The sequence below is a fragment of the Bicyclus anynana genome, chromosome 17 (assembly GCF_947172395.1).
Source record: "Bicyclus anynana chromosome 17, ilBicAnyn1.1, whole genome shotgun sequence".
Classification (NCBI taxonomy): Eukaryota; Metazoa; Arthropoda; class Insecta; order Lepidoptera; family Nymphalidae; genus Bicyclus; species Bicyclus anynana.
In genome coordinates, this window is record NC_069099.1 from 12550998 (window position 1) to 12686784 (window position 135787).

At 37.6% G+C, this 135787-nt stretch overlaps 5 protein-coding genes and 8 non-coding genes across 15 annotated transcripts; 9 read left to right on the forward strand and 4 right to left on the reverse strand.

Annotated features, from left to right (window-relative positions):
• Positions 1-14534: 14534 nt before the first annotated feature.
• Positions 14535-28784, forward strand: LOC112046377 (alpha-glucosidase 2). The gene is made up of 6 exons (XM_024083006.2): positions 14535-14610; positions 15447-16380; positions 18058-18265; positions 18651-18998; positions 19913-20683; positions 28381-28784. Exons 1-6 carry the CDS (start codon positions 14535-14537, stop codon positions 28753-28755), a joined length of 2712 nt encoding a protein of 903 aa, XP_023938774.1. The 3' UTR covers positions 28756-28784.
• A 5487-nt stretch (positions 28785-34271) lies between these two features.
• Positions 34272-35436, forward strand: LOC112046373 (ribose-phosphate pyrophosphokinase 2-like). Its single transcript, XM_024083004.2, has one exon. It carries the CDS (start codon positions 34304-34306, stop codon positions 35336-35338), a length of 1035 nt encoding a protein of 344 aa, XP_023938772.1. The 5' UTR covers positions 34272-34303; the 3' UTR covers positions 35339-35436.
• Positions 35437-39903: 4467 nt separating this feature from the next.
• On the forward strand, positions 39904-52973 carry LOC112046367 (glutathione S-transferase 1). The gene is made up of 6 exons (XM_024082996.2): positions 39904-40213; positions 43754-43901; positions 44964-45022; positions 45908-46055; positions 47968-48161; positions 49100-52973. Exons 2-6 carry the CDS (start codon positions 43761-43763, stop codon positions 49242-49244), a joined length of 687 nt encoding a protein of 228 aa, XP_023938764.1. The 5' UTR covers positions 39904-40213; positions 43754-43760; the 3' UTR covers positions 49245-52973.
• On the reverse strand, positions 50106-72551 carry LOC112046368 (ubiquitin-conjugating enzyme E2 Q2). The gene is made up of 8 exons (XM_024082997.2): positions 72279-72551; positions 62966-63082; positions 61059-61159; positions 60008-60143; positions 58447-58618; positions 56843-57034; positions 54285-54512; positions 50106-50535 (listed from the first exon to the last, which is right to left on the reverse strand). The coding sequence occupies exons 1-8, from the start codon at positions 72438-72440 to the stop codon at positions 50504-50506; spliced, it is 1140 nt and encodes a 379-aa protein (XP_023938765.1). The 5' UTR covers positions 72441-72551; the 3' UTR covers positions 50106-50503.
• A 768-nt stretch (positions 72552-73319) lies between these two features.
• Positions 73320-109630, forward strand: LOC112046380 (probable ATP-dependent RNA helicase DHX34). Of its 3 annotated transcripts, XM_024083011.2 has the most exons (19): positions 73321-73957; positions 79018-79136; positions 79851-80017; positions 81838-82041; positions 82842-82974; positions 83949-84097; positions 85004-85111; positions 85492-85597; positions 86214-86419; positions 86923-87126; positions 88379-88561; positions 99055-99152; positions 100106-100313; positions 103730-103792; positions 105317-105495; positions 105959-106069; positions 106640-106761; positions 108070-108352; positions 109341-109630. In XM_024083011.2, the coding sequence occupies exons 1-19, from the start codon at positions 73428-73430 to the stop codon at positions 109618-109620; spliced, it is 3453 nt and encodes a 1150-aa protein (XP_023938779.1). In that variant the 5' UTR covers positions 73321-73427; the 3' UTR covers positions 109621-109630. The 3 variants fall into 3 exon arrangements, with proteins under 3 accessions (XP_052742483.1, XP_023938779.1, XP_052742484.1); XM_052886523.1 differs by lacking the exon at positions 103730-103792 and having other exon boundaries at positions 73320-73957; XM_052886524.1 differs by lacking the exons at positions 73321-73957; positions 79018-79136 and having other exon boundaries at positions 79875-80013.
• LOC112046395 (5S ribosomal RNA) lies at positions 80444-80562 on the forward strand. Its single transcript, XR_002886871.2, has one exon. It is a non-coding gene; the product is annotated as a 5S ribosomal RNA (ribosomal RNA).
• LOC112046406 (U1 spliceosomal RNA) lies at positions 80884-81045 on the forward strand. The gene has a single exon (XR_002886880.2). It is a non-coding gene; the product is annotated as a U1 spliceosomal RNA (small nuclear RNA).
• Positions 87666-87827, reverse strand: LOC112046399 (U1 spliceosomal RNA). Its single transcript, XR_002886874.1, has one exon. It is a non-coding gene; the product is annotated as a U1 spliceosomal RNA (small nuclear RNA).
• Positions 88142-88260, reverse strand: LOC112046396 (5S ribosomal RNA). Its single transcript, XR_002886872.1, has one exon. It is a non-coding gene; the product is annotated as a 5S ribosomal RNA (ribosomal RNA).
• LOC112046394 (5S ribosomal RNA) lies at positions 90700-90818 on the forward strand. Its single transcript, XR_002886870.1, has one exon. It is a non-coding gene; the product is annotated as a 5S ribosomal RNA (ribosomal RNA).
• LOC112046400 (U1 spliceosomal RNA) lies at positions 91278-91439 on the forward strand. Its single transcript, XR_002886875.1, has one exon. It is a non-coding gene; the product is annotated as a U1 spliceosomal RNA (small nuclear RNA).
• On the forward strand, positions 99671-99789 carry LOC112046407 (5S ribosomal RNA). The gene has a single exon (XR_002886881.1). It is a non-coding gene; the product is annotated as a 5S ribosomal RNA (ribosomal RNA).
• On the reverse strand, positions 102377-102448 carry Trnaw-cca (transfer RNA tryptophan (anticodon CCA)). The gene has a single exon. It is a non-coding gene; the product is annotated as a tRNA-Trp (tRNA).
• Positions 109631-135787: the final 26157 nt, after the last annotated feature.

The window sequence follows — 135787 nt, forward strand, 5'->3', positions numbered from 1 at the left end:
AAAACATTATTAAAAATTTATAAAAAAAATTCACCCTCCCGCTGCGGGACATTTGAGTGCCCAAGCAACCGGTGGTCAGGGCTCCAGAGTGAGGAACCTCCTCACAATACGCGCCGTCTCAAGAATCACTGCCTTTTGTATCCGACTCTTGATCCAAGAGTTAAGCGAAAGCTTCTTAAGGTGTTGGTCGAAGCTTTTCGCTATAAGACCATTGACTGAAACAACTATCGGAACAATAATAGTTGACTCAACATTCCACATGGCGGTAATCTCGTGAGCAAGGTCCAAGTATTTTGATACTTTTTCCTTTTCTGCTTTAACCAGATTATCGTCATGTGGAACTGTAATATCAACAATTATTGCACGACGCACTGACCGATCGACTAGCACTATATCAGGTCTATTGGCTACAATATACCTGTCAGTGATAATCGTTCGGTCCCAGTAGAGCAATGCACTGCTATTTTCAAGAACTGACGCTGGGTCGTACCTATAGTAAGGCATCTCAAAATCGATAAGGTCATATTGAAGAGCAAGCTGTTGGTGGATTATCTTGGCTACTTGATTATGTCTGTGCAAGTATTCGCCGTTAGCAAGGTGAGAACACCCGGACACAATATGCCTGAGGGACTCCCCAGGACGATGACACGCTCGACAGATGTCTAGAGTGCCATCTTTCATAATGTGTTTCCGGTAGTTTCTCGTCTTTATAACTTCGTCCATAATTGCACAGACAAAACCCTCGGTTTCCCCAAAGAGGTCACCGAATTGCAACCAAGATACAGATGTTATTTGATCTACATCCGGCCCAGTAAGGGCCTTGTAGAATCGTCCATGCAACTCCTTGCTCTTCCATATTGCCACACGATCTGAGTTACTAATTACTATAGGCTTGCGCCAGTTCTCTTTGCCTAGGGATAGCGGGGTAAGTCCCTTATCCACTGCAACGACATCCTGAAACATACTCACATTCATCTTGAGAAAATGATCTCTGAGATTGCACACCTCACGATTATGGAGGTTCTTGGCGTTTAAGAAGCCACGTCCTCCACACTTGCGTGGGATGTACAATCTCATTACAGATGAACGGGGGTGATGCATCCGGTATGACGTCAGCAGTTTGCGGACTTTACAGTCCAGGGAATCCAGTTCGGTTTGAGTCCACTTTAGAATGCCAAAAGTGTATATGAGTAAGGGCATGACCCAGCTATTGAAGGCACGCACCTTGTTACCGCCTGATAAAAGACTTTTTAGGACTTTTTTCAGGCGGCCAAAGAAGCGTTCCTTCACTACCTGTTTCATATTCCCTGTCTCAATACCAAGTGCTTCTGTCATTCCAAGGTATTTATAGGTCTCGCCTTCAAGGAGTGATCTGAGAATGATAGTTTCTGAAATAACTATATTCTCGGAGCTCACTATCCTTCCTCGCTCTACATTGATGACCGCACACTTGTCTACACCAAATTCCATCCTTATGTCATTGCTAAAGGTTTGAGTAATCTTCAGCAATGACACTAGGTCTGTACGCTTTGATGCATACAGCTTGAGGTCATCCATGTAAAGCAAGTGAGATATGAGCTCACCACCCCTGCGAAGGCGAAAGCCTAGCCCTGAATCCCGCAGTAAAGTACTGAGAGGATTAAGGGCTAGACAAAACCATAAAGGGCTCAAACTATCGCCCTGGAAAATACCTCGCCTAATCCCTATCAGTTCATTCGATTCAGAACACTCAGAAGCGCCTGGGTGACGAAGAACTGTCATCCACTGTCTCATACATGACTCAAGAAAAGAGCATAGTGTTGTATCGACCTTGTACAACCGCATGACCTCCATGAGCCATGAATGAGGCACCGAATCATAGGCCTTCTTGTAGTCTATCCAAGCAGCCGTGAGATTTTTTCTGTTTCGCCGAACCTGTTGGCAAATAGCAGTGTCTATGAGGAGAAGTTCCTTTGTACCACGAGACCGGGCCTTACATCCATTCTGTGTTGGGGCCAAAATATTATTTGCATTTATATGCATCGTTAATTTTGATGACAGAATGGATGTAAGGAGCTTATAGATGGTGGGTAAGCATGTTATCGGTCGGTAGTTTTTGGGGTCTGTGGTACTTCCGGATTTGTGTAGCAGGAACGTGACACCAGTTGTTAAAAATGCCGGTAGCGATCCAGTGTCAATGGCATTTTGAAATTGCACTGCCAAGATAAAATGGGCGCTACGAAACCATTTTAACCAGAAGTTGTGCAATCCGTCCGGTCCTGGGCATTTCCAGTTTGACGCCGGACGAATTGCACAACTTACATTTTCTGTAGTAATGGATATCGGAATCATTTGTTCCACCATTGCACACTCTTCCTCGACAGTACTCATCCAATCGCCTTCAGTGTGGCCTACGGGGGCCGACCAGATGCTACGCCAGAAATCTGACATAGCATCAGAAGTCGGAGGTTCCCCATCTGTCACACAGGCACTGGATCGTTCCCAGTTCCTGTACACTTTCCGTTGGTCACTTTGGAAGATTCTATTCTGATTATACCGGTCTATGCGCTCTTTATAACGCCTAATGCGTTGTGCCCATGCATAGACTTTCTGCTTCAAGAAGTCAATGCGTTCGGTGACACAAGCCAAGTACTGGAACGGACGTGTGTCAGTTCCAGCAAAAGCCTGATTCACAAATCGCATAACTCTAGGGCGATTGTTGCCCTCCTTGAAGCAGATTAGCTTAGCTATGAGAGTTCTAGTCAGTGTGATACGCCTTTCGATTCTGGTCCGCCAAGCTGGTGCTTGACCCGTCCTCTGCGGAACCGTGCGTGGTTCAGGGAATTTGACACCCGCAATACGACACGCCGCAACGGCTCCACAGAATAGAATCGAATGCGTATCACTTAGGTCCTCAGATGTTACGAGATATTCACCTAAAATCTGATCTAGAACCCCCACTAACGCCATATTTCGTCTATGTACAGGCAAACGAGGCAATTTTGGTCTTAAATTAAGAGGCATGTACCTGTATGTCACAATAGAATCCTCCAAAGTTCTCCTCAATTGCTCATAATTCTGGCTACTTACTTGCATATCGATACCATCCTGTAGCACCTCTGGGATGTTGGTTTGCAATGTTTGCTGAGGTAAGCTACGGATGGTATCGATTTGTACTGAAGTAGAGCGCAGTCGTTCAAGGTGAGCTTCATCTAGCAGATGACGTCGCTGGATTGCTCGCACCTGATCCGATAGTCGCTGCGCAGTCACGGTCACTGTTGGCTCAAGAGTCTGAAACATAGACAACATCCTTGACCGGTACGCAGTAAGGTTAGTTCCCCCCTCTGTCGCCCCATAGTACGCTCGCATGACGCTCTCATTGAGTGGACGAGACCATCTCATGCGACGCACTACACCACCGGTAGCGGGAGCACTCACAGGAGCCCGCAGCCCCTCTTGATCCAAGCTCTCCGGTAGTGGTATCTCGTCGACGTCCTGCTGGTGTTGTTGCTGTTGTTGTTGGTGTTGCCGTCGTCGTGTGGTGACGCCCCGATGAGTCGTCCGCATGGGTGTCTCATCCCCCGCAGATGTTGGCGGGGTCTTAAATTCCTCAGACGACGACGGCGACGTCGACGACGATATGAAGATGTTATTTCGTGCGCTGGTGCTCTGGCCGCCAACTCGTCGCATATTTTCTATGGTTTATAATGTTCTTCAAATTCATTTTACTGTTTCTATTTGATTTGGCTTATTTGTAGCGTATATATTTAAATTATTTTAATTTAATTTATTTGTTTGAAAAAAATATGTCATTCCAGACGGATGGCAGGTGTCATTTTATATAATTATTAGGATAAAACTTATCCTAAGCTTAACTTTCTAAATGTATTCTAAATGTATAATTACCCGAAATGACAATACCAATACAATATTACCAAACAAAACTAATTTTAAACGACTTTGCAGTGATAATAAGGGTTGCAATAGACTTGGCAAGGGATTTTGGCAAAACCCGTTGAATCGTGACTAGCTTATACGAGGAATCTTATCAATGTAATGAATGTAATAATAATCAAGTTGGGTGACAGACAGCCAGACCGTTTAGAAACTGAAAATTTCAATTTTTTCCCGAGTTTGAAATCGATCCCACGACCTGCCAATTATTATAGTAAAATATATAATATTTAATTTTCCACTTTTAATAGTCCACCACGCTGGCCCAATGCGGATTGGCAGACTTCACACACGCAGAGAATTAAGAAAATTATCTGATGTGCAGGTTTCCTCACGATGTTTTCCTTCACCGTTTGAGAAACGTGATATTTAATTTCTTAAAATACACACAACTGAAAAACGCAGCACGCGCGACAACTGTGTGTGGCACGTGCGAAAGCTGTCTGCGGCATGCGCGAGAGCTGTATGCGGCTATCACTCGAATATATAGTATATATAATATATATAGTATCACTCGCTCGATCCTATAATGAACATTGATACTCCGATAAGGAACATCGTTCCAACAACACCTGCACAGTACAGTGTGCACTCTACTGTAGAAAGGTTTATTCAACCACAATGCGTTTCCTCTAATCCCTGCGCTGGAATAAATCAAACAATGGCAAAGCCGCAGTGAAAAACGCAGTTTTAGTGAAATGACATAAATATTTAAACACAATATGTTCACTTAACCGTGATAAAATTGATCAAAGCACTTCCGTATTTTATTTATCTATTTGTACCCTATACTCGTATTTGTACACCACAAAAATGAATACAACAAATAAAACAAAAACAAGTATAGAAAAAGTTGAATACTATCGGAGACTTTCTGTATATTTTTTTATGTCACTAATACTAGGGCATAGCCACGACTTTAGCAGTGTGGGTTCAAATCTGGTCCGGGGCATGCACCTCCAACTTTTCAGTTGTGTGCATTTAATTAAATACCACGTGTCTCAAACGGTGAAGCAAAAATAACGTGAGGAAACCTGCATACCCGAGAATTTTCCTTATTATCTGCGTTTGTGAAGTCTGCCAATCCGCATTGCGCCAGTGTGGTGGACCATTGGCCTAACCCCTCTCATTCTGAGAGGAGACTTGAGCTCACCAGTGAGTCAAATATGGGTTGATAATGATGACAGCCACAATTTAAACCGCGTAGAAAACACTGTTAAGCTATAACTTAAAACCTTTTTTTATCGCATTATCTAATGATAGGAAACGCACTAAAATCCGGTGCGTAGTTTATGTTAACAGTTCTAAGCAATACCGAACAAAAAATTGAATTTTTAAAATTCTTTAACGAATATAAATCCACGTTATTTGTGAGTATCATAGGTTAGATTGTATTTCCGTATTCCCATGAGAATGGGAACTACTCGGGTAAAAGCAAAGGGCGTCGGTAATTACCTAATGTGTTAAGATAAAAATTACTTGAAGAATTTGTTGTTTATTTCTGCCTACAAGCATCATACATCACATGTTCAACTGATTATCATATATGGGAAGCCACTCATTCATAAATATGATAATTGTGTTTGGAAAATTTTACATAAAGGAGCAGGAGTAAAATGAACCCGGATAAACTCGGAAAACCTTGCATCCCGTTTTCTGTGAAAAGAAATGAGAACAATGTTTTCTTAAAGAATTTCGCTAATATTATGAGCACAAAGCAAACAATAACTGTATGTTATTATTTATAACAATACCAGAAACATTATCATTCTATTATTATTATGTATAAATATATTTTTATTAATAATTTTTCTTTTTTTCATCTCAATGAAAGAAAACCAAAGCAGAAAATGCGTAATGTAAAGTAAATTTTGAGTGATGCCTGAAACATTGAGGTACAGACAAAAAAAAACATTTTAAAATATAATTTTTTCAGATTTGGCTTCTTTGCGATTCTGTAATAACGAAAAAATGTGTTATTTATTACTAGCTGACGCCCGTGGCTTTATCCTCGTGATAAACCTTTTTTTTTCAATAGTTCTGACTATTGGTGAAATCCGCTTATACGTATAAACGCGAGAAGCAACGTATTTAAAACGATAGATGCGTAGTTTTTTATAAAACTTAAAATATTATATTGTTAGTGAAAATGACAAAAGTCTGGCAATCAATGACATTAAATATATATACAGCTCGTGCGCATTAACTTGACACCTGGCTCGAGTGATGAGATGAGCGCACGAGTTATATCTTCTGTTTTGCCAGACTTTAGGTATTTTATGAAAAAAAAAAGGCAACTGTGGAGTTCTGACATGGTAGCTTTGGGAGGTAACAAGTTTTAAGAGTACATACCCTTAATTGCCTTACATAAAGCGTCATCTGTAATATAAAAACCTGTCAAGTGCGTGTTTAACCACACGCAGTGTAGGGTTCCGTACATTAAATTAGCACTTTAAACCCTTATTCAATTCACAAAAAATGCCGATAACGTTACCCCACACAACAAAATAGATAATAAAAGATTCATCTTCACTTTGCATGTAGGGAAGGAACCCCAATTACGTAATTATTATTTCAGCTATCTAGTTTTACGAGAATAGACTCTGAGTTATCTTACTGACTACTTTATCTTTATAATTTACTTGACGTACAAAGATGAAATTTGGCAGGGAGGTAGTTTACAATTAGTAGACGTTCCCTAAGAACGCATTTGCAAGAGGGTTGACCTGTCCCTAGATGCCAATCACTTAGCTTAGTAGCGACCCTTCGAATAGCACTTTCAAGGATCAAACTTCAAGGGTCTTTAACTAGGGTCGCCTGGAAGCTTCCCCGTCCCCGATTGCTCCTAAGTTTACTCTCTAACGGTGTTCTCGAAGTATTACCACAAAACTAAGTCAGTAGAAACTTTAGACATGATTTCTTATACCCCTAGTGGCGTGCATTAGGTTTTTAGCTAGGGTATGCACTATTAGTAAAAATTGGAAAATTCCTTGTCCAAATATGTATTCCGTGGTCAAACATTATGTTTGTATTGAGTCCTTGGGGTAGGCAGTGCATTTTGCATAGAGCCGTGGTACCCCAGTGAATATGACCTCTACCTCCAATTCCAGAGGGTGTGGGTTCGAATCCGGTCCGGGGCATGCACCTCCAGTGGTGTGCCTTTTAAGAAGTTAAATATCACTATCTCAAACGGTGAAGGAAGAATATCGCGAGGGAACCTGCATACCAGAGAATTTTCTTAATTCTTTGCGTTTGTGAAGTCTGCCAATTCGCATTGGGCCAGCGTGGTGGACTTTTGGCTTAACCCTTAATGAGAGGAGACTCGAGCTCAACATTGAGCCGTATATGGGTTGATAATGTACTAGGTGCTCAGGCTGACAGATATTCAACTTTTATATTTTTTTAAAGACCCTGACGCAGCTGGTAGTGATGTGGTTCTTAGCAGAGAAAGCCTGGGTTCTATTCCCAGAACGGGTTAGTATTTTCTAAATTGGCTCAGGTCTGATCTAGTAGTAGGCTTCGGCCGTGGCTAAAGGTATGGGGAACATCTTCCAAGTAAACCAGCTATCTTAAACTACATTATCACAACACACTAGGGTGGTACCCTACCGGCAAAGACGTAGCACTGCCAAACAATTTAGCGTTCCGGTACGATGCCGTGTATAAACCCTCAAATGTATGGCTTAGAATAAACTTCCAAGTTAGCCTGCTTCTTACACTTGCATTGTCACTTAACATCAGCTAACCTATCAAAATAAAAACAAATCAATTGACAAAATGTCATCCGGTGCTTACGGTGGATATCATATTACGTTACGTTACGGAATTTCTTGATCGCCCCGCTTAATAAAAACTTAACTGTAGATATATACGAGTATTTTTGTACGTACTACATTTAAAAAGTATTTAGTGTTCAAACTCGTTTAAGACTGCTTTTGTATGTATTACAAGCAAAAGTGGTGACCTAAATAAGTTGCTAAAGCCTGTCTAGTGTATTCGCAAAGTTTGATAATGGTGCCGAGAGTACTTTTATTTTGTGATAAAGAACCATGTTTTAGTCAACTTTAACCATTTACTAGTCGTGTTTTGGCAATGGAGTAATCTTTCCCTTTCAACTTCTATGAAGTCTATAGCCTGTAAAAGATTTTTGAACAATAGACTCAAAAAGAGGTTTTATGGACTCAGCTCCATCCATCGGCTTTTATTCTTATAATGTCTTTATCATAAAATAATTTACTAGAAAGATGTAATACAATATATTTTTAAATACTTATTGCTATCATAATAGCCCGGTTTATTACTAGTACTTACTCACCTCTACAAACATTATTAGTATTACATAAATCGATTCATCATCAACATTATCAGCTGATGGACGTCCACTGCTGCATATATGCATGAACTTCCAAATACAACGATCTTAAGGCTCCCTGCAACCCGCACCTGCACTGCAACCTAGTGGTAAATGTCGACCAACACTGCGTATTCCGGTGCGGGGTCGCCAATCCAGCACCTTGTGATCCCAACGTCCATCTGCTCTTCGAACTATGTGGTTTGCCCATTGCCACTTCAGCTTCCCGACTCGCTGAGCTATGTCAGTGACTTGGTTCGTCTGCGGATCTCCCCATTTCTGATTCGATGACGCAGAGAAACTCCAAGCATAACACGCTCCATCACCCGCTGAGTGACTATGAGCCTTCTAATAAGGCCCATAGATAGTGACCAAGTCTCGATCAAGTCAGAATAGAATTAATACATAAATATTCAACAATTAGCAAACTCGTCGGCGAGCTGTCTAATTAAATTATTAAACAAAATGGGCCTGCATAAACAACAATTACGTTTGGCGAACAATAATAATTCTTGGTTGCGGTTCACTAACCTGCAAAATGTCTAGTCACTAATTTATTGTGCGAATATAATTAATGTGCGTCTAGCGGTATCATTCAAGATCAAACCTTTGTCCGTCGTGTCCGTGATTCGTAATGGATCGGCTGGGATACGGATGGGTTTTCCGACAATGGCCTTTTCCTAAAGGAGATTACAGTGCCTCTAATAAGGCTCTCATCGGATTGTTACAAAGGATATTTGACGCAATTTACGGAGTTAAATAAAAATCCAAATGCTATCCTTGACAGGGGATATAAATTCTACGAACATTTACCTAATTTACATTGTTATTACGTATGGAAGTCCGTGGAAATAATCTATACTTAATATTATAAAGCTGCAAACTTTGTTTGATTGAACACGCTAACTCAGGAACTACTGGTCTGACTTGAAAAATTCTTTCAGTGTTAGATAGCCCATTTATCGAGGAAGGCTATGGGCTATATTTCATCTCCTTATTCTTATGAGAACGGGTACCACGCGGGTGAATCTGCGCGACCTCAGCTAGTTTAAGATCAAACAACGATATAAATTTAAACCATAAATTTGTAGCAAACATTTATGCCTCGGTTAGAGGTTGAAACAAAGTTATTATTAGCCCTTTGATATTAAACGACTTTCTAACTCGTAACGTTATTTCTGAGCGGTACAGTGGTGAGTACGCAGGCGAATGGAATTTCTCAGGTATAAATGATGAATTACGACTATTAATTAATGCACGGCTTTGTTATAGTGTTATAGATGATTAAAAATAAATGTCGAAAACCTCGTGCCGTAATAAAGTAGTGGTACCAGAAGTTAGAACAAACTTTTAATTGTCGACAATTGCAGAAGCAAAATAGGTCATTTATTACTGTACGGCATTTGTGTAATGCGTTTTGTACAAATATACAGATACTTTACCCGAAAACGCCGTACATTTTTCCAGCGTAGGAGTCGAAATATAAGGGTCGCAAGCTTTACTCTTCACTCGCGTACTCACCTGTATCGCTCAGATATGGCGGCATATTGCTCAGAGTTATTTTCTATTAAGCTCATACTTAGCTCATATATAGACTACAAGCCCTTTAACAAAAATTACATGTGAAATGAACCAACATGAATAACGCTTAGTAGGCTGGACTATATCAGAAAATAACTCTGAGTCCGCTAGTAATTAATAATAAGGTCCTATAAAAAGTTCCTAATTACTGTGTGGAAAAAGTTATGGCATGAAAAAGAACAACAATCTTTAAAACGACTAAAAATGGTTTAACAAGTTTTTATTTATTTATTTATTTTTATATCTCGGTTACTGGCTAAAATATCAACCTGTTCAAAATAAAAAATATTATTTCTCTATATTTATAAAAATATATCAAAAATGTTAGTTGCAGTTTGCAGTCGTAACTTATATTTTTAACCGACTTCAAAAAGGAGGAGGTTCTCAAGTTGAATGGCATAATTTTTTTTTTTATGTATGTACATCGATTACTCTAAGACGCCCGAACCGATATGAAAAATTATTTTTTTGTTTTAAAAATGTCCCCATGTTCATCATGTCAGGATCTGATGATGGAAACCTGGAGAAATCGAGGGGAACTTTGAAAAATTGTATGGATGACTAGTGTGTTCGTAATTTTTTCATCGAGTATTTTTGAGCAACACTACAATTTAATGAAGGTTTGGAATTACCTTGTGTTGGGCTTGATTAATTTGTATTAATTTCACACCCGCGCAGTCTTTCCTCCCGTTGCCCGCATATCATGGGTGTGTCATCAACGCACATAGACTATAAGATACGAATTACAAACGACCTCCACCTATCTGTTTATTGGAAGAAAAGTATTTAATATCAAAATTATGTTAAAGAAATATATTCTGAGTGTGTGATATTACCCGAAGGTTTTTGGCAAACTGCCAGAAAAACTCCGGACGTTTGCCATTTTAATAACTATTCTTATTTATAGTAATAGTTAATAATGGCTAATAATACGAGGTTTATAACTATAAGCATTTGAGAAAACAATAACTTTGAAGAAAATGAATTTTTATTATACTTCGAATAGGACTTAACTTTTATTCATTTATCAGTAAATGCTATTTGTTAAGAGAAGAAAATAATATCATATTTATTTTATTTTGTTGTTGATCAAGGGAATTCCAATTATACATAATACCACTCATAAGAAAATTGTTTTATACCTATCCAGTTTTTCTCCTCGTTTAGTGACTAGCACATACTCGTAACCTCGCATGTTCTATTTTCAAAGGAGATGGTCTAAAATTGTATGGAGCTCAGGATCAGTCATTGTACCCTGGTGGAAATATAAGAAAATATTTTTTTAACTTTTTTTTGATTATACAAATCTACGAATTCACTTTAATTCTTTCGAAATAATATTCATTCTCTCCCATGAAATGCAACACTAATATGGGTAACAATGGCGGATAGATGACGTTTTCAATGCAGTAGACTATTTGACGTTTGCTGTCAATTGTCATGTCATAGTTGCTCTAAGCGCTAAGGCGCCATCTTGATTTATCTCATAAACTTGGGTTTTAATTTTATTTATTTCTTTTTATTTGGTTAGATTTATTTACTTATTTATATTTTTATAAGATCCTTGTATTTTTTTTAATGTTAATTATACGGGGTACAAGAGTGGACATGAAATGGACCATCTCCTATAACTTTTGTTTGGGCAGGCAGATGTGTGTGCGTTTGTGTGTGTAAACTAAAGAAACGTCAGCACAACAGAACAGAAACTCATTTAAGTTACTGTGACGATTACACGGAATGTGAATAGGAAAACTGTTCACCCAAAAACCGTTGCTTAGCAACCACTAATTTGTGAACATGTTTTGTTTCTATTTTGCTGGCGCTCCTTCAGTGCCAAACAATATCAACCACACTGTACAACTGGCTACCAAGCATAACCAAACAAACAAATATCATTAGAGCCAGGTGTCAATTTAATCCGTACGAGCTGTACACCTTACCACTACAACCAAAGACAAACTATTTTCCGAAAATAGAATATCATTTTTAAGTATAAAACATTGACAACATATTTAATCACTGCAGTGATTGTTTTAATTCTTTCTTTACACTCATTCTTAAGCATAATTTAAAAACATATATCTTATCTATCTTTATCTAGCAATTAAATCGGTATATCTTTGTAGATAAACAATTTTCAAATACAATATTACAGCAGGTGTCACGTAAAAAGAGCAAACGGTGTTATCGCGGAACCATTTTATATACGATAATAAATATAATCGAAGGAACTCTAAATACAACATTTAGATTGCATACTGTAGTATTTTGTTGCTTTTCAAACTGCGGAACCAGTATCTTGAAATGTTTTGTTAAAAAACTGTTGAACTTGTTAAATTAAGGTTAATACGTAATCGTTTAGAACTACCATATAGCTCTAAATAATATTGTATATTATTTATAATGCTGTGATAGCCCAGTGGATATGACCTCTGCCTCTGATTCTCGAGGGTGTGAGTTCGAATCCGGTCGAGGGCATGAACCTCCAACTTTTCAGTTGTGTGCATTTTAAGAAATTAAATATCACGTATCTCAAACGGTGAAGGAAAATATCGTGAGGAAACCTGCATACCAGAGAATTTTCCCAATTCTCTACGTGTGTGAAGTCTGAAAATCCGCATTGGGCCAGCATGGTGGACTACTGGCCTAACCCCTCTCATTCTAAGAGGAGACTCGAGCTCAGCAGTGAGCCGAATATGGGTTGATAACGAGGACGACGATTATTTATAAGAAAATAAACTAAAACATTTATGTTACGTTGTCGACCTACATGATGTTGAAAAGAAATAAATTCTGAACATATTAGGCACCTTTAGCCCGCATTTATAATATCCAGGTTAGGTAGGTAGGTTTAGGTAGGTTTAGGTTAAGTAATCCAAGTTACTAAAGAATGTGATTATAACGTAAATTATTTCCGAATAATTGTGATAGTTGTGATTGTGATTGTGATAGCGGATAAATGTGATTACAATGTAAATTATAATCACATTTATCCGCTGAAGAATTTGTATTAGTCAACGTCCAGCGCTCTTTTCGCTTGACATAAAATAGAATGACGTACAATGAATAACATTATAATGATAACAGGCAGTAAGTGTTGATTGCTCGAAAATAAAGTGCGTTTATATTTGCATTGAATTCAATTGTGTTATATTGAATTTGTTCAATTTAACTATTTACCTAAATATTAAACTTAATTAATTCTAATTTATAAATGTGGATAGCAAATTTAATGTTCATTTCATTAAAATAGATAATATTTACCAAACAATTGGTTCACTTTAGCGTTTGTTGTGAAAGTGCTGGATTATGTATTCAAACGAATGTAGGATTTCAATTACGTGGTAATTTCTATAAACTTATTTATCTACACTAATATTATAAAGATGAAACATTTGAATTTTTGTTTGTAACGATTATAACGATGTAATATCAAAGTGCTGGAATGGCGACCCCGCACTAGTAAGCGCAGTGTTGGCCGACCCCCCACCAGGTGGACTGACGACATCAAGCGAGTCGCAGGGATTCGCTGGATGCAGGTGGCTCAGTATAGTGATGTTTGGAAGTCCCTACAAAAGGCCTATGTCCTGCAGTGGACGTCCATCGGCTGATATGATGATGATGATGATGATGAATATCAAAAACTTATGGACCGCTTTTAAAAATTTTTTCACCAACAAAAAGCTACATTTTAAAGGATACTTAGGCTATATTTAATCCCCGTATTCTCACGGAAACGGGAACTAAGCGGGTGAAACCGCAGGGCGTTTGCTAGTTTATCATAAACTTACAATACCGGTTGTCTGGAGTCGCTATTAGCGATAAGGCAGTACCTTTCTGTATATACTTTTGTTTTTGCTTTTTTTATGCTGTACTAGCGGAAGCCCGCGACTTCTTTCACCTTTAGACCTCTTTAATCCGGTCCTCTCGCAAAATCCGTTCTTAGCAGACGTCTACCACCTATGGACTACCTCTCTGCCAAATTTCAACTGTGTTCGTCTAGCGGTTTTCGAGATATCGTAATGAATGACCTTTCGAATTTATATGTATATTAACATAGGCAAGGCCTGACGGTAAACGGAAATGCAAATCTACGGAACGCACTTGCCTAGAAGATGCCTATTTAGTCTTGATTTGAAGAATCCCATATTAAGTATAGGGAGTTAGGAAAACAAAATCTGGAAGGGAATTCCATATCTATGCATTGCGAAACAGAAACGAGGAATCAAAATACCTGGGTTAAAGTAATAAATTATTATACTTAGCTTGCTATATATTTATAGCATTTCTCCATAATCTTATTATGGAGTAATTTTAAGTAGAGACGTGATAGTCCAGTGAATGCTTCTACCTTCGATTTGGAAGACGTAACTTCGAATCTGGTCCGGGGCAAGCACAAACAACTTTTCAGTTGTGTGCATTTTAAGATATTAAATATCATGTGTCTTAAACGGTTCTCTAGGAGTGTGAAGTCTGCCAATCCGCATTTGGCCAGCGTGGACTGCGGCCTAACCCCTCTCATCCTGAGAGGAGACTCGTGCTCAACAGTGATCCGTATGTGGGTTGTTAATGTTGAATGGAGTACGTATCTTAACAGGTGATGCTTTTATATTGTTGTTTCAGACAGGAATAAATTATCTTTAAGCGGAAATTAACTGATCGAAGAAAAATGATTCCTCATATTAATGATTCAAAGGACGAACTGGTCGATTCTGAAGTGTTTTATTCTTACGAAAAGCTAAATAGTAAGTATATGATAAATTAATATCTTTAAAAATGTTAACTAAGGTATAGGAATGTGTTTTTTTTTAATTCATTACAAGTAAGCTCTTGACTACAATGTCACCTGATGGAAGCGGGTTAACTTGTAAAAAGTAGGATGAAAATCCACATCCCTTTCGGTTTCTACACGACATCTTATTGGAACGCTAAATGGCGTCAGCGCTACGTCTTTGCCGGTAGGGTTGTAACTAGCCACAGCCGAAGCCTCTCACCAGCCAGACCTGGACCAATTAAAAAAATCTCAATCGGCCCTGCCGAAGATCGAACCCAGGACTTCCTTATGAGTTCAAAGCATGTTAAATATAAAAATGTCTGATTTTGACTAGCAGATGTTAATATTATTGACGGCTTAACATACTCTCTGAGGCAAGGGGGTGTAACATCACTAACTTTCACAATCACGGGATGAGAATGTTAACCGATCATTTGTTGGCACAAAGAAAAGAAAAACATTCAAAACCCAGACTAGGAAGCGAACGGATTCGATTTTCAAGTTCTGGACTTGGAAATCTGAAGGAAGTAAATTAACGTCCAAACAAATAAGGCAAAATACTCATCATCATCATTACAATCCCTCCTTACAATCCGCTTGATGTCCACGGTTCACCTTGTGGGGGGTCGCCCAACACTGCGCTTTCGGTTGCAAGGTCGCCATTATAGCACCTTAGGACCCCAACATCCATCAGCCCTTCGAACTATGTGCCCTGCTCATTGCCACTGCAACTTAACGACTCGCTGAGCTAAGTCAAATAATATAATACTCACACTTAATTTAAAACATTACATTATTACATTACAGATATAAAATGGTACGACCGGATCCTATTGAACAGACCTTTGAAGGTCACAATAGTTTTTTTACTAATAGGGGTAGCAGCCCCAGTACTTTTGTATCACTTTTACTTCTTCACGGCTCTGAATCTACCACCTTCGGACGGATTTTCCATTGGCTCCTGCTTAATACCGAGGGAAACTAGACTAGCTTGCGGCGTCGGACAAATGCCTCAAGACCAATGCCATCCCCATTGCTGCTACGATCGCAACTTACAGATGTGTTTCCATAGAATACCATCAAGATTTTCCTATATTATAGACCAGCAATGGAGCGAGGACGTTGTACTGCATCCCAGAATAGCAACAGTTCCGTTTTCAAACCAAAACAGCTTATCACAATTAAGGCTCTCCATCGACGAACAATCGGCAACACATTTGGTTTTAACATTTTACAATTCCCAAAATAATTCGATATCGGGAAAACGTATTGGCAGTAAGAATTATTCCTATGAAATCGGCATTCCAGAGATCAACATAGCCGTCAACGCATCCCAAGGCACCATATTCGACACAGCGCGAGGTCCATTAATTGCGTCTGACAACATTTGGGAAATTGCTTTCAAATTGACAAACGAAAGCATGTACGGCTTGGGAGAGTTGCCGTTGAAGAAAAATACAACAAAAGTCATATACAGTCACAGTGGAGGCTTAAGTTCTGTACCATTAATATTCGCCAGAATAAACACATCGTTTCACGGTTTGATGATTGATGTCAATGAGCCGACGGAAATATTAATCCATCCTGGAGATCAAATTGTTGTTCGCAGTATAACAAACTTCGGTTTGAAATTTCATTTGTTTGTCGGTCCCGAGCCAAAGGGGATTATGGAGGACGTGATGAAAATAATAGGCCGTAATAAACAACTGAAATATTGGATGCTGGGGATTCATGTCTGTAGGTAAGTTTATTACCATCTTACAGAATAAACAGTATGAATATCAGGTAGCCGAAATGATTTATTAATATCGCTAAAATCACTACAGTAAACAGCACAAGAAAGTACACATTACCTTATTTGCCCGAATATAATAGACACGGTTATTCTCCAGTATTACACAATATGTGTGGGTCGTCCAATTAGACAGAATCGCAACACATTTCTTCCATTACAATTAAGGTATAATTACAATTAATTGCTAGAACATGAATCTTTTCTAAGAAGATTACTTTTAACTCACTTCCAAAAAGGAGGAGGTTCTTATTTCGAACAAGCATAGAGGTCTCCTGAAGGTTATTAATATAGTAAGGTTATTAAAATAATATTACCCCCGCCCATTTTCATAGACACCTACGGCCTTATTATGTATCTCAGTGTACCATTCAAGCAATGAGTCACTTCATCGATTTTCGTCGTATTTTCGTTTTTGTGATCATCTAATATAGTTATTTCTACGAAATTACCTTTATTACGCCATTTCACATAAAGTGGCAATTTTTGTTTGTTTTAACTAAAAATCAGTTTTTCGTTAAAATAACGTTACTACCAGTTACTACCACTACTAGACTAATGTTACTTTACGTAAAATAACGATTATTGTGTAATTTCGTTGAAAACACAATGTTAGATGATTGCAAAACCGAATATAAAACTCTTTTAACACTAGAAAGCTACGTTATTTGTCAGTGTCAGTGTCATTTTATCTTCGTATTTTCATAGGAACGCGAACTACGCGAGTGAAACCGCGGGGCATCGAGTAGTGTATAGATAAAAAAATTATATCGTTATTTACACTTGCTCGTCGCAACTTGGGCTAATTGATATTTAAATTAATTTAATAAAAGTCTGACTTAGTTCACAAGAAGTTTTGAAAGTCAAATCTGTTTGTCCTACATAATATGGTACCTATACCAAAATCAATTGACATCTATTTTCTATATTGTTATTTATTTTTATCTGTCTCTCTGTAGACAACAGTTGCACAAATCTTATATTTATCTATACTTATATTACAAGGAGGTAAAAGTGGTGTTGTAGGAGGTAATCATTGGATCGACTGAACCGATTTTGAAAATTATTTTATCACTAGAAAGTCACGTTATTTGTGAGTGTAATAGGCTATTTTATTCCCGTATTCTCACGGGAACGGGAACTTTTGCAATTGTTTATATGCAGTTTGAAACATTTTCTAAACCATTAAAAGCCGATGGACGTCCACTGCTGGACATATTCCTCTTGCATGGACTTCCAAAAAAACGGTCTCAAGCCGCGAGCATCCGTTAGCGGCTCTCTGCAACCCGCTTGATGTCCTCGGTACACCTAGTGGGGAGACGACCAACACTGCGCTTTCCAGTGCGGGGTCGCCATTCCAGTACCTTGGCACCCTAACGTCCATCGGCTCTTCGAACTATGTGTCCTGCCCATTGCCATTAGCTTCGCAACTCGCTGAGCTATATCAGTGACTTTGGTTCTTCTGCGGATCTCCTCATTCCTGATTCGATCACGCAGAGGAACCCCAATATAGCTCGCTCCATTGCCCGCTGAGTGACTTTGAGCCTTTTTATGAGGACCAGTTAGCAACATTTAGGCTATTACATAAGACACGTATACAGTGGTGTGGGTTTTTATATTTTTCAGTGAGGTTCCAGATATAGATCTAGACAATTTCATTTCAAATGCCACGAGGAATCAAATGCCATTCGACAGCCATTGCGGGCATGGGCCTATAGTCTTCAACAGTAATCAATGCAAGACAAGCAATGTAAGCAATATCGGCGAAGTAAACAGTGGTGCCAACATTGTTAGAGAAGCTGGTAAAAAATTCGTACCCTACGTTTCTCCTTATGTAAGTAAACACGGTTATATTTGCTGTAATAGATTAAATGTGGGTTCGAATCCGGTCCGGGGCATGCACCTCCAACTTTTCAGTTGTGTGCATTTAAAAAAATTAAATATCAAGTGTCTCAAACGGTGAAGAGAAAACATCGTGAGGAAACCTGCATGCCAGAGAAATTTCTTAATTCTCTGTGTGTATTAAGTATGGCAATCCTCAGTTAATGAATTTACGAGAAAGCATCTAGATAAGCGATATATTTAAAAAATATGGCAAAAAAAATCTTGAAAAAAAAACTCTCTGAGAAAACTCAAAATACAGAAAACATATTCTGGAATAAAAGTTAAAGGATACTAGTTAAAGGAGTAAGATATGAAATGATTTTTTTTTTCAACAGATACGTTACATAAAAGCTGAAAACGACACCCTAGAAGAGGAAGTTAATAAGACGGAAAGGGTAATCTATGGACCTACCCTCCATACAGTAAATACAGAAAGCTGCGAAATTTTACCCACCTATGAAGATGTAATGTATCGTCTACCAAACACAATGGAGATATATAAAGGTGACATCAACGGAACCGAAGTGGTGTATCCAGATTATAAAGGAGTTGCTTCTGAATTTCTAAATGACTTATGGGCATATGATCATTATGACGGTGTGGTGTTAGAAAATAACTGGCCATTGGATTACTCTGAGAAACATTTGAACGAAACTGCTTTATATTTGCCGTATTTCAGTGAGGTATAAATATAAATATATACAACTATAAATATTGCTACATATAGACTAATACGAGTAGGTATTATATTTTGTAGGGGACAATATCTGTATCTATTGAACCGATTAAAAATTCGAATAATATGTGATTTTGTAGGCACGAAGCCAACAAATCACCCCAAAAAGTGATCCGAATTTAGCTAATTCACTGAGCGCACACATACGTAATTTAGTGTTTACAAACCGACAAAGACCGTACCGCCAAGCGATTTAGCATTCCGGTACGATGCCGTGTAGAAACCGAAAGAAAAGTGGATTTTTATCCCCCTCCTAACAAGTTAGCCCGCTTCCATCTTAGGTTGCATCATCACTTACCATCAGGTGAGATTGTAGTCAAGGGCTAACTTGTAAAGAATAAAAAAAAACATACATTATATATTTATGTATATATAGTTTTTACACTTCGTTAAGTATTATTTGTTTAAATAACTTTCGTTGTGCGACTAAATGAAATTATAAAATTAGCCACCTTTGTTCGCTTCAGTTTCGATGCACTAGTGATATGTTGAGCCGTGATAGCCCAGTGGATATGACCTCTGCCCCCGATTACGGAGCGTGTGGGTTCGAATACGGTCCGGGGCATGCACCTCCAACTTTTCAGTTGTGTGCATTTTAAGAAATTAAATATCACGTGTCTCAAACGGTGAAGGAAAACATCGTGAGGAAACCTGCACACCAGAGAATCTCTTAATTGTCTGCGTGTGTGAATTCTGTCAATCCGCATTGGGCCAGCGTGGTGGACTAACCCATCTCATTCTGAGAGGAGACTCGATCTCAGCAGTGAGACGTATATAGGTTGATAACGACGAGTGATATGGTAATCTAAAATCTTTCATTTTATTGCCATCTTTATATTTATGTTTTTTTTTATATTACAGAACTTAGAAACCGCCTTTGCGAACACGCCACAATGGAACTTAACGCTTCTCAACGACTCTAATTTATATTTATTTAACCATAACACTTATGGGGATAACTTCGCCCAAGCATTCGCCAAAAAGGATAACACCACACCAATATGGTCAACCAGTCTATGGATGAACGGCGGACTGGCTATAAACAGACAAAACATTGACGCATCCTGGACAAATTTACATAGAGAACTAGTAAGCGCCGCTCTCGGAGGCATTTCAGGTCACTGGTTATGGTCAAGCCCAATTTGTGGCGACACAGAGAACTTCAACCAGACGACTCAAACAAATCTATGTATTAAATGGTATTTAGCAGCAACATACTTTCCAATGATAAAAATACATTCCAAAACACACATGAGATATCCAACCGCGTTCAATGGAACACAAAGAAGTATTGTTTTGAGCGCTTTGAATCGCCGACTTGGGCTTTTGCCATACTTCTATACAACACTGCAAGAGGGTCCGTTGCTTCGCCCAATGTTTTATCAGTTCCCCTTGTCAGAAAGTTTGTATGATATCAATACGCAGTTTAGTGTTGGAGACATACTATTGATTGTCCCAAACTTGACTCCTTCGCAAAGTCACGCACATTTGTGGCTGCCGGGTGGGACTTGGTATGAACTTTGGAGTGGATTAAGAATGGAAGGTAATGAGGGGGACCCAGTTACTATGACAACAGCGGAAGCCGACTTCCTAACGTTTATCAAAGGCGGCTCAATATTGGTTTATCAAAAGGTGAGTTTACATTCATAAGATTATAGCGTTTTTAAACATCAATTATTATCATTAACTAGCGGACTCCCACGACTTTAGACTTTTGGTTCAGTTTTTCACAAATCCCGCGGGAAACATGGATTTTTCCGGGATAAAAAGCTAGATTATATATACTGTAATAATAATAATAATAATAATAATAATAAAGCCTTTATTTCCAATAATATACAAGTAATTTCAAAAACAGTATTCATCATAAATCTAATATTATTCTTTTAAGCAAACATGTCAATTCTAAACAAATTTTTTTTTATAGATGTTTTATGTCAGAAAAGTTCTTCGTCATTGTTAGTAAGTATTTGTTTAGTCCAATTTAGTCAAAGAAAATTAGTTCTATAAGTTTACGTCACTGCTTGCTGTCAATTAATTATTATTGGAACGCCCATTTTTGGGCATAGGCCTCCTCCATCCTTCTCCATTTATCTCTGTCTCTCGCCAACCTTGTCCAGGTAGTCCCCGCTGCATCGACGATGTCGTCGCGCCAGCGTCGTCGCGGCCGGCCTCGCGACCGGCGCTCGTCACGTGGGTACCAGTGCAGTACCTTCTCTGTCCACCGCCCGTCCGTTGTTCTGGCTATGTGTCCAGCCCAGCGCCATTTTAAGAGACATGCTAGTTTTGCCGCGTCTATAATTTTTGTCTTATTTCTTATTACTCTATTTTTTATTTTATGCTTTATTTTTAGGCCTAGCATGCTTCTTTCCATGGCTCTTTGGGAAATCTGTATTTTATAAATGATCTCTTTAGTGATCGGCCACGTTTGACAGCCATATAGAAGTGTTGGTGTTACTATAGAGTCCATTGTCAGTTTCTTTAGTTTTACATCCATATTTGATTTAAATATATGTTTTAAAGACCAGTATGCAGCCCAGGCTTTTTTGATGCGCCTTTCGACTTCATTGTCATAATGACCTTTGAAGGATACGTTCTGACCTAGATAGACATACTCATCCACATATTTAATCTCTTTCCCTTGTACTGTAACTTTATATTGATCACTATTTGACATCACGCAAGTTTTCTCTAAATTCATTTCTAAGCCACACTCTCGGCTGCGGGAATCTAAAGTATTCATCATGTGTAAAAGCTGATCGTGATTTCTTGCTAGTAAAACTATGTCATCGGCAAATCGAAGATTGTTTAAATATTCCCCATTTATATTTAATCCTAAGCCCGTCCAATTTAGCTTTCTGAAGATATACTCTAGGAGAGCAGTGAAAAGGTTAGGCGAGATTGGGTCTCCTTGTCTTACTCCTCTATATACTGTGAATCGACCAAAATATGGTCGATGTCAAAATAACCTATCTGTTAATCCAGGCTATAATATATCTCAATACCAAATTTCAGCTAATTCGGTTCAGTATTCGAGGCGTGAAAGAGTAACAAACATTCATATCATCAAAATCATGAGTTTTCGCAAATCTCGGGAAACTATGAATTTTTTGGGATAAAAAGTAGCCTATGTGTTAATCCAGAGTAAAATCCATTTCCGTTTCAAAATTAAGCTAAATCGCTTCTGTAGTAGGTAGCTAGCGGCGTTAAAGAGTAACAAACATACATCAAAACATCCATACAAAATTTCACGTTTATAATATTAGTAGGAAGTAGGATGAATTATTATCAATCAGAGCTTCGTTAAAAGACAATAAAAAATAGTAAATAGCCGAGGTTCGCCATTCCTCCATCACAATTTTTAATTTCGTTGATTTTGTCCAAGTACCTTTTTTAACAAATTTTTTCACAACGCTACCCATGAAAATCGATCCATTTGTTCTCATTTGATGCTGACAGATGGAAAGTCAGGCATTTTTTTAAAGAAAACGACAGCTTATTAACATGATTACTAGCGGACGCCCGCGTGGAATTAAATTTTTCGCAAATCCCGCAAGAACCATGGATTTTTCCGGGATGAAAAGTAGCTATGTATTATTCCAGGGTATTTTATTATTAAATTTCAGCCTAATCAACTTAGGAGTTGCGGCGTTAAAGAGTAACAAACATCCATACAAACTTTCGAGTTTATAATATTAGTAGGGTGTGATGTGGCCAAATAGATTTTTTCTCGTAAACATGTTATATTATTGAATTTACAACACAACTAGTATTACTTGCAAAGCCATTACGCAAAGGTCGATGACTGTAAGTTACAGTACAGTGAAAATATTATAAGTAAACCAAAAATAATTAACGGGCTAACAAAGAAAAAAAGATTGCCTTTAACTTTAATTAAAAAAGTAATTATGTAAACGTTTGTTCACCCGAGCATCAAATAAGAAAAGTCGATAATAATTCATAGAAAAGTCAATATGGCTTCCACTATAATAAAGGTCATACAATTGAAAGATATAATACCTACATACTAAAAAAATTTTTAATATAATAAAGAACTTTATTATATTTTATTTTTATATCATCTTTTTTTATATTTTCTTTTATATCATCTTACATTTTATTTTTATATCATTATAAGAAAGCTTAGTTTAGAAGCAGTTTTGAAACAGCATGTTTGCAATTCATAGAATCAAAAATACACTGCATACCTGACTTACCCGTATTACGAACCTAGGTACTTAATAAAGAATTAATTTTCTATAATGTATAATACAAATTGTGATAAACGGAAAATTAATTCTTTCGGCTCACTGATGAGCTCAAGTCTCCTCTCAGAATGAGAGGAGTTAGGCCAGTAGTCCACCACGCTGGCCCAATGAGGATTGGCAGACTTCACATACAACGGAATTAAGAATTCTCTGGTATGCAGGTTTCCTCACGATGTTGTTCCTTCATCGTTTGAGACACGTGATATTTAATTTCTAGAAATGCACACAACTGAAAAGTTGGCGGTGCATGCTCCGGAATCGGAGGCAGAGGTCATATCCACTGGGCTTTTTAATTTATTAGTTACTCTAAATTTATAAAGACGTACCTTAAATATATCACTTTAAATCGGCGAAACAATAATATCAATACTAACACAATAAAGTAAAGTATTATTAGTCAACCCGTTAACTCGCACCGGAGCAGTGTGGTGGGTTTAAACTCCATAATACTATTCAACAATATAAGCTTATTTTCCAACCTTGTTAGGTCTAATCCTAACCCTATTGAGGCTGTCAAAATGGGTTGATAATGATGAATAGTTGAATACTAACAGTTACCATAATTGAAAACCTAAAAACAAAAACAAAGTTGAAAAAGTTATAATGAAAAGTTAAGACGTCCCAAATCCCTGGAATACGAATTCTCAAATCCATAAATAATTACGGCAAACGGAGACTCTAATTAGTTATCTTAGTTATCTTAGTGATAGAACACAAAAGGTATGCATAAATGATTCAAAGTCTCGCGGTTTTTCTAACACAATGGGCGTCCCACAGGGTTCAATTCTGGGTCCTTTTCTATTCCTAGTGTACATAAACGATTTACCACACCATGTTAGCGGCATCTGTGAGATAGTACTGTTTGCTGACGACACATCCCTAATTTTTAAGAGTGACAGAAGTAAAGATAATTCCGACGATGTAAACCGTGCCATATCGCATGTGTCGCATTGGTTCACTATTAACAACTTACTTTTAAATGCAAAGAAAACTAAATGTATTGAGTTTTCATTACCAAATGTTATAAAATTAGATAAGTCTATAATGATCAATGGTGAAACACTAGAAATAGAGAATTCCACAGTTTTCCTGGGAGTGACCTTGGATTCTAAACTTCAGTGGGGTGCTCATATAGAAAAACTGTCAGGTAAACTCAGCTCAGCTGCTTTTGCAGTGAGAAAAATAAGACAGTTTACTGATGTTGATACAGCTAGACTTGTTTATTTTGCGTACTTTCACAGCGTAATGTCTTACGGTATTTTGTTGTGGGGCAAGGCTGCTGATATACATTCTATATTTGTACTTCAAAAAAGAGCAATTCGAGCAATATATCAACTAAAATCACGCGAGTCCCTTCGTCAAAAGTTTAAAGAAATAGGCATTTTAACAGTAGCCTGTCAGTATATATATAACAGTATAGTTTATGTGAGACAAAATATTAATTTGTACAAACGAAAAGGAGATCTAAACCCACGTCTTACTAGACACGGGCATAAGTTAGTTATTTCTGCATATCGTCTCCAAAGAGTTAAAAAATCTTTTGTGGGTTTGGGTGTACTCTTCTATAACAAGATCCCCAAGACTGTGATGGACTTGCCAATACACAACTTTAAGCAATGTGTTAAAAAACATTTACTTAGTCAAGGTTACTACACTATTGATGAGTTCCTTAACGACAAAGGTGCATGGAGGCCATTGGATCAGCTTCCACCTTCACACAGGAAATAAAACTATAAGAAATTGTAATTTAATTGTTATCAAATGTAAATTGTAATACTGTATGACTTTTTCAAAAGAGCAACTGTTGAGTTTCTTGCCGGTATCTTCTCAGCAGAACCTGCCTTCCGAACCGGTGGTAGAATCTTTACAAATAGTCAACTGACGTGTCAAAAGTGCTTGTAAACTGAGCCTACTTGAAATAAATGAATTTTGAATTTGAATTTTGAATTGTAACAACATTTTATAAATAAATCTTTCAAAAACTTTAAAAGAAATAATGAAAAACAAGCATATAGTACCTAATTATAACTTGCAAACAAAATTTTGTAGAAAAAATTTAAGATTCCCGTAATTTTATATGCCTTACGAAACAGTTAAATAATATCCCAGATACCTCTTTTGAAAATTATTAAGGCAAAAAAGAAACCGTTGAATAAATCTACCTTGCGTCTTTATAAATCTATAAGATTTTTTTGGTAAATCATTTTCACGACACTTCAATTGTACCAATAATATCAGAAGTTACAAATGTAAATAGATTCCTTGCTTTTAATAGATGCCCCTTTTTTAACTGACTCCCAAAAAGGAGGAGATTCTACGTTCGGCTGTACGAATGTGTTTTTTTTTGTGTTGATTTATCCATCATTTGTGAAACGAATTTGAATTTTTTTTTGTTTTATTGGAATATTTCCTCCTAGGATGAATAATACAATGATAATATAATGATAGAATCTTTACTATAAGACGACAATGATTTCGCTGGCTTAGAGGCCTCTGTTTTCTAACGTTAATTAAATTAATTATTAATAGCCTTTCAGCTTTACAATTACAGCATTGTACGTGACCATACTTTTAATAATTATTAAATTATTATTAAATATTTCGGCGCGTACTTTTTATAAATATAAAAAAATCCCACCATCATCGATTTTATACTATATCACCGCAAAAAGAGATACTAGGCTAGGCTTGTAGCCAAGTGGCATGTCAATTCTCTTTCTACAAACGCTGTCGCTAAAAACTAACAAAATGTATGGGAATGACAGATCCGATCGATAACTTGATCACGTGACCTGAAGTCATTCCCATACATTTTTATAATTTTCAAAGCGTTTGCGATTGTAGAAAGAGAATCGACGTGCCACATGGCTGCAGGCCCTAGCCCTTTAATGGCACGTTAAAATAATAATAATAACGTTGATAACGAAACCCAGCTACAAGTTTCTTTTATCAGAATTTTTTACTTATATTCTCCCTTTTTCGATAAATTTCCAAGAGCAAATACCTACCTACTATTTGATGAAAAGTATATTTATACTTATTTTTTTTATCTATACTAGTAACATTTTGTATAATTTCTTCAGTTTTCGTTAAAAAAATTATCTTTTTATAATTAAACCAAATTACAATTTACCTACAAAAAAAGAAAGTCTACTCCAACGATCATATAGCATTTTGCGAAGTCCTTGGCTACTTTATTGAAACTTGACATAAAGAATTTCTTCGAAATGAAAACTCTCTCCATGCAGATAAATAAATCGTATAACAGGCTTCAATATTCTTTATCCTGTTACGAATCATATCGTATTTCACGTCAAACGCCTCATTTTTTCCAAGATTTTCCTTAAGAATCAAATCCAATTGTCCACTTTATATACCATTTAATAATAAGGTACAAGAATATTAAATTTCTCAATGTTATATGCTTGATTACGCCTATTTGCACGTGTTTGTCTGGTCTAGGCTAGTTTTAGATACCCTTGAGTAAGGTGAAATATCCTTGTTGATCTTGAGGGTACTAAGATAATAAAAACCCCCGTAGCCAAGTGGCACGTCTATTCTCTTTCTACGATCGCTAACGCTTCGAAAATCAAAATATGTATGGGAATGACATTTCGTCAAGTCACGTGATGAAGTTATCGATCGGATCTGTCATTCCCATTTTTTTTTTAGTTTTTACCGTCAGCGTTTGTAGAAAGAGTTTTTACCGTCAGCGTTTTCTCTCTAATAATAAACAGATCACTTATTATTAGAGAGAAAACGTGGGTCCTGTCAATAGCAAATATCATTCCCATACATTTTTCTAGTTTTCAAAGCGTTAGCGATCGTAGAAAGAGGCCCACGTTTTCTCTCTAATAATAAGTGATCTGTTTATTATTAGAGAGAAAACGTGGGTCCTGTCAATAGCAAATGTCATTCCCATACATTTTTCTAACTTTCAAAGCGTTAGCGATCGTCGAAAGAGAATCGACGTACCACTTGGCTAGGGGGGCAGGTTTATTTTCGAACTGTCTCAAAAGCAAACTTAATTCCTTAAGCCATGTCTAAACCTATTAAGACCTAAAAAAACAAAATCTAAGTTCCAACAGACCAATAAACATTTAGGTATAAAATAGGTACTTGTTTACAGTTCGCTTAATCGGACTAAATTAAACTCACCAAAGTTAAGTAATTAGAGGGATTAAGATTCCCAATTCTATAAACTTTCTTGAGAGAGGAGACCTCTTATATGTATAGTGGATTACGTTTGTTTTTTTATAAAGAATGTTAGACATTCTACTTTTAAAACATTACCGTTTTTCCCTTTCCAGCTGGCCTATTCACTATTTTGATCTTTATTATCAACCTATTAGAATAAACATCAAATCAATTGACAAAATGTAATTTTTTTTATTTGTTACAAATCAGCCCTTGACTACAATCTCACAATGGTAATTGATGATGCAGTCTAAGATGGAAGCGGGCTAACTTGTTAGGAGAATGATGAAATTCCACACCCATTTCTGTTTCTACACGACATCGTACCGGAACACTAAATCGCTTGGCAGTACGTTTTTGCCGGTAGGGTGGTAACTAGCCGCAACCGAAACCTCCATTTACCTACTGTGTGATATCCACCAGTAAACACCTAATGACATTTGTTACATAGAATCTTAATTTCATTTAAGTCAACTAGTCAACGGTGAAGGAAAACATCGTGAGGAAACCTGCATACCAGAGAATTTTCTTAATTATCTGCGTGTGTGAAGTCTGCCAATCCGCATTGGGATAGCGTGTTTGACTATTGGCCTAACCCCTTTCATTCTGAGAGGAGACTCGAGCTCAGCAGTGAGCCGAATATAGGTTGATAATGACAACTAGCATACGTCAAAGATAGTGAATAAGCCTACAGGCTAGCAAAAATCATGTAGAAATTCATCCAGTCAACTTTAGGTGCGGATCAAACCTTGTCTCGGCCTTAAATTCGGAAACTAATACTTAAGGAATTTAGATTTAAAATATAATTGTGCCTTTATAAGTAAATTAAGTAGAAAGATGATAATTTTCCATTCTGCTTTTCAGGAAATAGAACAAACTGCTGAGAATACACAATTCTTTTCTCCATTTTCACTCGTCATCGCCCTGGAGTGTACCAGAAGCAATGAAGAACAATCTACGCCCCAATGTCATGCAACAGGAAAGCAGTTTATAAAGACCAACATGAGCTTAATATTCTCAGCCAATGATACAAATTTGGTTATAACAGCCGATGGTAATGATTTCGATCCGATATGCGACATTGCTACAGGATACTGGGCGTATGATATACGAGACATAAACATCTATGGTCTGGATGAGGAGCTTAACAACTATGACAACCATAGAGAAGTTAGCACTTTCGTAGACTTATGCCATTTGGAAATTGATCCCGAAATTGTTGTTAATTTATTGTCTTAGATTTTAATCATGAATATCCAAAAATATTATATGTGCTAAAATATATTTAAATACTAATAAAAGTGTAATACATTCACTAAGGTAAAACCTTTTAGTGCAGGATTTTTACAATTGATTATTAACAAGTTATTTTTCCTAGAGTGGCTTAATCCTCATGAGACGCTCAACTTTTATATTTAGGAAAATTCTTGGTTCTGGTAGCTAACAGGGTTACTAGGTAATGAAAATTTCTGGGCGAAGTAACGAGATAACGTACCACGCGATATGTATGGAAATGTGGCTGTTAAGTTGTATAACTATTAATAAATTAAGCAAAAGTAAAAATCCTCCTTGTATCAATAACGAGATTAGAAATTGTCACTAACCAGCTGTTAGTATTATTGTTACTTACCATACTGTTGCTTGATTGCTAAATAACAATTAATAGTTACACTACTTAACAGCCACATTGTGCTATAAACTGCGTGACACGTTATCTTGTTCCTACACTCGGAAGTTTTCATTACTTAGTTACCCTGTTAGCTACCAGAATCAAGAATTTTCTTAAAAATAAAAGTGCGTCTGATTAAGATAAAGCTATTCACGGAAAATTAAATTGATAGTAATCAATTTATAAATGCTCCCCGGTTCCTGGACTATTTATTATAGGTACTGATGTTGAAGATAAAATGGAATTCTTAAAGTCCCAGAGTCATATCATTGATTTGCATTGGATGATTTGGTTCGCGATGAAGTTGTCCTTACGTAAACAGTAAAAGTTACATTAACTTTTTCAACTGGGTTAAGTCTCTGTAGGCTGTTCGAAAGCTTGGAAGCTTGAAGCTTGGAAGTTTCGGCGAGTGTCGGTTCTCCAATCATCTGATCTTGTTCATTATATTTGTTCTGAAAATTTATGGATATTGTCCACTAATTTATTACGAAACACGGCTAAAACTCACGTAATACAACGTCGGAGTATGCCCATGGGCATACGTTGTATCACGTGTATTTTAGCCGTGTTTTATAATAAATTACATAATATGAATAATACTCACGACAATTTAGACATTGTATATTATTGATTGAATGTTGTGTGGCAATCTTCAATAGCCTTGCGATCCACACACCAAAGAATGCGACGAAACTATAGCCACACGAATAGATATAACTTCATTCTTTGAATAAAATCACGTTAAATTTCATTTTTCAAATTATTTGGTTGAACATATTAGCGTTTACGCAAGCAACCAAATTGAGCAAATGCGCGCTTTTCACGTCGCTCTAGCCTAAAGGACAATGGACATAACTCGTGGGTTATGTAGTAACGACTGTGTTTAATTAAACCATACACTGCTAGTACAAAATATAATGGTAGTCTACCAGTTTACTATCAGTACAACATAATAGAATTATTGTCTATCTTATATATTTAAAAAAAATCCTATATCCCTTGTATTGGAAAACATAATCGTTATATTATTTTCTCTGTAATTACCATACTAGAGCCGTGATAGCCCAGTGGATATGACCTCTGCCTCCAATTCCGAGGGTGTGGGTTCGAATCCGGTCCGGGGCATGCACCTCCAACTTTTTAGTTGTGTGCATTTTAAGAAGTTAAAAAAAATCACGTGTCTCAAACGGTGAAGTAAAAACATCGTGAGGAAACTCACGAGAGGTCTCATTCTAAAAGGAGACTCGAGCTCAGCAGTGAATGGGGTGATAATGAATGTGATGATGATGAATTACCGTCATTATCCTATACCTTTAAAGAAACTGTTCAAAATAATCTTCCAGCTTACAGCTAATACGAACATGTTGAATTAATTATCATGTGATTTTCACCGATCATGTGTGCCTTGGTAGAACATCTAGGGTTTGTTTTATTAAAAGCTGACATAGACAAATATTATTTCAAAAAACAAAACCGAATTCCACGCGGACCATATTCCGGCCGCTATATAGAAATAACAACCGTTTTTAATATTCATTCAAACCCTGACAGGTTACGTAATTCATTGCTGTCACGTTTTGGCATTCAGAATGTTCGGCAAAAGTGTATCTTTAGTATTTTATTTACCTACATTTTGGTGTACGTTTTCTCTGCCCGGCGGTGTATCTGCGACAGACATTAAGTAGGTAGGTACACATAGCTTCTTTAGTAGATATTTTTGTTTGCCTGAGTTTTACTGCTGCATTTACGAATCTGGACATAAACGAATTACAATCTGTATAGAAAGTATTTTTAGATTTTTATTTATTAGGTTAATCTAGGAAAACTCTGCCTCGCTGGTTCAGTGGGTAGCCTATGTGGCTTTGGTTCACGGGGCTTTGGGTTCGAATCCGGGTCAGGATATTCTCAGTTAATGGGCTTATTTACTTCTAGAAAAAATTCAGTTCAAATTCTCAGGCTATAGTTAATAAGTTGGTGGTGCTTCGGAGAGCATTTTGAGCCGTCGGTACCGATCATTTTTTTTTTTTACAGAATACTGAACAATAAATTGCTGAAATTTGGATACAGATTATACTCTGGATTAATACATATGTTTTTTATCTCTGATAAATCTATGGTTACTGTTTCTGAATTCACGCGAACGCAGCCGACTGTACTAGTCAATTTATAATTCACCAAAAAAAGCTAAATGAAGCCATAACTTATAATTATTCTTCTAAATAAAAAAGATATGATTCGTAAAATGTATTTTAATTTCCTCTTTTATTCAACTTTTCCCAGTTCTTAGAGTTTGCCAAATCTAATTTTGTCAAATAGAAGAAATTCCGAGGTAGAAAGCCTTTTGTCAATGTATGGGGTATTTGATTTTTTGAGGAGTAAAATGATAAACGACATTTGCTTCCACTGGGTTCGAAAGCCTTCAGGATATTAACCTTGTTGAATCCATCGAAATGGCCGTAGGTTATCAATCATACAGTAAGATCATACCTACTACTATCACCTTGACTTGTTTTAATATGTGTGTTTTGTGCCTAGTAGGTCGCAATTTAACGAGTACTGTCAAGGCGATAAGCTTTTTGTTTTTATCAATAACAGCCTGTTTTAATACAGGGCCTCACTCTGTATAGGAAAGAGGATTAAAAGTTTAAACCACTCTGCTCCTAGGCTGAAAATGCTAAACTCTTAACGATAATTTTCAGATGTTAAATCATAAGATTCCCGGTACGGCTTAGCTTGTTTTCCTAGGCACGAGATTGTAACACCTCCAACTTCCCAATTCCGGGCTGAGAGTTTTTATTGAAAAAATCACAGAACAAATAAAATTGTAACCTAGGACTCGAACCCAGGGCTTACGAGGCAGTTTTGCACAGAAATTTAACACGTAACCTCTTTTTTTTAAGTTTTAGTCTAAAGACACATTGTTTTCTTATAAATACGTAATGTACGCAGTGCACGTCAGAGAAGTCTATATGAATCTATACTAATGTCATAAATAGGCAAAGTTTGTGGTATTGTAGGTATCTACTAAACCGATTTTGAAAATTCTTGTAAAAAGGCACGTTATTTGTGTTGGCTATATTTTTATCTCCGCGTTACCATGGTAACGGGAACTACGCGGGTGAAATCGTTGGGCATCGGCTAGTAATTAATAGTTTATCATAACTGAAACTTCCCATGTAATTAATTGGTTTATGTATTGGTGAAACTCGTACAATAGTTTCTGACATTACCTCGAACAAACAAAAACTCAATGTGATGGAGATTCATAATTTGCAATACGAAAGGAGTCATGCCCAAGTTACATTAATGAGCCAACTGTGTGATTGATACACAGCGGTATCGCTATTCAATAATAATCGTTTTAGGGTCCACAAAAGATCTGTGTAGTTGACAGTGCCCGAGGAGTTGAATCTCCCCAATCCTCGATCCACGACTACGTGTAGTACAAAACCTGAGGAATGTCAGTTGATATTAAATTTAAATATCATATACATATATCGAAACCTATGGAATGAAAACAAAACATTTCAATTTGGTAAATTATACGCTACGTAGAAACAGATTTGATTTCTTCTTCGATTTTTGGGTTCCATACCTTAAAAGGAAAAATGGAACCCTTACGAGATCACTATGTTATTGTCTGTCCGCCTGTATGTATGTCTGTCCGTCTATCTTCTGGACCGTGTGTCTGTCCGTATGTCTGTCAAGACCCTTTATCACGGGAATTCCTGAAGATATCGAATTTAAATTAAAACTCGGGTCTACAGTACGGTACAGTACTAAAAAAGATACAGCCGTAGCCGCAAAAATTATATATATATATTTTTTATTCTTTACAAGTTATCCCTTGACTATAATCCCATCTGATGGTAAGTGATGATGCAGTCTAAGATGGAAGCGGGCTAACTTGTTAGGAGGAGGATGAAAATCCACACCCCTTTCGGTTTCTACACGGCATCGTACCGGAACGCTAAATCGCTTGGCGGTACGTCTTTTGCCGGGTGGTAACTAGCCACGGCCGACGCCTCCCACCAGCCAGACCTGAACAAATTAAGAAAATCTCAATCTGCCCAGCCGGGGATCGAACCCAGGACCTCCGTAAATCCACCTTCCTGTAAATCCACCGCGCATACCACTGCGCCACGGAGGCCGTCAAAAATATACTTCGACACTCTCAAGGGAGAAATAAATTATAGGGTAGGAGAAGTACTTTCCGTTGATCTAGAACATAAATTTCCAAATTTCCCAGATTTATGTACAAACTTATTTCTCAAGGAATTCAATGGATAGCTACAGATGGATTTCTCGAGAAATAAGTCGTAGTAATTGTGAGAAATATGAGTATTTTAATTTTTTTACCTACTATAATATTATTTGAATAGCTGCCTATATTATTTCCAGCGATTTTGTATGAATTTCTATTTATTAATGATGTAATTCTGTTTGTCTATATCGTTATTCATTTTTAGTGTTCCGCACGTTTAAGAGAAAAACGGAATCCCTCCTCCTCTTGAGTCAACCTTTTCAGACAGAAACTATTTAAAACCGTTGTGTTTCTGAGTTAATGGTACAATATCAATAAAAAATATCAATATGAAATATACAATAAATAAATTATAATAATATTATTAATAATTATAGCCCAATAATAACAGTGGTGTTATATTCAGAGAGCTCGTTAAACGGACAATCTCCGACGTTATCATTAACATCTAAGATGTTAACAGTTAAACAACTTTATGCCCGCCAATCGGCATCGGAGTGGCTTGGTGGCTCTAAGCTCCAAATCCCTTCTCCTATCCAAAGGCCTGGCTCCGAAATCCTTTGCACCAACTAGATATAGGTATGAGGCAATAAATTAAAAAAATATGTGCAAAATATTTAAACAATTAGTGCATTTAATGTTCCAGTACATATGTACTAGTACTACTAGATGAACCCTTACAGAGCCCAATATAATGTCACACTTGCCGTTTATTTCGATAAGACACCACTGCGGTGATGATGCGATAGGCCGGCCTGACCTCGTCTTGAACTTTGATAAAGATGTTTATAGCAAATAACTTATTTATTACGATCACTAAATCACTTGAACTCTCACTTACATCAGTCGTGCTAATGACATCAAACGCAAATCACGAAAACGAAGCAGTTGGAACTAAGACCATAGCAACTAAGGAAGCACCGAAGATGCCGAACATCAAAGTATTTAGTGGAACTTCACACCCAGATTTAGCAAAACTCATAGTTGGTAGACTTGGTTTAGACTTAGGAAGAGCAACATTAAAGAAATTCAGCAACAAAGAAACTAATGTCGAAATAGGAGAATCAGTAAGAGGTGAAGATGTTTATATCGTGCAAAGTGGTTGTGGTGAAATCAACGACAATCTAATGGAACTACTGATTATGATTAACACATGTAAAATTGCATCGGCTTCCCGTGTGACTGCAGTTATACCATCTTTCCCATATTCCAGACAGGATAAGAAAGAGAAAAGTCGTGCACCGATCACTGCAAAGCTACTTGCTAATCTCATATCAGTCGCTGGAGCCGATCATGTTATAACAATTGATTTACACGCATCTCAAATTCAAGGCTTCTTCAATATACCTGTGGATAATCTATACGCCGAACCCGCTGTCACCAAATGGATAAAAGATAACATACCTGAATGGGAAAGCAGTGTCATGGTTTCCCCTGACGCAGGTGGAGTAAAACGTATGACGTCTATCGCAGATAGACTTGACATCGACTTTGCAATCATACACAAAGAAAGACAAAGGGCTAATGATGAAGACGACGATTCGACCGTTCTTGTAGGGGACGTGAGTAATAGAACAGCAATTATGGTCGATGATTTAGCAGATACTTGTGATACAATTGTTAAAGGTGCAGAAAAGTTACTCGAAACAGGTGCTAATAAAATATACGCCATAGTTACTCACGGCGTCCTCGCAGGCAATGCTATTGATAAAATTAACAAATCGTGCCTGGAAGCATTTGTTGTAACGAATACAATACCACAAGACAAAAATATGAAGTCGTGTCCAAAGCTACAAACTATGGATATATCGGTGATGTTAGCAGAAGCTATACGAAGGACCCATTACGCTGAATCTGTTTCATACTTGTTTAACAATGTACCTTACTGAACAAATTATAATTACATAATATATAAATCATATAACATAACTAAAATAATATATTTCACGTCACATTTATTAATTACATTTACTATTAAAAGAAATAAGTTACAGATTGAAAAATGTTTTCTTTATCTACTTTAAGCATGAATTTTTCCATTGTTTGTTTACATAAACCTACTTGGCGCTGCGGTAAAGGGTTCGAAACAAATATTAAACAATACAACAAATATACTTTTGGTAGGTACCTACTCGTATGTAAACTAACGTAGTAACTCAACATCTTAGTGTTGCAAGATTATTTGATTTCTCATCATCATATACGTAGATAAAGATTCAAAATGCCTTTATCTACATATATTATCTCCTAGGGGGTATAAATACCTACCCTATCCTCTCTTTTAATTGTAACAATAATAATGATATCATTTTTAAAATATATATCACAAACGGGAATTTCATGTGTTTCAGTCATTGATGTAGATATGGTATGAGTAAACATTTATTCGTTAAATTGCGCTCGATCCATCACCGAGCCGTGGCGCAATGATTAATGGAAAACTCACGAGTTGAGTAATTTGGCGTCAGTCACAACGTACGTGAAAATCATGCTAATGCGAGAATTTCTATATGCTTATCCCTGCGGTTTCACCCGCGTTGTTCCCGTTTCCGTGAGAAAACGTTAATAAAATATAGCTTATAACACTCACAAATAACGTGGCTTTCTATTGGTAAGAGAATTTACAAAAACAACAAACTTTACCTCTCTAAAGCTTTACTATTAGATACGGTTTTTTCGATTGAAGATGATCATTGAATACATCAATTGAAATTGAGATATCCTAAGTTTTTATAATAAAACCTAAGATTTCATCATTATTAGCCTATTTTAACAGCCCAGGACACAGAACTACAGGACCAGACTAACGTTATATTCACTAACGACCACTATCAGATGATAATGATAATGATCACTTGTAACAACAAACTCCAGGTTCTAAGTTTTGACTGAAAATCTCTTAGAAGAAAGAACAGTATCTGATATCCTAACCCAGGGTACGAACCCAGGACATTGTGATCCGAAACCACAAATACTACTGGATCAACAAGGCACTTTGGGAGTAAGCTGACGTATAAATACACATTTAATATGGTGTACAAAATCAGCTTTATATTAATAATCAAACCCTACGAATTGAAAAATAAAGTAGATTAGTAAAGTTGGCAAATGATCAATTATCTCGCAAAGGACGCAGACAGCCGTGAAGTAAACAACTTTGTAATAATTATGAAAGCAACAAAGCATGGCGGAAACTTGACCTTAGAAGGGCTTGTTGTTTACTAACATCAAACAAGTTAATTAGTAATCTACCTACGTTTAAATTTTGTTTGTGATGATTTCTGTTTCAAGTTCATAACTAGCTGACCAGTTTTACTTACGTCTCATCTCATCTCTCCCGCGTATTGCCTCATCAATCTGCGGTAGGCGAGCCGTAAACGCAGCGTCGCCTAGACGTAGCCCAGTCGACGCCTGGTTGACGGTGAGAAGAACTCCCTGTGAGTAATTGTAATCTGTGGAAGCGATACGGTTACGAAAACCGATCGTTGAAGATCCGTTTCCGGGTTTATGTGTGCTATACCTTTAGGCATACGTCTCATCTCATCTCTCCCGCGTATCGCCTCATCAACATGCGGTACGCGAGCCGTAAGCCAAAATATTAAATTCATTACTGATAATGGAGTAAAAGTAACAAACCCTAGGAAAATATGTGACATACTTAATAGACATTACATAACGACATCAAATATATTACATAAGAACTTTACGAATAAAGTAGGAAATATTATAAACACCAACTCCAATAACATGTATTGTGCACCTACAGATCACACTGAAGTGAGAAAAATAATTATGAATTTAAAAAATACTAGTTCAACAGGGTATGACGAACTAAATACCCACTTATTAAAATGCTCGTCTAATAGTTTACCTTTATCTCATGTGATTAATTTAAGTATTGAACACGGTGTATTTCCAGATAGACTTAAATTATCGATCATAAAACCTCTCTACAAAAAAGGTAGGAAAGATGAAGCAAATAATTATAGACCTATCGCGTTAATCCCGGTTTTATCTAAGATATTCGAAAAGGTTATTTACTACAGAATAAATAACTTTGCGGAGCGATTCAATATTTATAATAGCGTCCAGCATGGATTCAGAAAGAATAAGACCACTACAACTGCTATGTTTGAGTTAGTAAAGATAATAATAGAATCAGTAGACAAAGGAAACTCAGCAACTGTTGTTTTTTTAGACATGTCTAAGGCATTTGATTTAGTCCATCATCAGAAATTATTATGTAAACTAGAACATTATGGACTACGTGGGAATGTGCATGAATGGCTCAGGTCATACCTAAGTAATAGGAAGCAAAAAACCATTGTACAAAAGCAAGTAGGAGAAAATATATGTCTATACGAATCACAATATGTCAATAATGATTATGGTGTCCCTCAGGGTAGCATATTGGGTCCATTACTGTTTCTATTATATATTAATGACCTTTCTGTAAATATATCACACCCTTCCATTCTTTTCGCTGATGACACCACAGTAATTATACCTTGTGAAGACAAACGGACACATGAAACTGAAGTAAACACTTCACTGAGGGAAACTGTAAACTGGTTAGAGAACAATAATCTAAGCGTAAATATCAAGAAAACCAAGTGTATACAATTTAAGACTAAAAGAGGACAAAATCAGACACTTGACATTGAATTTAATAATGAAATTATTGACATTGCTTATTGTACAAATTTTTTAGGAATTAAGTTTGACGAGCATTGCGATTTTAAAAATCATATTGAGGACATTTGTGGTAAAATTAATAAGTTTATACACCCCTTACGTCGCCTTAGACGAACCGTTTCCATTGATGCTGCACTGACAGCCTACCATGGCTATGTCATGTCTGTGCTGCGTTACGGAATCGTAATATGGGGAAACTCTGTAAGTATAAACAAACTGTTTGTAACACAAAAAAAGTGTATTAGAAGCATTTTTCTTATGGAGCAGACTGATTCATGTAGGCCTATATTTGAGACCCATAACCTACTTACACTACCATGTTTATATATTTATGAAGCGTCAGTTTTCGTACATCGGCACTTAGAATATTTCAAAATAAATGAAAATCCACGGAAAAGAAATAAGGTTCAGTTATGTCAAACGCAATATAAATTAAAACAGTCATTAAAATCACCTCATGCCATGTGCGTTAAAATATATAACAAATTAGATGAAGGTTTAAAAAACCAAACTACTCGCAATTTTAAAACCAATCTCTTCCGCTGGCTGTGTAGTAAAACATTTTATTCAGTACATGAATTTCTTGCTAATAAATTATAATCATTGTCTGACATTCTAATATTACGACTAATGCTTGACTTTCTTTTAATCTATAATTATTCTATTTTTTAATTATTATTTATCGTGTATTACTCTGACGTAGACTAAATTTCGTTTTAACATGTATAATTTTATGCTTATTTCAAATTTAAATTGTATCACTAAATTAAAACAATTGTATGATTGTGGGTAAGTAATGTATACTCAAACAATCATATAAATTGTAAAATTTGCGCGCCATTTATATGGCAATACACTGTGACTTTATATTTTGTATGTCCATCTTGTATATTTATTAAGTGTATTAAGGCAAATAAAGTTCATTTCATTTCAGTTCATTTCATTTCATTTCATTAAGCGCAGCGTCGCGTAGACGTAGCCGAGTCGACGCCTGGTTGACGGTGAGAAGAACTCCCCTCCCTGTGAGTAATTGTAATCTATGGAGGCGATACGGTTACATAAAACGATCGTTGACGATCCGTTTCCGAGTTTATGTGGGCTATTATAACCTTTAAGCGTAGGTAATTAGGTACAATATACCCTACCCACTGTATTGTTTATGAGGAAAAATCTTTCTGTCTCTCTCGTACTAGTATACGTAATTCGTCTGTGGAGTGCCGCGAGCAGGGATCCCAACTTAGGGGTTTTCCCCCCAGATTTAGGGGGCAAATAAGTGAAATGGGATTTTTAGGGGTCTGAAATTTTTAGGGGTATTTTCAGGGATTTTTTGTCTCTTTAATATTTTTAAATTGATGATAATTTATTTATTTCTTTCTTGGCCTATTGGTTATTGATTTATAACGACATATAATACGGTATTCTACAACCACTCTGAGGCAATTGGAGGCAATTTTCATCGAATAAAAAGAATTGGTAAATTTGTTCATTGTCAACATGTATGATTTCAAAAAATCTGAATCTTCAGATAAAGACGTAGTATTTTGTCTGTATTAAATATAGACTTTTGAAACATATGACAGCATATTATTTCTAAATTATTATGAATTTATATTTTTTAGGGGGACAACTCAATAATTAAGGCGATTTTAGGGGTTTTTGACACCAACTTTAGGGATAAATATTTTGGAGAGTTGGTAACACTGGCCGCGAGGCGAGGATTGTTAGTCTTTGGTCAGTGGTGTAGGTGTAGGTCATTGACTTTTAATCTACGGTACTGGAAGATTGTGATTTGTGAATAGTTTCTTTGATTCATAGATTTACGATTCGGTACAAGTTGATTTCAATTTATATAATTATCTACGTATACAGGTATATTTAAAGATTACTTCATGCTCATAGATATTAGTGTACTTACTTACCTATCAACTTCTAAGTATCTTTAACACTAATCTCATAATCTGTGGATACTAATCACTAATCTGTGAATAAAATAAAGATACGAATCAGCTGTCTGTGATACGAGTGAAAGTTTTTTGCTTGAAGTGGGAACAAAATCACGAACTACGAAGGTAGGTATCACTTATTTCCTTGTTTTCTCGATTTTTTTTTAATAATGACATCTTATTTGTCTGTGATATTTGTACTATAGAGGTACCTACTTTAATTACCTTATAGGTAGGTACCTACTACCTAGGTCAGGGTAGGCGAACCTTTATGCATCAACGTGCCATTTTTTCTAAAAAATGTTTAATGGGGTCATTGGCGTGCCATCAAATAATTTTGACTTTCTGATTATTTGGAGAATAACAATAATAAATACTATCAAAACTCTTTATGAAATAAAGTAAACAAAAGAGGTACATTTTGGAATGTTTTTATTACACTCATAAATTAAATTATTGTAAAATTAGTGTGACTTCTGTTGCTGCAGGTTAGATGACAAATAATTTATGTCAAATACCTACTTTACACATGTTTTATGATCGGCGACGTGCCCAAAATATTGTGTCGCGTGCCATCAATGGCACGCGTGCCATTGGTTCGCCTACCCTGACCTAGGTACTACCTAAACAAAATACTTTTATCAATAAGTAGGTATCTTTAGGTAGATAGGGATATTTATTATTTTTATGCAGTTTTATTATTTTACAGCAAATTATCTCGATTCTGAAGATAATAGCAACTTGCAACTTTAATTCTTTTTGTCAATAGGTAGGTATATAGGAAGATCTACCTATGTAGATCCTACCTAATTACCTATCTACATAAATACGTACCTAAATAGGTAGATAGGTAGGTACCTACATAATTTATGTCGTAAAAATTGAATTAATTAAGTAGGTACTGGGTTTTCAAATTCTTGGGTATTTTTGGAATTAATTTCCAAAGATACCCAAGTAGATTTTTAACTTTGGTACACAGGTACTTCGTCAAGTTTTTTTTTTATTCTTTACAAGTTAGCCCTTGACTACAATCTCACCTGATGGTAAGTGATAATGCAGTCTAAGATGGAAGCGGGCTAACTTGTTAGGAGGAGGATGAAAATCCACACCCCTTTCGGTTTCTACACGGCATCGTACCGGAACGCTAAATCGCTTGGCGGTACGTCTTTGCCGGTAGGGTGGTAACTAGCCACGGCCGAAGCCTCCCACCAGCCAGACCTGGACAAATTAAGAAAATCTCAATCTGCCCAGCCGGGGATCGAACCCAGGACTTCCGTCATGTAAATCCACCGCGCATACCACTGCGCCACGGAGGCCGTCAAAAAAAAAAGTACCTAAGTATGCAAGTTAAAAACCTAAGTAAGTAGGTAGGTACCTACTCAATACATTCCTATAAAATAAATTATTTTCTTAATTTATTTCTACTTACGTATGAGTTACGTAAATAAGTAGCTAGTATTGAAATGCAAAAATAATTTTAATCCGTAATTCGGTAAACAATATATTAGGTTTACGTATATGTAAGTACTTACCTACCTACCATCTATTTTTGTTGAATTATACAAGGTCAGTAGATAAAAAAAACAACTTAGTACATAATGAATAATTAATTACTTACTTGACAATTTGTCTTCATTGAATTTCGTGTACTTTTAGTGAGTACCTAGTATACATATATATTACCTAATATAAAAATGAATCCATAATAAATCCCTTGGTCACGCCATCACGCGTGAACTGGCTGGGCCGATTTCACTATTTTTCTTTTGATGTGTTTGTTTGTTATTGTCAAAAGGTTCTTATGACAGAAAAAAAAATTGAAGGGTAGGGATAGGAGTGGGGTAGGGATAGGGGTCGGGTAGAGGTAGTTGAAAGTTTACATCGAGTTTCACGCGGACGAAGTCGCGGACGGAGTTTACTTATAAAGTAATAATAATTGCGAAGGCTTACTACCGACCCAGGTCGGTTTAAACGGTAAATTGTTATTTTGTGATCGTGTCAGTGTTGCCAGAAGGTTACTTTTGTAACCTTTTAGGTGATTTTTTGACTGCATTGGTAACTTTTAGGTTACATTAATAAAAAGGTTACTTTTACGTGATATTTCGGAATTTTTAGAATTAACTTACAATTTCGTATATCTAAAACAGAACGGTCGTTAAATCAAGAAATACGGACAAATGCTCAAGAACTCATCGATGTTTCTGTGTCAATCTCACTATAAATGAAGACGTTACAAATGACGTTGCGAAATAAGCAAGTTGCAGTCACATTGAATTTCTTAAAAAAAATCAAGTATGAATTTAAGAAATTAACGTCTATTGTTTTTTAAATCCTTGCTCTTTAATTGTATTTTTCTTATACCATAAGTAAAAGGCAAATAATCAGGGCCTTACTTAAAATGATTCTATTTACGAGTAACATCTCCTTCGGTTTGTAGTAATTTAGTACTTGGCTAGTATTCGTAACAGACAGATATTAAAAATAAAAAAAAAAAATACTTTAGCCCCCAGAGGCTGAAATGGTGGTTTAGCCATGCTGTGGAACGCAAAAAGCAAGAGTAGTAGTAGTCAAAAGGTTACTTTTTACACAAAAAGGTTACTTTTTTTAATATTTCGGGTAACTTCTCATAAGATCCAACTGGCAACACTGGATCGTGTATCACGCGACGGGTAAGAGCATCAGGGATTGTACCATCATTTTGTAGTAGAGGAAACATCTCAAGCATGTCCCAGGACTTGTGACCTTGGATGTAGCTTATCTTTCAGAATGCATTCACACGTTCCTCCCCTGCCCGACATTTTCTTCATGCCCATTTGCCGCGTGTGGTAAGAAGGTAAGGGGGCAAAGAAAAGCGTGTTTATCGATCGCCGTTTACTGTTCAACTGGTTTAATATAACTAAATACAATTGGGTTAGTAATGTTCTTGAATTGTTACTTGTTAGTGTGGTCTGCACATGTGTACGCCACATGTGCGGGCCACATGTCGGCTTGCAATTTGGCATGTTGTCAAGTTGTGGATAATCTACAAACTAAATGTTAATATAGATATGCTAAAAATTAATATACAATAATATTTATATTGATAACGCTACACCCACACTAAACAATTTATGATCAATTACACTTTAATACGAGTACACTATCACACAACGAGACAGTAAGAACGTTGCTCAACCAAGAACTGAACCCATATCTCACTATCCTGTATATACTGTCATGACAACGTTATACAGATACCTACTTCCTTCATATATAATGATAGAAATATGAATGTTAACGCCACCCTTACTCGAGAAACTTGTAACAAGTGAAAAAGCAAAGACGTAAAAACGATCTCAAGCCGCCAGCATCCAACGGCTCCCTGCAATCCGTCTGATGTCCTCGGTCCATTTAATGGGGGTCGGCCAATACTGCGCTTTCGTGGGGTCGCCATTCCAGCACCTTGGGACCCCAACGTCCATCGGCTCTTCGTACTATGTGCAATGCCCATAGCCACTTCAGCTTCGTGACTCACTGAGCTACATACAGTACATACATATCTACATACAGCAGGTACCTACGCTAAATTCAAGACACGTGAGACGCGCGGGGTGATAATCTGCCGCCGCGCTCTTACGTAACCGTTGATACCTAAATTATTTTTTTATATCAGTTATCACTCCACAGCCCAGCTATGCCGATCACGCTGTACAAAATAGACGGGAGTCCACCGGCGCGTGCGGTCATGATGGTGGCAAATATCCTGGGAGTTCAGTACGAGCCGTACGACATAAATCCTCTCATGCGAGAACAAGATACACCAGAGATGACCAAGGTAAGAGATCTTTGTCTTCTTCATAAAATAAACTGCGTTTAACATTAGTCCAGTGGTTAACCACGAGGTTCTGAGTATTTTTTTGTTTACAAGTTATCCCTTGACTACAATCTCACATGGTAAGTGATGATGCAAACTAAGATGGAATCGGGCTAACTTGTTAGGCATAGGATGAAACTCCACACCCATTTCGTTTTCTACACGATGTCATACGGGAACGCTAAATCGCTTGGCGGTACGTCTTTGCCAGTAGGGTGGTAACTAGCGAAGGCCTCTCACCACTCAGACCAGGACAAATTAAGAAAACCTCAATCGGCCTAGCCGAGGATCGAACCTAGGACTTCCATCTTGTAATTCCACCGCACATAATACAAAACCACCAAATACGAGACCACCACGGAAGCCGTCTAAAAGCCTTGGAGAACAAAGCTTCAAAAACTAGAAAAATATATGGGAAAGACAGATCTTGATCACGTAACCTGTCGATAGGAAATGTCATTCCCATACGTTTTTCTAATTTTCGAAGCGTTTGCGATCGTAGAAAAAGGACCGACGTGCCACTTGGCTAAAGGGGCTGTTCGGCTACGCAACTTCAGAGCGGACTTGAAGTTGGGCTTAGCACCAATGACATTTTATGATAGCACATACACAGAGTAAAGAAATATGATACAGAGTGAGTCTTTACAAGCAGAGTGACGAAGCCGGAGAAACCCATAAAAAAATAAACGTCACGCGTCTCCTTCCTACTTTTTTTATTCTATGACAAGTTAGCCCTTGACTGAACCACCTGATGTTAATTGACTATGCAGTCTAATATGGAAGCGGGTTTACTTGCAAAAGTTTAATCTACCATGTCAACCCCCCACTAGGTGGACCGAGGACATCAAGCGGGTTGCAGGGAGCTGCTGGATGTTGGCGGTTCTAAACCGTTGTGCTTGGAGGTCCATGCAAGAGGCCTATGTCCAGCAGTGGACGTCCATCGGCTGATAATGATTATGATACCTCTGGTTTCTAAGGGGATCTCTCCTGACGACGCACTCTAAAGTATTATTTAATTTTCAGAAAAATCCAATGCGAACTGTTCCCTACATGGAAGAAGACGGTTTTTGTTTAGCGGACAGGTTTGTTAAGTTTATATTTTATTTAGATGAGTTGCCACGACTGTCTTGCAATTGGGAACATAATTCCTCATAATATACCGAAAATGTAAAAAAAATCTGGACTTCTAACCCTCCTAATTACACCTCCGCTTTAACGACCTCCGTGGCGCAGTGCTATGCGCGGTGGATTTACAAGGCGGTCCTGGGTTCGAACCCCGGCTGGGTCGATTGAGGTTTGATTTGGGTTACTGTTGGGAGGCTTCGGCTGTGGCTACCAAGAAAGACGTACCGACAAGCGATCTAGCGTTCCGGTACGATGTCTAGAAACCGAACTGGGGTGGATTTTCATCCTACGCCTAACTAGCCCGCTACCATCTTAGATTGCATCATCACTTACAATCAGGTGAAATTGCAGTAAAGGGCTAACTTGTAAAATAAAAACCTCACACCATAGTTACCTAGTTAGTTATACAAGCATGTGCTCGTAACCTAATCACCTGCTTTTGTAATTAAGAGAAAGATCAGGCTATCATGGCTCTAGTTTTACTACTTTTTGGCTTTCCAAATCCTTTTTGGAGTTTACTCCTAAGAATCGATTTTTCATGTATAGCCCCCAGTATGAAAAAAATATGGACAGTAAAACTCGATGAACGAATGACAGCATTACGTTTTTGTGCGCAACCTATTCTGCGCACCTTTTGCCAAGCGCTGCCGCCAACAGCGTGCACGCTATAGGTGGACGCGAACGCCGCGCCCTGCTGCTCCTCGGTTGCGCACTTTTCAGGCGTAGGTATTGAGACGTACATAGACAACATACACCTCTTTAGACAGTCCATCTGAAAGTGTAATCTCCATTCGTGCGTCGGAACTGACACACACTTTTTATTTTTTTTTATGTTTTTCCAGTCATGCCATCATGTTGTACTTATTCGATAAGTACGCCACAGCGGAGAACGCTAGCCTGTACCCGACGGACAAACGGAAAAGAGCAACCATTAATCAAAGGTTATTCTTCGATTGCGGCATTTTATTTCAGAGCCTCAGATCCGTTATGGTTAGTCCATAGTTAATAGTTTTGAATATATGTCAAAAAAATAAAAATGAACCCAAAAATCTAAAAACAGAGGGCCTAGTGGCAGTTTGATACTGTTACTGTCACGTAACGTAAACGCGAATTTCTAAGGAATTGGACCAGCGCCATCTAGTGGCACTACTGCACAACTGTTTCAATGGGGATGATGACTAGGTTTGAATATATTGATTTTTATCACACTTTCGGGTAAATAAGGTCAATGGAACTATAATAACTAATTTATACATAAAAAGCAAAGATTGTCTGGATAATTGCAAAATAAATGAGATTATAAAATTTCAAAAATCTTTAAAAATCTTTTATCGTAATTAGATGAAAATTCATACAGTTTTAGCTTTCTTACATTAAATGTGACATTTTTTAATAAATGAACTATAAACATAAACGCACAAATAACAAGATATTAGTAATTTTGTTTGACCGCCCATACAAATCTAAGGATCACTACATTACGCACGACGTCATAAGTTCGTGTGATTTTGTATAGAGTGTTTTTCAGGGATCCGCGGTATCGCCGAAAATCTGACCCTTTAAATCCCTGTAGCTCCGAAAGTAATGATCGCAGATACCCTGTTTCTTTTACAAAATTGCTTTACTCTTAATTTATATACAATTTAAAAAACTGTCATCATCCCTATTCCATATAAATTTGCGTAAACGTTAACGTGATAGTAACAGTATGAAAATATTGAAGACTCCCACTAGGCACACCGATAGCTGACTATTTTTTTGTGTCGTTCTGAAGTGATATGCATATTTTTGAAATTCATTTTTGTTTGTCTGTCGCAATTCATGCCTTGTCGCTTGTATTGTTTGGTACATGCAACAACGCGGAGCTGGAACTTCTTTCAAGGTTATACCAAACATGATATACAGGTGTCCTGTGTGCCTAGTGGGAGTTTTCAATATTTTCATACTGTTACTATCACGTTGACGTTTACGCAAATTTATATGGAATTGAAACAGTTGTGCAGTAGTGCCACTAGATGGCGCTGTTTTAATTCCTTAGAAATTCGCGTTTACGTTACGTGACGGTAACAGTATCAAACTGCCACTAGGCCCGATACTTAGACTACTTTTGGTTTTGACATGCCTAAGTGTTCATTTACACGAGCGGCAGCTGCTACCAACGATTGCAGTCGACTGTGGTCGTCGGTAACAGTTGCCGCTCGTGTAAATGAACCTAAGTGGTCGAGACACTACAATAGTTTAACACAATTTTAAAATAAACGTTTTCTGTTTCTTTCTTTCACGCCACCAGCTGTGATCGCAACAAAAATCTTTTTTTTTTTTTAATTATCAGAACAAAATTACTCCTATCCATAGATTTACGATTCGGTACAAGTTCATAATATGAGCTAGGTAAATGATAGTTGTTTGTTAAAAAAAAAGTTATTATTTACCTAGCTGATATTGTGATGATAGGAGTAAGTAATTTTGTTCTGATATTTACAAGAATAAATAAAGGCTCATGTCCTGCAGTCGACGTCCATCGGCTGTTATGATGATGATGATTAAATGATAACTGACTTATTTACTTCGTCATCAACCCATATTTGGCTCACTGCTGAGCTCGAGTCTCCTCTCAAAATGAGATGGGTTAGGCCAATAGTCCACCACGCTGGCCCAATGCGGATTGGCAGACTTCACACACGCAGAGAATTAAGATAATTCTCTGGTATGCAGGTTTCCTCACGATGTTTTCCTTCACCGATTGAGACACGTGATATTTAATTTCTTAAAATGCACACAACTGAAAAGTTGGAGGTGCATGCCCCGAACCGGATTCGAACCCACACCCTCCGGAGGCAAAGGTCATATCCACTGGGCTATCACTGCTCATTTATTTACTTACCATTATGCTATTTGTCAGGCACCAACTTACACTGGCCGATTGGCGGAATTATCGAAATCGATGAAGAGAAATATCGACGACGCATACAGAATGATGGAAGCTTACTTATCAGACTCCATATATTTAGCTGACGATGTCCTAACGTTAGCTGACATAAGTGCAATCACTACTATTTCCTCTTTACATGGAGTACACCCTATAGATGAAAAAAGGTATTTTTTTTAGTGTAACAGATTTGAGGGGACATAGATTCTTTAAAAAATAGTTTAAAAAACTTTTTAGCACGCACTAAAAATTACAAATATTGGATTTAAGTCACGTGACTATTTTAAACCCTTTCATTTGATATCATATCATGGGGGTGAATTTCAAACAGCCAGTCTGCCATCTTTGTGAACCTACCTACCAACCTAAAAAAATGTTTACAATTTTTTTGGTAGGTATTCCGTTGTCTCCCTACTCCCTACCTAGATAAAATCAAGAAAATGTAGTTGTAATAAAATATTACGAAGTCATGAACACATAACCCGTTTAAAACTGAAAAAAAAATTTTTTTTTTGGTTTTAAACGGGCCTTACATCTATAGTTACAAGTGATTAAGGTGGCCGCCATATTGGATTTGTAATGACGTTTCTTAGCTAGTCATGTATTGTCATCAGAACACAGAGCGCGTGCAAAATTTCATTCTAATCGAAGTCCGGGAAGTGGGTCCAATTAAGATTCCGAGATTTTCTTACATACATAATTACAAGTGATTGGGGAGGCCGCCATATTAGATTTGTAATGACGTTTCTTAGCTAGTCATGTATTGTCATCAGAACCCCAGAACTCAGAGCGTGTACAAAATTTCATCCTAATCGAAGACCGGGATGTGAGCCAAATTTAAATTCAAAGATTTTCTTGCAAACATAGTTACAAGTGATTGGGGAGGCCGCCATATTGGATTTGTAATGACGTTTCTTAGCTAGTCATGAATTGTCATCAGAACACAGAGCGTGTGCAAAATTTCATCCTAATCGAAGACCGGGAAGTGGGTCAAATTAAGATTCCAAGATTTTCTTACATACATAGTTGCAAGTGAATCTAATATGAGCGTGTTAAAAAAATTAAGTACAGAATTGACGTCTTAAAAGTGATTTTTATTTTTCAGATATCCTAAACTGAATCGGTGGTACAATACCATGTCAGAGTTAGAAGTTTGCAAGAGGATAAACCGACCTGGCGCAGAAATGCATGTGGCGAGCTTAAAAGCTTTCATGGAGATTACCAAAGAGAAGCTTAAAGCCAAATTGTAGATTAAAGCATCATCATCAGCCTGAATCCTTTCCTGAAGGACTTCACGAGAGCACACAAAACCCCATACTAATATTAAATGCGAAAGCAAGTCTGTCTGTACCTTTACGGCTAAACAGCTGAACCGATTTGTATGGAATGCTCACCAGCTTATACAACGTCGTCCCAGGGAACTCATTTTTACCGTTTAAAAGTATATGAAGATGATAAAATGATGTATAAATAAGGGTCTGGTTAAATAATTGTCTTAATAAAAGTAGGTTTTAAAAAAAATACATTTTTTTATCACTCTTCTAGGACGAACTTCAAGTAACATTTGAAGCTGTATTGTTTTTTTCTGTTGCTTAATAAATAATAAAACGAACAAACAAACCAAACATAAGTCTACAAAAAATATCGTAAAACTCAGGCTGTATGATCAACGATCTTTGCTTGTCCCCGTTGTGGGCAAATTAAAGATAAATTGAAAATGTCGTAAAACGTTGTAGCAAACTTTTTTTGATAAAGTAATAATTACATTATTAAAGTAGAATTATGAAGATATTTTTTGAAAAAAGTAAATTCCCGGGATAGGTTTTTGGTATAGAGATAAACTGGACCTTAAAACAAAACATATGCTACTTTTTATCCTGGAAAAATCTATCAGAGTCGCAGGCTTCCGCTAGTTTAAAATTCATTTATTTCTAGAAAGCTTATTTTACAAGCAAAGTTAAAACTTTTGTTGACGCATCTTAGGGCTATTGATTAACCCCAGTTAGAACAACAAAGTTTTTTTTGGTTGTATTATTTAATGCTGTACAAATGCGACTTGATCATTGATCATTTGGGCTCCCCCTTAGGACATGTAAATCAAACCAAACATAATAGTTACGAATCACAGGTTTTCTTTTATTTTATCATTAACTAAAAAGAAATGCAAAGATATTTTTTTCCGACTTCACACTCCAGTAACGTCTAAGGTCTATTATGGATAACTTGATGAGAAAAATTAATGATTACAAAAACATTACACATTTTTTTTCTATAAGTCTTATATGGTCTCTCACGACGTCCGCACTGACATAATAGCACTTAATACATCGATAAAAGTACACAAATACTGTGCCGATTGTCCGTTCCGTACACAAACGCACCGTACAAACTTTGGAATGCGACAGTCGCGTCGCGGCGCGACGGTCGCGTCGTGTCGCGGCGCGGTGCGTGTACGGTGCTAGCGACGCATGTTGCACATTAATCTTAGCGTTGCGGCGGGCGTCGTGCATTAGCCGTCTTCCTTTGGCGGCGTGAACCAACCTGAAATGTGAATAATATAATTTGTATTGTCACGGGTATAGTTAAATTAAATTTCATATAGGCTTTATTTACTCGTAGTTGCGGCTTGCAGTTTTAATTGCACTGCCGAACTATTCTGACTGATGAAAAGTCGAACTATTCAGTTAAATCTTTTGTGTGTAGTGTACGTCGGTTTTACAGATTTTTTCTAATAATTTTGTTTAAGATAACAACCCCTGTAGCCAAGTGGCACGTCTTTCTCTTTCTACGATCGAAAACGCTTCGAAAACTAGAAAAATGTATGGGAATGACATTTGCTATCAACAGGTCACGTGATCAAGATCGTTTGCGATCGTAGAAAGAGAATCGACGTGCCACATGGCTACAGGGGCTGTACTAAAAGTTAAAACTGAAGGTCTGTAGCGCTTCTTACAAGCTCATCTGAAGTCAGGTTCTTTGGGTTCAAAAATTGACAATTACTTCATTACGTTACGGTTACGGTTACGGTTTGTTTGTAAGTACCAGTTGTTTAATTTAGCATATTAGGCTAAGGGTCTCAGTCACAACCATTGACATTGTGTCGAAATATCACATAAATTAAACCCACTAAACTTGTCTGATGCAGGGTGGCTCTATCTTCTGTAGGGCTATTAGAAATATGCTTATGGTGATTGATGATGGTTAAAAAAAATGTGTTAAAATCCATGTTGCACACTTCTTTAAAAGAAATAATAATATCAAATTGTAAAATTAAGTAATAGATTTAGATAAGAGTTCCGTTTTTGTACTACGTACTCAGACCAATTATTGTATAGGACCTGCCTCGTTAGACGTTACTTTTCTGTGCGATTATATATGCGATTATAAAAACTGTCTCTAAAGAATCGATGTTAAATACTTGTAATCGTGTTCGTCCGTTAAAGAGCTCCATAAAAATACCTTTTTGTGTAATTAAATTGTGAAAAAAACGGGCAAAAACTTCTAGTTTAGTACAAGATATATACAAAATCTAAGCTCGTTTTCCTCAGAAAATGACAGACAATTTTCTTCGTGACTATGAGTGCGATACAGGTCCTTCTATAATTGGTCTGAGACTACGTACGTTCGGAACCCTAAAAACGAGTGTGCTTTAGAGCCACACGGCTGAAGTAAAACTTAGTTCAAAATTAAAAGCCAAAGCAGGAGTTACTGAACTGCAATCTTGATATTGGATAGAAGCAGGCGTTACTTTGCGGAAGTTCATCATGATTATATAATGCAATTATATAATCATGATGAACTTCCGCAAATAAATATAGTGCAATTGCACGTTGTAGAGTCAACATCTCCTGAGGATGCTCCGGTTTCGGGGTGAAACGTACGTAGAGAGTATTTTGTCGGACCTGGGTGACGTTGTCGCATGGGTTCGCCGAATTTTCGCGGATGATAGCAAAATAAATAAATCTTGATGTATACAAAAAAGGATTGTTTCAAAGTTCTCTAACAACGCCATCTATGGGTATTTTAAAATAACAAACAGTTTCACTATGTTTGTAGATGGCAGCACGTGTCCTAAACGCCTCGCCCGATTACGTTTTTCGTAACACCATTCACCAACTTTTAAAAACTATTACTTAATTTTACAATATAAGTTCGTCAATGTTAAAGACTTATACCTATGTCCTCACTCCTCATATATTGTATACCTGTAAAAGGTCAATTAGTATGTTTGACTACTTTTATAAGCCTGTTGCGTTTGACAGTTGACAGACAACGCGTTGGTGTTATGTTTACGTCCACATATTCGCATCGCATTTAATTTTATTGTAGACTAGCTGACGCCGCGTGGTTCCCGTTCCCGTAGGAATACGGGGACCTATAGCCTATAGCATTCCTCGATAAATGGGCTATCTAACACTAAATGAATTTTTCAAATCGGACCAGTAGTTCCTGAGATTAGCGCGTTCAAGCAAACGAACTAACAAACACACTCTTTAGCTTTATAATGTTAGTATAGATTCGTGCGATCCTCACGATGCGGATCAGTGAACGCATTTGTACTACTTTCTATACAAAAATTAATGCGATCAGTTTGAAACGATGCGTCCGATACTCACGATGCGGATATGTGGACGCCTACTATAAAACTTAAGAAACATCTTAAACCGAAATTAACGTTAGGTATAAGTTGTTAAATGTATGTATACGCACAAACGCGCTTGGTCTATTATATGAACACTGCATATAAAACCAAACAGACTTCTCAGAATAGATTGTCTAAAACTCGATAGTTTAACAAACTCAAATGAACAGATTTTAATGTCAAATGAAAAAGAAAACATCTTATTTCCTAGATTCTAAGAAAGTTTAAATTTTAATACATAAAAATATTTAACTAAAGTAAAGGTTTTGGTAAGTTATTGTAATTTTTATATTTATCTATTAAATAATAATAAAATACGCAAAGTTTTATTAAATTATTTAGGTTTTTTATTTTCACATAACTTTTTTCCTTTAAAACCAGGTTATAAATTTTAAAAATTATTTCACGAATGGAAAGCTACATTATAACAAGAACTGTATTTTATCTCCATATTCTCAAGGGAACAAAACGACGCAGGTAAATATATAAAATATTATTGACCACAACTAGGGTTACCAACTATACTGTTTTTCACTAAATTATTATACTTTTTACTGTTGAACAAAAATAAAGTAAGTAAATAGCATTCATTACTGGCCAAAAGTGGAGCCATTTAACAGACACTTAAGAAGAATTTAAAAACATAAGTAAAATTGTCTCATATCTAATTTATGTTGTTGCCACCTCAACATTTACTGAAATAGTATTTTCAGTAATGAATGCTTCTTCGTAAATGGCGGGAGGATAAAAATAGAGCATAATATATCAATTTAGTAAAAAATTAGCTCCTCATTTATTTTAATTTCACTTATAATAATTGTGATGAGGTGTATGAAGTTTTTTAAAAAAAGATTGTAATTTAGTAAGTTGAGTTGTATTTAAAGCAATAAATAAATAAAATACTGTTTATTTCTCTAATTTACTGTTTAATAATAGACCTGAATATACTTTATTTCTTGTAAAAAATAGTTGGCAACCCTAACCACAACCCATGATGAGGATGCCGTTACTGTTGAACTGTTGAGGCTTGAACTAATAGATATGAATAAGCATTATAGTAGAGGAGCCTGAGATGCTAAATTTGCAGTTACTTGATTGTCATGGGAATCGATTAGATTTGGTGTAATCTACCAAATCTAATCGATTCCCATGACAATGTTATCAAGAATAAAAAAAAAATGGTTATAAACTTTTATTGATTTCAGTTATGGGGAAAAAAACTAGAGACTAAAAACAATTTTTATTACTTTGGCTTACTGAAATCGTCAGAAAACGATTATTAATCAGGAGATTATTTCATTCAAAATAAGTAAAAAATTTACCGCGAATAACAGAAATTTATGGGTTTTATTTTGTAACTTTGGAACCCTTCCATTCCATTGCGTTACGCTCAAATCGTCAAATTTTCGAAATGCCTTTATCACGCCCTTTAGCTATCAACTCACCTACCTTATCTTAATCTGTCTGAATATTTCTGAAGTTGTTTTTTTTTTGGTTGCCCTAAACGAACCCACCAATATTAAGGGCTCATACTTCGTGGAGGTACTCAACAACGTGCAAGTTCCTTATGTTCATCTGCCGCGTTCGAGTAACTGCAAAAATCCCGCCTTCGGCTCCCCTATTATTAAGCACACTTAGTACCACTGACCATTTTTCTCGTGTATCTGCACTAGGCACTTGAAGCTTTGCTGTGCGCGCGCCAGGCTGTACTGTGACTGCGACACCACTTTGGTGGCGCCGAACTGGATCCGCGCCTTGCCCTTCACCAGCGTGGCGGCGATCTGCATGATCACCGCCTCCACCGTGTACGCGGACGACCAGCCCTGCTTGGTCAGCAGCTCCATGCAAATGGCTCCGCCCACTAGCACGTAACCGCCTGGAATACAACCAAATCGATCTATTAGTAATAGGGATGATGACAGTTTTTTTTAATTGTATACAAATTAAGAGTATACTAATAACAAAGCAATTTTGTAAAAGTAACAGGGTATCTGCGATCATTACTTTCGGAGCTACAGGGATTTAAAGGGTCAGATTTGCGGCGCTGCCGCGGATCCCCGAAAAACGCCCCATACAAAATGGCACGGACTAATGACGTCGTGGGCAATGTAATGATCGTTAGATTTGTATGTGCGTTCAAACAAAATTACTAATATCTTTGTTATTTGTGCGTTTATGTTTATAGTTCATATATTAAAAAATGTCACATTTAATGTAAGAAAGCTAAAACTGTATAAATTTTCATCTAATTACGATAAAAGATTTTTAATAGATTTAGAAATTTTATAATCTCATTTATTTTGCAAATATCCAGGCAAACTTTGCTTTTTATGTATAAATTAGTTAACATTGACCTTATTTACCCGAATGTATCATAAAAATCAATATATTCAAACCTAGTCATCCTCCCCATTGTAAAAAAAAAACCATTACAAATAAGAAAACATATTTTACTATGAGATATGCCAGTTTAGAGCGTTGCGTTGCGTCATAACATAGACGCTGCATCGTTTTTCATCATTAACCTCTTATATTAAAAGGACTCACAATCAAGTAGAAAATTTCACATAAAAACTGGCCAATTTTGCTTTGAAACTTTTAGAATTATTGGTAAAGAAAATTATACCTTTATGTGATAATTTTCAGTAAAATCCCAAATTCAGAGCAAATTCAACCTTAAAGATTAGAGTTTAAGGTTGAATTTGCAAATGCGACTACTCGAATTGAGTGTCAAGGAGTTGTGTTTGGCACTCATTGAGTGGAGATGTTTTTTGGTAGCTGATTGTGCATCCATTTTTTAATAGGCGATCGATGTTTTCCATGTATTAAAATATAGATTTTATGTGACATATTATGTCACATAAAATCGTTGCAGTCGTAGACGCCGTTCAATGGACGACATACAGTGCTCATTTATTATATGTATGATTTGTTGAGAATGACGAGGTACGTCGTGCGTCATCGTAACGCAGATGTGCCATACAATGCGTTGATGTGGCGCAACGCAACTCACTAATGTGGCATCGCCCTAATTCACATAGTTAGGACCAAAGTCTCAGCTCACCTGAGTGCCTAGTGAGAGTTTACAAGGTTTTCATACTGTGACGATCGCGTAAACGTAAACGCGAATTTCTAAGGAATTGAAACGGTTCTGCAGTAGTGCCACTAGATGGCGCTGTTTCACTTCCTTTTCCAAATTCGCGTTTAGATTTACGCGATCGTCACAGTACGGACACATTGAAAACTCCCACTAGGCCACTCAGATAGACAAAACGTACAAAGGGCGGCGGCTCAAAGGGACATGTCTCCTTGAACATAGTATTCAGCAGTATCGAGTCCTGCCCTGCTTCTCCTTCAGTACCAGCAGGTCGTCGTGCACGCTGCTACATTTTCCAATATACAAATTTTAAAGAAAATGCCACATTAAAGCGTTGCTACATCGTAGGTCACGTTTCAACGGACAACAGGGAGTGCTCATTTGTTTTGTAAGCATTGTTGAGATTCAGTTACATTGGATTAGGTTGTGCGTCTTCCTTTTGCGCTGCAACGTCGTGCGTCATCGCAACTCAGGTGTGACATACAATGCGTTGATCCGTTGCGACAACGCAAAGCATTGCACTAATGAGGCATCACTCTAATTACATAGTTATGGAAGGAAGTGTCAACTCACATTGCCATATATTTTACACATGCACCATTAAGGCGTTGCGTCATCGCAGGCCACGTTTTAACAGACGACAAACAGTGCTCATTTGTTTTGTATGCATTGTTGATACTGACTGGGTGTTTGCGTCATCCTTTCACAGGCATGGTGGCAAAGAATACGTTGATGCGACGCAAAGCAACGCACTAATGAGGCATCGCCCTAATAGGTTACTTGCCTCTTTTGTAAGCAGTATTAAACTTAATTATGAAAGTATTTTATGCTATATTTTATTTTGTCGCGTCGTTTTGCCGCCAAAACACAACACATTAGCAATTGACGTCATTCATAGAGATAACAGCATGATTGGCGTTTGCAGTGATGTGATAAAAATACAATTTTATTTTATAAAAATATTACAATTACAAGATTATTTTCACAAATAAAAATGTGATTAGAGTTTCTAGGTTTCAGTTTAGAACTGAATAGCAAAAAATCTTCTTAGATTTGTACAGCAGGCGAGTAGCCTATTGACATAGTTAGGTACCAAAGTGTCAGCTCACCTGATATAATAGGATATACAACACGTACGAAGGGTGGCTCGAAGGGGTACGTCTCCTTGAACATGATGTTCAGCAGTATCGAGTCCTTGCCCTCCTTCTCCTTCAACACCAACAGGTCATTGTGCAGAGGGCTGTCCGGGTCCACGGAGCGCAGTCTTATATTCCACTCGTACAGTGAGTCGTTTATTAATTCTGAAAATATTATAATAATAAGTATGAGTACTGAGTTTGTTTGTTTATTTTGTCCTAAGGTGTTGAAATGGTGACAGAGATCAGGGGCGTAGCTATCGCCGTATCAGCTGTATCTATGACTAGCTGACAGCGCGAGGTTTCACCCGCGTGGTTCCCTTTCCCGTAGGAATACGGGGATAATATATAATATAGCCTATAGCCTTCCTCGATAAATGGGCTATCTAACACTGAAAGAAGTTTTCCAATCGGACCAGTAGTTCCTGAGATCAGCGCGTTCAATCAATCAAACAACCAAACAAACAAACTCTTCAGCTTTATAATATTAGTATAGATACGGAGCCCCCGGAATACAGGGGATCCTTTATGTGAAAACAAAAATTTATTAAATTTAATGCACAATCTATCTGCCTAGTGGCAGTTTTCATATTGTGATAGTCGCGTAACGTAAACGCGAAATTCAAAGGAATCGAAACAGCGCCATCTAGTGGCACTACTGCACAATTTCTGTTTCAATTCCATATAAATTCGCGTTTATGTTTACGCGATCGTCACAGTATGAAAACATTGAAAACTTGCACTAGCCACTCTGATTCACAGAGAATAAAAAAGAGGTTTTCGGGATTTGCCTCTTTCGTCTATAAGGTCCCCCTAATTTTGATACAGGGCCCCTATATATACTTTGGGAGTATTTGGAAGATCATGGTTATTAATAAAAATCTGAAAACCGAAAACTAGTAAACAAAACTTGCTTGACGTAATGACGTAATAGTATATTTACATATTGGCCATATTGAAAAGACAATTATTTTTCTTTTTAAGCTGACATAATTTATGGACTAACTAGCGGACGTCCGCGACTTGGACCGCGTGAAATTTAGTTATTAACAAATCCCTTGGGAACCATGGATTTTTCTGGGATGAAAAGTAGCGTACGTGTTAATCCAGAGTAAAATCTATTTTCATTTCAAATTTCAGCCAAAGAGTAACAAACATCTAAACAAACATTGGATAGAAGCCTTTGCAATTGCACGTTGTAGAGTCAACATCTCCTGGGGATGCCCCGGTTTCGGGGTGAAACGTACGTAGAGAGTATTTTGTCGGACCTGGATGATGTTTTGTCGCATGGGTTCGTCGGCTTTTCGCGAAGGATAGCAAAATAAATAAATCATTATATAATGGAAACAAGTATCCATACATACTAGTGGCGAAGGATGGAATTTTGACAAGGTAAGCTGTCCCGCTTGATACACACTCCGGTTTTCCTTACATCCATACATAAGAGAAACCATGTTGAGAGATGGATTTTTAAAAGGTAACCCGACAGGAATCGGCCTGTATAGACTCTTCGCCACTGATAGTTACAAACTTTCGCGTTAATAATATTAGCAGGATTAAGTCCATTTAATCCTCACCTATAGAATACATGTTGCTTTTGAAGGAATGGCTGCGGTATATGTCGCGCAGCTCCTTCATGAGGCGGTCGGTGGCCTGCAAGCTGCCGGACACGCTCCCCGACAGGTAGTCTTGTCTCTGGTTCTGTCTCAGCCGCTCTAGCGTCGCTAAATGCTCTATCTCCATGTCGTCCTGTAAGAAAGCCAAATTAAGCATTGTTTTAGTCATTAAGTCACGTTTCTGCAGCGCAAACGGCCGCGAAGACGTTTCATAAGTCAAGCCGTTATGCACGCAGCGACTAATACACGATCAGTTATAGTCGTGGGTACTGCAGAAACGTGAAACTAATTAACCGTCAATGGCAGGCATTACTAGTCGCCTTTAGAACTTCTTAATCTGGCCCTGTCGCAAAATTTGTAACAGACATATACCACCTCCCTGCCGTTCGTTCTTAGCGGATACCTACAAACTATAGACTACCTCCCTGCCAAATTTTATCTTTGTACGTCAAGCGGTTTTCGAGATTACGTGAGAATGACCTTTCGCATTATATATTAATTAATAGCGCAATTAATTCGCATTATATATTATATTATATATTAATAGCGGACGCCCGCGACTTCGTCCGCGTAAAATTAGTTTTTTTAGAAATCCCTCGGAAACCATGGATTTTTCCGGGATGAAAAGTAGCCTATGTGTTAATCCAGAATAAAATCTATTTCCATTCCAAATTTCATCCAAATCGCTTTAGCAGCCACAGCGTAAAGGAGGAACAAACATACACACACACACAAATTTTCGTCTTTAAAATATTAGTGTGATAGCGGTCATGCTTTCGCTTTCGCTTTTACTTATGTACACATCTTCCCTACCCCTACCTTACCCTACTCCCTACCTAAACCTACCTACATTAGTTCGTCAGTAAGTAAGGCAGAAGTAAGAAATTGCCTATACCTACTAGGAAAATGTCGTGCAATGACGTCACGGCGTTAAATGCGGGCTGATCGCCGCGCGCTCACTTTAAAATTCTATATCTCGGGAACTAATTAACGTATTGAAATAATTCTTTCACGAGTATTTTTTATTTTCAAACAGCCAAGGAGAATACAGACAGCTAACATTTAGAAATAACGAACAGTCTCCATTCACTGACTGACCCAAGACCCACACCAAGAACCTCATGATCCGAAACCACATACAACCACTTGACCATCGATCGTAGATCGTTAGATGGGTCTCAAAGCGCCGCAGAATGTCATTGTACGTCATCACTCGTAACACATTTCTCTTTATTCATGTTGTGGCTTGTTTTTACACTGCCAAAATGAACGCGAAGGCATAATTAAAGAATTAAAATGAAAAAAAAAACCGGTAAATATTTTTTAAGTCCACGTCCACTCACAGCATGCGCTTGTTACGTACTAAGTTAAGATGTGCGTGCACGTCATTGGGTAATGACATAAAATTGTGCGTTCTTTAGTATGGAGGGGCCCATCTAACGATTTATATAGATGCACTTGACCACCGCCGAGGCAGTTTAGTGAACAACTACTACTATTTTAAGCAATCATGGAGACTCACCTTGTTGCTGCGTCCAGCATCATCAACCATCTCAAGCGGCAAGTCATCTTCTCCCTCCGAGTCGTCCTCCTCTGCCGCCATCTCCTCGTCCTCCTCAGTGCCAGACTCGGCGCCGTTTGACGTCACGCTTGGTAATCTGTAGATTTTTTATTCCAACTGATTCCATCAAAGATATAAATTGTAAAACTAGTAGATGATAAAAAATATAATATTATAAAGTGAAAGAGAATGTTTTTTATGTTTGTTTAAATGCGCTAGTTTCTGTATCTACGAGTTGGATTGTGCTGATATCTGCTGCCAAGCTGCTTGTTTTCTGAAAGTGTAGGGCTCAGGTGTAATTTGAAAAAAAAAAAATGTCCTGTGTCCATCCTGCGGCGGCAATGTAGGATGTGTTCTGTAGTGTTGCCTTGGGTGTTTGAAAACTGTCGATAAAGGTCTAATAGAAGAAATACACTACCGATCTAATTTTTTTATAAATATTTATTTAGTTAGGCATAGGTGTTAAACCTTGTGTCATGTCCCTTGAATTTAAAAAAAAAAGCGTCGTGTCATTAATATATCCTTCACAGAGTTTATGTCATAGAGAACTCTGTATTTTACCTACATACTAAAATTGACTATGCTTTGTCAGATATGCATTGGCCCATGATTGTGTTTGGTCAATGATGCTTACCTATGTTGTATTTGGTCAATGATGCTTACCTATGTTGTGTATAGTCAATGACGCTTACGTATGTTGTGTTTGGTCAATGATGCTTACCTATGTTGTGATTGGTCAATGATGCTTACCTATGTTGTAATAGGTCAATGATGGGTACCTTATGTTGTGTTTGATCAATGGTGATTACCCATGTTGTGTTTGGTCAATGATGATTACCTATGTTGTGTTTGGTCAATGATGATTACCTATGTTGTGTTTGGTCAATGATGCTTATCTATGTTGTGTATAGTCAATTATGCTTACCTATGTTGTGTTTGGTCAATGATGCTTATCTATGTTGTGTATAGTCAATTATGCTTACCTATGTTGTGTATAGTCAATGATGCTTACCTATGTTGCGGTACTGGGTGAAGTGGCAGCGACAGGGAATCCAAGTCCGGCGGTTCTGGTACGCCGTGTAGTTTGCATAGTTCCCTCAGCAATATACCCACCTGCGGATTCAAATAGTTCACAATATTCAAGCTTGTTTAAAAATATTTTCCTTGGTCACGGCATCACGCGTAAATGGCTGGACCAATTTCAGTTTTTTTTTTTATTATCATGAAAGTTGCGCAAAACATCTTCTCAATCTAAAGCCTTTGGCAACCAGAGAGATCAAATTCAGGATTTTATATTTTCTAAATTGTCTCTGGTCTGGACTGGCGCCATGGTAAGTTACTGGCAAAGACGATTTAGTGTTCAGGTATAATGTCGTGTAGAAACCGTCAAAGGTAGAATGAACTTATCTCTTCTACAGTTAACCCGCTACGCTACTACGCTACTACGCTATCTGTATTGTCAGATGAGGACGCAGTTAAAAACTTTCCTTTAAATGTTGAAGGAGCTAATAGTAAAACGAATATTGACTTTTACGGGGACATTAATTTCTCGATGAAACCATGATTACACTTGTACATTAGTTTTTAAGTTAATTTCTTGTCTGTTATTATTATTTTTGGTGTACAATAAAGTATATTTCATTTCATTCATTCATTTCATTTTACACTTTGTTCTACTTACTGTATGTACACAAACATTTGATCAGTCGAGTAGTAAAACAAATAGTCTCAGTTTCGGATGAAACTACGTATTGTAGTAATTAAAAACTCGCGACCTCCGATAGGAAGTCGATGAAGAAGTTTTGAATTACAACAACTCATTAAATTGAAATCTTTGATAGGAAGTTTCTAAAGGAGGTTAAATTACAATCAATAAATTCATTTGCGGATACATGTTACAGATGATAAAATATAGGATGCAAATCATAATCACTCGTATAAATCGTGCTAATTGGATATGCTAATATTAATGGTTATTACACACGCAGTTTCAGAAATAGAGAACAATATTCACATATACAAAATCTCCCATGAATTTGGGCACAATTTGATGTCAGAAATTCTTTCCAATCCATGCCATCACAAAAGAGTCCAACCTCAACATTTCTCCAATGATGAAATCGGCCCCTTAATCGTGAAGCTATGTATATCTTTTAAAACTTGTTGTTTAAAAGCATGAAAAGAAAATTCTACTGAAAAGTGCAGACAAGAAATTCGGCAACCGCTTCTAAAAAGTAAATATCATTCCTAGTATTAATATTAGTAAGAAGAGAGTTATCTGAGAAAGTTTCCACGTTTCTCGCCTACAGTCAAAGTGACATACAAACATAGAGGAATTAGAAAATGGAGATGCATCGCATTCAAATTCACAAACAAAATTGACTGTCGTTTTTTGAGGGGAACGAGGTAAACTCACACATCGAAAATATTTAACACCTTTAAAAATATTCTATGTCTATACACTACACACAACAATAAATTTGCCTCTCAATACACACGCGTAATTTTTACACAGACTAACAAACACATTGGTTAGACTATCTACAGATTAAATACATAGAATATTCGATTACTGATCGATGTTTAGAGCCGTGATAGCCCAGTGGATATGACCTCTGCCTCCGATTCCGGAGGGTGTGGGTTCGAATCCGATCCGGGGCATGCACCTCCAACTTTTCAGTCGTGTGCATTTTACGAAATTAAATATCACGTGTCTCAATCGGTGAAGGAAAACATCGTGAGGAAACCTGCATACCAGAAAATTTTGTGCTGGGTAGGGAGAATCGATCTGTTTCGAACATAGTTTTATTTTAAAATCTTTAATTCAATATTGGTGGTTTTGTTCTAAAATCCACTTCTGAGTCTTCTTAATTAGTTCTACATTCTGTGTAGATGAAAGCCCATGATGAAACATCATACCTGGTTTATTACATGGTTGTCCCTCCCCTGTGTGAGGCTGAGGATCTGTACAGCGTTCGTCACAATGGGATCCTCGCTGTCGGCAAACCACACGGGGGGTGTGGTTGGATACGTTTCCTGGAACAAAAATTAAACACTTTAGACTGGTGGAAGGCTTCGGCCGTGGCTAGTTACCACCCTACCGGCAAACCAAGCGAATTAGCGTTCCGGTACGATGTCGAGTCGAAAGGAGTGTGGATTTTCGTCCTCCTCCTAACAAGTTAGCCCGCTTTCATCTTAGATTGCATCATCACTTACCATCAGATGAGATTGTAGTCAAGGGCCAATTTGTAAAGAATAATAATAATAAAAACAAATGCTTTGATAATCATCTGTACTAATATTATAAAGCTGAAGATTTTGTTTGTTTGATTGTACGCGCTAATCTCAGGAACTACTGGTCCGATTTGAAAAATTCTTTCAGTGTTAGATAGCCCATTTGTCAAGGAATGCTATAGGCTATATATTATTCCCGTATTCCTACGGGAACGGGAACCACGCGGGAGAAAACGCGCCGCGTCAGCTAGTAAATACGCGTAGCCCGTTACTTCGTCTATGTGAAAATCTTATATATAAAAGAGATATATCCCAATATACAACGTTTTACTGAAAATCAAAGGGATTACATAGTATTTAATGAAAACACCCAAAGGGTTTGACTTTTTCCGATTTTTCCAACAATTATCATCATATATCATACAATTTACACAAAACTTTCTAAATATACCTAAATATATAATATAAATATTTACCCAAGTTTTCAAGTTATAAGTTATATTAGTAAACATATAAGACAAATAATATGTTTACTAACATAATTGAAAGTCCAAGCAGATAGCACCTACTGATAAGTGGAAAATCATCCTAATAATATTATAAACGCGAAAGTTTGTGTGGATGTTTGGATGTTTGTTACTCCGCTACTACAGCGATTTAGCTGAAATTTGGAAAGGATTTTACTCTGGATTAACACATCGGCTACTTTTTATCCCGAAAAAATCCATGGTTTCCCGAGATTTGCGAAAACTGATGATTTTGATGATATGAATGTTTGTTACTCTTTCACGCCTCAACTACTGAACCGAATTAGCTGAAATTTGGTATTAAGATATATTATAGCCTGGATTAACACATAGACTACTTTTTAACCCGGAAAAATCCATGGTTCCCGAGGGATTTGTGAAAAACTAAATTCCACGCCGACGAAGTCGCGGGCGTTCGCTAGTCGATTATAAACTGAGCAACACTGTACATGGCAGTCAAGAAACACGTTCTACAAAGACAAATAGACAAATTTCAACTAAGTAATGGCTAAGTAACCAGGAACACCGCTATATCTCTCATTGCGTTGGGACGAAAGAGACTGGGACAACTCCGTCGCCATTGGACATTTTGTCTGTTTCTCTTCACTTTATCACTACTGAATAGTGCCTTTAATTACACCGTCAACCACTCCCTTCAGACCGAAACCGGTCTGTACCGGAGTGTAACAGTACTTCCCTGTACGAGCTGACAAAATAAAGACCTACTACTATAGCTTGGCAACTTCCTTCGTAGAAGTCCCAATGTTGCGCGCGGGCCGGAGGGCGTGTAGCGATGAATGAAAATCCCACGACTGATGCAGTCTTTCCTCTGTCGCCCACATATCAACGAACTTACTATAAAATACTAGGCGCAAAACTACTGTGATTTGATGGACTTTGCCCGACAAGTTTCAAATCTTATCTCTTTCATTAGGTATTCAGCGATGTTTTTCCTATCCAAATCAGATATTTGTCTAAGAAATAGACTAAAAAAAATTCAATAAGTCAAGTGTTTTACTGCGAGATTACTAAATCAATTTGCAAATGAGAATTTACCCAAATGACGAAAAAAGATTATGTCTTCCAGCGTATATCTACCCTGAGTACTCTATATTGGAAAAGGAATTTTCCATTGTGTACAATTTATGCCTGCCCTAGTTAAAAACCATATGCACGCCACTGCGTAAGCACTACGTAGTATACAACAAAGTCGCTTTCTCTGTCCCTATACCTCTATGTCCCTATATTCCTATGTATGCTTAAATCTTTAAAACTACGCAACGTATTTTGTTGCGGTTTTTTTTAAAGTTAAAGAGTGATTGAAGACGAAGAAGGTCTACAGGAAGAAATTTTTTCAAGTACGGATATTTTTATATTTTGTACATAAACAAAATTTAATGAACACGTATTTTTTCTTTTTTTTTTTAACTCAACAATAACAGAGTTATCGTTAGCTAAAGTTTAAACATTTAAACAGAATTTGAGGGTCACCCTATCGCTGTACTAAGTAATAGCACAGTAATAGGCAACTACAAAATCAGCTGGTAGGTACTAGGTTAGCGAGCGCCCGCGCCGAGGGCCGTTGACCTTTCTACGTTTATTTTTGTACCTATTATTTTTTATAATAATTAAAGGTCGTCACTTTTGAGTTGAGTATCGATTTTCCCTTCATACTTTATTGGGCTTAGGACCATCAATAATGCGTAGTAATAATAAAAATTATAAACTTTCGATTGGAATAATGAAATACAAATGATGATTATTATTACGCAAACTTTTGCATTAAAGGATGATTCGACTTAAATGCGCAAGCGACGGCAGATTGTCTGTCACTGGTCGCCCATCGGCAATTCGGCAGGCGTCCTCAGGGATTTTTCGATCCCCTCACCCCTGCCACCCACGTCAGCCGAAGCCGAAGCGATATGACTACTGCCGGTATTTCTTTGTCGGCGTCTTACAAAGTGCCGCCAGCAGTTGCGCAGTTTGTTTGGGAATGTGTCCATTATTTTGTTATTTCTGAGACATAAATTGAAAAAAAAAATTACATAAAATGTATCGAACTGTTTGTAGATTTATGTTCTATTAATGATACAGAACCACGAAAAAAAATGTCCGCACTAAAGTCCGAATCACCCTGTATAATTATAATTAGCGACTCGCCCCGGCTTCGCACGGCTATCACACTAATATTATAAAGGCGAAAAGTTTGTGTGTAAGTGTGTGTATATGTTTGTTCCTCCTTTACGCTGCGGCTAATTGAAAAAATGAAGCGATTTGGCTGAAATTTGGAATTTGAAATAGATTTCACTCTGGATTAACACAGGCTTTCATCCCGGAAAGATCCATGGTTCCCGTGGGATTTGTAAAAAACTGAATTCCACGCGGACGAAGTCGCGAGCACGTATATGTATGAGATTACGTATTATAACTTTTTAATTGACGAAAATAATGTTTTTGTGTTACGAATAAGATGAGCAAGCCAGCATAATACGCAATACGCCTGCATCATGCAAATAATCCATATTATTGTTTGAGAAAAATCGCATGCGTTGTATTAGTGTGCCAAGAGCACGTAGGCCATACGTAGCATATATGAACGCTTGAATAATTCTCCTATATACGAGTAGCTAAATATTATAAATAATAAAATATTATGTATGTCCACAAATTCGTTTTCAAATCCGGGATAATAGTCAACGATTCATTAAAATCGGTTTAGCGGTTTATCCGAGAAAAGGTTACAAAAGAAAGTGTAGTGATTCTATTTAGGTACCTATACGAATAACTATAATTATAAATAGTAAATTATTATGAATGTCCGCAACTCCGTTTGCGTGGAATAATGTTTTTCAAAAATCCCGCAGGAACCAAGGATTTTTCCGAGATAAAAATATTCTCAACGGTTCATCAAAATAAAAAAAAATCCATATAGCGGTTTATCCGTGAAAAAGGCTAGAAAAAGGTAGTAGGTTTAAGGCTAGAAAAAGGTAGTAGAATTAGAATCCTATATTATCCCTGATGAACGTAGGCTATATTTTATCCTATTATGATGGAAATTTTAATGGAATGTGAACTATGCCGATGAGATAAAGAGGTAAAGTTTGTAGTATTGTAGGTTGTTTTTTTACTACTACAAAGCCACGTTATTTATGAGTGTCATAGGCTATATTTATCCCTATATTCTCACGGCAGCGTAAACTACGCTGGTGAAACCGCGGGTTTCTGCTAGTCTATACATAATAAAAGAAAATCGTGTTAGTTACAATATTTATAACTCAAGAACAGCTGGACCGATTTGGGTGAAAATTGCTGGAGGGGTAGCTTAGAACCAGGAGACGGACATAGGATACTTAGGGTAGGGTAGGGGGTAGGGTTTCACGCAAACGAAGTCGCGGGCATCCGCGAGTATTTTACAACATCACAAAACTGAATGGCGCAGCAAATAGGGAGTAAGACGTCAGTTGTCAGGAGTGAATAGTCACCTTGCTGACCTACTTGTCATAACAATGATATTGCAGCCCGAGGGATCTAACCTACTTTGTTGTTTAAAAAGAACTTTAGCGGCCGTTTATCCATTACGAGAACGTCATGACTTTTGCCGCATTTCCTCTGGTTTTTAACCAAATTCCAAAAAGGAGATGGTTCATGTTCAGTTAATACTAATGGAAATTTAAATATACTTAAACAATACAGTACATACACATCACCAGCCCCAAAGTAAGCGTAGCTTGTGATATGGGTACTAAGATAGCAGATTTTTTTATACATCGTCGTCATCAACCCATATTCGGCTCACTGCTGAGCTCGAGTCTCCTCTCAGAATGAGAGGGGTTAGGCCAATAGTCCACCACGCTGGCCCAATGCGGATTGGCAGACTTCACACACGCAGAGAATGAAGATAATTCTCTGGTATGCAGGTTTCCTCACGATGTTTTCCTTCACCGATTGAGACACGTGATATTTAATTTCTTAAAATGCACACAACTGAAAAGTTGGAGGTGCATGCCCGGGACCGGATTCGAACCCACACCCTCCGGAATCGGAGGCAGAGGTCATATCCACTAGGCTATCACTGCTCTTTTTTTTTTATACATATACAGATTATTTTATATACTACTTTTAGCAGACTCAGAAGTGGATTACAAAAATAAGAAAACCAAAGTCGAACAAAGGCTATGTATGATTCACAACATTTGACAGGACAACTTAAATAACAAAACAAACTGTAACCAAAATAAGAACCTAGAATGGAAGAGGATGACCTTGAGTGAAGTCACGGACTTGTGGCCGTTGTATGTAGGGTCAAGGGATCGCTTGACAGGTAATTAACACTACCCTTTTCCACTCAAGTCACTCTCCCCGCCTATACCAAGTAACCTATAAAGAATTACACAACAAGAAATGTGTACGGCTTGCAAGCCACGAGCATACTGAAGCCGACCGTACGACGGTCTAACCCCTCTCATTCTGAGAGAAGACTAGCTCAGCAGTGAGCAGATTATGGGTTGATAATAATTGGGTTGCATGTTAGGCCTTCTGAAGAGAGGGCCATAGTTTTAGATCCAGTTCACCACACCACAGTTTGGCAAATATATCACATTAGAAAGTGGATCTAATTTTAATTCTAAGGGTTATAATAATAATAATAATAATAATAAATTATTATTATTATTATTATTATTATTATTATAACCCTTATAATTAAAATAATAATAATAATAATAATTTATTATTATTATTATTATTATAATTCAATCAGGAAATAATATTCATAAAACTAATTATTAGGAAACAGAATCTCTTTATTGGATCCTAGATGCAGAAATAATCACATAAAAGTAAAAACATGTTCCAAATATAATCTTGAATGTGCAACTCCAATCTATTTAAAAATATAACGTGAACTTCCTAGTGAAAGTGACCTTTAACTTGTTTCCTTGTTACATAGTTAACCTTATCTACAATATACATTGTTGAAATAGATTACAGAACTATATTTCAACTTTCAAATCACTCTAACAGTAAGTAAATTTGACGGCCTCTGTGGCGCAGTGGTATGCGTGGTGGATTTACAAGACGGAGGTCCTGGGTTCGATCCCCGGCTGGGCAGATTGAGATTTTCATAATTTGTCCGGGTCTGGCTGGTGGGAGGCTTCGGCCGTGGCTAGTTACCACCCTACCGGCAAAGACGTACCGCCAAGCGATTTAGCGTTCCGGTACGATGCCGTGTAGAAACCGAAAGGGGTGTGGATTATCATCCTCCTAACAAGTTAGTCCGCTTCCATCTTAGACTGCATCATCACTTACCATCAGGTGAGATTGTAGTGAAGGGCTAACTTGTAAAGAATAAAAAAAAATAATAATAATAATAATAACATTTATACTGCAATCAGACTTTCTTGTTCCAGATTAATTTGTAAAGATAACTTAGTTATATTTCAAAATTCATAGAAATAATAAAACAAAGGCATATTATGCCTCATTTCTATCATTACTGATAAATAATATAAATGAGGTTCAGTTATGAAACATGTTCTTTCAAATATAGATGATGAGGTGTTTCAACCTATAATCTGTTACAGTTTGTGTACTGTAGCATGGTGTGGGTGACAGTTACCTTATGGCATTCATAATACATAGTATTATCGTAAATCACAGCAACTTTCAAGAGTAAAATTTACTGTCAAATGTAGAATAGTATTAATTGTGTTCGATTAATGTGCTGAGACTAAAGAAACCATGAATATGATATGATATTTTTAAAGGATTTTTGGGGTTACATTCTTAGTTGGCAAAATGAAAAAATTTTTTAGATTACTTATTTACTCAAACTTAGGCAAGAGTTTAAATAAACTGATGAAGGTATGGTCATTGCAGACCATACCTTCATACTGTACTCGAAGTGTACTGTTTCATTATCAACCCATATTTGGCTCACTGCTAAGCTCAAGTCTCCTCTCAGAACGAGAGGGGCTTGGCCAATAGCCCACCACGCTGCCCCAATGCGGATCGGCAGACTTCACACACACAGTTAAGAAAATTAAGAAAATTCTCTGGTATGCAGGTTTCCTCACAATGTTTACCAACAAACGAATTAAAAAAGAGGTCATTAATAACTTTAATAGAATAGCAATTCCAGATTCATCTTATCTGTATGTAATTTTTGCTTAATCTGTATTTTTATTTGATATTCTAGTATGTAAGCTATGACACTCGGTACTTTGAAAAATTATCAAAAAATAAATTATAATAATTCTATAAAAGCTGCTGAACAGAAAATACCAACTGTTAACATTTCTGTCTACTTTTCAGATTTTCTAATACAGATTTTCATGACATTGTTACTGGCAGATCTATCAAAGTCTGGAAAAACATAGGGTTTGTTTGTTCAGAATAAATGTTACAGAATCCACTATTAAACTTGATCTACATTTAATATTTTATGGATGTAAAAGTTTGTGAGGATGTACGGGGTGATCTCTGATCTCTACTGAACCAATTTTGAAAATTATTTTACCAAAAGAAAGCCTGTTATCAGATAGTGTCATAGGCTAAATTATATCCCCAACAGGAACGGGATCTATGCAAGTAAACCGCAGGGCATATGCTAGTATACTATAGGTATACAATATATATAAAAATTTGCTATTTCCAGCATATCCTCTCCACTGTGTCTTCGGATTTCTAAGTGCAGCCAACTGTGGAGCCATCTTTAAAAGTCGAGCGTTCCAAGGTCACGCGTGTTTAAAACGCCCGATTACATTAAAATGTACTATAGGAGCTATTTAAATATATTTTTTTGTTGGAATTGTTATTAAACAAGCTAATTTTAATTAATAAATGTAATAATGCAGTAAAAACAAGTAATTTTCAATAAAATTTTGAAATCCGAACGCGCGATAGTTGCCCGACTGTCGCACAAAACCCGCTATAATTTAAATTTTTACCTTTATTTCTAGATTGTCTTTGGTTTTTTACTTTTTCTATACATTATTTTACTCTACCAAAGAATAAAACACTCCTAATGTACAAAGATTAAAAAAAAATATGATTTTGAAATCCTCGTCTGTAGACCGCGCTCCTAGAGCGCGGTTTTAAAAACTGTCAGTACTAATCACAGACGTGTTTTGTACAGGTTATGAGTGATTATATGCCATCCTTGTTCTTTTTACTACATGTGAAATAAGTTAGAGTGTGACAAGAATAGGTTAAAACAACAAAAAAAAGGTCAAAATGATATGAGTATGAAATCAATCTTTAGAAGCTTGATCCACACACAGGGCTTTTCAAAATCAATCTTCTCAAGCGTGATACACACACGAGGGGGTTGAGCTTCTTGTGACCAGTTGTCTACAACTAGCTCAACATGAAACAGGAGTTTAAATAGATGTCAATATTAAATTGCAAAGTCTATGCAACTCATAATACTGTCTACATTGTAAATAATGTAAATTAATAATGATTTATTGCACTACTCTACAATGTGTATGAAATGTTGACAATTATATAATTATTTTTGATACTAAAACTAATGATCATTTACATGTACATATTATGACAAACATTTGATTTGTTATCTCTCTTGGAATATTGTCAACAATTACATTTATTATAGTAGTCATGTTCCAAGATTATTTTTGAGGCTGATAATTATGGTATTTAAATATCCATATTTAAATACCATAATAATAGATCAATGTTGGTAATAATAAATATACATTAGTAAGTAAGTTATAATATATGATGAAGTTGTAAAGTAATTTAAAGTAAAAGAAAGATATCCTTTGTAAAAAGTTAAACATGATTTGGGAATAAATGCAACTTGAGAAAAAATAATATGTAGGGAGTTTTTATCTGTCAAACCTACTGATAACAGAATAAACAATAACATAAACAAGTTCAATGAAAAATCACCACTATTATGTCCAAATTGGAAACTATGACTTGCGCTAACTAAAAGTACAGTAAATCTTCACAGAGGCATCACAAAAAGGCAGGTAGCCCGCATGACTAAGTGTCTTTGTCCCAAAATCGAGCATCTGTACCGTTACACAAACAAAACAGATGTTACCCTCACTAGTATTCTATAGAACAGCTATAACAGGTCTCGAATAATACGAAGGAACACGAAAGTGCACTGGAACTCTAACAATCAATACGTTGATTCGTCATGGAACCGCAAAATCACTTGGAATAATACGACGTTTGTGGCTGCGCGCACAGCTTGCAAATAGCAAACTCTGAAGCAAAATAAACAAACACGCTTACATGTTATAGTTTTGAACACGATAACACGCGATATTGGCGATTCCGCGAGTAAAATAACACTTCCGTAAACTTTTGTTGACAGCCCTGCCCCTATAAACACGGCCCTTTGTCCAGACTAACGATAATCAATACGTGCAATCATTAATTTCAATGACCAATTTTCACTTAGGAAACTTGTTGAATAAACAAGATTAGTTACTCACCGTGATATTTGCGTGTATTTCATATTTCTTTCCATTTTTGCCAACGAATCTGCAGGTCAGTTCATCGACACTGGCTGACATTATCTGAAACCGCTCATGGCTTTTTGGAAACACTTGTTCTAAAGTCTTTATTTCTAACTTAAGTGTATTTAAGCAAGCCATTAGTGTACTGAAACACTAATTTTTAATCTAAACAACTATTTGCCACATTAGAATACATAAAAATAGCTTTACGTTCACTCCCGACCAGGCAAAATGGCGGAAAGCAATGGCGGACGGTAAATGTACCAAGTATTGATGGTAGAGGGCGCTCAAATCCAATAAATTGTCGCCCTTCTCTGTCTAATTTTATTGCTTACTTTCATCAATACTTTACTTACTTTTTCTAGTCTATGGCTCAATGGCTGTGCATGTTTTGCATGTGGTTTTTTAACAATACTTATAGAACTTCCCGATTGGACAATTTTTGTTTATTACTAAATAAATAAACATACTACTATATCTGATTGTATATAATATAATTCAATATTGTCTTTGATACCTACTCTCTTACTTATTGTTATTGATGATAATTAATAATGCTAATTGCAGTAAAACATACTTACGCACATTTGATTTGGGGGTTTGAGGGAAGATATTTGCTAAAAAATCGATTTTTGTGATCTTTGTCCTCATAATTTAATCCTGCAATCGTTAATTTATTTTAATATTACGGAAATGTGCATGCCGTGTCTACCTTCATTTGATTGTGCAGAGCCTTGTGTTTATGTTTCTTTTTAGATTGTATTTGTGTAAATGCTGCAACAGTCACTGGTGGACCAAATAAATAAATAATAGACGTGGACACCATAGTAAACATTGTATAGGTTTTGAGACTATAAAATGCCAAAATACCTATAAGTTTTTTTACTACCTATTTAATAATGATTAAAGCTTTGACACCTATTATCTATGTATCTAAGGCCGAGTCAATAAAAATAACTCAAAAAACCTAGAAGTCAGCAACGTACAACCAGATAAAAAAAAATTGTAATTGTCACTGTCAGTTATCATTTTGGTTTTGGACTTTTGGTTTGTTTGTTTGTTTACAAATACAAAATAAAAATAGGTCTGAATAGTCTTTCTGGGAATTTATTAAATTAATAAAAAATGAATCGCGAATCTCAGGATTTTCATAAATCATCGACTAGAAGAAAGCGTTCAAGGTCACATGATAGTTCTAGAGACAGATCTAAATTACGAAAAACCAGTCCAACATGTACTAAATCCGAGAGCACTGAATTCAGTTTCCTCGATCACAAGGCTAATTTAAACAAAATATTGATGTACAGTAATGACACTAATGTTGTTGTTAATAGTTTAGAGGATTTCTGGGTTTTCGTTAAAAAATACGAGGCCACTTTAAAGAAAGCTGGGAAACCTCTAATAGATGATATTACCTCTGATAGTAAAAGTACAGAGTCTTATTTTTCCAAGCATGATTGTATTAATTTTACATGTAAAATAAAATTCATGGACAATTCATATGAAGAAAGGAATAGAAAGAAGCTAGATAAAAAAATGTTTGATGTGTTCTTGAAGATTGTTTCAATCTATTTGGATTTTAAAAATAAGGAGAAATTTGAAAAACTGAAGAAACTAAGAAAGTCCCAAAGTGAATTGCCAGTTGCTAAATACAGGTGAGAATTAAATACAGCTGTATTAAAACATGTTTAAATGCAAATCACAACCAATTGTTGTGGCTTATCTTCCACCTTCAAAAAGTATCACAACAGTTTGGTGAAAATGAAAAAATGCATTTTGTTTACACACATTTCTGTCATTTTGTGTTACCTAGGCCTATCATTGACACTAGCTTTTTAGTATGAAGATATAGCATTAGAAATATATTCATCTATTTATTTATTTGTAATGGAAAATACATGCATTGACACATTGCATATAGATTGTCTAGTTAAATTGTTGCCTTAGTATTAATTAAATAATTAATCAGAAGCCTTAATAGCTCAGTAGTAAAGGGAGGCTGATATTATATTTATTATTTATTTATTTATTATATATCCTTAGTATGCTTACAGCTAAGCCAAAACGCATACAAAGTACAGACTTACAATATACCAATATAACAGATAAACAAATCACAATACACTATACAATACAAACACATAAATTGCATATTTCTATAAAATTAAAATTAAAATTCACAGCTGTTTACAATATCAATAAATACATGAAGTTTTATATCAAAAATATCTAGATCTTGGCGCTGAGCAATCAACGAATTAAGCATCGACAGTACCCGATTAGTTGGGGTATTTCGAGCATATTGCGTACGGAACGACTTGGTAGCGAAAAAAGGTCGCTTACGACACGACCGAAGCAACTTGCCTGGTTCTCGAACCGACAAGGCACATCGCGACAGTGCGTCCGAGTTATCCACTTTATTGTGTATTAGCAGGAAGTAATGGATGAGAATAGCTCTCTTTCGCCTTAACTCCAGAGTGTCTAGCCCCACCATACCAGACACAAACAAGGAAGGGTACAAATATGGGTAATAACCGTAAATTTTTTTATACAAACCACGCGCGAATTTTTTTTGGACTTTCTCAACGGTAAGTGTATGAGTAGCACATAACGGACTCCAGACAGGTGAGTTGTACTCCATCTTACTGCGGACATATGCATTGTACAATGTATAAAGTATTAACGGATTAGTGAAACGCTTACTCTGCCGCAATACAAATCCTAAAAGCTTATGCGCCTCTTTGCATATTGTGTTAATATGATCGTTAAAAGTTAGCTTGGCGTCGACCGTCAGACCTAAATCTCTGATTTGCGATACCCTCTCCAGAGTATCACCAGATATCTTATAGTCAAAGACAACACTGTTATTTTTATACGTCAACGTTATGACTTTACATTTTGATACATTAAATTCCAGACAATTCATATGTGACCATCGAACTACGTTATTAATATCCTCCTGCAGCAAAATGCAGTCTTCGTATTTTTTGATACCCAGTAACAATTTTAAATCGTCAGCAAACATCAAACATTTGGCACTTTTTAGAACATAAGGCAAATCATTAATCATAATTAAAAATAACGTAGGACCTAACGTGCTACCTTGACTGACTCCGGATCGCGTTTAGTAGTATTCTGACCTGTAACCTGCTATTTGTACATATTGACGTCTGTTGGTTAAATAATTTTGAAAGAAATCTAAAAGCTTAGGTGTGAACCCCATGTGCGATAACTTTTCCATCAGTACATCTATTTCCACGCGATCAAATGCTTTTTTGAAATCAAAATAAGCCACGTCGACTTGCTTACCACCATCCATTTCGGCCAAAGAATAGTCGACGAAATTTATATGGTTTGTTAGTGTAGATCGACCAGATCGGAACCCGTGCTGGCATTCAGACATGTAAATCTGTATTTGCTGAGTGATTTGTTTGTTAATAATGTTTTCAAATATCTTGGCAAACACAGAAAGTACAGCAATCGGTCTGAAGTTGTCGATGCGGTTGTTAGACCTTTCCGTAGGGACGGGGGTAACTCTGGATACTTTCCAAATATCAGGATACGTTGAAGTAGTTAACGAAAGATTATATAAGTAATTTAAAGGCTCTGCCAGTAGACGTATACAATCTTTGGCGATAAAAGGCGGTACTGTATCTGGGCCCATACACATGTTAGCTTTAATTTTCTTCGCGGCTTGTATTATGCTCTTGTTGGTAATTAAATCATAGTCAATTCGTGAGGAAGATTTATAGTATATATTATTATCACTAGCTATGCAATCATCTACTATAGGCCTGTTCACCAAAAATACTGATTCAAAATAAGAGGCAAATGATTGTACTGCTTCTTGTCCGCGAATAACTTTGTCGTTGTGAATAAACTCTGCATTGGCCGATTTTAAGATTCTTTGATTTTGTAAAAAGTGCCAAAACTTTGTTGGATCACTACAAATATTACTTTCAGTACTGTTAATGTAATTTTGATAAGCGTTATTTACTAAAATTTTTACTAATTCCCTATAATACCTAAACATTTCCAAATTAAAAAGTTTTCCTTCGGATTTATACCGCTTGTGATTAAAATGCTTTAATCTAATATATTTTATTATTTCGGCTGTATACCATACTGGATATGAGTATTTAAAATTCCTATTTAACATTTTTTTAAGCGGAACATGTTCATGAAAACAGTCGTATAATACATCATAGAAGACTTGTACTGCTGTATTTACGTCATCGACACTATACAAAGCTTCCCAGTTAATCGCCGCTATGGTTGCATACAACGACAAATAATCCCCCTTACGCCAGTTTAGTCGTTCGCGCAGCTCGCCCGAGGTGGGGAGGTGCGCGGGCGGCGTGGCGCGCTCAGGCCGCTTCAGCGTTAGGCTGAACTCGAGCGCGGGATGGTACGCGTCTGGAGGCACGAGCGGCTCCGCTCGCGATACTCCCGAAATGTACTCGTCGTCATAACTACTCAGCACCAAGTCTAGAATACCACCATAATTATTCACAACAGTGTTAAACTGTTTTAATTTACAAAACTCCAAAGTACAACTAAATTGACTCCTTACGTACTGACTACAAGAATTCAAATTAAAATCGCCTAACAACAAAACCTTTAGTTCGGGAAATTCAGACATAATAGTTTCTATTACATTAAACATGTTTAAATAAAAATCATCATTAGAACTCGGCGGGATATATATCACTCCGCATATGAACTTAACATTTTTACACGAAACTATTGCAAATACCGCTTCAATGCTTTTATCATAATTTACGACGTCTTTAATTACGCGAACACAGTATGAATCGCGCACCGCTAACAGAACGCCCCCCCAACCGGCGTCGTGCGCACGATCGCAACGAATCACTGTATACCCTTGTGGAAACAACTCAGCATCATAAATGCCTTTTGTTAAGAAAGTCTCAGTAAGCGCATAGATGTCGTATGGTTGAGATAATATTGAAAGTTTAAACGTATCAATCTTACTACGTAGCCCTCTGACGTTTTGATATAGGATATGACAGGATTTAGTCCTGCTTTTGTTCGGTTTGTTTCCGAAATCCATTTCGCCACACCTTCAAACATATATCTTCAGGCCAATTTTTTCCATCTAGAATTTGACCTTCATATTTTGAAAGAATTCCTATTTTAAAAGACGCATAATGTCCGCGGGATTTTAAAGTTTCGACAACACATTTTTCATTCGCACACAGACTTTTTAGATGCTCAGCTATCTCATTGTCAGATGTACCTTCCTTTACGTAATAAAGATGATAGTATCGCCAGCGCTCTGCGGCTTCCAAGGAAATTTTACCTTTATCGGCAACACCACGAATTACATTCCGGGGAAAGCGCGGACGCCGATTCGTTACCTCCGTCCATTCATTGTTTACATCGACATTGCCATTATGGCCGCTCGGTTGAGAATGCGATAGTGGCGCCGCCACCGCCGCCATTGGTACTTGTCCGGCCGCTGTGAGTGTCGGTGTGATCTGCGCGGACGCAGTGATTGGCGGAGTGCTAGCTACTGGCGCTGTGATTGGCGAAGACATGGGTGACTTTGACGGCGCGTCCGTGGAGATTGTCACTGCCAGCGCACGTTGCCTCCTTGTGACAGGTCGTGTTTCGGGCTTCGGGTCCGCTCGGCGCGTAGTCGGAGTTCTCGAACCGGTTTTGCCAGTATTGCTTGCTAATACTGCTTGTTGTCCCTGTCCGACGCTGGGTTTCTCAAATTGATGATTTTTCTGCTTACCCTCTTTCGTCGCAGCTTGTGTAGAAGTTAACTCATCGATTTTAGTCTCGAGAATTTTAACTACGTCTAACAAGGCGTTAATTTTTAGTTCTAATGGCAAAACTACCGATTGAAAAACTTTTAATATATCTGCCGGCACTAACTTATCCATTGTTGTTCGATATTCGAAATACAAATACGGAGCAAATGTAACACGTCTGGTAGCTTTGACAGCTGTCACTGATGACTGAGATGTACTAGTTTGATGCCTGCTTCTATCTATACTCATATTATGAATGCAAAAGTAAGTCTATCTGTCTGTTTCCTTTTTGATGGCTAAACGGCTGAACTGATCAAGATGAATTTTTGTGTAATGGTAAATGGGACCTTGGAGCAAAACATGGGGTACTTTTTGACCCTAAAATAAAAATAGAAGGCGGTGTAATAGGGGTTGAAAATTTGTATGGGAAGGTCCTTAATTTTTAGAGTAACTTATTTTAAAAAAATTGTCCATAAATCTTTAAATAAAATACGAAATATAATGTGATTGAAGAATTTTTAAAATTCAACCCCTAAAGTGGTGAAAGAGGGGTTGAAAGTTTACATTGATTTCCACACAGATAAAGTCGCAAGCATACCTTAGTTAATTTAATAATTAATATCTCAGTGATACTCAGGCCAGATTCATCACTGAGTTTTCCCTACCTACTAGACTTGTCTTACCCACTCTTAACAAGGTTTTTTTTAACTTAAAGTAAGAAAATGGGAATATTGGTCATATAAAAAAAGATATGGCAAATATTCATACCCACATAGTTCCAGTTCCTGTGGAAATACAAGCACTTAATATAGCCATAAGAAAAAGAAATTTCTAAATTGGTTAATTAGATCTAGGGATTGCCCCTACAACACTACAAACTTTACTTCATATTAATTAGTATAAATGTGGCTACTTAAGTTCTATATTTTTTACAGAAATGAAATAGTGTCTGCAGTACAAAATGAGAGAGTTGTGATAGTGGCCGGTGACACAGGATGCGGGAAGTCCACACAAGTTCCACAATATCTACATGAAGCTGGTTTTCAAAATATTGGTAAATTACATTTCTCTATTCACTGCCTTGAGCTGCACTTGCCTTAGCAATAAATTCCATCCCCATCCTATCTGATACATCATTCATCATCATTATCAGCACATGGACATCCACTGCTGAACATAGACCTCTAGCATGAATCTCCAAGCACTGTACAAAAATACCGATAAGCACCCTCCATAGGATAGTTGATGAAAAATTCATCCTCACTTTGCATGTAAGGAAGGAACCCAAAAAAGTATTTTTTTTTTCAGACTTTTTTTTTACAATTTTATAGATGAAATGAATATACATACCTATACTAAATTTTATCTTTCTAGTTTTAATAAACTCTAAGTTATCTTACTGACAACTTTATCTTTATAATTATCAACAGAATCAGTACGCAAATTTAAGTCAGTTCTATTACTCTTTAAATAGCGATATGATATAATTAGCCATTATAGTTTTCTTTATAATTTCATTATATACCCTACTTTTGTGAATTTTTTTATGTATCCATAAATAACTGTTTACCCGATAGAGAATTAGAGAGTGGGGACACTTGAGTCTAACAAAAATTTGTGCTTATGTATAAGCTTAATATTTTATGATATAGGTATATAAATAAATGTCATTTCTTAGATCATAATACATTTTTAAACTGTCTAATTTCTAATTAATTATAATATAAATAATTTCAGTTTGTAACTATGTAAAAAAAATCTCTTTCAGCATGCACCCAGCCTAGAAGAATAGCTTGCATATCATTGTCCAAGAGAGTTGCATATGAAATGTTAACACAGTTTGATAGCAAGGTTGGCTATCAGATCAGATTTGAGAAGAGCAAGACATCTGATACCAAGATTTGCTTTATCACTGAGGGCTTGTTGTTGAGGCAGGTAAAGCTATTGGAATTATTGTGTACTTTTAGTGTGGAGTTACAAAGGGTGCTAATAGAGTTACCTTTATGATCAAAAGAACAAAGGGTCATAAACCATTTATTGACATTAATAACAATAATAGTCACAGTTATTTGGACAATTTTTTAGTGTAGTAAAGTTTATTTCTTTGTTTGAATGTGGTAAAACTGAAACCAACTATAAAACTCAGATATACTTTCCAATAGAACCCATTAAATATGATATCTAATGGATTCTATTGGTGGTGAAACTGTACTGCATAGTTAAATTTTAGTATAAAGTATCATTACGAGTATTAAGCTAAGAAATTACTGTGTAACAGTCAAGTTCAATTGAGTGAGGTTTCTTTTTATATATTTAACTTTGATACCGAATATTTTGAACCAGTATTTTGATACTGCAATCGCCAACGTCCATACCATGTTGAATACACCGGTTCTCGTCCGATCACCGAAGTTAAGCAACATCGGGCGCGGTCAGTACTTGGATGGGTGACCGCCTGGGAACACCGCGTGATGTTGGCTTTTTGCGTATTTTTCGTTTCACTTCTAATAGATTTAAATCCGTGTCTTGTTTGTGTACAAGCAAAGCATTGTTTTTTTTTTGAGCATTGTTTTTTTTTTGACATACAAATAATTAATAGTTTACTGACATCTAGCGTTTAATAAGTAAACCCCCAACGGCCCGTACCTCGGTTACAATGTACAGTGAGGTGACCGACCGCAACTGCAAGTAGTTTGATCAGTTCACGTTAGATGTCCCTAACCGATGTAACTGATTATTAGTCTCGCGCTATGAAGATTTCGCCGCGTGGAATGACTCCCCCGTTCTTGGCATGTCTAAGCATACTTACCTGGCGTAGGGGACACCGTGATCAAGAAGGCGGTTCCCCCAGAGCGAGGCCCTTCCATTGCACTGCGGCTGGGTTGACCTCTGCGATTATCCCTAATGTGGATAACTCGGACGCGTAATTTTTGGTAGTGGGGACTGCGTACGCGCCGTCCCCCCCGGAATTCAACAAAAAAAAAAATATATATAAGCTTTGCTATAGTATAGTAATGGAAATGTTTATCAAATCAACAATCAAATTAAAAACAAATCTATAAATAACTATTAGTTATTAGGTGTGAAATGACTATCGAATAATTTAAGAACAGGTTAATTATAATAGTTATTAACTATTATAATTAACTTGTTCTTAAATTAATGAAAATAAATTTGATTAATAAGCTTAAAACAATTAGATATAGTTAATATAATTTGAATAATATTTTATACAAAAAACAATACATAATTTTAAATGAAAAATTTATGAAATGACATCCGTTTTCTACCTTCATTTCTAATTTGTTTGTTAGTAAACAGTACTCCTCGAGTATGGCTTTAGATTTCATACAATATAATTTAAAATATGAAAATTGAATTATCAATATTCATATTTTAAATTCAATGTCAAATATTTTTTACGCAATGTTGACACTTTTTTTGGATGTTCTACATTATCGTTCTACTGCATTGATATTCTTTTTTTCATATTTTTTTAATAATTTTAGTATTTTAATTTTTTGACACTAGGAGCCAAAACGCCTGTCGACCATGACGGTCTATATTTCAACCGTCTCATGACGTCACTACAACAAATCCCTTACAAACGGAGCGCTTGACAAAAATATTAGTTAGCAATTTAGTTTGACGTTTAGTACATCAAGTGTGTTAGTGACGTCACAAAATGGACGACAGCGTTTTTGACGTTTGGGAAATTTTAAAAAATACGTGATATTTTGTTTAAAATGTTCCAGATGTCTTCGGAAAGCTTGCCCAGCTATGACGTCATAATACTCGACGAAATACACGAAAGACATTTGATGGGTGACTTCCTTCTCGGCGTGCTGAAATGTTTGATACATACTCGCAATGACATCAAGCTTGTCCTCATGTCTGCGACAATCAATATTAAACTGTTTGAAGATTACTTCTCCGCTGAATCCGCTGTTGTTATTCAAGTGAGTTGAAAATATGAATATGTTCCTATCAGAACGGAGAAGCCCAATTTCCATACAAACTCGGGCCCAAATTATACAACAAATACAGAGCTGAAAATTGGCCATAAATTAGGACTTGATGAATATAATTAAATAGTATAGGACTAAGGAGAACTCAAGAGGCCTATTTTCAAAGAAATGTATATTTGCCTAATCAATGTATATTATTACAGGTTGGCAATAATTCATATTCTTTGACATATAAGTAATTGCATTCTGTCTAACACACAGTGACAGTTTTAATAGGGATTTGACACTAACTTGACACATCTAATCAAATAATGATAATAATGATATTTGACAATGACATCTCATTGATTGATTGGCTTTGACGCGTTTTCAAAGACAACTGAATCAGTGAAATATGCATCAAAGAGGGTATATGGATTTGCAAAGCTGGATCGGTGTGAAAATAATGAAATCAGCTTATTTTCCCTGTTGGCGAAGATTATTTAGGCTAATATTCTAATGGAATAATCTAGTAAAATATACAAGATTTTTAGTGCATTGTTCATTTCTGTATCATTCACCATATTAAGTAAACCAAGCTTTTAGGCACCATTTTTTCTTTAGCTCCTTCAATTCGTAAGCCGGAATTGATAATAGCCGATTTTTCGATACTCGAAAAATCTATATGATCGGTGCTAGGGTCAGATATATTTCGGAAAGTAATAATTACAGTAAAAGAACTCCATTTTTCTAAGACAAACTGTAAAGAGAGTTAGAAATATTTTTAAACTAATTTATTCAATTAATTTAAGGTTCCTGGAAGACTTTACCCAATAGAATTGAATTATAAGCCGATATTAGTTGAAGACAAGCCGACAAGAGATGACAGACTGGACCCACAGCCATATATTCAAATTATGCAGTTAATCGACAGCAAGTATCCTAGTAAGTTATTTCTTATATTACAATTTACTTAGCTAAGTAGAGTCTAGCGCGGTGATAGCCCAATGGATAGCCCAATGGACTGCATTCGATTCGGAGGGCGTAGAATCCGAAAATACTGAACCGATATGAAAAATTCTTTCAGAGGCAGGTACACCATCCCAGGGTGATTGATACAGGCTATATAAACCACCATAGTAGGAATACGGGAATATACTTTAATTCCCGTATTCCTACAAGAACGGGAATTACGCGGGTGAAAACGCGTGGTTTCTGCTAATCTATACTTAATATTATAAAGAGGAAAACTTTGTTTGTATGTTTGTATGTTTGTTTGTTTGATTGTAATGAATAGGCTCAAAAACTACTGGACCGATTTTAAATATTCTTTCACCATTCGAAAGCTACATTATCCACAAGTAACATAGGCTACATTTTATTTTGAAAAAAAAGAGGGTTCCGTAAGACATTTGGGTTCGGACACAAGGTTATGGGTAGTCGAGTTTTACGCGGACGAAGTCGCGGGCTTCGGCTAGTATATGATATTTTCCGGAATTTTTATTACTTTAAGCTGCCGAGTTTTTTTTTGCTGTTATAATTAATTTAAGTTGTTCTTAGAATAATAATGTTTTTTTTTATGTTTTTGGAGTTTACTCCTTAAGAATCGAGTTTTCATATATAGCCCCCGATATGAAAAAAATATGGCAGTAAAATTCGATAAACGAATGATAGCGTTACATTTTTGTGCGCAACCTATTCTGCGCACTTTTCACCGTGCGTTGCCGCCAACAGCACGTTGACGGGCGAGCACGCCGCGGCCTACTGCTCCTCGGTTCCATTCCCTTTTCAGGCGTATGTATATATACATAGATACATAGTGTATGCTGCGGGGCAACATACACCTATTTAGACAGACAGATCTGAAAGAGTAAACTCCATTCGTGCGTCGGAGCTGACACACACTTTTTTTATTCTAGGCGACGAAAGAGGAGATCTACTAATATTCATGTCAGGGGTTCAGGAAATAACAGCAATATGTGACGCAGCGCAACAATACACGGAGAAGAATAAGAACTGGATCGTTCTGCCGCTACACAGTGGACTGTCTCTTACGGAACAAGATAAGGTATCAACCTATTTTAACCACTTGACTCCTAAATGGCCGACCGGTCGCCCATCGTATCCGTTACTTGACATGTAAAAAAATATAAAGTAAACTTAGGGCAATAGGCGAGCACAGTATCATGCTCCGCGCGATAGGGGAATATAAAGATATTTTTAAATGGCTCACAACGGTAGATTAAAACCGCATTCCCTGACTATCAACTGGACGGCTTCTTCAACGTAGACGGGCTTTTCGATAAAATACTCGCGGGCAGCGAATGGTTGATGGCCCAATATGACAATCCTCCCATAAAAAGTGGAAGTGGAGCTTCAACCCGCCACGCTGCTCCAATGCGGGTTGGCGGGCTTAGAGTAATAATGGTAATATCACCGGGAGCGACGGCTTAACGGGCTCTCATGAAGTCGAAGAAAAATTTAGTACAAAGAAAAACTCAGTCCACATAGCCCTACCCAGGATTCGAATCTAGGACCTAACCACTGGACCAAAAGGGAAGTTAAAAGATAAGAAAGACAGTTAAGGTTGTAAAAATCGCGACAAAAATCGTTGAATGTTTGGAAAGACCTTAATTTTTCGAGTTACATTTATAAAAATATTCATATGTGCACTATTAGAAAAGTACTAAAAATACGACTTTTAAAAATTCTATCCCTAAATAAATAAATAAGTCGTTCATACTTTGAGTTATATTTTTGTAAAATGGTAAGTGGACTTATATTATTTAAAAAGCTTGCGAATTTATTAATAGAACGGGGGTGAAATAGGGGTTGAAGGTTTACATCGAGTTTCACGCGGACGAAATCGCGAGTATCCTCTAGTATTAAATAAAATAAAGTAAATACATAGGTGACCAAGACCTATAGCCGCAGGTAGTTTTATGTTTACTTATTTTTTTTTTCCATGTTTCAGGTGTTCGATTACCCACCGGAAGGAGTTCGAAAATGCATCGTATCTACAAATATTGCCGAGACATCAGTTACCATTGATGGTATAAGATTTGTTGTGGATTCTGGAAAGGTAAGGTATCTAATTATTATTTTAAACTTGTTTTGTGATCACTGGACATATACTAGCTAACGTCCACGAATTATTTCGCGTGGAAATCATTGATAAACTTCCATTCATTATTTACGTACAATTTTATCATGAAAAGATAGGTACGTCAAAATTAAAAAATAGACATGTGATGTCGCGAACTGTTTTAAAATTTAAGGGGAACAATTCACATGTGATTTTTGCGTAAAAAACATTTACGCAGTGCACGCACGGAAGCTCATATAAGGACTAATTTTTCCCGTTTTTATAAAATTTTTCATTGATTGTAGCGTATAGGGTATAGCCCGAGGCCAAGGCTTTACTCCTGTGAAGCATTATAACACCGAATAATATGTTTACAGGTAAAAGAAATGAGCTACGATTCGTCGACAAAAATGCAAAGGCTGAAGGAATTCTGGATATCAAAAGCAAGTGCTGATCAGAGGAAGGGGAGAGCGGGGAGAACTGGTAATTTATTTTCCTTATTTGGGGTCCTGTACTTAAAGGTTAAAACTGGACCCTATCACAAAAATTCAACTTGTCTGTCTGACATCAGGCTGTACGTATCTCATAGTTAGACAGTTGAAATTTTCACAAATGATGTGTTTCTGTGGCCGCTATAACAATTAATACTAAAAAACAGATTTAATATAGATATAAGGGAGATCCCATACAACAAACGCGTTTTTTGCTCGTTTCTGCTCGATATTGATAACGGTATACAGATAGACGCTTTAAATATTTACAAAATATATATTCACCATATATATTAAATAACCTCCTCCTTTTTGAAGTCGGTTAAAAATAAATAATTATATTGAAATAAGACTAATATTTACTCCCTTGTATGGGGCTCCCATACAACAAACGTGTTTTATTTTGCCATTTTTATAGATAATGGTACAGAACCCTTCTTGCGCGAGTCCGACTATCACTTGGCCGGTTTATATTTATTATTTAGTAATGAGACCGCCGTTGCATGCTAAGTGTAGATTATTAATTGTTTTTCATGTTTTTATTTATCTATATTACTGTATTTTTGTGTGCAATTAAGTATTTCTTCTTCTTCTTATTTCTTTTCTAGGCCCCGGCGTGTGTTACAGAATATACTCCGAGCAACAATACACAGATTTAGAAACATTCAGTACACCAGAAGTGTCCCGAGTACCGCTCGCGTCGCTCTTGCTACTGATGAGTTCGCTCGGCGTCAATGACGTCAGACGCTTCCCTTTCATAGACGCGCCGCCGACTGACGCCGTGGAAGACGCTCTGTTGGAACTAAAACAACATGTGAGTAAATGAAAAAAAAAATTAATGAAAAAAAAACCGACTTCAAAATCTCATAAATGTATCCACTAAACTAAAAAGCAAAAAATAATATTGTATGTGCTACCTTCTGATCAATTTGAAGGCGGTGAATTTTCTCAGCGTCCGAGACGTCAGTTGCTTTCCTTTCAAAGACGCGCCGCATTATAATGTGAAAATTTCTCTTTCTTATTTTAAATGTGTCTTGTGTTTATTACTGAATTGTCTGAATGTCTATAGTACCTCTAGCATCGCTCTTGCTACTGTTGAGTTCTCATAAACATCGAGACAAACTAATGTAGAGAACCCAGTTAAATACATTAATATTATTGGTTCATTTAATTCTTTAGGTAGTTGGGGTATCAGGCACAACAATAGTGTTATTAGAAGTGGTACATTTTGAAAAAGAAACTTTTTTCTTTTAAGGGTTATATATTTTTATAAGAGAGTATGACAAAATCCTTCAAGTTAATCAATTTATCTTGCAGGCAGCCCTAACATCAAACGAGAAGCTGACAGCGTTAGGCAAGGCATTGGCGAATTTGCCCGTCGAGGTGTCGCTAGCTAAAGCGCTCGTGGTAGGCAGTGCTACCTTGCCGCCTCACAAACTGGACTCCGCGTTGGCCTTGACTGCTGCTTTGGGCATCCGTTCCATATATACTACACGGGCGCATAGAGATTTTGAATGCGAAGTGAGTATTATACTCTACACTATCCATACTTCCATACCCATAGTAATATTATAAATGCGAGTCACCTTTTTACGGCTTAAGGACCTAACCGATCAAGATGAATTCTGGTTTTATATTAGGTGAAACCTTAAAGCAGAACATAGGCTACTTTTTGTCCCTAAAATAGAAAGAGAAGGAGGTGAATTAGGGGTTGAAATTTTATATGGAATGTCCTTCATTTTTAGAGTTCCCGTTATAAAAATTTGTGCATAAATGGCCCACATATTTACCCCTATGAAATTAAAAAGGGGTTGATTTTTTATGAAAGTATTTTTCAAGTTATGTTCCCGGTAAAAGGAAGGTTCATTGACTATCGTCAAAATCTAAAATCGAATGGGTACAAAAAATATTACCCTAAATTTAATCTCTGGACCTACTAAACCGATTTTGAAAATTCTTTTACAATTTTGTTTTTTTTTTTAGAATCCGGATTCCGAATATTTAATTGATTAGCAAGACTGCAAGTCACATCCTATTTTCTATTTTTATTTGAATTCCGGGGGGGACGGCGCGTACGCAGTCCCCACTACCAAAAATTACGCGTCCGAGTTATCCACATTAGGGATAATCGCAGAGGTCAACCCAGCCGCAGTGCAATGGAAGGGCCTCGCTCTGGGGGAACCGCCTTCTTGATCACGGTGTCCCCTACGCCAGGTAAGTATGCTTAGACATGCCAAGAACGGGGGAGTCATTCCACGCGGCGAAATCTTCATAGCGCGAGACTAATAATCAGTTACATCGGTTAGGGACATCTAACGTGAACTGATCAAACTACTTGCAGTTGCGGTCGGTCACCTCACTGTACATTGTAACCGGGGTACGGGCCGTTGGGGGTTTACTTATTAAACGCTAGATGTCAGTAAACTATTAATTATTTGTTTGTCGAAAAAAAAAAACAATGGTCAAAAAACTAGCTTGTATACAAACAAGATACGGATTTAAATCTTATTAGAAGTGAAACGAAAAATACGCAAAAAGCCAACATCACGCGGTGTTCCCAGGCGGTCACCCATCCAAGTACTGACCGCGCCCGATGTTGCTTAACTTCGGTGATCGGACGAGAACCGGTGTATTCAACATGGTATGGACGTTGGCGACGTGAGAATCAAAATAGTGGATAAAACTAAAATAATTAAACGTTTGATCAATAAAATTAAGTAAAAACCTCTGAACCTTCAAGATTTTACATAATAAATACATTATTTTTTTTTAGAATTCACGTAAACCCGATGAATCGGATCACGGTGATCCTATAACACTGCTCTCGTTATACTGCGCATGGCTACGAGAGAAGTCGGGCGGCGGAGGCAGGGCATGGTGCAGACGACGCGGCATTGAGGAGCAGAGACTTTACGAGCTCACCAAGTTGGCTGCTCAACTTCGGAATTTACTACAAGTATGTATTACATGGGTCTTATTAGAAGGCTCAAAGTCACTCAGCGGGCGATGGAGCAAACTATCCTTGGAGTTTCTCGAGTCGAATCAGAAATGTTGATATCCGCAGAGGAACCAAAGTCACTGACATAGCTCAGCGAGCCGCGCAGCTTAAGTAGCAATGGGTAAGGAACATAGTTCGAAAAGCCGATGGGGGTTGCGGTCCCAAGGTGCTGAAATAGTGACCTTGCACCGGAAAGTGCAGTATTGGTCGAACTCCCAATAGGTGGACTGAGGTCATCAAGCGGGTTGCAGGGAGCCGCTGAATGCTGTCGGCTTGAGACCGTTTTGTTTAGAAGTCCATGTAAGAAGAGAAATCTATGACCAGCAGTGGTGGACGTCCATCGGCTGATAATGATGTTGATGATGAAAAATTTGACTGCCTTGTTGGTTCAGTTGTTAGTCCTAGGTCGGGCTATGACATACTGAGCTTATAATTTTTTTAAGGAATAGGGTAGTTGACTCATATAAAATTTAATATAAATAATATTAATTTCGTGTAATACATATCTGAAATATATAGATATTCATTAATAAAAGTTAAGGATAGGATTTCTTATAAAACTTAATTTTGACTTACGACGAGTGAACGATTTATGAACAATTTACTTATTATCTATAACAGCATTGCCAACTTGCGAGGAATTCCCCAAATGGCGGGGGTTTTTTGGGGAATTTCGATATGTTCTTTCCCCAATTTGGGGAGTTTCTGCTTCGATTTGTAGGGATTTAGAAAAATACATATTGGCAACACTAATTTATTATGTACCATGTGAAATTGACCAATATTTGTCATTTTGTTATATTTTTTTGTTTGGAAATCGAAGCTGGCAGTATCCAGTGGTATAAAGCCTCAAAGCTAGGAAGTGATTTATTTATCAGAGAAAATGAATTATTTCTGAAATGAAAAATAAACTCTTTTATAATTTTACGAGTCCTTTGCATTTTTGTAGTTGAGAGAGCAATCTTCGCGAAACTTGCGAGCGTTACAAAAACATAACCTGCACTTATATCTGCCAAAGACGTCTTAACCGGGGTATGCACGCTCGGTTAAGATAAACGCCCGATTTACATCCTTAACCGGCATATGGGCTGTGGTGAACAGGAAATTTGGACTTAACGGCGTTTAACTTATTTAAACGGTTGATTATGTTTAAACGAATGTCGGTGAACTTGAACCTAAATGTCTAACTAATTGTTAACTAATATTTTTGTCAAACGCTCCGTTTTTAAGGGATTTGCATGAAACAGTTAAAATATCATGGGCGACAGGCGTTTTGGTTCGTATTGTCAAAAAAATATTTATTTCATGTCAATCACGTCTCAAAAAGATATAATATTTTCTTTTATTTCCGCCAGGGTACAATGACTGATCCTGGGCTCCATACAATTTTAGACGATCCCTTTGTCTATCTCTCTTCATGACATGAGGCATGAGGATGTAACTAACTCACCAAATTCGGGGTGCTAATAGGCTAGTTGATACTTTTTTTTAAATGGTCTTAAACTGTATATTATCGCTCTACTAGATTAAAAAAATATATCATATATTTTTGAGACGTGATTGACACGTGTTATCACTTGTCTGGAACGGTGAAGGATAAACATCGTGAGGAAACCTGAATACCAGAGAATATTCTTAAATCTCTGCGTGTGTGAAATCTGCCAATCCGCTTTGGGCCAGCGTGGTGGACTATTGGCCTAACCCCAAAAAGCTCAGCAGTGAGCCGAGGGTTGGTAATGATGATGAAAATAGGCTTATAATAATGATGATGATGATGTAAAAGTTACGTCTTCTATTATATTTTAATTGTGGAATGGGCTTAGTGGGCTTCTAAGGTGCTAGAATGGCGACTCCACACCCAAAATGCGCAATATTGGTCGACCTCCTACTAGGTGGGCTTATTACATCAAGCGTATTTACTATTGAGCCGCTAGATGTATGGGACTCAAGACCATGGTGTTTTGTATTTTTACAAGAATCCTATATTCTCGATACCACAGACACATTAATACAAACAAACAAGAAAACAATTTATTATAAAAACACAAAAATATTTTACGTAATCTATTCTAATCAACTGTTTTGACTCTCACATCGCCAACGTCCATACTATGTTGAATACACCGGTTCTCGTCCGATCACCGAAGTTAAGCAACATCGGGCGCGGTCAGTACTTGGATGGGTGACCGCCTGGGAACACCGCGTGATGTTGGCCTTTTATTTTTTTACTTCTGTTTTAATGAATTCGTTTTAACAAAGATCATTAATCAAGGCATAATATATTGTGTTTCTAACGCATCAATGTTGAAGTAAAACTTCTTTACGCACACTTTGATATGAGGAGTAAGCTCGTTACGAAAAGTGTAATCGAGTGTGGCGAACGGACGTCGAGAGGGAAAGCTAAAAAAGTTTTACTCAGTCGTGTGGTTTAAAACATACTCGTTTTTTTCTTATTATTAAAGATTATTAGTTTACTAACTGACATCTAGCGTTTAATAAGTAAACCCCCAACGGCCCGTATCCCGGACAGTGTACAGTGATGTGACCGAACGCAACTGCAAGTAGTTTGATCAGTTCCCGCTAGATGTCCCTAACCGATGTAACTGATTATTAGTCTCGCGCTTTGAAGATTCCGCCGCGTGCAATCACTCCCCCGTTCTTGGCGTGTCAAAGCATACTTACCTGGCGTAGGGGACACCGTGATCAAGAAGGCGGTTCCCCCAGAGCGAGGCCCTTCCATTGCACTGCGGCTGGGTTGACCTCTGCGATTATCCCTAATGTGGATAACTCGGACGCGTAATTTTTGGTAGTGGGGACTGCGTACGCGCCGTCCCCCCCGGAATTCAAATTTCAAAGTTTAATTCAAAGCTTTTAAGATCTAACAAAAGTTTTAATATTTATAATTTTGTATAGCGTAACTTCATTCATTAATTTATAATAATTAATAAGTAATAAACCAGCTGGGTCAACCCAGAGAAAAGCGCAGCCGTGCTTTTCACTGGCAAAGCGGTCTCCCGTTTCAAGTCCGGACTCAAAGAAGTCTCCCTTTACGGAGCACCTTCAGGTACCGTATAGACGGCACTCTCTCTTCACCCAGACAGATTCGCGCAGGAGTCCCTCAGGGCTCCGTGCTCTCCCCGCTTTTATACTCGCTCTTCACAAGCGACATTCCCACCGACCACCCGGGCGTACACGTCGCCCAGTTTGCGGACGACACCGCACTGTACGCGACGGCAGTAAACCGGGTCCACATTAGAGCCCGCCTCCAGAAGGCGGTAAACATTATAGGTAAATGGTTCCGCCTTTGGCGTATAGAAGTCAACCCAGAGAAAAGCGCAGCCGTGCTTTTCACCGGCAAAGCGGTCTCCCGTCTCAAGTCCGGACTCAAAGAAGTCTCCCTTTACGGAGCACCCATCCCCTGGCAACGTACTGCCAAGTACCTAGGCGTTACCTTCGATAACCGCATGAGCTTCTCCATGCACGTTAACAAAGCGAGAAAAAAGGCCGCATACGTAATGCACCGCCTTTACGCTATGATAAATAAGAAAAGTAAATTGTCCCTCCGCTCAAAGCTAACGCTTTATAAAACTACGATCCGTCCGATCTTAACCTACGCTAGTGTAGTGTTTGCCCACCGTCCCAAAGCGACCCTTAGGCCGCTTCAAACCCTACAGAATCGTTTTCTGCGTCAAATCACGGGCGCGCCGTGGTTTTTACGCAATAATGACCTCCATAGAGATCTAGAATTACCGACAATAGCTAAGTACATGAAACAGCTCTCTCAAAACTATTTTGACAGAGCTGCCATCCATCCCAACCAACTAGTGGTTGAGGCCTGCAATTACACTCCCAACCTAAACGCTAACTGCAAGCAGAGGCGTCCTAAGAACGTCCTTTACGATCCAGACGATGACGTAACAACCGACAATGCTTCCCAGGTAACACAATCACAAGCTACACAGCGTCTTCGCCGGCGAAGACGAGGTCCCCGATATCTAACGTCACCCGGACGTGGGTTTTCTAACTCACGATCTTGGGGGCGTCCGGACTGATTCACTCAGGTCACGGTTACCTCCTCCAGAATGGCCTTCTAAGCCGAGGTCCGAGTCTCATAGGAGACGCCCTTAGAGAGCCGTTCCGTCCTCTATCTTTCTTTCAGCCTTCGGGTCACATCAGGCGATGCTTCTGCGCTCGCCCAACCTCCCCGGTGACGCCGTAGTGGTTCCGCAGGGAGCTATCGGCACCTACTCAGACAGGAAAAAAAAAGATAGATAAACCAGCTGGCCTATCACTATTTTGGTCTTAATTATTTACTATGCGACAATTAGGCACATTTGCTCGCCTCAGTTTCGATGTACTAGTGACATATCTAATAGTATAGTCTTTGCTTGTTGGGCCATTAAGCTAGGCTGATGACGATGGTGTTGAACCAGTATTAGTACAGCTCGTGCGGATTAACTTGACACTTGGCTCAAATGATGTATATACTGGGATTGTATGGATGTGTTTGGTAACCCAGTAAAAGCTGTATATTCGCGGAGGACACTAGTTTTCTGAAATTACTGAACCGATTTGAAAAATTCACTGTTGGGAAGCTACACTATCCTCGAGTGCTAATGACTATATTACACGTTCGTTGCGGTACGAGGTCAATTGACCTCGTACACCTAGCGTCTTCAAGAATTACGAGGTCGATGGACCTCGTACCGCACCAAAAAGTTTTAGTATGAGGTCAAAGAACCTCTAACCGCACTACAGGAAAGTACAGAAAAGTCAGTGCCGCAGCGAACGTGCTAATTTATCCCCGTATTCCTACGGGAACGGGAACCACGATGATGAAACCGCGCGACATCTGCTAGTAGGTAATAAAAACACGAGTATGAATACCGCACGACTGAAGTAAAATTTCTTTAGCTATCCCTCTGAACGTCCGTTCGCCTCGCTCGATTACACTTCCGTAACGAATTTACCAGTTTACTCCCTAAGTCAAGCGTGGGTAAAGAAGATATCACACCTAATATTATAAAGGCGAAAGTTTGTTTTTTTTTTTTTTTTTTCTGTCTGAGTAGGTGCCGATAGCTCCCTGCGGAACCACTACGGCGTCACCGGGGGGGTTGGGCGAGCGCAGAAGCATCGCCTGATGTGACCCGAAGGCTGAAAGAAAGATAGAGGACGGAACGGCTCTCTAAGGGCGTCTCCTATGAGACTCGGACCTCGGCTTAGAAGGCCATTCTGGAGGAGGTAACCGTGACCTGAGTGAATCAGTCCGGACGCCCCCAAGATCGTGAGTTAGAAAACCCACGTCCGGGTGACGTTAGATATCGGGGACCTCGTCTTCGCCGGCGAAGACGCTGTGTAGCTTGTGATTGTGTTACCTGGGAAGCATTGTCGGTTGTTATGTCATCGTCTGGATCGTAAAGGACGTTCTTAGGACGCCTCTGCTTGCAGTTAGCGTTTAGGTTGGGAGTGTAATTGCAGGCCTCAACCACTAGTTGGTTGGGATGGATGGCAGCTCTGTCAAAATAGTTTTGAGAGAGCTGTTTCATGTACTTAGCTATTGTCGGTAATTCTAGATCTCTATGGAGGTCATTATTGCGTAAAAACCACGGCGCGCCCGTGATTTGACGCAGAAAACGATTCTGTAGGGTTTGAAGCGGCCTAAGGGTCGCTTTGGGACGGTGGGCAAACACTACACTAGCGTAGGTTAAGATCGGACGGATCGTAGTTTTATAAAGCGTTAGCTTTGAGCGGAGGGACAATTTACTTTTCTTATTTATCATAGCGTAAAGGCGGTGCATTACGTATGCGGCCTTTTTTCTCGCTTTGTTAACGTGCATGGAGAAGCTCATGCGGTTATCGAAGGTAACGCCTAGGTACTTGGCAGTACGTTGCCAGGGGATGGGTGCTCCGTAAAGGGAGACTTCTTTGAGTCCGGACTTGAGACGGGAGACCGCTTTGCCGGTGAAAAGCACGGCTGCGCTTTTCTCTGGGTTGACTTCTATACGCCAAAGGCGGAACCATTTACCTATAATGTTTACCGCCTTCTGGAGGCGGGCTCTAATGTGGACCCGGTTTACTGCCGTCGCGTACAGTGCGGTGTCGTCCGCAAACTGGGCGACGTGTACGCCCGGGTGGTCGGTGGGAATGTCGCTTGTGAAGAGCGAGTATAAAAGCGGGGAGAGCACGGAGCCCTGAGGGACTCCTGCGCGAATCTGTCTGGGTGAAGAGAGAGTGCCGTCTATACGGTACCTGAAGGTGCGGTTGGACAGAAAGCTGTGTAGTAAGCGTACCATTTTGTTTGGTACGCCGAAACGGTTTAGTTTGAATATCAAGCCTTCGTGCCAGACGCGGTCAAACGCTTTAGCTACGTCAAAGAAGAGCGCCCCGGTGGCGATGGGGTTGTGAAATGTATTAAAACCGGTTAGAATGTGCTCCGTGAGGCGGTGCACTTGATGAACACATGAGTGTTTACATCGAAATCCAAACTGTTGTTTGATGAGAAGTTGCTTTTCATCGCAAATGGCTTTGAGACGATTCAAAATGATTATCTCATACACCTTGCCAATGGTGTTGAGAAGACTAATTGGGCGGTAGCTAGTCGGGAGGTCGCGGGGTTTACCCGGCTTGTGGATGCCAATGACCGTGGCTTCTTTCCATGCGTCTGGGAAGGCGCAGTGAGCTAGAAGAACATTGAAGATGTTCACCAGGAGGTTGATTATCTGGACCGGGAGAAGCTTTAAAGCTTTGTTGCTAATCGTATCAGGCCCCGGAGCCTTCTTTTTGCGCAAGCCCTTGATAACCGCAGAGACTTCCTCGCATGACGTAGGGGTAATTTCGACTCCGTCCGGGGGGCGAGATAAGATAGAAGTGAGTTCGGACTTCACTTTTTTCGCGTGTGATTTTACAAATGCCGTAGTGCTTGGAGTGCACTGGGCTTCCAGACTGTCGGCTAGGCATTCGGCCTTATCGATGTCCTCGATCGCGTTTGGGAGGCCAGGGCGTTTGAGAGGTGGGGTGGCTGCGAGGCGGTCGGCTTTGAGATATCTTGCCACGTCGTAGAAGGCTACGTGCGATGGCTCGAGCTCTCTCAGTCGGTCGTCCCATTGTCTGTCATAACGCCAGCGCAAGCGACGCTTGCACCGTCTTCCGAGAGTCCAAAGTAGACTCGCGTTTTGTCGGGTCGGTTCAGATTCGTAGCGTCTTTGCTGTGCGTTTCTATCCGTTAGTAGGGCCCGTAGGTCCGACGACAAGGGGGCCTTGCTGAAGGCAGGGACCTCCTTGGTGCAATCTTTTATTGCTTCGCGAATATGGCCATTTAGGTTCGAAGAAGCTGCGAGCGCTTCGCCTAACGTTTCTATCTCGTCAGGAATTTGATCTAGTTGCTGTGAAGCCAAGGACTTGAGACGCTCAGACAGTCTCCCGTAATTAATTATAGTTTTGGTCGGGGGGGTCGTGGAGGGCGGGGGGCCAAGCTGGAGTATAACTGGTCTGTGGTCCGAGTCCGAGGCCAGATCCGAGAACACCTCCAAAGGACTCACTTCAAGAGTGATGTTCTTTAGGAGTGCCAGATCCAGTACGCTCGGAGTTTGGTTTCGTGTGTCCGTCAGTCTCGGGTAACGTGTTGGTTTGTCGGGGGTGAGCAAAATGAAATTAGCATCGTCGCGGTCAGTCAGTCTTCTTAGAGTGTTGCCGCTAGTGTTATTATAAGCGTTGAGCCAACTTGTATGTTTTGCGTTAAAGTCACCGGCCAAAATGACGGAGTCACTTAAGGAGAGGAGTGTCTGAATGTCACTCTCTAAGAGACGTTTACCGCAGGGTTGGTAAACTGAAACCAGTGTGATCGGCGGATGGCCGGTCATACTGACCTGACATACTGAGACTTCCATGTTAGTAAGCTCGGGAGGATCAAGAGGAGTGCAGTGAAGAGCCCTTCTGTGATATATAGCTGTACCTCCCTTCCTTTGGGTGGTCCGGTCGTTTCTAATCATTAGGTAATTCCCTATTTTGGGATCGCGAAGGCTAGGTTTCAAGAAGGTCTCTTGCACCAGAAAGATGTCCGGTTTGTGGTCGCTTATCCATTCGCGGACCTCGAGTAATTTATCGGTGAGCCCGTCTGCATTGAAGAAGCCGACAGTCAGGGAATGTGGTTTTAATCTACCGTTGTGAGCCATTTAGAAAATTTTTATAGTTTTCGATCGCGCGGAGCATGATACTGTGCTCGCCTATTGCCCTTAGGGGGTCTACTTTATATTTCTCAATGAAGAGATCGTATTCTTCCATACGGAATACATCCGAGAAGGAGTGAGTCGCGTATGAAGGTTTGGACGAGGCTTGAGTGGCCGAGAGAGAGGGTTGGGCCGCAGGAGCGGCCCTCGGGGGCTGTTTGGCGACCGGAGAAGCCGGTGCCGCACTAGGAGCGTTAGGCGCTCCGTACAATGGCTTGTTCCAAGCGTTGGTGGTAGGCACCGGCGCTGGAACAAACCTGTGAGCGGGCTTTTTGGGTGCCGCCGGTTTGCGGCCCGCTGCCCTGCCCCTTCGCTTGCCTGGCTGTGGGGCCTTCCGGCATCCGCGATAGTTCGCGGGATGGCCGGCTTCGCCGCACAGCACGCAGCTTGGGGGCATTTCAGCGATCCGTTCCTTGCGGGGACAATCTATCGTGCCGTGATCTCCCAGGCACTTAACGCACCTGGGACGGGCAAAACAATTCCTTTGAGAGTGTCCATAGGTCTGGCATCTATGACATTGACCTATGCGGCCACGGTTGTTGGGCTTCTCAAAGGAGAGGCCAGAGAGGTGGCATATCGCCTTCAAGTTGTATATCCTCTTGCCCTCAGGAGAGAGCTCGAGGATCACTAGACAGAGGTCTAGCGGCTCTTTTGAGCGTGATCGGTACATTCGGTGTACCTCCTGGACGGGGAGATCCTGTTTAAGCAGGTCGGCTTTGATGAGCTCAGTATCAAGCTCCTTGGGGAGACCGCGGACTACTACGCGGAGGACTCGCTCATCGCTCAGAGCGTAAGTGTGATAGCCTATTGAGTTTGACCTCAATAAAGCTGTCAGACGCCTATGGTCACCGGATGACTCGCATTCCGCACGAATACCTAAGGTGGTAAGCTGGGCGTTTGGAATAGGGATATTGTTTTTTATTAGCATGGGGACAATTTTGTTTGCCCATGCGTCCTTGTCCCTAATAAACATTGGGGGGATCTTCTCCTTGCGAGGTTCCTCCATAGGAGAGTCCTCACTTTCGGAGTCTGAATCGGATAAGGTTTGTGACCGAGCTTGGCTCTCGGTCACAGTGACCTTGCTAGTGGTAGTGGGCTGAGCGTCGGTTTTAGTAGCCTTTCGCCGTTTTCGATTACTTACGACGACGGTGAAGCCATCGTCAACTGGAGCCGGTGAGCCCTGCGACTCTGGGATATCGCAAATGTCCATGGCGGAAGGCCTATGGACCGTGTTGGTCGGAGTGCGAGTCATAGATTCGCGGGAGGGTGGCAAAGTGCCCTTTGGGTGGGCTGAGGGCCCGGGGAGCGCGTTAGGCGCGCTAGGCCCTACGGACGGAATCGGTGTTGCCGGGCGACCCGAGGCCGAGACACGTGGGTCGCGGGCCGCGGATTGGCTGCCCAGCGGCGGGCGCACTACCTGAGCAGGTAGCACGTGGCGCTGGGTCACGAGTGGCGCGGGGGTTGCGGGGATAACGGGGGACGCGGCGGCATTTCCCGGAAGGGGACTACCTGCTTGGGGTTGGCTTTGAGTCAAAGTCACGGTTTGAGACGCAATCGGTTGCGAAGACATAAAACTTTCCAGATAGCCTGGAAATTTAACTCGGAGGTCCTTGAAGAGGGCCTCCAAGTACGGCGGCGGAACGGAGTTGGGGTCCATAGTGGACCCCGGAACTAACAGGGCCTCCCCACCGGGGCGGGGAGGTGAGTACCTACTGTGTGGCCCTAGTGGTCCACGCCTTTAGGTGACGTGGGTGTACCTACTCTTATTCTAGTGTACTCACGGACCGGAACCACTTAACTACACTAGAACAACGCAGAACACAACACAACACAGCACAACGAAATCGGTGGTCAAGACAGTACTAGAAAAACTAGCACCCTCTCAAAAGAAGAACCAATATTGGTGGCCTCCACCGTGGGATCGAAAACCTGCATAGGCGAGGACAGACGACCGCACGGGACGGCTGCCAAGATCGGAGTGAGAAAGTTTGTGTGTAAGATTGTAAGTGTGTAAGTATGTAAGTATGTTTGTTCCTCCTTTACACTGCGGCTACTGAAGCGATTTGGCTGAAATTTGGAATGGAAATAGATTTTACTGTGGATTAACACATAGACTTTTTACTTTTCATCCCGGAAAAATCCATGGTTCCCGCGGGATTTGTGAAAAGCTGAATTCGCGTCCGCTAGTACTTCAATAAAATGTAACTTGCGTAAATGTACTTACAGGATAACAACATGATGGAGGCTCCAGAGCCTGAAACGATGTCTTCGGCTGAAAGGTCCTTACGGCACGGCCAAATCAAACAGCTGAAAGATATGAGAAGGTAAGACTTAAGGAACTTAGTAAGTAGAAAGAAACCTAGTGACGATTTAGAAATAAGGCAAAGCATTAGCGCTACGAAGAATGTTACGAATAAATTAAATTACGAATATATTTTTGTCTTGTTTTTTGTGAAAAGCGGCTATTTCGAAATTTCGAATTTTGAAATAGTCGATTTTCAGAAATAAAAATCAGCATCAGTACATTTATCTTTCAAAACGCGACATGGGAATTCTTACAACTGGCTATAAAAAAAAACAATTTATGTGTGTGACAGCCAGATGAATTAGTAGAGGAAGCAAAATATTATAAACACTCGAAAAAGTAGCTCAAACATGTGGGTGCGAATTTAATTGATACTAGTTTTTTTCCCATATACTTTATCCTTTTAATAATACTCAAATAGAGAACTGGAAATTATAAAAAAACATACATACAGCCGAACGTAGAACCTCCTCCTTTTTGGAAGTCGGTTAACTAAGAATAACTAAGATACTAGTTCAAAAATTCAACTTATATGTTGCCAACGTCCATACCATGTTGAATACACCGGTTCTCGTCCGATCACCGAAGTTAAGCAACATCGGGCGCGGTCAGTACTTGGATGGGTGACCGCCTGGGAACACCGCGTGATGTTGGCTTTTTGATTTTTTTAACACTGGTGTTTTACATTTATTAACTTTCGTGCTAAATTAGAAAGCTTGGCAAAACCTACCTAACCAACATTATTTAGGACTTTTCACTTAGATACCGCAAACAGTCCAAACAATGGTGCACAAAAGTCAGTGTCAAATGCCTATTTGTCGCAATTCTACTTTTTAGATTGTGCCTTATTCTAGTCTTTGAATTTATAAAAACGAAAAGATAACAGGCCAGTTTTACTTTGGTAAAAATCGTGGGAGACTACACAACAATTTCTTAGTTAAGACTTATACCGTTACATAAATAAAATTTCAGACAATACAAACAAAAAGCCGCCGACGACTCCAAACGCCGTAAGCGGTTGAAGGTCGACTCTTGGGAAATAGTCGACGAGAAAGACAACGACGACGAAGTGATGGACATCCGAGACATCGAGTTCCGTATGACGAACGATGCTAACAGAATACGCTCCCTGATCAACGGCTCCAGTGCTAATAGTGGACGGGATCTTATCATGCTAAAGGTAAGATTTTTTGGAACAAAGTTCTTTAATATGCCTACACTGTAAAATGGCCGAAACCGTCACATATCGCAAGCGTCAAAGTACTAGGGTAACAGAGGAGTATAACAGGTCGAATAAAGAGCAAAAAGAGCAAAAAAAAAAAAAAGAGCAATTCGAGCAATATATCAACTAAAATCACGCGAGTCCCTTCGTCAAAAGTTTAAAGAAATAGGCATTTTAACAGTAGCCTGTCAGTATATATATAACAGTATAGTTTATGTAAGACAAAATATTAATTTGTACAAACGAAAAGGAGATTTAAACTCACGTCTTACTAGACACGGGCATAAGTTAGTTATTTCTGCATATCGTCTCCAAAGAGTTAAAAAATCTTTTGTGGGTTTGGGTGTACTCTTCTATAACAAGATCCCCAAGACTGTGATGGACTTGCCAATGCACAACTTTAAGCAATGTGTTAAAAAACATTTACTTAGTCGAGGTTACTACACTATTGATGAGTTCCTTAACGACAAAGGTGCTTGGAGGCCATTGGATCAGCTTCCACCTTCACACAGGAAATAGAACTATAAGAAATTGTAATTTAATTGTTATCAAATGTAAATTGTAATACTGTATGACTTTTTCAAAAGAGCAACTGTTGAGTTTCTTGCCGGTATCTTCTCAGCAGAACCTGCCTTCCGAACCGGTGGTAGAATCTTTACAAATAGTCAACTGACGTGTCAAAAGTGCTTGTAAACTGAGCCTACTTGAAATAAATGGATTTTGAATTTTGAATTTTGAATGCTAAGCGGCTCGAAGGTCGACTACTGAGAAATTTTTGACGAGACGTGCAACGATGACGAAGTGATCGACATCCGAGACACCCACTTCCGTATGACGAACGACGCTTACATAATACGCGCCCTGATCAACGGCTCCAATGCTAGCAGTGGACAGGACCTTATTATACTAAAGATAAGATTTTTTGGAACAAAGTTCTTCTATGCCGCTTACAGTAGAGTGAGCTGACAGAAATAGAAACTTAACGCCTATCGTCACATATCGCAAGCGTCAAAGTACTAGGGTAACAGATGAGTAGGTATGACAGGTTGATTTATGCTAAGCGGTTGTAGGTTTAATAGGCAGCGTACGCAAAATAAGTAACATTTCTGGTTGATTTTTTACACCTTGTGTCCGAAAAACCCAAATATCTTACGGAACCTTACTTTTTTCCAAAATAAAATTTAGCTTTAGTTACTTATGAATAACGTAGCTTTTGAATGGTGAAAGAATTTTTAAAATCAGTCCTGTAGTTTATAGGCCTATCCATTACAAACAAACAAACAAACAAACAAAGTTTTCCTTTTTATAATATTAGTATAGATGACGACATGGACTCTGGTGTTTTCGGTATTCTGAGGATACACCGGTGCTTACTGGTGAATATCATATAGTATGTAGGTGCCTTTTTGTCAACTGATTTGTTCTTGATATCGACCAAAATATGAAATACAGGCAGTAGATCTACGGCTCCAGAGTTAGTAATGGAAGTGATCTTACTATGCTAAAGTCAAGATTTTTTTGGAACCAAGTTCTTGTGTGCGGGTTAAAGTATAAATTGAAGTGACAGAAATCCATTTTATATATATTTTATTACCAGACAAAAGAGGGAGTCTTGTATGTCTTTATTCAACTTAAAACAAGATGAAGGTAGTTGACTCATAACAAATTTAATTTAGACAGTATTGGTCCGATATACCTATATCGATATTAATTAATATTTTTGTCAAACGCTCCGTTTTTAAAGTATTTGTTAACGCGACGTCATGAAACAGTTGAAATATAGACCATCATGGCCGACAGGCGTTTTGGCTCGTATTTTCAAAAAAATATTTAATAATTATAAGACCATTAAAAAAGTGTCAACTAGACTGCAAGTATAGATATCCCAAATAGATACTATTAAATATACTAGGTAATTAGTAAGTAACATTCGTCTTACTAGGTATATTAAATTTCAGTTAATATGTAACAGAAAAACCTTTTTTTATTTAAAAATAAAAAAAAAATAAAAAAGCTTTTGTTGACCCCGACGTGATTTGAACACGCAACCTTCTGATCTGGAGTCAGACGCGCTACCGTTGCGCCACGGAGTCGATGAACTAATCGCCCAAATACACGGCTGGATAACTGACAATCAATGCCATACCAAATTATCATAAAGTGAAAGTGTTTAATACGGTATATAGATAAAAGATAAAGATACTTAATCACATAAAATATCAAGGAGTTATCTATACTCTATGTCACAGAAATTAAAGTTCAAATTGTGCCATAACTAGATAAAAATTAATTGAATATGCAATTTCGGCACATGTCTGAAAATATAAGATGTCCATTTTCCAAACATTTTGTACATCTTGGAAAATGGACAACATTTTGGTGTTAATTACCCTTCGAATGTAAATTCTATGTTATTTATTTTAAAATTAATCTAAATATGTTATTAGATATTTTATATTTGTGAGATGTATGTATAGAATATCCAACATGGACCCTTTTCGATATATTTAACTAGTAGACGCCGCGCGGTTTTACCCGCGTGGTTCCCGTTCCCGTAGGAATACGGGGATAAAATATAACCTATAGCCTTCCTCGATAAATGGGCTATCTAACACTGAAAGAATTTTTCAAATCGGACCAGTAGTTCCTGAGATTAGCGCGTTCAATCAAACAAACAAACAAACTCTTCGCTTTATAATATTAGTATAGATACGTATATCAATAAACACATATTAAATCTATGAATCAAAGAATATGGGCGCAAACCTACAAATCAGCTCAGCTAATTTTAAAAATTGCAAACAATTTCAACTCTTCAACTTGGACGCCGTATAGACTTATTTGGTACAAGTAGGTACATTCAATAACTTGTGAACTAAAAGGGATTTAAAAACTACTTAAATCACAAAACATATAAATAAAATTGAGGTTTCCTGGGATTTTAAATTAACTGTATTTTCAAGTGCTTATAGCTATTTACACGACACTAAAACATAATTAAGCTTTTTTAAAAATTTTGTCTGTTTGTATTTCTGTTTAGGAAAGTCTTATTATAGTGATAATGATTATATACATGATAAAAAAGCTTGGTGTTAAACTGTATTATACGTCTGTGTGCTTAGTTTTAAATAAGTTTGTCAATTGGTGGTAAACAAAAAAAAAAATCTTGGCTGGGTTTGTTGTGGGCTCTTCTCGGACCAAGGCGCATTTGGAACCTTCGTAACTTTAATTTTAAATTTTCAACTACTATTAAACCTGACATTTTAAAAGTGCTTGTAAACTAAGCCTAATTGAAATAAATTAATTTTTGTCCGGACTAATCTCTGGAATGGCTGAACCGAAATTAATTCAGATCCAATATAATTATTTTTCAGGTAGTCCTCTGCAGGGCTCTGTATCCTCAAGTAGCCGTAGCTGATGAGTTCAACCATTGCAAGGTATAATCCCTACTTTAATATTATAAATGGGAAAGTAACTCTGTCTGTCTGTCTGTTACGCTTTTCCGCTTAAACCTCTCAACCGATTTAGATGAAATTTGACACAGACAATCTTTAAACCCTGAGAAAGGACATAGGCTACCTTTTATTGCGAAAAAAAGGGATGAAGAGGTTGAAATAGAGGTTGAGAGTTTGTATGGGATTTCTTAATTTTAAAAGATAAAACCATGAAGCTTCATATTTAAGCACTTGATAAAACATAATTAAACATTTGTTCTAGCGTTTTTAAAATTTCGACCTGTGAGGGGATGAAATAGGGGTTGAAAGTTTATATCGATTTTCACGCGGACGAGGTCGCGGGCGTCCGCTAGTTAGACATATTTTTTAAACTATTATTATCAATATTATCAATGCATATAAATAAAATTGAAGTGTTAGATACCAAAAGTTTGAAATTACATGAGTTTTCTACCTTTATAATTATTTTTTACCGATCGTCTATCACTATATCAGGTCTATTGGCTACAGTATACCTGTCAGTGATAATCGTTCGGTCCCAGTAGAGAAATGCACTGCTATTTTTAAGAACAGACGCTGGGTCGTACCTATAGTAAGGCATCTCAGAATCGATAAGGCTAAACTGAAGAGCAAGCTAGTGGATTATCTTAGCTACTTGATTATGCCTATGCAAGTATTCGCCGTTAGCAAGGTGAGAACACCCGGACACTATGCCTGAGGGACTCACCAGGACGACGACACGCTCGATAGCTGTCTAGAGTGCCATCTTTCATAATATGTTTTCGGTAGTTTCTCGTCTTTATAACTTCGTCTAAAATTGGACAGACAAAACCCTCGGTTTCCCCAAAAAGGTCACCGTATTGCAACCAAGATACAGATGTTATTGAAAAAATGATTTCTGAGATTGTGGAGACGATTATGGAGGTTCTTGGCGTTCAAAAGCCACGTCCTCCACACTTGGGAGGTACAACCTCAAAGAGGTGAAATTTGTGGTGTTGTAGGGGGTAATCTCTACATCTACTGAACCGATATAATATGCTATGCTCAATCCCCGTATTCTAGAACCTACGCGGGGCGTCGGCTAGTGTTAAATAAAATTAGATTTTTCGAATTTTCCAAATATTTTTTTAATTTTTTTAGCTGACTCAGAAGTGATTACAAAAGTTAGAAAACTAATGTCGAACAAAGGTTATGATTCACAACATTTGTCAGGTCAACTTATTAACAAATCAAACTGTAACCAAAATAAGACCCTAGAATGGCAGAGAATGACCTTGAGTGAAGTCACGCACTTGTGAACGTTGTGTGTAGGGTTAAAGGATCCTTTGACTGTTCACAAACACTCCCCTTTTCCACTCAAGTCACTCTCCCCGCCTATTCCAAATAACCCGTAAAGAATTACACAACAAGAGATGTGGACGGCTCGAACGCCACGAGCACACTAAAGCCGTCCGTACCGCAAGCCGTTGCAACGCGGCGATAACAATTTACATTTGTTTATTCCAGTCGGTGTCAGATCAGCTGTACCACACGTGGAGCAAGCCTTTTGTCTTTCTGCACCCTACTTCGTACTTCGGCAAGCAATCCAAGCTGTTACAGCTGACGGAGGCAGAGATACAGGACCACCCGCCAGGGTACAAGAGCAAGTTGCCGCTGTCTTCCAAACACCAGCTGCTGTGCTACCTGTGAGTTTGGCGCCGTAACGCGTTACGTTACGAAGCGGTTTATCATCACATAAGAAATTATACTTTAATAAATTTAATTGTCTGTAAAGTCGGTTTGTCAAAACCATCAAACAGCAAAAGGTCTCATACCTTGGGTGTTATTTTGCGACACGTTGATTACAGTTGCTTAATTTTTTTTTATTCTTTACAAGTTAGCCCTTGACTACAATCTCACCTGATGGTAAGTGATGATGCAATCTAAGATTGAAGCGGGCTTACTTGTTAGAAAAAGGATGAAAATCCGCATCAGTTTTGGTTTTTACAAACATTAGTTTTGATTTTTGATTCGGGATTTCAAACCTCCACAAATTAGCCCGCTTCCATCTTAGATTGCATCATCACTTACCATCAGGTGAATTTGTAGTCAAGGGCTAACTTGTAAATAATTAAAAAAATTGATAATATTGATATTTTTATATTTCAGATCATTGTTGGAGACGACGAAACCTTACATAGTAAACTCTATGCGAATGCCGGCAGCACAGACTTTGCTACTTCTAGCACATTCCATCGACACCAACGTTGGGTTTACTAGGTTGGTTTAACTTTATTACTATCATCCCATATTCAGCTCATTGCTGAGCACGAGTGAGAGGGGTTAGGCGAATAGTCCACCTCCAAATCGGTCATGTCCACTGGGCTATTACGACTCATCGTATTCCTTTACTGGCTGTTATTCTGGTTCTACTCAATTGCTGGGGTCTATTATAACCTAACAAATGAACTAACTAAAAATATGTTTATATAAAAATGGTTAGTCTGTACGCCGTAGAACTAAGTTCAAAATTCATTTATTTCAAGTATGCTCTGTTTACAAGCACTTTTGATACGTCAGTCGACTATTTGTAAAGATTCTACCACCTTCTATATTAGAACGGGTATCTAAAGCTGCTCTAATAGGATCTTACCAAATTTAGCTAGGCAGGGAGAACAACACGTTGCAGAGAAGGGGAGTGTTGATCGATTGTCAAGGAATTCCTTAACCCTACATCCATTGGTCACAAGTCCGGGACTCTGCTCGGAGTTTTTGTCTCTGCCACGCGATGGACCCGCGTGATGAATCCATGGGTTGCTATTCGTTTCTATCCAATGTCATTTCTTTCAGGTTGGTTTGCGATTCATGGCTGCTTTTGGAGTTCCCGTATCCTGAAACTGGCTTGAATTTGTTGATGAAGGCGATCAAACTGCGACAGAGGTGGGACGCGTTGATCAATCGAAGACTTTCAGGTAAAATATCGACACTTTATAACAATAGGGATGATGACAGTTTTTTTTTTAAGGAGATGGTCCAAAATTGTATGGAGCCCAGGTCCAGTCATTGTACCCTAGCGGAAATAAAAGAAAATATTTTTCAAACTATTTTTGATTATACAAATCTACGAATTTATTTTAATTATTTCAAAATAATCGTCGATTATCTCCCAAGAAATACAACACTATTAAGGGTAATAATGGCGGATTGATGACGTTTTCAATACAGTAATCGATTTGACGTTTGCTGTCATTGTCATGTCATAGTTGCTCTAAGGGCGCCATCTTGATATAACTCAAAAACTTAGTTTGAATTTTATTTATTTCTTTTTATTTAGTTACATTTATTCACTTTAATAAATTTTAATAAGATCCTTGTATTTTTTTAATTTTAATGATACGGGGTACAGGATTGGACCTGAAATGGACCATCTCCTTTTTATTGTAAAAATGAATGTATGAAATGTGTTGCTAAGCGCAAATCTCAATAGCTCATCGGTTAGAGTGGTCGTATTCATCACCTATGGGTGGTTCGATCTCCGCCCGTTGGTCTATTGTCGTACCCACTCCTAGCACAGTCTTTCCCAACTAGTCGGAGGGGAATGGGAATATTGGTCATATTTAAAAAAAAATCTCGAGAACGGCTGAACCGTTTTGCCTAATTATTTTTTTGAAATATACCTTGAAGTACGATAATGGTTTTACGCAGAGTTGTGTTTTTTGTTTTTTTTTTTTTAGGGTAGGGATAGGATAGGGGTAGGGTTGGGTACGGGTAGCATAGCTTGGTAGGTGGGGGTAGTGTAGGGTGGGAGTAGAATAGTATAGGGGTAGAAAATTAGTCAAACCGACCGGGACCGTTGGTTGTATAAATAAAAGTATGATAATAGTAAAGCAATTTTGTAGAAGTAACAGGGTATCTGCGATCATTACTTTCGGAGCTACAGGGATTTAAAGGGTCACATTTGCAGCGCATGGGTCGCTAAAAACGCTCCATAGTAAATAGCACGAAGGAATGACGTCGTAGATTTGTAAGAACGCTAGATTTGAATGGGCATTCAATCAAAATTACAGATATCTTTGTTATCTGTGCGTTTATGTTTATACTTCATACAATGATAAGTGTCATATTGAATGTAGGGAAATTAAAAATGTTATGTAATTACGTTAAAAAAATTAATTGATTTTAAGTTTATCTTACTTATTTTACAAACATCCTTAATCTTTGTTTTTTTTTTTATATATTAATTAGTTAATATTGTCGTCATCCCCATTATTAATTTCCAGATGCGAATCCAAATAAATCCGTCGACTCCGAACTCCAGAAAACCAAACAACCTCCCTACGACGAGCTCCAATACGATTTATCGTGTGACGTCACATCGTACATGAACAGTGACGTATGCTACACCATCAAGCGGCTGTTGCCGGGAGACCTTAAGGTCTTGTACGTGGGGTCTGATGAGCCGCATCCGAATGTAGACCCTAATCCCTTTGAACAGGGTTTCGAATGCCGTGCACATGAGAAGAAAGGAGGAGTCTATGTTACCGATAATGTTGTTTATAACTGGTATGTATTTCTTCTTCTTAAAGAGCTGTGATAGCACAGTGGATATGACCTCTGCCTCCGATTCCGGAGGGTGTGGGTTCGAATCCGGTCCGGGGCATGCACCTCCAACTTTTCAGTTGTGTGCATTTTAAGAATTTAAATATCACGTGTCTCAAACGGTGAAGGAAAACATCGTGAGGAAACCTGCATACCAGAGAATTATCTTAATTCTCTGCGTGCGTAGTGAGCCGAATATGGGTTGATATTGATGAAAAAAATGATGATGCAGGTTTCCTCATAATGTTTTTCCTTCAACATTTGAGACACGTGATATTTAATTTCTTAAAATGCACACAACTCAAAAGTTGGAGGCGCATGCCCCGGACGCCCTCCAAATCGAAGGCATAACTCCCTCGTCTTCATCACCAGACCCTTAATACAGTCACAACCTATCTAGGTGGAAAGTTCTCATCAATACAAATTAATCAAGCCCAAACGAAAGGTAACTGCTGTAAATCGTTGACGAGTTCCATCGTCTGTGTTTCGGCTCCATCATCAGACCAACTCCAGATCTTCATAAAATTGTAGTGGTTTAAAATGCCTTATGAAACCACTAACAAATGCACTTGCCGTCTTTACAATTTTCGAAAGTTCCGCTCGATTTCTTCAGGATTCCATTATCAGATCCTGACATGAAAAAAATGGGACCACTCTGGAATCAAACCCAAAAATCAAAAAAAAAGAATTTTCAAAATCGGTCCATAAATGACGGAATTATAGAATGGCCTCCTTTTTGGAATTCGGTTAAAAATTAAATAATATAAATAAAAGGGAATGCCCATCCCCGGCACAGGCCTACCCAAACCACCCGGCAATTTACTTATATGTATATAAAAACTTGATAATTTTACTTTAATAAATCATTACTTTATCATTATTATAGGCCACTCTATTTGACCAGCTTTGTAATATTACTTTCGACTATAAATAAAATAAATATTTCTTCCAGTGTCGTAGACACAGAATGGAGTTACAACTTACACGAGGAGACCTACAGTCTGCCGTGGAAGTGTGAGAACTGCGAACTCACCTCATGTCTATCTCCTCTCGAAAGGCTACAGCACTCTCACTTCACCTGCTCCTCTCAACCGGAGAAGAAAGAAGAGAAGATCGTGAGAAAGGATAATAGACCTAACACCAAAGAGTATAAGTGCGATATTTGTGAAGAAACTTTGTATTTGACTCCTGTGGAAATATTAAAACATAAAAAGGCATGCAAAATAAAGTGATTTAATTGTTTGTTATTGTTTTATTTGTAACCTGTTATTATGCGACAAAGTTAGTGTTATAAAAAAATCATTATCAAAAATATTCGATTGATCACCCCCAATTTCATTATTTCTAATTATAGGCGGAACTTGGTCGCTAACTATGGGCCTCATAAGAAGGCTCAGAGTCACACAGCGGGCGATGGAACGAGCTATGTTAGGGGTATCTCTGCGTGATCGAATCAGAAATGAGGAGATCCGCAGAAGAACCAAAGTCACCGACATAGCTCAACGAGTTGCGAAGCTGAAGTGGCAATAGGCGGGGCACATCGTTCGAAGAGCCGAAGGATGTTGGGGTCCCAAAGTGCTGGAATGGCGACCCCGCCCTAGTAAGCGCAGTGTTGGCCGAACCCCCACCAGATGGACTGACGACATCAAGCGAGTCGCAGGGATTCGCTGTGCGAAGGTGCGTTTGGAAGTCCCTACAAAAGGCCTATGTCCTGCAGTGGACGTCCATCGGCTGATATGATGATGATGATGATGATAATGATGATTTTTCGGTTCTTGTAACTGAACCGATTTTGGTAAAACTTTAAGATGCATCGCTGGAAAATGTTTTCATGAAAAATACAAAGCATGAAGTAATTTTCAAATAAAAAGTTAAAAACTCATAAGTACAAAATGATAAGTAGGTAAACAAACTTTATGGTTAGGTACATAGTACGTACACATACATATTGCGTTGGGGTTGAAATTGTATTGATAACTAGGTAATTTTGTAAATAGGTCTTAAAATAAGCAATTATTAGATAATAAAAATTGTAATTTCGTATCAAAATACTCGTGTAACAATAATGCTAGTATAAAGAAGAAATTTCTCATTATTTTTACAATATAACAAAACTTTATTACAAGCTTTGGTTTCAATGTACTCGTATCTACTTCTATGTATAGGTACTAGAAATAGGTCATTTAGTCGCTTATTATACAACGAAAGTTATTTCAACAAATAATACCTAAATATTGTCTACAATGTCGAGTTGTGTGTTCAGGAAGTATAAAACATTATATATACTTAAATAATTTTATATTTAAGTAAATATACGTAAGTATACAAAATATAAGTATGTATACAAAATGGTGCATGTGTGCGCTCAGCTAAATTCAGATCATTTTGTAGGCACTATAGCATAAAATATCGTTGATCTCAATCAGTTTCAATGCGGGCAATTTGCTTATTAAAAGACAAAAGCGTTCTGCGTACGTCAGTCAATAAGTACCGTTGCACACTGTCGACGGAGCACCCTGGCGCAAGTAAAGCAGCGTTGACACGGAGTGAGTGGACTCGTACACCTTCACAAGCTAAACTCTATGTATTAATATTTATCAACAAACAAATTAAAAGCGAGGGTATACCTACATCTCTAGTCATTTTAATAATTAAAATTTTAATATAATTAAACTAAATTAATAACAATAAAGGAGAACATTATGGGAATACCTTACAGAAAAAAATTACGAAAAATCCTTTATCTAAATACCTACTCTTATGATAAAGATATCAAGTTTGTGGTGTTGTAGGTAATCTTTGGATCTACTGTATTTATTTTGAAAGTTCTTTATTAATTTTTTACGTTATATTTTATCCCCGTATTCTCACGTGAACGGGAACTACGCGAGGGCATCGGCTAGTTTTATAATAAATCAACATCACCAATTTAATATATTAATAAAAGTTAAGGATGGATTTTATAACTCAATTTAAATATCACGTATTTTTTGATAAAATTTTCCAAACGTCGTCCATTTTGTGACGTCACTAACACACTTTAACAACAAGTTAAGGATTTTTTTTATAACTTAATTTAAATATCACGTAGTTTTTAATAAAATTTTCCAAACGTCGTCGTCCATTTTGTGACGTCACTAACACACTTGATGTACCTACTAAACGTCGAACTAATTGGTAACTAATATTTTTGCCAAATGCTCCATTTGTATGGGATTTAATATAGTAACGTCACGGCCGACAGGCGTTTTGGCTCGTACTTATTGTCAAAAACATATTTAAAAACAAAATTTTCATGTCAATCACGTCTCAAAAAATATGAAAAATTTATTTTCAGTCTAGTAGAACGATAACGAACTATTTTCTTTTATTTTAAATGATCTTTCATTTAAAATAAAAGAATTTAAAATAAATAAATTTAAAAATTTTTTAAATAATAATAAATTATCATTTAAAAAAAGTGTCAACTAGCCTATTAGAATGAATAAAGTAATCCAAATGAGCTATGTCAATGTCAACCGTTAAAATGGTAAAATCGTATGAAATCCTCCTAGTCCACTCGTCCACTAGGTCCGAGCTTACCCTGACTGTGTCAACCCGGCTTAAGCCGTAGTACACACAGGCGCAGGTAAGGCGTAGTACACACCGGCGCGAGTCATTAAGGCGCGCACACACCGCGCGCGTCGTGACCCGCCCGCCGGCTGCCGATGCCGGATTGCGATGCCCTTTTTAATTCGCACAATAACGCACCGTGCGTTGCGAGTGCGTCGTAAATACACGGGGTGGTTTTGGAAAATATTAAAATTAATAATTCAAACAATACAATAGAGTTACTAATAGTTACTATTTATAGCGACATTATGAGAATAAGAGTTGAACGAAATTCTGGTAGTGTACTCGCTATTCCTTGAGATTCTTCGTGCATGAAAATTTTATCTTGTCAGTGGGAAATGTATCTTCTTTATTGTGAATATGTAATAGTTCAACTTCACTGAGATAAGTAAACAAGCCAAGCTCATTTTTATCGGTGATAATGTAAGTTGATAGGATTAGCTACTCTTACTATAAGTATGGAATGTCAGTGTGATAAATTACCGGAAACCTATTGCATTTTTCCGACTCTCAGCTACCTACGCTGTCTTAAGCCGCAAAATCGAGTACTTTTCATACAAAGCCTTATTATTGTACGAGCACCATTCTATGGTACGTTATTATTGAACGAGTACCATTCACTAGTACATTATTATTGAACGAGTACTAATCTCTGGTAGTTTGGTACAGCAAGGAATGACGCAGTGTGTGCCGAGCGCTCTGTGCAGCAGTCGCAAGAGTCGCTACACGCCCCGCCCTGGCTCGGCCTGACATTAGAGGACCATTCCCGAGTATGAGCGAGCTCTTTTTGTTCGGTGCTTTATTAAACGCACGCGATGCTTCGCGAATGGGAATTTTAATTTATCGGTGGGAAATATTGTAAGTATGCATTCTACTTGGAATTTGTATGTAGGGATAGTAAGCGCAGTAAATGTTGTTCAGTTATTTGACCGAACGGTGGTCTAATGGACAAACTAAACCACGGACGTCTTATCACATAAATTAATTAAATTGGTTAGAAATTAAATTGGTTAGACCCCCCACAATATTGACAATATATGCCAAGAGTTCTTTTTGTATGGCAATAAAAATATATTATAATAAACTTCCTCATAGTCTAAAAGAGAAGACCTGGTCAATATTAAAAGTATTTATTGTTAATAAAAGTTATTATGACATTCGAGATTATTTTATGGACATGGACATTTTCTAACTTATTATTTTGTACCTAATTGTGACATTGTATTAATTTAGTTTTTTTTTCTTCGTTCAAATGTATATAAATTATTTAAGATAATTCATACACCAGTTAAGGTAAAATGTATAAAGGTTCAATTCTATAATACCATCATGAACCTACATTTTCATGAATACAATATCATTTATTCATTCATTCATTCATTGTTCATTAATATACCTACCTGCGCTACAGAAAACATGCGCTAAAGTAGTATAAGCGCAGACAACAGTCATTTTGGTACAACTTACTTGCCGGGTTCCATACGTACCTACTAGTGATGTACAGATCTTTCATTTGGATTCTTATAAGTCGGAAATTCCAATTAGTTTTACATATCCGATTTCGACTTTGTTTTCTTCTCTTATTGCTATCACACTATCCATTGAAGGAGAAGAAACTAAACTTCATAGGTATTTCACAATGCGACCCAGGTTTTTACCGGTAGGTAAAATCGCATTTGTGCCTTTTTAACCACCCACTATAGCCTTCAGCAAGCTAGACTTCCCTTCTTTTGAGAAAAGGATACATCTAGGGTTTAGACCCACCTCGCTGCTCAAGTGCGGATTGGCGGGTTAAGAGTGATAATGTTTTTAATGACTGCTAGGGGAACAGAGGGTAATGAGAGCCAGAGGGTAATTGGAGCGGTGCGACTAGAGACAAAACTAGGCCTCGTATTCACTCGGTTGTCACTCGGGCACCTTCGGCATGCTGCGTTCGCGTTTCTCTACTGTTCTAGACTCGCCAGTGCCACGCGTTGTGTGACCACGGACGCTTGTCGATTTTTTGCTCCGCGCTTATAAAAAATACGAAATTTCATCGGCCAGGTAAGTGTGAAGTTATGCACTTGTTACAATCAAATCAATTTTATTTTAAAGGTAATGATATTAATTTTGGGTATCTGGGCGTATAATTTCATTACAAGCTAGATCCAATAAATTATTTTATTTTATTTCGAAATAGTGGTAGTCGGATAATCAGAGCTTATTAGGCTCTGATTACCCTTAGTAGCTCCAATTGCCCCATATACATTATAATATGTTTTTGCAGATGTCAAAAAAAAACCCTGATATTGACCATGCTGTAAGTCCATCTATACTAAGTGAGCTACTAGTGGAAGCATCTACAACAAATAGTAAACAAAACATGTCGCCAAACACGATCCCTTATAAAATCCCGTTTATGTCGAATGATAAAATACTCCTGGAGCTAGCTAATGTCAAATTTTCTATGACCTCGTCCACAATAAACGACGTTCAAGAACAATCACTCTACACAGAACCAATTTTATCAAATGATACACAGCAACAGTCTAAATTTCTACAATCAGTTACTTTAATCTTTAATGTGAAAATTAGTTTTTGTGAAAGTTAAGTTTCTTGGTGTGCTAGATAATATTATTATTCAATAATATTATCTAGCACACCAATGAAAACAGCATTTGAAGACAAGGAGAAGAAACGTTTAGAGATGTAAAACTAAAATCATTGCAAAGGAGAAGGGAGCAACCAGCAACAAAGAAATAAAATGTCCCGCAGCGAAAGGCGGATGGAACAAGCATGGCAGCCAACAAGAAAGAAAAAATAAAAAAGAGTAAAAATGAAACTTTTTGAGGATGAAACTGATACGTCAGATGAAGAAGACTTTGAGAATCTTTGCGACGATGAGTCAGAATATTCAGAAGAAGAGACATTGTGTGATATTAGCTAGCGACATTGGAAAAAATAACGAAATGTGGTACCGTTGTAGAGGTTGCGGAAAACGGGCTCATAAAGAATATTCTGGTTGTGACAGTCCGGTTGATTACATTTGCGTTTTTTGTTTGGATCATTAAACCTAATTGTTGTACGTTTACGTTTATATCGAAATGTATATGAATATGTGACATTTCAGAATAATATAAAAATTTTTGAGACTGATTTAATAACTAAGTAGCTCCCATTACACTTATGGAAATTTATAGGCTCTTATTTCCCGCTAAGTCGGGTAATGGGAGCGATTCTCTTTTTTTGTTTAAAGTTTATCTGTGGCCAAATGTCTAATAATCTAACGTTAAAGCTGTGATTAAAAGATAGCCAAATAAGTAAGGATCTAGTTCCTAATAGAAAAATCCTAAAATATCCATAAATTTGCCTTTTATTCAACTTTTTCCTTAGTGGGCTCCAATTTCCCCCGTCTCCCCTATAGGTTGTTCTCTTCCCAACTTCCCAAGTCAGGGCTGTGATTTTAATATTGAAAAAATTATAGAAGACTACAAACGTTAGTATGTCATAGCCCGACCCGGAAATCAAACCCAAGTCTTTTTTTTTTTGTTTATTCTATACAATTGATAACAATCTCACCTGATGGTAAGTGATGATGCAATCTAAGATGGAAGCGGGTTAACTTATTAGGAGAAGGATGAAAATCCACACCCCTTTCAGTTTCTACACGACATCGTACCGGAACGCCAAATTACTTAGCAGCACGTCGGTAGGGTGGTTAACAAGAAATCTCAATTGGCCTAGCCGGAGATCGAACCCAGGACCTCCATCTATCTAAATCTATACCACTGCGCCACGGAGGCCGTCAAAAGTCTTCATAATCCGTAGTACACAATTTAACCACTGCACCAGTGGGAGCAAAAATGTTTTAGGTCAATATTATGCTGACCTTGTCATCAAACCATGGCCTACCGACACGATAAAATCAACAACAGAATCGTGATCTGACTGCTAAGCAATGGTTTAATTTCTGACCTTACCAACGTTATCCTTTATTACTGTTTTATTCGTCTTAAATATATATAAATAAGGGTTGTTTTCCAGTGTATCGGTGTTAGTGTAAGTTTGCATGGGAAGCTGTCAACCCGTCGTGTAGGCAGCAATGGGAGCGAGGCAGGGCATCTGTTTTAATGAAATTATTTCGTGGTTCAAGCTTGTGACGGCAGCGAAGGGTTAAATGAAGTCGTGGTACCTAGCTACATAGTAGGATTAATGTTTGACCGACTTCAAAAATGTAAGTTATTTACAATCCATATTCGGCTCACTGTTGAGCACCAGTCTTCTCTCAGAATGAACAAGGTTAGGCCTTAGTCCACCACGCTGGCCAAATGCGGATTGACAGACTTCAAACATGGAGAGAATTAAGAAAATTCTCTGGTACCTATGCAGGTTTCCTCACGATGTTTTTCTTTCACCGTTTGAGACACGTAATAATTAATTTCTTAAAATGTACATAGAAAATTTGGTGCATGCCCCAAACCGGGTTCGAACCTTCACCCTCCGGAATCGGAGGCAAAGGTCATATCCACTGGGCTATTACGGCTATATGTAGGTAAGTACAATAGAATTTATGATAAACGAAAAAATAAACCCTGCCTGAGTTTGTTGTAAGCTCTTCTTACACCAAGGTGCCTTCGTAACTCTCGTAACTTTAATTTTAAGTTTTCGACCCATTATTATCACCATTATCTAATAATATTATTTCCTGAAAGTGCTTGTAAACAAAGCCAATCACATATGTTTTCTGTGGCCTAATTAAAAAAAAATATTTTGACTTTTGATTTTAGGAATCACCGGTTACGTAGGTGCACGGCGGCGGGGCATTATCCCGCGTTCAACACCCACCCAAAATTGCCGTAGCTTATTTCGATGACCACATAAATATTGCATCTACCGATAAACACTGTAGTTATAATTCTCTCACGAATATAATTGCGAGTAGGTATTCGGTAGGCATAAGTAGGTATTGTATCTATAATTAAAATTCCCACCGCGCGTCCACTATCAGCGCTGGCCGACGCGCAAGTCACGAGGTTTTTCAATTTACGCGCCACGTTGCTGCTTGAAAGAAGATAGTCGAACAGCAGTGCTGTGGAGATGAATTAAGTTAAAAAAAAAGTATCGTTTACTATGGTCTAGCTCACGGTAACTATACCTACCTACATACTTACTTAATCATTATTTATCATCATCATTATTAAACCATATTCAGCGCACTGCTGTGTTCGAGTCTCCTGTCAGAATGAGAGGGGTTAGGCCAATGGTCAACCCGCTGGTCCAATGTGCATTGGCAGACTTCACACACGCAGAAAATTAAAAGAATTCTCTGGTATGGAAAACTTTCCTCATGATGTTTTTCCTTCACTGTTTTAAAATGCACACAACTGAAAATTTGGAGATGCCCCGGACAGGATTCGAAACCCCACCCTTCGGAATCGGAGGCAGAGGTAATGTACACATATCAAGGCTCCTCATTATTTATAGAACAAAACAAAGCTCTCCGCCGCGTCTGTCATGTTCGCTATAAACTCAAACTTACTGAACAGATTTTCAAGCAATGCAATTGTGTAAATTAGTTGAAATTTGACGACTGTTGGAAGTATTAGAAAATGTCATGTCGCTTGGCGTTTTCATTGAAAACGTACATGGTGAGAAAGGCTACTAAATTGAAAAGACTGATTTAAGAAAGAAAAATTTTATAAATTCCGAAAAAAAAAATAACTTGGGCACCCCAACACTTTTTGGAAAACTATTCAAATTAGGTTTTGATAATTAGATGGTGTAAGTATCTTCCATTTGCGGACAACCTGTATATGTCGCTAGTGATCCATTTGGACTCTAGCTGATTTATTTCTTTATAATAGAAAATAACTGCCTCTCAAAAATAGCTAAAACTATCAAAAATCAGCCCACTCTGTGGATGTCGACGTGCTGAGTCGTCGGTCGCCGGCAGTCGCGATGTATCGTCCAATAGAGCAGTAAATCGGACGATATCTGTCGCGAGCGACCCGCTTGGTGTCTATGGTTAGGGTTTATTACTTTTTAATCTATGCTTTCTATGTCTACTAATATTACTTACATAAAAAGCAAAAAATACACACTGTGATGCTTAAAAATGTACGTAGGTTCTAGGAGGTGCTTTAAAGACAAAAAAAATGATATTTTTTTAAACCAATCGCAATCCGCATTCTATTTCTAAATCTTCTCTAAAATTTTCGTTTAAATAACAAGAATCCTATATAAATCAAATCATGATATTATTGAATTGGATTTTCAAAAACATTAGGCTTATAAATTTAAATAAAAATAGGCAGTGGCGTACACAACAATTTTAATTAGGGTAGGCTCTACACGTACGTACAGATTATGTAAAAATTTTAATAAAAAAAATTCAACTGTCTTCCACTGAATGCTAAAATTAACCTAAACTAAAAAGCAAAAAATAACATTGTACCTATGTGCTACCTTCTGATCAGTTTAAAGGCGGTGTGGGTTCGAATACGTTCCGAGGCATGCACTTCCAACTTTTCAGTATATCAAACGGTAAAGGAAACACATCGTGAGGAAACCTGCATAACAGAGAATTTTCATAATTCTCTGCGTGTGTGAAGTCTGCCAATCCGCATCCAGCATGGTGGACTATTGGCCTAATGCCTCTCATTCTGAGAGGAAACTCGAGCTCAGCAGTGAGCCGAATATGGGTTGATAATGATGATGATGATTAACACGCCACTGTGTTACTTATCTATAAGTAAATAGGTATACTTAGATGAAATACTGATTTTTTTTAAATCTGTTAAAAAGTTCTTTTAAAAACTATCTACCTATTTCGATTTTAAAATTAAAATTAACGTAAACAATATTCATAGTATTCGTAGTATTGAAAAAGCTTCCATGTTCCATCGAATCGTTTTGAACATCTTCTATATCACAAAACAACTCCCACAACAATAGCAACAAAGTATTGAATGTCAATCGACTTTCTTCGAGCCAATTACTTACAATTGTAATGCAATTATATTTCCGCCATATTCAGTGAACAATAAAGCCTTTTGAAGCCACAATGCAAGATATGACAAGCTATGACGAGCGGACCTCCCGTCTAGCTAGTTGCGTAGATGGACATAGGTAGATTCATTGTTATTGTTTGATTTACAAAATTAAACCCTATTTTTTGATCATTAAAGTTCATAATACGTTTTACTTTTATTTTATAACAAAGTTACAATAGATGGACATAGGTAGGCTCGTTGTTTACAAAAATAAACCCTATTTTGAAGAAATTAAAGTGCATAATACGTTTTAATTTCATGTTGTAATGTTACAATAGGTGGCGCTAAGTCTTTTGTGGAACAAAGTTTTTACGCATCAAATAACTTTTATGCTTGTATGGGTGTAGAGAAATTATCGGTGATTATAGTAAACTAGATAATATCCTACAATTTTGTCTACTTTTGTATAGATTTGATATAGGTAACTATACTAAAGCCATACACGAGGAGTACTGTTTACTAACAGAAAACGCATTTCATAACTTTTTTATTTTAAATCATGTATTGTTTTTTTTATAAAATATTATTCAAAATATATTAACTATATCTAATTGTTTTAAGCTTATTAATCAAATTTATTTTCATTAATTTAAGAACAACTTAATTATAATTATTATTGAGTGTGAAAACGACTAGCAATTTATACCCTCATTTTTAATTAATTTGTTGGTAAACAGTACTCCATCAAGAAAGGCTATAGTATAGGTAGGTTTAATATAGCTAACTATGGGCCGTCTTAGAAGGCTTAAAGACGAGATGGAGCGAACCTTGGAGTTTCTCTGCGTGATCGAACCAGAAATGAGGAGCTTCGCAGAAGAATCAAAGTCCCTGATATAGCTCAGCGAGTCGCGAAGCTGAAGTGGCGATGGGCAGGCCACATAGTTCGAAGAGCCGATGGACGTTAGGGTCCCAAGGTGCTGGAACGGCGACCTCGCACCAGAAAGCGCAGTGTTGTTTGACCCCCCACTAGGTAGACCTTCACTAGGTAGGTAGGCACGCAGTTTCTTAAAAAACAAAATGTTTAAAAAATTTAGATTATTAATTCCAGTCACTAAAATGACATTTCAGTGACAGTTGCATTTGTCATTTTATTGACTGGAATTAATTAATAATCGTACAAGTTGATATTATAATATAAGATAAGATAAGATAAATATACTTTATTTGCACACCACAAAGACAAAAACAAGTGAAATAAAAAACAAATTAGGAAGAGATCAGCATACAAAAGGCGGCCTTATCGCTAAGTAGCGATTTCTTCCAGGCAACCTTCGGTTTAGGTAAACTTAAGGACATCAGCAGGTGGCGTAAAACAAAAATAACCATAGTATTAGTAATACACATACATACAAATAATTTACATCCTAATACATAAACAATATTACACAAATACCTACAATAATGAATAAAATACATATCAAAATATACTAATAAATACCTTATATTGAAAAGAAATAATATATACAGATCGTCTTTACTGCACCAGATAATGAGTCTTTACGGCATTTTTAAAAATGTCCAGTGTCTTTGATTGCCGTATGATTAAAGGGAGAGCATTCCATAACTTAACGGCTTGCACAACGAAAGAATGTTTATAAAATTTCGTCTTATGCACGCACGTCAATATACAGCACGAACCCAGGACCTTGTGATCTGAAGCCTGCACTGAAACTGAAAAGTTGAAAAGTTGCCAACCAGGTAGTTGTGAGGTACGGGTCCTCTATAATTAAAGAGCATTGCATTACATACGCAATAAAATCAGATTATTTGTTCCCATAGTGTAAAAATGAGGGTAGATTGTAAACTTTCACGCGACCATTAAAGGTGGTAATTGTCACGATAGATAACTACTCGTTGATACAATAAAAATCCGTGTATCCCGACGATGTTCCACGCAATCTGCGCAATGAATCGCTCACGACACAAAACATGAACGCGTTTTGGGATTCCGCAGTCGCATTTCTAAATGACCTTATTATTAATTTATCTATATTATCGTTGTTGGCACAACGATCATTAAGGATTTGTTACTCATACTGATCCGCATCGCATATCGGACGCATCGTATCTAACAGATTTCAGTAGTTTTCATTATCAACCCATATTCGGCTCACTGCTGAGCTCGAGTCTACTCTCAAAATGAGTGGGGTTAGGCCAATAGCCCACCTCGCTGGCCCAATGCGGATTGGCACACTTCACACACGCAGAGAGTTAAGAAAATCCTCACGATGTTTTACTTCACCGTTTGAGACACGTGATATTTAATTTCTTATACCTATATCATAATATAGATGTTATATATATGAGACGGGATAGCCCAGTGGATATGACCTCTGCCTCCGATTCCGGAGGGCGTAGGTTCGAATCCGGTCGTGGGCATACACCTCCAACTTTTCAGTTGGGTGCATTTTAAGAAATTAAATATCACGTGTATCAAACGGTGAAGGAAAACATCGAATATAAGGAGACCTGCGTACCAGAGAATTTTCTTGATTCTCTGCGTGTGTGAAGTCTGCCAATCCGCATTGGGCCAGCGTGGTGGACTAATGACCTAATCCCTCTTATTTTGAGAGGAGACTCGAGTTCAGCAGTGAGCCGAATTGATGATGATACCTATATACTTAAATATATAATGTAAGTTAACACAAAATTGTGCACGTCTTGCAGTGCAGTGCAGTAGTGTCAATGAAATAGCTAAATTCGGATCACTTTTTGCGGTGATTTTGTAGGGACGTAACATATCTATAATGAAAAAATATCCTTGGGTCTACCCTATATTGAAAATCGAGTAAGACCTATTCTTACTATAAGATAGGTCTAGGTACTTAATTTTCGAGAGAATTTTACTAAAAATGCCCTACGGAACCCCATCTGATTTTTCGTAAAAAGCTTTCTGATCTTGTTTTATACCTATTCAAGCATTAAATCGTTTTGTGACAAATCGTGTTAACATTTCACACTCACGATTTCGAAAAATAATGATTTTATCTTTTTAAAAATATTGGTAGGTAGCTAATAGGTAATTAATGAGAAAATATTTGTATTTTGTATGAAACGAATAAACTCACAAACTACTGGACCGATTTGAAATACTCTCACCAATAGAAATCTACATTATCAGTGAGTAAATTAAGCTATATTTTATCCATGTATTCCTATAGGAATGGGAACAACGCGGGTGAAATCGTAAGGTTCTATTATAGTTTATTAGATATAATAGTAATTTAAATTTCTAATACATGATCCGCGAAAGCCCAATGGATACGACCTCTGCCTCCTGTTCCGGAGAGTGTAGGTTCGAATCCGGTCCGGGGCATGCGCCTCCAACGTATCAGTTGTGTGCATTTCAAGAAATAAAACATCACAGTCTCAAACGGCGAAGGAAAACATCGTGAGGAAGCCTGCATACCGGAGAATTTTCGAAGATCAAGGAGAAGGAAGAAAGAGAAAATGGGGGGTAAAAACTCGCGACATTGGTGGTAGGAGGGGTGCGAGAGAGACCAAGTGCGAGTCGGACTCGCCCATGAAGGGTTCCGTAGCAGCAAGGAACGTAAACTTCTTGCTCATTAATTACATATACACATTATATGTTATATACGATTTATCAAAAAAAAAAAACTACTTACAAGATCTCGTTCAAACCAATTTTCGGTGGAAGTTTGCATGGTAATGTACGTCATATTTTTTTTTAATTTTATCATTCTCTTATTTTAGTAGTTACAAGGGGACACATTATCACTTTTACCACTTTGGAAGCGTCTCTCGCTCAAACTATTCAGTTTAGAAATAAATTATAATGGAAACTTCAATATAATTTTTGAAGACCTATCCATAGATACCTCACACGTATGGTTTTGATGAAAAAAAATTTTGAGTTTCAGTTTTAAGTATGGAAGACCCCATATTTATTTTTTCTATTTTTGTACGAAAATCTCAATGCGGTTCCCGGAATACATCTACTCACCAACAGTATAGCTCATAAAGTTTTGGAAAAAAGTGGCTGTGACATACGGACGGACAGACAGACATGCCGAACCTATAAGGGTTCCGATTTTGCCATTTGGCTACGGAACCCTAAAACACCAGAGTCTAGAGTAGACCAACAAGTTACCTGAAAAAGTGTAACATCATTTAACCGCGGCACTATTTCCCCGTTATCGCATGTAAAGCCCTTTCCCGATATCTAGCTTAGCATCGCGATAAGAGCAGACACTTACACGCTTTATAGGGCAGCCTCGTACAATCGATCGAGCACTGGCTATGTCCCTACTCTCTAGTACAGCAGTTCCCAAACTTGATTATGTCCCGACCCACGTAACAAAAACGGAGTAAGTCGGGACCTACCTCTTGGCCGTCTTAAAAAGGGGGCATAAATTATTGGGCATATTAACAGTAGTCTCTCAGTATATATTTAGCAGTATAGTCTATGTAAGACAAAATATTAATTTGTACAAACGAAAAGGAGATTTATACCCACGTCTTACTAGACACGGGCATAAATTAGTTATTTCTGCGTATCGTCTCCAAAGAGTTAAAAAATCTTTTGTAGGTTTAGGTGTACTCTTGTATAACAAGATCCCAAGACTGTGATGGACTTGCCAATGCTAACTTTAAGCAATGTGTTAAAACACATTTACTTAGTCGAGGTTACTACACTATTGATGAGTTCCTTAACGATAAAGGTGCTTGGAGGCCATTGGATCAGCTTCCACCTTCACATAGGAAGTAAAACTATAAGACATTGTAATTGTTATCAATAGTAAATTATAGTACGACTTTTTAATTTCAAAAGAGCAACTGTTGAGTTTCTTGCCGGTATCTTCTCAGCAGAACCTGCCTTCCGAACCGGTGGTACAATCTTTACAAATAAATAGTCAACTGACGTGTCAAAAGTGCTTGTAAATTGAGCCTACTTGAAATAAATGAATTTTGATTTTTTTGATTTTGATTTTGGTAACGCTCATTTACATAGTTTTGTGGACAGGTTGTGTCATCATCACAGCCATCTAGTGGCACTACTGCACATCAGTTATGCAGTAGTGCCAATAGATGGCGCTGTTTCAATTCCTTAGAAATTCACGTTTACGTGAAATAATAATTATTGTAAATTTATAACTTTATTTCTAGTCTATGGCCGTTCGGCTGTTAGTCCGATCGGATTTCTTGTTTCAGGGCCCACTCAATATTCGCTCACGACCCACCTCTGGGTCGCGACCCATACTTTGGGAGCCTCTGCTCTAGTACGTATGTAGCACGTATGTACATTCATTGACGTAGCATAGACAAAGTTCCGTCGATAAGAATCTAGAGCATTTAAATTTGAAAAAACAATTTCACTCAGGCAGTTTGTTGTTTACTACCTTCGCAAGTGATCAAATAAACAAATATGGCATATGCAGCGATCATGTATTTATCATCATCATCATTATCAACCCATATTTGGCTCACTGCTGAGTTCGAGTCTCCTCTTAGAATGATAGGGGTCAGGTCCACCACGCTGGCCCAATGCCGATTGGTAGACTTCACACACGCAGAGAATTGTGAAAATTCTCTGGTTTATGAAGGTCTTTTTCTCTATTTAGGTCTATTTCTTCTCTATGTTTTTCCTTCACAACAATTTCTTTTGTAAATAGATCTTAAACTGTGTCCCATATATCGTATCTTAACCTACCTAGCCAAACTTATTCATTGATATCATGAAGTAGCTTACTTAATGAAGTGCGGAGTGCCAGTTGCAATAGTCTAACCACTTCACCCTCTGGAATCGGAGGCAGAGGTCATATCCACTGGGCTATCGCGACTCTACCTAACCTCCTAACCTAACCACATAAGGACACTATACTATAGTTGCTTATTATTATTAATAATAATAATAATTTATTTATTCATGAGAAAGTACAGATGAAGGTTTACAGAACAAGCTATAGACATACATACTTTCTACCTTGACAGGTGTATGAATATTAAAAAATAATATTATACTAACTAATAATTCCATAATTCCAATAATTAAATATTCAATTGGTGAACATGGTTTAAATAAAAAAAAAATACAAGTACAATTAGCATAATTTGACGAAGCATTCTTAACATCAAATAAAAATAATTAATATACTATCAGAATCCATTAAACAATGTCAATATAAATGCTATGTCAGGTGTAATGCAACATTAAATCAATCAATGTCATATAATTAAAAAAAATTAAGTCAAAAATTAAAAATTAATGTCAGAAATTAAAATTAAAATTGTCAATAATTTATAAGAAAATCATAACTGATTATATTTATTGTTGCATTCAGAATTTGTCATTTAAAAAGTCTTTTACACAGTAATAATTTTTATATAATAATAATTTCAATAAATATTTTTTAAAAGACAAAAATGACATGTCATAACTGTGCGGTGGCAACTTATTATAAATATTATTGTTGTAGTAGATATATTATTCGTATATATAAGCAACAACCACGCCAAATCGGCTCGTGTTGCGTGCTCCAACGCTATAAAGTGCGCGCTCTTATCTCATCAGATGCTGAGCTAGATGCAAGTGCAACTAAAAAGGGAGCATAAAGCAACTAAACTTAACTTAGCGCTATAAGATTATTGTTCCCTCAGCACGGAGTAATGTCCTAGACCTTCGCCCCTGTGAAGTTTATAGCAGACTAACGGACGCCCGCGACTTCGTCCGCGTGGAATTCAGTTTTTCACAAATCCCGCGGGGACCACGTATTTTGCCGGGATTAAAAGTCGCCTATGTGTTTATCCAGAGAAAAATCTATTACCATGCCGCAGTGCAAAGGAGGAACAAACATAAATCATAATACACACGAACTTTCGCCTATACAATAATAGTGTGAAGTATTTTGGGTGGTAAATTGGTGACTTGATAATCAAAATCAAATGGTATTCTGTCTGCTCGAATCATATGCTTTTTAGAGCATATATTCATAGCAAATTCTCACATTCCAGGGCTCTATATCGCGGCCATTTTTGTTGCTCTGTACCTGTGTATTTCTCGATGTCTGTCTGATATATACGCCTAATCATTATTTAGCTTTTTAATATTGTGTTAAAAGTAATTTCTGGAATGATTTAAATGTAGGTAATTAATATTATTTTGCATGCCGAAACTGTATCAGCAAATAAAGTATTTCATATTTGAAATATTTTCTTATTCCTTTTTTGGACCCTTTTCTCCATAGTCATTTTTAAACTCGACTTTTTTAACCTATCTGTAGGTATCTGTTTTCCATGTCCTACCTTCGTCAACTATTAAGGTGCTGATAGACTTGAGCATTCACTCGTAACAGAACATCGAGCATTCCCCGTTTTTATATTTATCGAACTGAACAACGAGCCGAACCAAGCATAGAGCAAAATATTGCTACGAAGATCTTAATAACTCTAGCGAACGCTCTATTCGATGTTTTCATTCTGTTGTATGTGGGTACTTTGGTAATAAATCAGTTATGTCACCGACGCGGTCTTTGATTGTTGCAAGCAAACCTGCTCGCCGGAACGCTCGAGAGAATGCTCGCTAAAATATTTCGTATTTTTCTGTGATGTAGGTAACATCCGCACGAATGCTCAGTACAAGTGAATGCTCAAGTCTCAACACCTTTAGATGCAATGTGAATCCCGTGTGCATCTTAAGCACAGTCAATTCAGTAAAGTCAAGCCCAACTCCCACCTGTGCACCAATTACTGCTCAGACAAGACAATGGGAACCGAAATAACCCTCCACTCTGACCATGAATTACTGCCCGGCCTAATTACGTACACGTTCACAGCAATTGGGCACAAATTAAATGAGTTTCACTTGGAAGTTGATCTTGCAGGACCCTCATTATGTTTACTGTACCTGTCGCAGTTTCACTCGTTATTCTGTTAGAGCAGGGTTTCTCAAACTTTCGGCTCCACGAACCCCTGTTAAAAATTCCAAATGACAGCGAACCCCTTACTAACTAATGGGGGGAACCCCCCCCCAGAAAAAAATAATTTGACTGTTGAACAAAATAAGGTTTTTATTTGAAAAATGTCTTTGTAATGTTTATGTGATGGGTTGCTTGTTTCTTGTCGCAAAGGGATTCAAGGAGTAATTGGACAAAAAAGATGTTAGGAGTAATTTTGGACAATTTTAACCTTAGTTCTGACTCGTTATCAGTTATCATGCCACCATTACGTTAATCTTGTCGCGAACCCCCTGCCGTCGAATATCGATCCCCTAGGGGTTCCCGTACCCCACTCTGAAAAGCCCTGTGTTAGAGCATACACACAATAAAACAATCAGTGAGAGCCAAGCTTGAAAAACATTTTATAATTTTCCGCTATTTAGGTTACGTAAGTACCTATATGCAAAAAAATCTGTCAATTTTTTTCTTCTCAGCTATAACAGATTATCGTTGTTTTACCAATTTTAACGTTGCCATAGTGGAGAACACTTATGTGGAGTGGTTAAGGCGTGAAAGTGTAACAATCAAATAAACAACTCCCATGAGTTTAGGATTAATAAGCAATATTCCCAAAGACACTTATCAAGAGATTGCGGTATTTCTTAGAACAATAAAATAACAGTTATCATTATTGCCACTCAATAGGCACGCGCCGTTATTTTGGATCCTTTTTGGGTCGTTTTGGAATTTAGACCGGTGTTTTTCAGCAATTACGAGGGTCAATTTTGCTATTATTAAATAACCAAGGGGGTGGACCGGGGACCATAAAGTAGCGGGTCCATATGCCACGAGAAAATTGCTATTTGTAACGTTAAGATTCTTTAGTAGGGTGGCCATGATTATAAACTACGAACTAAAACAAGGTAAAGTAACGAAGAAAAACTAAAAGAGTAAAATGTGGGCTTCTAGTAAAAGATCTCTGTAGAGTTAGTAAACCATCACCCTTTATTTTTGTTGACATTGATGGACTAAGATTTGAATAGTGTTTTCTATAGTAATAAATATCTTGCGTATTCCTTCAGCCATCCTGGTGCCCCAATGGAAATCCTGGAAAGAATGTCTGCTACCCTACATACGTCAGCTTGGCGCGTAGGTAGATGTTAAACACATTTATCGGCAGTAATAGTCATAGGGCCTTAATACAAGCTGTTACATCTCAAGCGATACCACAATCTTTCGATATTTTGTATCCTGAGGACCCTTAAGCCTATCGCAGGACTATCAAACAGCGGTTTTTACCACTTATTGAGGCAACATTGTTTACCCTCTTAAATAAATGGACAGATATCATGATGGTTTTTGTAAAGCAGATGGCTTACAGCCACGAGCTTCGTAGTTGGATTTCTATAGTCATGAATTTCAAACCTGTAATTTTGGAATTCATTAACAAGTTGTGGCCTAAACACTGGCTGTTTTGATGTAAAATATACAAAAATACTTAAATTAAATTATTTTTACCTATTTGTTAACTCGTAAAACGCACAGAAATAAGTAATATACTTTATTAAATATAATATTAAAATATAACAAAACTTTAAAATAATATTAAATATTGTGTTATTGTTATTTTGTTCCAAGGTTTGCCCACAAATCGTACCCTAGTTTCCCAAACTTGTGGTCTCCCTACGATATCCAGTCTAACGATCCTCAGTGTTCTTAATCTCCGTCAGTAATGGCTCCCACTTTGGCCGTCATAAATCATACGCTTAATTAGATTTAGGGACCTTCGTCCGCCGCGGTCTAACATGATAGCAGTTTTTCTACAATCTCTCATTTTGTGCCGGTGGAATACGTTCTAGAGAAGTTGATACGGTTCTAATGTATCTATACCAAAGGTTTTATAGTGTTAGATACGTCACTAAAGCGTTTTTCAGATAACATGTAGATACAGTGACAGTTGCATTTATGGCGTTCACAATACCTAGGTACGATAATCGTGGATCGCGGCAAACTTTCAAGAGTGAAACGAACTGTCACCATACCCATGCTATCTGCAAAACACTTTAGTGACATATCTAACACTATAAAACCTTTGGTATAGTTAGGCCTTGGCTAGTTACCACCCTACCAGCAAAGACGTACCGCCGATGTTATGTAGAAACCGTAAGGGGTGTGGATTATCATTCTACTCCTAACAAGTTAGCCCGCTTCCAGCCTGAATTACATCATCACTTACTTTCAGGTAAGATTGTGGTCAAGGGCTAAGAGAATAAAAAAAATAAAAAAGTAATCTTGCATGCAAGGTGCCTAAGAAAATCATACGCTATATTTATATATCATCATCATCATTATCAACCCATATTCGGCTCACTGCTGAGCTCGAGTCTCCTCTCAGAATGAGAGGGTTTAGGCCAATAGTCCACCACGTTGGCCCAATGCGGATTGGCAGACTTCACACACGCAGAGAATTAAGAAAACTCTCTGGTATGCAGGTTTCCTCACGATGTTTTCCTTCACCGTTTGAGACACGTGATATTTAATTTCTTAAAATGCACACAACTGAAAAGTTGGAGGTGCATGTCCCAGACCGGATTCGAACCTTCGCCCTCCGGAATCGGAGGCAGAGATCCACTGGGCTATCACGGCTCGTTATATCCATATTTATCTATGATGTAATAAAAATCTATTCGTGACATTAGACTTTTTACGTCGATGTTTCTAAAAGGTTTAAGGTGCACACAATAAAAAAAAATCATGCACACATTAATCAAATATAAATGTTAATTAATCATTCCGATGATGACAAATGGTGGGAGTGGAGGTTTGTATCTAGTCTGTGTTTACACTTGACCTTTGGTAAAACTCGTGCGAAATAACTTTACACCTACAAAACACAACCAAACAAACAGTAGGTACAAACATTATTCGAGCCAGGTGTCAAGTCATTCCGCACGAGCTGTAGATATCAGTGACGTAAGAGTGGACCTCTTAACTTTTTAGTTATGTGTATTTTTAGAAAATATCACGTGTCTCATACGGTGAAGGAAAAATATCGTGCGGAACCTGCATACTTGAGAATTTTCTTAATTATCTGCGTATGTGAAGTCTGCCAATTTGTATTGGGCCAGCGTGGTGGACTATTAGCCGGTGGACTATTAGACGGAGCCTATTATTAGCTCAATAATTCAGTTCGACCTAGGCCTTGCACCCCAGGACCCAGGACCTAGTGATTTTTTTATTCTTTACAAGATAGCCCTTGACTACAATCTCACCTGATGGTAAGTGACTAAGATGGAAGCGGGCTAACTTGCTAGGAGGATGAAAATCCACACCCATTTCGGTTTCTACACGACATTATACCGGATCGCTAAAACGTTTGGCGGTACGTCTTTGCCGGTAGGGTGGTATCTAGCCACGGTCGAATCCTCCTACCAGCCAGACCTGGACTAATTAAGAAAATCCAATCGAGCCCAGAAAAGCCCAGTCGAGAATCGAACTCAGGACCTCCGTCTTGTAAATCCACCGCGTAGGTATACCACTGCGCCACGGAGGCCGTCAAAATCGGGCTAATCACTAGCCCAGAGAGCCAGTTAAGCAATTGGAAGTAAGTACTAAATAAGCTTCCTTCAGTCTTTCCTTCTATTCTAGCATCCCATTGTAAGCCACGGTAATGTATCCTGTCTGTCATAACGATGCACGCCAATCTATCATCTATTACTTGTACGCAAAGGTGCAATTAGGTTACGCAATTTTAATAGTTGGGTTACTAACATTCTCAAATTATTATTTATAGTGATGTGAACCGTGTAAACTGATTTATCGATTTAGTATTTTTGTTATAAAATTTATTGGTTTAGATTGGATTTTTGCGTACTTACTTAATTAATACCTTGACTCAGACTTGCGATTTTCGTGCATAAATTATAGCGGTTTATATACCTGTAGAATTATTTTATTATTTAATAAAAAATTGTTTATTCGCCTATTTCATATTCTGACGGTAATCAAAATTAGAAAATTGCAATTACATATTATATTACAGTTTACATTAATGTTTGTATTTGGATAGGATTGTATTTGGATAGGCAATATCCATTTACTATTTCTGCTTAACTGATTATGTTCTCTGAGGTAAGAAATAATTATAAGTTAAGTAATAACAAGCTTGGACTCCTTTTTTAATTTAAAAATTAAATGTTTTTGTATATGCTCCTTGTTTAGGTATATGCTCCTTTAAGTTAGGTAACCTGGAAGAGATCACTATAAGTGATAAGGTCGCCTCTTGCTCTGCATTTTATACTTAGTTCTAAGATTTTGCATTATAGTTATTTAAATAAATAATTAAAATAGCTATCGTCAGCGTCTTAATACAATATAAAATATTATATCCTACCAAAAACTACGTACCTTTAGGTATATATTTTTCTAATAGATTCCTATTTGCTAGCAAATTCGAATTATGTATAAACTGCATCGATGTTATTTGATACTTATTTTATTAATTTACACAATACGAAAACCCGTCGAGATCTCTTTGTAGGTAAATCAAGGCATTAAAAACTGCGCTAGAAGTTTGACATAGTATCGAATGTCTACCTATAGTATGTTTTATGATATCGACAACACAGATTTCGGACATCACTATCGTCGCCGCAGTATGGAAGGCCGGGCCACGCACAAAAATCATTACTCATTAATATCCGGCATTTAAACGACGTGAAGTTTTTGTAGTTTTTGTAATTGCTTTAATTGTTTGGGTATTGTACCTAACAAATCTTTTGCATATCAAGGGCAAAATAATTGTACTTAATGAAATAATTGGTGTAAAAGTACCTACGAAGTTAGGTAGGTAGGTGCATGTGTAGCCAATCAACTAAATGATATCGGCAGGGTCAAAGAAAAGCTAGGTATGTTCAAACTACTCGTCGTTATCAACCCATATTCGGCTCACTGCTGAGCTCGAGTCTCCTCTCAGAATGAAAGGGATTAGGCCTTAGTCCACCACGCTGGCCCAATGCGGATTGGCAGACTTCACACACGCAGAGAATTAAGAAAAATCTCTGGTATGCAGGTTTCCTCACGATGTTTTCCTTCACCGTTTGAGACACGTGATATTTAATTTCTTAAAATGCACACAACTGAAAAGTTGGAGGTGCATGCCCGGGACCGGATTCGAACCCACACCCTCCGGAGTCGGAGGCAGAGGTCATATCCACTGGGCTATCACGGCTTCAAGCTATTAAGTAGTTTTAAATATTTATATTAAAGAAATCTTAATATACCTATGTATAAATGCGAAAGGTCATCACGAAATCTTGAAAACCGCTTGACGTAGGTACAAAGATGACATTTGACAGGTAGGTACTTTATAGATAGTAGACGTCCGCTAAGAACGGACAGCGACAGGGCCGGATTAAGGAGTAGTCCTCCTAGAGTAGAAGGCGGACGAAGTTGCGGGCGTCCGCTAGTAGATGTAGACGTATGTAGTATACATTTTTATTCGTTCTGAAATAAGTAGCTTAATAAATCTAATTTTGCAATTTGAATTGGGTTTTTTGAAATTTCATTTTTTATTATTTAATTAAAACAGAATATTTTGAAGGAGATGGTCCAAAATTGTATGGAGCCCAGGTCAAGTCATTGTATCATAGCGGAAATAAAAGAAAATATTTTTTTTAACTATTTTTGATTATACGAATTTACTTTAATTCTTTCGAAATAATATTCATTATCTCCCAATAAATGCAACACTATTAAGGGTAATAATGACGGATTGATGACGTTTTTAATACAGTACCTAATCGATTTGATGTTTGCTGTTAATTGTCATGTTATTGCTCTAAGGGCGCCATCTTGATATCACTCAAAAACTTGGGTTTTAATTTTATTTATTTCTTTTTATTTAGTTACATTTGTTCACTTTAATAAATTTTAATAAATCCTTGTATTTTTAAAATTTTAATGATACAGGGTACAAGAGTGTACCTGAAATGGACCATCTCCTATATGAGACATTTTTTAAATCGTTATATCCCAGAAATTTTATTAGCAATTAGCATAGGTACTACGTAAGATATTAATTAAGTACGATTAATATGAACATCAAGTTGTATGTCAAATATCACCTTCGGTGGCAATCAAATTTGGAACGCGTCCATTATAGGTACGTACCCACCTAGGTACACGTGCCAAGATGGCGGCGCGTCAGTTAGCACATCACGGCATAATAATATATTCGGCAAATGTCTGCCGCTAAACTGATTGGCGGCCAATGAGTGCCATTAGCGTGGAAATGCCATATTCGGGCCACAGTGACTCAACGTGACATGAGTGCGAACAGACAGTCTTGATCCCTGACGAACTAGCGTTTACAGACGTTCCAACTTGGTAGTTGGATAAGTACTTATTTTCTTTTAAGAAATAAATATGAAGAAATGTTACTTACTTAAATTATAATTTAAGTAATGTTTTTTTCTTCTATATTTCTTTAAAAAAGATGAAGAAACGTTCTAAAGATCACAATTTAAATAACGTTACGTACAAGTAATATCTAATTTATAACTTAAGATGTAGGTTAAATCAAGTAGTAAGGCACCACGTATAAGCCACAGGTACAAATTTTTGTTAGTATCTATACTAATATTATGAAGCTGAAGGGTTTGTTTGTTGGTTTGATTGAACGCGCTAATCTCAGGAACTACTAATCCGATTTAAAAAAATCTTTCAGTGTTAGAAAACCCATTTATCGAGGAAGGCTATAGGCTATATTTCATCCCCGTATTCCCACGGGAACGGGAACTACGCGGGTGAAAACGCGCGGCGTCAGCTAGTCTTTTCATATCAACGAATCATCTTCAACATCAGCTGTCGGCCGTCCACTGTTGGACAACGAGCTTCTGTAAGAGCCTACTTAAAAGCCCAAAGTCTAGACTGTATTGAGATACAGGCTCATTAACAATGCACTTTCTAGTGCGGGGTCGCAATTTCAGAGCTTTATGACTAACGGTTTCCCGATTGTTATTTCAGTTTTGAGGCTCAACAAACGGAATCAATTGAAAAAAACAGTTTTTTTTTGGTTTAATTGGTCTAACTGTAACTTAGCTTAGCTGTAGTAAGTTTTACTTTATTATTATTACTTACCAATTCTTTATAATTAAACTATTTTAAGTAGAAGGAATAGACATCCAACTTGTTGGCACGTCTGTAATCAAACTTCTTACAAAATAGTGGACTAATGGAGGTCTTCGTAAAATGGTTGCTTTAAGTTGCAAAAGCGCAATTAAAATTCATTAGTGTTGTTTAAAACACGGTCCCTACGGTAAATTATTAGTGATTTTTTTTTTACTTATTGGGCATCTTTTCCGTGACCCTTACGGTGATTGACCGTTTATTTAATACGTAAATAATATCTTATAAAGAAACTCGCGACTTCGTCTGAATTGAGTTCGGTTTTCTGCAATTTTCTTACATCAATCCATGTTATTTTTTTTTAATTTAGGTAGCTCTCCGATGATGAAAATGAACTTACCTATATCTATGCTACATACATCACCGTCAGATAAATTGAGAAGAACAATGATAGATACACTAAATCAGTGTTTTTTAATCTGTGGGTCGCAGGCAAACAGAAAAAGGCAAAGTTCTACACTACAATAAAAACATAGGTATTTTAATGAGAAAGATGGGCTTGTTTTTGTTTAAATGTCCACCATTGCAGAGAATATCAATTCACATAAATATAAAGTGCCGAATGGCACTAATAATTTTAGAGCTTCCCTTGCCAGCTCTGGATATTCTTGCTTTCTTTTCATCCAAAATACATCAACACTTTGCGAATAAAATTCCATTTTAAGCATACCATCAGCAGCTAAATCTGTAAATCGTTCTTTCATACTTGTGGTGAGATCAGCTAGTTCTATTGACAAATCTAAGAATGGGTTTAAAATCCATCTACGCCCATTGTCAGCTTCAGAGTGTCTGGAAAATATGACAAAAGTTTTTCTTGTAAATTATGCAAGCTCTGTATCACCCTGACATGATGCATGACAACGTCGCATTGTTGCAAGCTCACGTTCAAGTCAAAGTCGCGAGTAACCAACTTACCTCGTACTTAGGTACTATCAAAACTCTCGCAGTTTCTTGAAGAGTGAGGGAATCGAAGGGAATGAGAATCTCAATATTTAAATTTAAATACTTAAATTATTTCCTTGTCTGTTTACGGCACAGGGGGTCGCTAAAATTTTTCAACCCGTAAAGGGGTCGCGATATCAAAAAGATTGAAAAACACTGCACTAAACCATATTAAAACAGGCGGTAGTTTGGTACTAACCCTATCCATATTGCAGTGATTCCCATCCACAGCGCACACAGTTTCCTGGGTGAGTGTTAATTGGTAATAATTGATCTACCGCCGGCCACCCGCGTCGTATGTATTTTTAAACGCACCAACAACTGACTGACTGTTGTCGGCGCTTGGATTACCATAAAGTGTAGATATTTGTTCGAGTACATTCTTGTCTCTTCACAATAGGTATCCACGTATTGCTTACTTATGGAATTTTTATACCTTGAATGTGTCTTGCAGACACGTTTATTATGGTGATATTGTTAACTTTGATACCTTATACGACTGACTTTTTTTTTATTCTTTACAAGTGAGCCCATGACTACAATCTCACCTGATGGTAAGTGATGATGCAATCTAAGATGGAAGCGGGTTAATCCGTTAGGAGGAGGATGAAAATCCACAGCCACTACACGACAATATACACGAAAATCTCTTGGCGGTACGTCTTTGTCGGTAGCGTGGTAACTAGCCACGGCGATCTCATGTGCCAGTAATGACACGAGCAACCATACCC

Bases quoted from the DNA above. Each gene is read 5' to 3' on its own strand.
- LOC112046377 (XM_024083006.2), top strand. From the start codon at position 14,535: ATGATTCCTCATATTAATGATTCAAAGGACGAACTGGTCGATTCTGAA. The intron at 14,611-15,446 runs GTAAGTATATGA...ATTACATTACAG, and splicing joins TTCTTACGAAAAGCTAAATA to ATATAAAATGGTACGACCGG. The intron at 18,266-18,650 runs GTAAGTAAACAC...TTTTTTCAACAG, and splicing joins TACCCTACGTTTCTCCTTAT to ATACGTTACATAAAAGCTGA.
- LOC112046373 (XM_024083004.2), top strand. From the start codon at position 34,304: ATGACATCAAACGCAAATCACGAAAACGAAGCAGTTGGAACTAAGACC.
- LOC112046367 (XM_024082996.2), top strand. From the start codon at position 43,761: ATGCCGATCACGCTGTACAAAATAGACGGGAGTCCACCGGCGCGTGCG. The intron at 43,902-44,963 runs GTAAGAGATCTT...TTTAATTTTCAG, and splicing joins ATACACCAGAGATGACCAAG to AAAAATCCAATGCGAACTGT. The intron at 48,162-49,099 runs GTATTTTTTTTA...TTTATTTTTCAG, and splicing joins CACCCTATAGATGAAAAAAG to ATATCCTAAACTGAATCGGT.
- LOC112046368 (XM_024082997.2), bottom strand. From the start codon at position 72,440: ATGGCTTGCTTAAATACACTTAAGTTAGAAATAAAGACTTTAGAACAA. The intron at 57,035-58,446 runs GTGAGGATTAAA...TAATATTTTCAG, and splicing joins AAGCAACATGTATTCTATAG to AATTAATAAACGACTCACTG. The intron at 50,536-54,284 runs GTCAGTGGTACT...TTCACATTTCAG, and splicing joins GCAGATACACGAGAAAAATG to GTTGGTTCACGCCGCCAAAG.
- LOC112046380 (XM_024083011.2), top strand. From the start codon at position 73,428: ATGAATCGCGAATCTCAGGATTTTCATAAATCATCGACTAGAAGAAAG. The intron at 82,975-83,948 runs GTAAGTTATTTC...TTTTTATTCTAG, and splicing joins AATCGACAGCAAGTATCCTA to GCGACGAAAGAGGAGATCTA. The intron at 87,127-88,378 runs GTGAGTATTATA...ATTTTTTTTTAG, and splicing joins ATAGAGATTTTGAATGCGAA to AATTCACGTAAACCCGATGA.